Source organism: Strix aluco, chromosome Z (genome assembly GCF_031877795.1).
Source record: "Strix aluco isolate bStrAlu1 chromosome Z, bStrAlu1.hap1, whole genome shotgun sequence".
Classification (NCBI taxonomy): Eukaryota; Metazoa; Chordata; class Aves; order Strigiformes; family Strigidae; genus Strix; species Strix aluco.
Window position 1 is genome coordinate 62083041 of NC_133971.1, and position 110784 is coordinate 62193824.

General features: G+C 43.1%; 3 protein-coding genes across 8 annotated transcripts; all 3 read left to right on the forward strand.

Moving 5' to 3' along the window:
- The first annotated feature begins 3717 nt into the window (after positions 1-3717).
- On the forward strand, positions 3718-28953 carry FSD1L (fibronectin type III and SPRY domain containing 1 like). Its single transcript, XM_074813663.1, is given in 14 exon segments — positions 3718-4459; positions 11198-11365; positions 15423-15524; positions 15527-15618; positions 15954-16063; positions 18406-18458; positions 18461-18530; positions 21515-21547; positions 22307-22316; positions 24687-24768; positions 26123-26371; positions 26673-26761; positions 28493-28511; positions 28514-28953. Coding segments are annotated over 14 exon segments (1917 nt in total). The 3' UTR covers positions 28612-28953.
- An 8082-nt stretch (positions 28954-37035) lies between these two features.
- On the forward strand, positions 37036-57136 carry FKTN (fukutin). Of its 5 annotated transcripts, XR_012621590.1 has the most exons (10): positions 37036-37406; positions 38695-38754; positions 40533-40736; positions 43271-43548; positions 45755-45887; positions 47551-47680; positions 48791-48924; positions 49818-49945; positions 54086-54197; positions 54814-54943. XR_012621590.1 is itself a non-coding variant. In XM_074812309.1 (9 exons), the coding sequence occupies exons 1-9, from the start codon at positions 37302-37304 to the stop codon at positions 55025-55027; spliced, it is 1386 nt and encodes a 461-aa protein (XP_074668410.1). In that variant the 5' UTR covers positions 37036-37301; the 3' UTR covers positions 55028-57136. The 5 variants fall into 5 exon arrangements, 4 of the variants coding, with proteins under 4 accessions (XP_074668410.1, XP_074668412.1, XP_074668411.1 ...); XM_074812309.1 differs by lacking the exon at positions 54086-54197 and having other exon boundaries at positions 54814-57136; XM_074812311.1 differs by lacking the exon at positions 54086-54197 and having other exon boundaries at positions 49818-49989; positions 54814-54949.
- Positions 57137-88603: 31467 nt separating this feature from the next.
- TAL2 (TAL bHLH transcription factor 2) lies at positions 88604-101503 on the forward strand. 2 transcript variants are annotated; one of them, XM_074812580.1, is made up of 2 exons: positions 88604-88718; positions 98114-101503. In XM_074812580.1, exon 2 carries the CDS (start codon positions 98124-98126, stop codon positions 98475-98477), a length of 354 nt encoding a protein of 117 aa, XP_074668681.1. In that variant the 5' UTR covers positions 88604-88718; positions 98114-98123; the 3' UTR covers positions 98478-101503. The 2 variants fall into 2 exon arrangements, with proteins under 2 accessions (XP_074668681.1, XP_074668682.1); XM_074812581.1 differs by lacking the exon at positions 88604-88718 and adding an exon at positions 89539-89620.
- Positions 101504-110784: the final 9281 nt, after the last annotated feature.

Genomic DNA, 110784 nt, shown 5'->3' on the forward strand with positions numbered 1-110784 from the left:
TGTATTCTAGCTGCAGCCATCCATGGATGACGAGATGTTTGTTTTGCAGAACTTCATGCAAGCTTGTGAGAGACTGAAATGTCAAATGACTGTCTCAAAGCTTGCTTGTGTCTGTGCAAACCTCAAGGACAAGCTGTGGCCTTTGGATTAGTCTAAGGAAGCAGGAGTGTATCAAAGGATGCACCCCCCACTCCCTTGCAGTTGCGTTGTCAGACTCCTTAGATAAGCCTCACAGGGGGAGACATGGACTGAGTAAAATCAAATGTTTATCACTGGGTCCATGGTGTAGCCATTTGTGGCTCTATTGTGTACGCCAGACTCCATTCATGCATTGCTAATGAACTGACAAGAGGTGAGCATTTCTGCCCCGGAAGCTGATGATTGCTCAAGAAGCATGAAGTCAGCAAAAACCTGTGGGACCAGAGGAAAAACTAAAGGTGGGCAGATAATGCTAATCAGCTGATACAATGCAACAGAAAACTTTGCTGTGTGTGCACCCACCACCGAAGCACTGAAGACTGAGGACCAACAGGACGCTGCTGGATCCATGGTGGTGACTATTCTTACAACTCTATTCTGGATGCTTGCTTGATTTCTGTCTTTTCCTTCCATTCTGCCCTATCGCTACTACTGTTCACTTTTACTAATAAAAACTATTTTGGGCGTACAGCATTTGACCTCGTCTGTGTCTTAATCTTGCTCTTGGGATCATATTGAAACCCCCCCTGACATTGGATCAGGACAAAGCTGTTGAAACAGAGTTGACTAAGCAGTAAAGTTTTTTTTACTGTTAAGCAGGTATTCTTTATCAGCAGCGCTGGGGTTGTCCTGGGGATTCTCCACCATAAGGGCTCCCCAGAACTAGCAAGGGACATCAGTTTACATACACACAAACCATACATATTCATTAGATTTCCTGGAAAGGGGTGTCTTACGATGATGAGTTCCCTGAGTGCCTCTGTTCATCTCCTCAGAATTTGTAGTGAATAAATGTTTGGTAAGACGAGTGTTTGTATTTGGTAACTTTATATGCTAAATACCTCTGATTGCCTGAAAAGCAAACAGATGTTTGTGAAAGAAATGGTTTAAAATTTTAAAGTTTAACACTTATTGACTTGCTTTGTAACCTGAATTTGCATGATTGTGCGTGCGAGCAAGAGGTACAAATAAGTGCGAAGCGAATGCGGAGTCTGGATCCGCAGTTCTGTTATCCCGTGAGAGACACAGCCAGAGAAGGACAAAGCGATTGATAAATAAGTGTTGTGATCTTAATATGTAATTTGAATGAATGTGGGAACCCAGGTGGTGTCTGTTACACCCAGAAAATGATTATAAATGTTTGTATGTTTTAGAATGTATGTGGTGTGAGCAAAAGCTATGGGTCGAGTTTGGGCAGGATATTGACTGCCCTAAGTGTCAGGTCTGGACTTCCTGGGAAAACAGAGAATGCTGTTTGTATGTGGTAAAGGTGGTTTGTGGTTGGAGGAATAGAAATAAACATTGGAAGGATATAGGAGGGTCTGCAGGTGGTGTAAGTAATAGAAAGACTTTGATAAAGTATTGTAATCAGTGGTGGCCATTGTATAAGTTAGAGGATGGAGAAAAATGGCCCAGGAATGGTACTTTAAAATATGATATTTTGCTGCAATTGATGTTGTTCCTAAGACAAGAGGAAAAGTGGGATGAGGTGATGTACGCAGATATGTTTTTCACCTTAAGAAATCATCCTGAATGGCAAAAAGAGTGTGGTATAAATTTGGCCCCCCAGGATCCCCTTGTCTTGTCTTTAGAAAAGGATAAAGAGGGAACAGGGAAAGTTGAAGCAATGTTGTTCAGCATGTAGTATTGGAGAAAGATGTCTAAAAGTGAAGGACCGGGGAGATGAAGAAAAGTAAGTAGAACTATAGCTACGGCAACAATTGCAGCATTAGAGCAAAGTGCGGGACCGCAGAGACTCCCTGGAGGCAGAGGTAGAGGAGGACCTCTTGTGGGAGCTCGAGGAAGTTTCCGAACAACACTGCGATCAGGTCAGTGTGCTTATCGTGGGGAGCAAGGACATTGGAAAAAGTAATGTCCTAAACTGAGAAAAGTGAAGTCTGAAGTGGTTGCTGAAGTAGAATGACGGGGACCTGAGGAATCTACCCTAGCGGATCCACTGGTTACAAAAAAACTAGGGAACAGGGATAAGGAGAGCCTCTTACTCTGTTTTGAGCCAACGTTTGATACCTATGGACAGAGATTTTGTAACTGGCTGGAACAACTGGCCAGACTGAAAAGGCTTTCTTTATGCACCTATAAAGAATAAATTAGGAAAACAAATAGGTATACATAAGTTTCTTTATTTGCCTGGATCCCCTAAACCATTATTAGGGAGAGACCTGTTAGAACTAGGAGCGAAGATTATTTTTGGTGTTGACGGAATTGAGTTTAAAATAAAGGAGGACCAAGTAATCAAAATTTTAAGTTTGTCTTTGTTACAGACTGAAAAGGAGAGCACAATACCAACAGAAATTTTGTACCAGGTATATCCGGGAGTGTGGACTTCCGGAATACCAGGTAAGGCTAAGAATGCCAAATTAATAGACATCAAATTAAAACCAGGAGCTGCTCTGGTGAGGATTAAACAGTTTCCTTTGCGTGCAGAAGATCGAATAGGGATAAAGAAATTATTGATAAATTTTTGCAATTCGGACTCTTAATTGAATGTGAATCAGAGTATAATACCCCTATCTTACATGTAAAGAAACCCAATGGCAAGAGCTGTAGATTAGTTCGGGATTTAAGTGCAATAAACAAAATTGATTAATGATGTGACCTATATCCTGTGGTGGCAAATCCTTATACTTTGTTAACTAAATTGAAAGGAGATCAAGTATGGTTTACCGTATTGGATCTAAAGTCTGCCTGGCCTTAGCAACAGAAAGCCAGAAATTATTTGCTTTTGAATGGGAAAACCCTGATAACAGGGAGAAAAACACAGTTAACCTGGACAGTGTCACCACAAGGTTTTAAAAACTGTCCCACTATCTTTGGGAATCAATTGGCCCAGGAACTTGAAACCTGGACCCCTCCCTCACCAGAAGGAACTTTACTACAATATGTAGATGACCTTTTAATAGCCACAAGGACGAAGGAAGATTGGGTACAATGGACTGTCAGTTTGCTTAATTTTCTGGGATTTAGTGGATATTGAGTCTCTCAACAGAAAGCTCAACTGGTCCAGCAGCAAGTGACCTAGTTAGGATTTGAGATTTTGGGAGGACAATGAGAACTGGGATCGGAGAGGAAAGAGGCCATCTGTTGCACGCCCAAACCTAAGATGGTAAAAGAGCTCCGAACTCTCCTCAGGATGACAGGTTGGTGCCGATTGTGGATAAATAATTATGGACTTTTGGTAAAGCCGTTGTATACCTTGCTAAAGGAAAACCCATGAAGATTAATGTGGACCGGAGAGGCTAGAAAGACATTTGAACAATTAAAGAAGGAATTAATAAGAGCTCCTGCCATGGGCCTCCTGGTGTTTCTAAACCCTTTTGGTTGTTCTCACATGAGAAACAAGGCATAGCACTGGGAGTGCTGGCCCAGCAGCTGGGACCCTATAAGCAGGCAGTTCCTTAATTTTCTAAGCTACTGGATGAATTGAGCAAAGGATGGCCCAGATGTGTGAGAGCAGTCACAGCAGTTGTTCTCAACATTCAAGAAGCCTGAAAGTTTACTATGGGCCAAAAGATGATGGTATTGGTGTCCCATACTGTCTCGGCCATCCTGGAAAAAAAGGGAGGCCATTGGCTTTCTCCTTCCAGATTTCTAAAATATCAAGCCATCCTGGTGGAACAGGATGATGTAAACATTGTGACCACTAACATTCTGAATCCAGCCTCTTTTCTCAGCGGGACCACATCAGAGCCTGTAACCCGTGACTGTCTGGAGACCATAGAAGCTGTTTATTCCAGTAGACCTGACTTAAAAGAAGAACCACTTGAGGATGCTGAGGACACCTGGTTCACAGATGAAAGCAACTTCATAAAACAAGGAAACCGTAAGGCAGGATACGCTGTGACCACCACTTCTGAAGTAATTGAAGTTAAACCATTGCCAGCAGGGACTTCTGCTCAGAAGGCTGTAACAATTGCCTTGATCAGAGCTTTAGAGTTGGCAAAAGGGAAAAAGATTAATATATGGACAGACTCGAAATACGGTTTTGGAGTAGTACATGCTCATGGTGCCGTACGGAAAGTACAAGGATTACTCACGGCACAAGGAAAACAAATAAAACATGCGGAGGAAATTTTAAGGCTGCTAGAAGCCATAAAACTCCCTGAAAACATAGCCATCATGCATTGCCGAGGGCATCAAAAAGGTAACACTGAACAGGAAATTGGAAATAATTTGGGAGATTGGGAGGCCAGACAGGCGGCAGAAATGACTGAAACCATAGCATTAGCTTTGATCCCAGACGGTAAAACTTTCAATCCTAAACTCAGATTTGAAACCTGAATATTCAAAGGAGGATCAAAAATTGATTAATGATTTAAAGAGTAATAAGGTAAAAGATGGATGGTTTTATGTTCCAGATGGGTGACTAATAGTGCCTTCTAACACGCTAAGGAAGTTAGTTTTGGGCGAACAAAAGAAAACACATTGGGGAACAGATGCTCTAACAAGCAGCTAAATCAAAAAATAGTAAGCTGAAATTTATACACTACTGTGAAACAAGTAACCTAAAGATGTGAAATCTGTTTAAAAAAACAACCCAAATATGTCAAATAAAATTCAAACTGGAATTATAGGGAAAGGTAATAGTCCGGGGCAACATTAACAAATAGATTTTTCTGAATGCCCAAGAAAAGGGGGGTATTGGTACTTATTGGTGTTAATGGATACCTTCTCAGGTTGGCCAAAGGCATTCCCATGCAGAACTAATAAGGCAAGAGAGGTTACCAAAGTGTTATTGAATGAAATCATTCCCTGATTTGGAGTGCTGATAGATGATGTTGGCCTCATATGGGGAAGTATGCACAGTTGTGAATTCTAGCTGTTGTACATACGTAGATGAAACAGGAAAAATAAATGTAGATTTAGGAATAAAATTGCAACAGTTAGGTATTTTGCAGGAGATACATAAGGACGATACTTCCTTAGACTTTGAAGAAATATGGAACAAGCTTACTTCATGGTTGCCAAACTTCAGATGGTTAAAACAATTATTTGTATTGATTATAGGGATAGCTGTGATGATTGTAGTAACTTGTTTGACAATTCAATGTTGTAACTGCTGTTCACGATATAGTGAATTCATTTAAATGAGGGATAGACCTATAAGCACTATACCCTCAAGAGAAAAGGGGGGAATGAAAGGACTCAAACAAATGAATTTCTGACAATCATTGTTTAAGACTAAACTGCGATGCATGAAAACTTTGCTTGTGTTTCGCTTGTGTTTGTTTCCCAAGGGCTCCTCAACTGCTTTCCCTAGGCCTCTTTGTCTGTTTGGACAAGAGTAAAACACTCCCTGTATAACTCACTGACAGCAGACTCAAAGCCCTCAGTGGGCACTTGGGCAAACTAAGATGAGGGGAACTTGAACAAAAGGACACAGAGATACAATCTAGGGAGGATGATCTCCCTAGGAGATTTAGGAAGAAGACACCTGGACTTTACTTCACAGCACACGGTCTGGAAAGAAGGTCAACTAGCGAACACTGTGGAGAAGACCACTTACTTCTTCCCTTGACCACTAAAGACCCTCACCCTATTTTCACCACGCATGCTCGGACTATGGAAATGAATTCCGGGAACTCATCATCGTAAGACACCCCTTTCCAGGAAATCTAATGAATGTGTATGGTTTGTGTGTATGTAAACTGATGTCCCTTGCTAGTTCTGGGGAGCCCTTATGGTGGAGAATTCCCAGGACAACCCCAGCACTGCTGATAAAGAATACCTGCTTAACACTAAAAAAACTCTACTGTTGAGTCAATTTTTTTGTTTCGACTGTCTTGTAGAAGATTGTTCTTTAAGTCCAAGCTACCACATATTCCACAAGGTGTAAAGGTTATGAAGAAGTCTTTTAAGTAACTCTGTTTTGTCTACAGCTGTCATGTAGGAAAATCAGTCAGAAGTTCCTACAATAACCATGGTTTGAGGTAAAACAAAGCTACCTCTTAAGATGAATTATTTCTAAACACTTGGTTTTTTCTGCTTCCACTCTGGGAATATAAAGAATATAAAGTTGGTTTTATAGCAGAGACAACTGATTTTTTTTTTTTTTTTCATTGAGTGTGCTTTGTATGTACTGAAAAATTTGGGAGTCCTCCAGTTTTGTTTGACTTTAGGAAGTTACCTGATGTTTCTCGTCTCCTCTTTGGAAGGGAAAATGTCACCAAAATGGGATAAAATAATTTATTGACACCAATGTGATGTAAATAAGCAGACACTCCTTTATTTAACGGCTGGGTGCGTAGGGGAGTCATCTCACCAACAACACACACCTCACTCGTGTAGCATGCTGATTACATTGGATACAGTAATACATATTAATCAAGTTCTCATACATAAACATGCTAATCCCTGTAACTCATTTTCTTATTCCCACCTCTTTCCGGTCATGTGCCCTTGAGTCCTGAAATGAGTCACGGGGCTGCTTTTACAACCACCACGGACTACTGACCTAAAAGAAAGACCCTCCAGTGCCCTTGACTCAAGGACTTTGGCTCGCATTGCGATTTTAACATGCTTTGAGGCCCTTTCACAATGTAACTTTTAGAACACCTGGTCTACAGGGCAACAAATCGTCGCTACTGAACAGTCTGACAATGGTACCTCATCATGAGTCTTATTCTTTGAATAGAAATCTGGTTAATGATTATTACCAGCCTGCGTGGCCTTAGCCTGGGACTTTACAAAGGACTTTGTAGCAGCATAACTGGTTGTATGGTTACTCTAACTCATTCCTTATTTAAATCCAAATCACCAAAAATCATTAAAATCAGCTCAAATTAATTACAAATCAGTAACAAAAGTATTTCAGCTGAGTGGGAACTAGATCAAGAAACAATGTTAACTCCACCATGGATTCAACAGACCTAACTAAGCCATCACTACTTCAACAATAGTATTTTGTCTTTCCAAATGCCAGTTAATATTTATCTTTGAACATGTCATCACCACTTCAGCATCTACTTCAGCAGCATCATTTAAATGCTGGGAAAAACTATGTTTTGTAGCTTTGAATAGTGCCATATGGAGAAAGCCTTTTGAGAAGTATTGTTGGAATAGGACAATAACTTTCAGAGAAAAAGTTAAAGCAAGTCCTTTCTTGTTTGTCAGAGTATACACCCTGTATGATGTATAGCCAGACAAGTCAGGTATGGTTACGTGCCACTAATAAGCACTTTATAGTTTCACAGAAAATACTATGGTAAATAAGTTTTACTGACTTGGTGGTGTAGCTCTTTGAAAATGGGATGAAGAGTAACTGGACTGATTAAGAGAAATTTGAAGCAGCAAAGTCACAACCAGGAAGTTGAGTCATTTGGAATTGGTTTGGTGTGGTTCTTTAGATCAGTTTTTTCCCCATTGTTGCAGCTCTAACCAATACTATTCACATGCTTTATGGGAAAATTTATTTTGAGAATGTTGTCATTTGATCTTCAAATCTGAGCAATACAGCTGAGATTGTTCTCAGCCTTCTTGCATGTTACTGCCATTGATACTTGCCTGGAAATACTAACTACTTTCTCTCTCTTCTCCCTGAAATGCATCAAGGCTAGCAGACACCTCACAGAGAGGTACAGTACAAAGTTTGTGTCTTTGAATAAAGCTTATTCTTGAAAATGTATTTATTTTGAAAGGGTCATAGTCAGCTTAAATCATTAAATTCATTGACTCTTTCCTAAGTGGTTGTTGCAACATGTCCTGTTTGAGATCAGAGGGCAACTGAGCACCATGCAGTTGCTCACTGCCCACTTCCGCCCCCGCGCTTGGAAGGAGAAAACAAAGCAAAAGGCTCAGGAATTGAGGTAAGGACGGGGAGGGATGACTCATCCATTAGGTTGCGGGCAAAAGACAGACTTGCTAGGGGAAGTAAAAAAGAACAGAAATTTAATACAGACACTAACAACCACACTACTTAACAGACACTGTGAGAAGCATTACCCCACCTTGAAAACACTTTCCCCTATCCCTCCCTTCTTCCCACGCTCAGCTTTACTCCTGATTTCTCTACTTCCTCCCTCCCCAGTGACACAGGGGTCAAGAAATGGAGATACAGTCAGTCCTGCCGCTTCTTCCACCTCGTGGGGGGAGGACACAACTTCTGGGATTCTTCCTCTGCTCCAGTGCAGTTTCCCCCTCACAGGAGACAGTCCTCTGCAATCTCTCTCACACATGGATTCCTCCCATGGGCTGCAGTGTTTTCCTAGCTGCTCTGGCATGGGTCATCTCCACATGTTGCAGTCCTCCCAGCATGGAACTACTACTACATCAAGGCCTTCTTCCCACAGAGTCCCAGCCTCCTCCGGGAGCAGTCACCTGCTCCAGTGTGCAGTCCCCCACAGTCTGCAAGTTGGCCTCTGCTCCACCATGGACCTCCATCAGTGACGGGGGTGGGGGGGCGGCCCTACTGTCTCACCACAGGATACAGGGGAGTCTCTGCTCCAGCGCACCTCCCCCTTCTTCTTCCTTCCATTGACCTTGGTGTTCACACAGACATTCTCTTCACAACTCCCACCATTCCTCCCAGGTTCCCCTTCTTAAATACGTTATTGCAGAGGCGCAGCTAATTGGCCCAGCCTTGGTGCAAAGGTGGGTCCAACTTGGAGCCGGGGGAGCTTCAAGAAGCTTCTCAGAGGGGGCCACCGCTGTATCCCCCTCCCCTGCTACCAGAAACACCTGCCACTCACTCAAACCCAGGACAGACATCACAACTTTTGAGGAAAAGCTAAAAACTTCTATGTTTCTCATATAGTGGGGTTTTTTGCTGACTGTTGGCCTTTCCTACCTTAATAAAGAGCAAGATGCTTTTAGTGCAGGAAGTAGAGCTCTGCAGCAGCTATTATTATTGTTATTATAGTTATTGATATTTCTTTAAGTATATATATAATAAATTATCTTATTATTATTAATTATAAACTGCTGGCTTATTATTAATATCCAATGGCTGAAATTTAATAATGTTTCAAGCTGACTTGATCCCTTTAAATTGTGAGACAATCTTGCTGTTTTTTGGGTTTTTTTAAGTACTTTACAGACTTTTGTTATCTAATTTTCCTTTTGAGTATAAAAAGTCTTGTAGCTGTTGAAATATTTCTGTTGGCATCACTCAGACTAATGTCAGTGAAATTGCCATTTCTGGTAGCTTTTCTTTGAACTGTGTCTTCAAACTATTGTTTAGAAAGTAAAACTTTACTCTTTCAAAATAAATGCTAAGGCCATTATTCTTCACTTGGAAGAATTATAACTACGTTCTGAGAGTTTGACCTGGTTCAGAAAAGTTGCTGTGATGTGCATAGTATTTTGAAAGACAGGTCACAACATGTTTCCAGCGTATGTTGCTCTTATGGACCAAATAGTCTGGCTTGCAATTTACAGGTTTTCAATGAAGGGTCTGATTGTCTAAATTCTCTGAAGTTTTGTGTAGAATGAATAATTACTAAAGAAATTAATTTTTGCTTTTCCAAAGGTTAAGATTTACTGTCCTTAACAAATCAGAGGGATAGTGGCAATGGTAGGAATCTTAATACTTACTATCTGTAATAATCATCCTCTTACTCTTCTAGTTTCTTGAAACGCTGTGTGATCTAATCCTTTTGAACCAGCTGTTGCTGGTTCTCTGTCTAAGATCAGTGACTAAACAAAAGTTAAAATACAGTCTGAAGCTGACCACTTGGCGTTCTCTTACTGCTCAAGAGAAGATTATTCTTCCTTAAGGAGACGTTTACTCTATCTGTCTGGCCAATCAATGGAATATGCTAGGCAGCCCACGCTGAATTTCAGAATGTCAACTCTGTCTTGGGAAATCAACTGAGCCGTCTCTCTTACAATGTTCAGCTCAGTATCATAATTGTATTCTATCCCAAATTTGTAACGCTTGTGACTCTCAACATGCTTATATTTTTAATACTCAAGTTCCTATTTCCTCCCTCTTCTTCACTACCTGAATTTTTTGTTTTTCACAATTCTTTAATGTTTTGTTAGTTAGCACACAATCTCTCTTACATACTAGTGAAGTACTTAATGGGTATCACTTCCTGTGAGATATTAGATGTTCTAAAGGTGCCACAGATCTGTGGGTGTAAGTTGGATACAAGTGTTTGCAGTTAACTTTGTTTTGTGGTGTGTATATTACTTTCTAGTTAAGAATCTCTTTTTTTAAGGCAGGAGTTAGGACCTGTGTGCTGTCTGAATCGGAGTTACTCAAATTCTGCAGTGTGGCCTGATGTCTTTAGAGTTAGAACTATACAAGAGTCTTGTACACTTTTTTTTTGGTGGTGTAGTTGATGGAGTAGAGGAGTGTTTTAGAAGTATTCAGAATAAGGACTGAGCTAAGATTTTCAGGAGTGGAAATGAGAGCTGTGCTTCAGTGTATCTTGTAAGAGTGATCTGATATTTGCATGTTCCAAAGCAATATGGTGTCTGCAATTTAAACACTTCTTCATCTTTTGATAAGATCGGAGGTAGATATGAAATCAGAATATTCAGCTTGTTCACTGCTATTTAGAAATGCCTTCTGAGCAATATTTAACATGTGAAAATGCACTTCGGAGGAAATGAGTGGATCTTGTCAAGCAGAAAAGTTTTTGGACCTTTTTAAATGAAATGTTTAAGTTTCAAATTTTTAAGTATATAAAACATGATTCTGATTCTACAGTGCTTTAGATTTTTTATACTTCCTGAATTTGTGTAAGGTGATATGAGTTTTGTTTTGTCTCATCCAATTTTTTTGACTAGTAAAAGAAGTTTTAAGCTCTTCTCTAGTCACTTCTATTTATTTGCCTAGTAATATGGAACAACTGGGAGCTTGCACCATATTCTCTTTGAGACAGTCACATTTGCAAGACTTTCTATTTTGGAGTCTGTGCTAAATGGTAAACAGTTATCTATTAGAAAAATATTCTGGTCTTTGATCAGCATTTTGGCTAAAGTTTGGCATTAACAATACAGATTATCTGATTGCTGTTTTTCAAAATGGCTATAGGACTTAAACAATGCAAAATACATTTTGCTAATGCTGCTGCTTTGACTTTAGCAGTGGGTATAGCATTCCACATGTCTCTGATACCAAGGGTCAGTGGCAGTATGACTTGTGTGATGGTGGACTTTGCTCCTGAAAAGCACACCCTCCAGGCTCTGAAGTTTTTGCCAGGTAAAAACTGTATGCAGTGAGTTTAGTTTGTTACTACATGAATAACTTACTATATTTAAAACAAACAAACCAAAACCACAGTTCCTGCAGTCTAGTGAGCAAATTTTTCAGAGTACCTAAAGTGGTACTCTGAAATTGGATTGTTACACTGTAATTGGATGTCACTCTGAATACCTTGAGTATTTTGTAGTTTTATTGTTAATTTCTACATAATAGAGTATTTCAGAAAATAACATCGATCTCAGAAGTGAGAATGAGTTTTCAAGTCCCTGTTTTCTCTTGAGTTGTCAGTTCCTCTGTACTTCCTGAAGTTATGTCAAGTTTCTCAGGACTGTACCTGATCGCTTGATGCTTAGTGATGCTCTGAAGTCCTAGTCATCTACAGTAGTGTTATGCATGGAACTGTAAGCTAACATGTCACTTACAAGAGTGGTGATACGGTCTGAAATGCAAGAGAGAGGTAATCTACTCAAGCAGTTATATTACCATAATATAAAATATGTACTGATGCATCTATTTGTTACTGTTTGGAAATAAACTTAGGTGCAGTATACCAGTATATTTCTTTCATGTCTTTTAATTCATACTGCTTTCCTATTTAAAACAATTTGCCCTTCACTGATACCAAGCATATATTGACAAGAATACTGCTGGCAGTGTTGTAAATTGTTTCATCTCTAGATCACTAATCCAAATCTGTTAAGGACTTGGCAGCATCAGTTTACATTTCTGCCCCTTTATCTGGTATGCTGCAGATGCAGTATGTGGTAGCAGGTGTCATAAATTACTAATGTTGTTCCTAGTGGTCAGATAGCAGTGTCTAGGCAGAAGTTCACCTTTTAGACTCTGAGTGGCAATCATTGCTCTGCATAAGGGAACAAGGTAGGTAGGATGATCACAGTGCATCTGTTTAACAGGAATGGGAGTGTAAAGATCTAACGGCAAGCATGAACAAAGTCTTGTAGCTAGAAGAAGATATTTAGTATGACCCTTATACATGCATTTTCCTTATGAAATACGTAGGAATTTAAATGGTTTGGGCCTTTGATTTGTAAACAGGAAAATAAACTCTCTGGGTATCAATCTTGCTTTCTTCTACTGTAGTGCCAAGCTATCAGATTACTCTGACACCAAATACTGATAACTCAAACTGTTGCAGGCAAAATTGCACTGAGCATTGGTAGACCTGCATTCGTGAGGAAATACTAATGTCTTAGTGTGGGAAGCTGAAAACAGGTTTGATGTTCTAGTCATGCAGGCATTTGAACACTGCTTGCCAGACTTATGCTGAAGACTCGGTCACTACAAACACATGCAAGACTCTATCTGGAATCTTATACCATGACAAAAATAATTGGGGTAGGTAGCTAAACTTACAGGTATATGTTCTGAAATACTTGTCTTCATCTTAATTTTTCTTTTGCCTAAGAAGGGATCTTACTGATATTATTCTCAAATTATTGTTGGATGACTTTGAAATTTGATGGCAAATGAATGTGATGAACACTTGAGAATTTGTCATGGTTTAACCCTGGCATGCAGCTAAGCACCACACAGCTGCTTCCACACTCCCCCTGCCACAGTGGGATGGGAAGAGAATCCGAAGGATAGAAGTGAGAACTTGTGAGTTGAGATAAAGGCAGTTTAACAGGTACAGAAAAAGCTGTGTGCATAAGTGAATTAATTTGCTACTCACCTGGGTGGTGCAGAGGAGCCGGACAAGTGTCACTTGGCTAATGGTTGGGCTAGATGATCTTCAAGGTCTTTTCCAACCTAGATGATTCTGTGATTCCCACTGGCAGGCAGATGTTTAGCCACCTCCAGGAACGCAGGGCTCCATCATGTGTAACAGTTACTTGAGAAGACAAAATGCCATAACTCTGAAGGTCCCTTCCTTTGTTCTTCTTCCCACAGCTTTTATTGCTGAGCACAGGGCCATACGGTATGGGATATCCCTCTAGTCAGCTGGGGTCAGCTGTCCTGGCTGTGTCCCCTCCCCACTTGTTGTGCACCCCCCAGCCTGCTTGCTGGTAGGGCAGAGTGAGAAGCAGAAAAAGAATTGATACTGCTCAGCTGAAACCCCTGTGTCAATGAAAGTGTTTTCATCACAAATCCAAGGCATAGCACTGTACAAGCCTCTGTGAAGAAATATAACTGTGACCCAGCCAAACCCTGTACAGACTTGAATACTTTTGCTTTCAGTCTCTTCTGTGCTGTTTACTTGTTCTCAAGTATTTTAAACCTATGCCACAAGTTTCAGTGTAATTCCTGCTTGGCTTAAACTGCAGGGATGTGAGGAGTAAAAGGGTGCATTTCGGTAGTGATAGTTTTAAATATTTGAACAGTTCATGAAGGGAAAGTGTGGGAAGGTGTGAGTAGTGTGCATAAAGCAAACTAGGCCTTCTGCTTCTAACAGACCTGCCATAGCTAGGTGTTTGTGTTTAGATGTTAACATTACATGTCTTTAAATGACTCAACCATAATTGTGAAGCTGATTGCCATCAGCCGTTGTGGAGGGGAATCGTGGCTAACAGTGTGTTCAAGAAATAGTCATTTGAACTGCATAGAGGCAACCTGTATGTAATTAGGACTTGATTGGTCACTGGGACATAACTACAGAGAACAACACAGTTAAGGGTTTGAGTGTTATGAAAATGGATGATTTTTGACAAAATCTGCAGGTCTATCAGATCCACAGATGCATCAGTATTGTACTTTTATGATGTTCCTGCTTGATACATTGACTTGCAGGCCACTTTTATATCTATTTCAAGCTGTTGTAAAGGCTGAAACGAAGCTTTTGCAGATCCTTCCTCCAAAACCTGCAGACAATAAAATATCTTTTTCACTTCCTCCAGCAACAGTCTTCCCTGAATGTACTTTGGACACTATGAAGGCACTATGTAAATGCCTTATTTTGAAAAACATTTTCCAGTGACTTAAGTGCTCTTTGATTTCATGGAGATAGACTTCTGTTGTCTATAAACAAAACTTCAGTCTTTTCTTTAGTGAACCCTAGGAATTCTTTCCCCTTCTTTCAAGACAAAGGATGAAAAGGAAAGAGAACTAGGTAACTGCTGACTGGCTAGTGGAAACTATTACACTGTTAGTTGTCTGTAGTGGTGGAATTAAACAAGTGATACTGTTTAAGGGTTGCAGCTGTACTTACGTTCCAGAGACTCAAATAAAAGCTTGCTGCTTAATATTCTTCCTGTGTAGTATTATTCTAAATTGTAGGTTCATAATTATAAGTCAACTCTCCTCTAGCATGTCCTTCTTACTACTTACAGAAGGGGATCAGCCCAACTTACTGACAACACAAACATCTGGAAAATGTGATGCAAATGTTCACTCTAGAGCTAATGCGGATTTCTTGTTTTGTAAAATGCATGTTGTGTGAGCCAACACAGGCAGGATGCAGGAACAACCACATAACCACAGACAAAATGCAAGGAGTAAATTTCTTCTCATTACCTTGTGACCCCGGGCCATCTCCACAGCAGCATCAAGGCAGAGGCATGCAAGTGGGGACCTAGGCATCATGGAGTGTGGTCCTTGCTAGCCAGAAAGGAGAAGAAAAAAGATCTTGAACCTGCTGCCTTTGCCTGTGTATCAGGGATTTTTGCAAGCATAGTTTTCCACCGTGCTTTGATCTTTCCCACAGCAGGGCAGGAACCTCAAGCATGTTCGATAAGGTGCCTCTGAGTCTATCACAGGTCTGTGTTATCTAAATGTAGATGTTCTATCTGTCAAGCACACAAAACTAAACAACAATTAATATGATACATGTGGCTTTTTGACACCCCAGCTGCAAATCACTTGAGCGTTTTTACAATCCTCTTTGTCAATCTTGTGTTATATTCCCACACATGTTAAGTGAAAGTGATATGCCTAGTCTTCAGTCATGCTTTCCTAATGGGCTAGATCCTCTAGAAGGAATCAGTGTTATTGGGCCAAGGGCAACTTCTGAACTTCTGGATTTAGAATCCAAGGAGAACAAATTGATATTCAGTTCACTGTCTTCTTTAAACTGATCTGTGTATTTGTCTTTCTGCAGTCCCTAAAGCTCCAGAGATAGATGTCGGAACATGTCTGGTTGCTGATAACTTCATAAGAGTATTGTGGAGAATGCCTGAAGGTGACAGCAGAATTGATCACTTTTACTGGAATATATAAAAAACAACTTTGAAGGGCTTCCTCAAGTAAGAGATGAACATAACTGGGAACTAATAGACTTTATTGAAACTACTGAGATGCATTGTCAGGTGAAGGTTTTTTATACTCCAAACCCAAGAATATTAATATAACTCTTTATGCTTGGAAGTTTTGCCATATACCCATTTTCTTGTATGTAATGAAGCTTCCGTTGTTTCACATTAGTCTTGGGGTGCTTTGTGCAATAATGGCTCTGCCTTTTATTTTGACTTTGAGGTTTTTTTTTTAAAAAAAAATCATGTGTTAAATGAAGCTCACACTGATATTTAAGCTTGTTTTTTGCAGATTGAGATAAATGGAAGACAGCTACATGGAACAGATATTAGTCTTGTAAAAATGGTCAGTAATTAGCATCAATTCAAGTTTTCTAAACATTCCCTTTTTAGGTCTGAAATTTGATTCAAACTACATGAACTTTAGAGTATGCGCTTGCAACAAAGCTGCAGCAGGGGATTACTCTGATCCCATGACTCTAGAAACCAAAGATAAAATTTGAAAGATTCTAACCTTAGAGGTAGTGAAAACCCTACACTTACTGTGTTACCATAAAGGCTGGCAGAAGAATTCTCTAAGACTCATTTTGGAGTTTTAGAAAGCAGCCATTCTTTATTGCAGTGCTGGGCACACACGCTAACAGCTTCGCAAAGGTGAGCATGCCCCCATATCTATAAGTGGCAGCTAATATACAGTGGGATTATACATAATAATAATTTTTCTGAGAAATGAGTTACATATGCATTAGATTTCCTGGAACTAATTACAATATCTGCATCCTAATTACGCATGTGCTTTCCTGCTGGGTGGTGGTCTCAAGGGGTCCCTGGTGGTTGTTGGTAGTCTTCCTCACCGTTTCTGCTGGTTGATCTCAGTGCTCACGCATGCTCACAAAGGTCTGTTTAGGAGGTGTTGTACAGCTGTGTTGTATCTTGAGCTGGTTTGTTGTAATTCATCCCGACCTTGTTCCTGTTATCTTCAAGAATAGGCCCCAACTGTCTTATTTATTACTGTCTTATCTTCAAACCTCTTTCTTCTTCACAGAAGCACCAACCTTCAGCTGCACATTCCAGAAGCTACATTGACATTGACTTACTTCATTCTCAAAAAAATATTTAGCAAGACGAAGAGGGGAAAAAAAATTGTTAGCAAGACGTTTTGGCTTACAACTGTTCTGCCTTCCTGTATGAACTTGTATGTTAAGTCTGCTTCTGCATGAGCACTTCCGAAACCTGTGTCTTAAGTGAAAAGGAAAACAACCATTTCTGTAAAGGATTAAGAAGCTTATTGGCACAAAGCTGGTCTTTTAGCATTCAGACACTAAAAATGAGATAGTGATGTAACTTTGTCGAACAGAGCTTGACATTAGTTGCTTTGAACTGTGATTGACAGTATTATGTGCTGCCAACATATAGCAAGAGAAGATGGACATTGTGGCTGACCACTGGTAGGACTCTTAGGGCAACTAAATGGTGTAGTTCCTGGTTATTGGTACTTGGCATGTGGCAGGTAATGGCTTTCTGTAAATAGGTGCTGAAAAGGATTTTTTTTACTTTGAAGCTGTAGGTCCTAACCACTGTCAATATTCAAATAACAGGCAGCCCCAAATTGCTAAAGTTATCAAGTCATTGTGTTAGAGACCAGTTGGTCTGAGGATGGTAGCTTCCTAACATCATTTCGTAGATAAATTAGCAGAAAAATTTCTTGAAAGTGATGTTTTGTGACAGAACACAAATCTTAACTATCATGGTAGAGATAATGATCCTGAGGCTTTAATTATAGCGAGGCTTGTAGTGTAAAGGGCAAAATGACTGATATGGACTGGATAATTAAAATATAAATTCTGTTACTTGTGTATATTACCTCATAAAAACAAAGCTATATGCGATTTAAATGAGTTGATGGGCATTCTGGTAACTTTTCTGAAACAATTTTGATACCCTTAAGCAGCATTGTCAGATATATAGTATCCATTTAATAGCCACTTACATTCCTTACTCCGGTGCCAGAAAAATAATTCTGATTTTGATTGTTCAGACAGTTATCATGCTTCCCACACTATTTTCATTATTTCTGTGTGGACATTTAGTTCACTTTCTTTAATAATCAGCCCATAGAAACTCAGTATCCTTGTCCACATGCTTACCTTACTGTTTTTCAGACTTGTGTACTGTTGAGCTCTAAACTCTTAATCTCAAGTATACTTTCTTTCAGAATCAGACTATAACATCTGATGGTATTAGGACAGTTACAGAATAGTCTGTAAATAAACATCTTTAGGGAACTTGGCATGTTGTATTAGTTTTGTTTTCTTGGATGACAGACTTGGCTGCAACAAATACCAAGTCTCTTCTAGCTGCATGCATCCTCTACTGTTCTTGTGTCTGCAGCTGACTTCACAGTTCAGCTCTGTCTGCCTGTATGTGCTACCCTGTCAATTCAGTATTCTCCAAGATGCAGTCCTTATTAGTCATAAACACCTTGTTGAAGAATCAGTGCTGCAGAGCATGGAAAATAAGCATACATTTTTAAATCATTCATGATTTTAAGAATCTAGGGAGTCAGCTGTAACCAGCAGAAGTCACTAGCTGAATTTAATTGCTGATACTGCAGCATTATAAAGGTGAAAAATCTTACTTTGATGTAACCTATGCAGTGAAGGTAGATAGTTGGGCTTTATTTAAAGGGCATCAGACAAAAAAGCTGATATTTCTATTAAGTTGAACAGTGCTCTGATACAATTTTGCTACTGGTTCTATAATTTTCTATGAATAGGCACTGTTGGGAGAGAGCATTATACCATTTTAACTGTTTTGCATTTTGCCTTGACCAGCATTTGTGTTCAGTTTGGACCCTACTTCAGCTCATGCAAGCTTGAAAGTTGAAGGTATGTTGAGTGGGATCCTACTGGAGGCAGAGGCCAAGAAAAAATAAAAGGGGAGGAAAATAAAAGCAGGTAAGAACTCTGTTTTGTAAATGTTTATGTTGTCTGGTATGTCTCATCTGGCAGCTAAAGGAAGAGGGCAGAGGGAAATTAAAGCACTTGAGTACAGTGGGACATTAAAGAATTTTCATTCAGAAATCTTTCTCTGGAAGAAATTTTAATTTTCTATTTCCCTTCTGCTGTCACACAGATGCAGAGGCTATTTATGGAAGCTATTAAAAATGTGTCTTAACCATTAACAGATTTAATTCTTTTAAAAATACATTTGTTGGGGTATCATTCAAGGTACTGAAATGACTTGTAGATGTGGTGGGTTGACCTTGGCTAGCCACCAAGTGCCCACCAAGCTGCTCTATTTCTTCCCCTCCTCAACTGGACAGTGGGAGAGAAAACATGGTGAAAGACTCATGGGTCAAGATAAGGACAGGAAGATCACTCTGCAATTACTGTCACAGGCAAACAGACTTGAGTTGGGGAAATGTAAATTAATTTATTGACCATCAAAAGTCAGAGTAGGATAATGAGAAATAAGAACAAATCTTAAAATACCTTCACCCCACCCCTCCTTTCTTACCAAGCTCCACTTCACTTCTGACTTCTCTACCTTCTCCCACTGAGCAGCGCAGGAGGACAGGGAATGAGAGACGCAGCAAGTTCATCATGCATTGTCTCTGCTGCTCTTTTCTCCTCACAGTCTTCCTGTGCTCCAGTGTGGAGTCCCACCCAAGAGAGGCAGTCCTTCATGAACTGCTCCAATATGGGCCCTTCCCATGGACTGCAGTCCTTCACAAGCTGCTCCAGTGTAGGCTGCAGGGTGGCTATATTCTCACTTGTCTCTCCCAGCTGCTTTTGCACAGCATTTTTTACCCTTTCTTAATCACCATCACTGATTGGTTTAGCTTTGGCCAGCAGTGGTGCGTTGTGGAATTGGCTGGCACTGGCTCCGTCTGACATCGGGACAGCTTCTGGAATCTTCTCACAGAAGCCAACCCTGCAGCCCCCCTGCTTCCAAAACCTTGCCACGTAAACCCAATACAGTAGATGAGGTAAAAGTCAGCAAGCAAGCGGTGTAATTCTATGTTTAGTAGTGTTGCAGGTCAGTACTGGTGAATAGACAGCTTTTCTACTATAAGAAATAAGGAAAAGCTGGCTGCTTTGACCTTATGTAAAAGCTAAGGTTAAATTGGTACTACAGGTGGTGTTTGAATTTGTTGTCTCATAATGTTCATTGATGAGGAAAAGGTACTAATAAAACAAACCAGATAGCAAAAGATAATGGGTAAAGGAACATAACTCTTATAAAAGTGGCAGCCCTGAATATATTTAGCAACAATTTTCATCTAGGAAAAGTACTTAAGTAACTTTAGCAGAATTCTTGGTAGATTGTTGAAAGTTAGGCACTTAGATGTGTGTTATTCAGAATCATTGAATAAATAAGGTTGGAAGAACATCACTAGATCAGTCTGCTCTGGCTGGGCATTGAATGTATCTGCCATGGTTTGAACTTGGCTGGCTGCCAAACACCATGCTGCCAGTCGCTTACCCTTTTCCCTACCTGGGAAAATAGAGAGGGGATAAAAAGGAAAAAAAAAAAAAACCCAACTCGTAGGTTGAAATAAAAAACAGTTTAGGGATTGTAATGTAGCAGAACAATAACGGAAAGTCCAAATGGGTAACGCACAATGTGGTTGCTCACCACCGCCAACCGATACCCAGCCCAACCCCCGGCAGTGATCCCAACAGAATGAAGATCCCGCCACACCAACCAGAAGTGAGAAAGAAAACCCACCTCCTTTAGCATCACACGATATGGAATATTCCAGTAGCCAATTCGGACCTGCACTCTGGCTGTGCCCCCTCCCAGCTGAAAGAAAGTTAACTCCATCCTGGCTGAAATCTGGGTAGGGCACTCCAGCTATGCTTTCTCCCAGCTCAAGAAAATTAATTCTATCCCAGCCAAAACCAGGCAAGGATGAAGAATGTGTTAACTCGCTGGGCCTCTATTCCAGGCCACTTTAATGGGAGGGGAGGAATATCCTGCTATCTGACTGGAATTTCCTGTGGTGCAATGAGTCCCAGGTGCCTCTCAGCTATTGGTGTGTGCCCCTCTGAGACAAGCCTGGCTTGATCTTCTCTGTACCTTCCTGTTATGTGATTAAGGAGAGAAATTGGGTCTTGTCTTCCTGAGGCTGAGCAAACCCAGTTGTCGTTCTGTGCTCCAGACTCAGTTGTGTTGTTGGACCTCCACTGGACTTGCTCTAGTACGTCAGTGTGTAGTCCTGAGGAGCTCAGACCTGGACACAGGACTTCAGACTCAGTCTGACAAATGCCAAATCAAGAGGGAACAGCTGCTTGCCTTGGCGTCCTTGTTGCTGTCTTGCTGCTACAGCACAGGATACGGTTGACCACCTCTGCTACAAGGGCACACCACAGTGTTGTCAGCTCCTGTTGTCCACCAAGGCTCCCAGCTGCTTTTCTGTAGAATTGCTCTTCACCCATCTATCTCCCAGTCTGCCCTATTGTGTGTTCTTTCATCTGGAGAACACTGTTCTCTCATGTTCTTTCTCTTCATTCATGTTCATTCTTCTTTCATGTTCATTCTCTTCATTGTTCTCTCATCTGGAGAACACTATCCATAGTTGTGACCCTGGTTTTCAACTGGTTCTGTACACAGCTTATGACTTACTACCCCATCTATATCTCTTGAAGTAGGAATGGGTCAAAAGCCTTGCTAAATCAAGGTGTGAACAGTTTCCATTGTTTTTGCCTTGTCCACAGAGCTGGCTACTTCTTCCTCAGAGGCAATCAATTGACTTTCAACATGGGCTTTTTGGTATAAAGAGCACTGCTTGGGATAATTTATGAACAAATACCTTCCCTATAGGCATATACTGCCAGAAGCATGGTAGAGCAGATTTTAGTGGCATCTTAAGAATGTAGATAATTTACTGTAGTAATAGAACAGTTGTTTAATGACTATTTATTTCTGTTGACAGCGACCAGAATCCTCTGCTGAAGAGCAATAGAAGGTAATAATATACCTCTTATTCCTAGGATCTAGCACCTAGTTTTGTTGGGAGTGTGTGCTACATTCCTTTCCTTGATGTAGTGAGAAAAAAATCTAATAGCCTTTATCAGTAACAATACACATATGCTTTTAAAAATTCTTTTGAAGTTTAATTTGGATTCATAGAGATTATATATATATTTTTCCATTGACTGGAAAACAGTCTTCCTGGAACGATGTCTTAGTGTATGGGAGACCCGAATTGCAATGGTTAAAGAGCATTGTGTATTCTAGTGTTGACACAAAGATCCCTGTTATTTACAGATACATTGATGCTTACTTAACCTTCTGGCACATGGTGGCAGACTAGATTTTTTTACAAATGCAGTGAAGAGCTCCCTTCTGAGAACTTTAAAATAATTTTTTTAGTTCTTATTTTTGAGTCTGAAAAACTCTTTGCTTCTCAACTTGTGGTAGACTTCAGAGGAAAAGAAATGAGTATTTTTACACTTTCAAAGAGGATGAGGTTTAGCCTGATGGCATGTGTAAAAAGCTTCATGGCAGTTCTACTTCCGGAACCAATTGTTCAAATGAGAGAGCCTCTTTTTTCATATGTAAAGGCAGCTAAAATATCCTCCTATTCCTTGGGCAAAAGAGAATACATATTGCTTAGAATATCTTTTATTTGCTGAAATGGATAAGGAAACTGAGATTAACTGCAGTGCTGTAGGCAACAATCCTAACTATAAGACAAGAATATCTGACCACTGACTAGTGGAAGAAATGCATCGGTTACTATGCTAGCTAATGAAGACTGTGTTGCATTGGAAAATGGGCACCAAACTGACTTTCTGCTATAAAATTTCCTGCCTTTCCCTATTGGAAGGGAGACTTCAGCACTGGAGAAAAAAAAAACAACACCTTTTTTCAAAGTGTAATGCCAAATGTTTAATGTCATTGCCTGAACTGTTAAAGGCTGTTAGATTTTGAGTGGACAAAGCACATGCAGCAGCCACTTACAGAAGACTTGTACAAAATAAATGATATTGAGGACCTTTTAATGTATTCCTAACTTGGAGAAAATACTAGCAAAGCACCTGCATTTTTCTTATGGCAATTCTCTAAATGGCCACCTTGCTTTCTGCATAAATCATACTGAATCTAACAGAAAAATTTCAGCAGCTTTTGTTGGAAGCATGAGTGAATGATCTCTGATGTGTTTGAAGTAGGATGGAATCTGCAAAGAGCGATGGATTCCCCTCAAATTATGCTTCTTGGCTTTGCAATCACTTGTTGCCTTTTTCTTTGGTAAATAAACTACAGCTTCCTCCATGTTAACAAAATTCAAAAGCAGCTGCGGTGCACCTGTACAGTATGCACTTACCCCCTTCGTGTAACTCTTGCAAGCAATTTAGAAGCTGAGCTGTCTTCTGATCAGTACTGGCACATTTATATGCTAAATAGTGATGCTAAAGTAGACAACCTTTTCATCAATGATTTCTTGTAGACTTCTGTAACTGGAATAAAACAAACTTATTCATGAAGATAAACCAGAGATTCTAGCATATTTATGTACGACAGCTTATACCACTTTGCTTTTGATTCCCATGTGACTTTATTTTAATGAAGGTATTGGGCAAAAGGGACATTTTCTAACCCTTTATGAAATAGTATTTAAGAACAATTCCAGAAAACTTGAAATCAGTGTTGAATGGATTGGAAAGGAAACAAGCTGAACTTCACTGTTACTAGTGGACATTTAAATAGCAGTTAGCTTTACTAAATTGTAGCTGAAGGAAAAGTGGGAGAGAAAACTTTCTTTTGTGTGTGGTAACTCTTTTAAGGCTAATGCGTGATAGACTACTGAGGATGAGGATTGGAAAATGACTATGTACATGTGTATTGCAGAGACATTTGTACTTTTCAAATTTTTTTTGTCAGTGAAATTAAACTGTGAACTTTATAGCTATTTCTGAGAAGTTAAAATTCTTTGCTACTGATTGCTTTTAAAATAATAACCAGACATGACTCCCTGGCTACTGAGGTTTAATATTCACTGTAATTTGCAAATAGCCCTCATTTTGTTTAATGCTTAAATTCCTGGGAATCATTTTTGAGGGCATCACCAAGGTAAAATAAAATGTTTGAAAACCTCATTAGGTTCAAATTATTTTATGCAACTGATTGCTCATTAGAATATTCTCCAGAGAGAAGTGTGTCTTCATTTATTTTGCCATTGCTTCCTGAGAATGCTTTTGAAAATATGGTTAGAAAATTTTAAGTCTTTCTTGATTGGGAATAGACTCTTAAAATTTATAATTACTCTTGAGGAGTTGCTGTGTGCTTCTCAGCACAATGTGTTGACACAATTTTCTTTTCTGTAGTCTTTGATAGAGTTAATATATTCAAATAATCCCCACTCTTCAGTATACTTTTGGTGTTTGATTTTTTTTGGGGGGGGAACATTGTGATGCATGCATTAAACTCATCTTTTTTAATATAAACTGTGTTTAGATTTGACACTCTTGGGTTTTGTATCATCTTCAGAGTGTGCATTTTGAAATAAAATCACAGTTCTATTCCCTTCATTCATCAATGGGTTATACTTTTTCCTGGGATTTCAACCATTGCTTGTACAAGACAAACATGTGCTGAAAACCTTACCTTTAACACAACTGATATTATTTTCCCATTCACTGATATTTAAATTCCAGTGAAAATTAGGCATTTTGGCATTGAATATCAGCAGTGTATTCATACTTATCTGAATGTTGTAGCTGATCTACCAGACTTACTGGAAGTTTTATGCAGAAGACCAGAAATATGAATTCTCTAAGGTTCTGTGTAGTATAGGTGAAACTGTTTTATACAGGCATTCATTCAATCCATGTGCCACACATGTGCTTCTTCTCCTCTTTCTTTTCTCACTACCTCTGAACTTGTTTGTTGCAATGTCTTGTATTTTTTCTGGTTATCATCTCTTCTCTTTCAGTTCTTGTGGGTGCATACTGTTAGAAGTATTAAGTGACCGAACTAACATGTCATTTCAATAGCTTATGTATGTTTATTGCACCCTAATTGACTTGTGAAAACTTGTTTGAGTGTGCATTTCTGTAATTGCATCCAAATCTCAAACAGTTCATTTCTTAGGAGTGGTGCAGTCTCCAGAGAAGACCTCTCTTAGCACAAAATTCTCACTGAGGGGCAGGAGATCTTTTATTGATGAATCATACACAGCGTTGGGTAAGGTGAACTTCTTACTTCTGTTAGAGGTGCAATGCTGTGGAAGGGCAGATTGAGTAAGAATTTGAGGGAAAATTTGTGATTGTTCAAGTCTGTGTACTTGATGCTGTCCTTCTGTTGCATTTAAGGTAATGAATTAATTTGGCAAGAGATGAATCCCCTTGCGTTCTAGCTGGTCCTCAGAGATTAGAGGAGCTAGGGGTAGCTGGACTTATCTCTTAATAGGTATGCCAGGTATGGCTGTAACTGTAGGCCTGACACCAGATGCGCAAACTGCCCATATGCTGAAGGTCCGGTTGCATTCAAGAGAAGCAGTCGGGTTCACAAATAGTCGGTTTATTCTTATGCAACATCTACAGATTCTTTGAGATTGACTAGGATAAATGCACAGACTGCAGGTTGGCTATATAGCACTGCACACAAAAACCCCCGATTGAATCACACATGCTTAATTCCCGGGTCATCACTTGGCGTAGCCAACAGCCCAAATCTTACCAAAAGGTGTCCCTTCTGGGGGGGGGGGGGCGGGGGGCGGTGAGGAGCACAAACCCATCAATCTGTCCCTCCAATTTGGTATCAGATTATCGTCTCTGAGTCAGATACAAACTCACAGTAGTATTTATCTAAGTATGTATGTGTGAGTGGGTGGGACTGTGGTCAAGCCATTGTTTCTTGAGTAACGACACAGCGAGGTGTGTGTGCACGGTGTGCGCTGTTTTTGTGGGAGAAGAGGAAGAATGAGAGACAAGGTCCGCAGAGCAAAACAGTCCTTGAGAGAAGTGGAAGAGCAGGAGATAAATCTGCATAGTCCTGTCAAATATCCCTTGAGAAAAGTGGAAGAACTGGATGGTGCAGCCTCCACCTCGCTTCACATTCCTCCTTGGTGCCATGGCAACACAAATCACTGGATCTCCATCCTGTCCTGTGTTTGTTCTGGGCACCATGTGTTAAGGAAATGTGTGGGTTTTTTGCAGATTTTTCACTGTTTTGCTCTTCCCACACTTCCAACACCTTCACAGTGGTGGTTTTCCCTATGTAACACCAGAATTTTGTGCTGCAGCAAGTGTCCTCAAGTGTTGAAGCTCTTTATTACAAAGCTCTTAGTGACTGACATTCACTGCTATTAAATGTGAATTAATGTTAAGTGTATCTTGTCTCAATGAGTGTAAGTAAAAACTGTCTCAGTATTCTATTTTATATTTACATTCTATTTTCTTGTACATTAATTTTTTTGTTCCTTATAGCTCAGATGTTTGCATTTTGAAGCCTTCACCTTAAAATAAAACAGAAGGCATCACTGGTGCCTATAAGTAAGCAAGCATTGTTGTAGCAACTACATGTATTTTTCTGGTAGGAGACCCTGCTGTTTGAAGTGGACAGCTTTACTGTGAAGTGAGAGCCCAGGACTGCAAATGCTACAGTGTGGGAGTAACATACAGAAAACTGGGGAAATTTGATCATCTGGGAAAGACTAAGTCAAGCTGGTGCATCCGTATCAATAACTGGCTGCAAACCACATTATCAGCAAAACATAATAATAAAACCAAGACTCTAGGTATCCCTGCTCCAGACAGAATAGGTGCATACTGTGATTTTGATCAAGGTAAATTACAATCTTTAGCTAAAAGCTTAGTTAGCTATCTGTTTCAAGTTGAAGCAGTACAAGGCTAAAGTATTATGTTACTTCCAGACTGATATAGTCCCTTATGAAAATAAGGCCTAGAGCTTGTAGTATCAAATGACCTGGGTTCATCTATGTGACAGAGCTACTGAGAATTTTTCAGTCATGTGGACTGTATTTAGTGTGTTCTGGAAGCCTCTCCCTGAAAAGAATCAATTTTACAAAAAGTTAAACAGCAGTAACATGTAAACATGTATTTCAACTTGTCTTCTGCCTCTCTTAGGTCACCTTGCATTTTATAATGCGGACTCAAAGCAGCTGTTACACACGTTCAGAGCAAAGTTAACCCAACCATTATTACCAGGCTTCATGGTCAGTATCTATAAAATTTTGTTCCTTTTCTAGCACTGAATTCAGCTTACCGAAGACTTAATTACTAATAATTTTAAAAAATGATTAACTGTTTTCTTTTTTATTTCATTTGTCACTTATAATAGAACTCCAATATGAGCACTCTGTTCCTGGATGACTCAGCTATGTAAATAAAAGTAATTAAATTTTTGTAGGGTAAATTAATAGTACATTCTGGTAGCTGACAAGCCTGCTACAATAACTGACCTGAACTAATGCAGATAGCAGACCAAGATGCTGTGAGCTGTCATGAGTCATAGCAACACCATATGCTTCCCTCTGAGATAAAAGACCAGCTTTTGAATCTTTAAAATCTCAGTGGGATTTTCTTGCCAGTCATTTCACTGGTCTGCATAACTTTTTTGTGGCTCTAAACCAATAAGTGAAAACCTGCTGCAATTCTAAAGAGTCAAACCTTCCAGAAAATGCACAGGAAAAGGATTTCTTACTCCATATTGGTTTTTCTCTAATGGTTTAAGTAATTTGTTTAAGTAACTAAATTTGGAGGCCTCAGCTGTGTTATAAGGTGCCATCAAGTGCATCATACTTTGGGAGCAGAGTATAGGTCTGGGAAAACTTAGGAATCTGGAGGAAGCTAGCATGCTAGTTCATACTAACAACTTAGCTGCCTAGGCACTGATTTCTAGCCTCTTGTAATTTGGCCCATAGCAAACACAGCATGGTAATTTTAATGTGTGATTAGGCCAATTAATAAAGTTGTTCTTATTTTGGGCATGGAGTCGGAATGGAAAAGTAGTAACTTGCCTAGCCAGCCTTATGTCTAACATTGCCAACCACCTGATTTTTCACTTGTATCAGACAGAATTCCTACCACAATTTCTACTGTTGGCTAGATGTACTGACAATAGGAGTCTAGATTTTTTAACAGCTATTTATTTGGAGGTGACTAAGCAAGTTGCCTTACTGATCTTCTTCAACATATGGGGAACAGAATAGCTTCAGAACTGTTGGGATATACGTGTAGGTTATCCCCTTAGCATTTCTAAGGCTGACTCATTAAGTCAGTTCCTAAGGCATCCAAGGAAACATTTGCTTATATCTCATCTCATACAGCCCCTAGTACTTAGTGAGAACAGTGTTACAGACATCATTTGGGTTAGCCTGAATAGTTAAAATAAAAATTACAAGTTAATTACAACTCTCAAATTTATTCATAAACATGAAGATACATTCTTTTATGTAACTCAGTTGTAGAACAGAGGTCACTGTCACTTCTGACTCTGAAGTTTCTCAAGACTTAGTTTTTTTCTGCTATGTTTACACTGACATAATTCTGCCATGTCATACTAAAACTAAGCACTGCTTTCAGACACTGGAGCACAGTGAGAGTATTGCTTTTCACTGTCATTCTAAGTACTTGCTGCTAGCACATCAGGCTTCAAAGAACTTTTCTTAATAGGAGCAAGTCTTTTAGTATTAGATCTATCTTGGTTATAAACTTAGAGTCATAAAGCATAGTATGTGAAGCATCTTAGACTTTATGGTCATAAAAATTAGCTTCCTAGTGTGATCAGAATGTTTTACAGAGTGCTGTGACTAGAAAGCAAGAGAGAAGACAAATGCAGCTACAGGGTAAGTTTTGTGTTAGTTCCATTGTGGGACAGGAGAAGAGAGATGTAGATGCTTCATAATATTCAGAATACTGACGATTTTTTTTTTTCCCTCCCTTAGGTATGGTGTGGTAGGCTTACAGGAATACTGGATTGCAGGTGCCAAGTTCTGTGGAAATGGCCCAGAAAAGTGAAAATTAATTGAGTGCTTCAACAAGCAGTCTGAGGAATATTGCCTAGTAATGTCTATTAAACACTTCTATTGCTGATTGTTTTTCTACTATGTAGCTGCTACTTACAGAAGCTTGTGAGCATTGGATTACTCTGTGTTTGCTAGGTACTGCTGTTTAAGTCCTGAGTACTGATAATGCAAAAGTTTGGGACTAAAGTGTTAGGAACATACTGTGACTCCAGACAGAAAGGTGAGACAGAAAATTAAATTGTTGTCTATTTGAAAAATAAGTGGAGAAATCAGGAGCTGTAACTATGTACTTTTCTAATACTGTATTTATGGACTTTAATATTAATTCTGTTACTAATAATTTTCTATTAAGAGTAAAATAAAAGCCATGTTCTTAGCTCTCCTAACATGAATTACTCGATTATATACTTTATTATTACTGGACTTCCCATTAGAATTTCTGATATCATACATGCATTTCAAAAGAATATTGATTTGCTAGCCTAGCCTGGCAAAATATCACAGCAGTATGATTGCAAAAGAATATTATAAGAAGTTGTAGACCTGATATGAAGAAACAGTAAGGCCAGTCTGTGATTTTTTTCTGTTACAAACCCCGATTTCCCATGAGTAAGTAATTTAAATAGCATGTTTGGAGTTCAGCTCCCATTTATCACAAATTACAGAAAATGTAAAAATGTAAAGATATTTAAAAATATTCTTATGTCCTTAGTGAAAAGATGCATTATGATAACCAGCCATTGAGCTAGGAAGTATTTCAGGTAAGAGGTTCAGAACCAAAAATCCAGAGCTTTCTAAAAAATACAGCATGCTGCTGTTCTCTCAGAAGCTCTTAATTTTGGGTCATTTCTTGGCTTTCCAGTACTGTGGCATTATTCTAACTGGATTCTGATAATAATCAATTCATATTGTTCATCAGATGTGAATGACAGATCGAATCTTTGTCTGCTGATACCAAAGCTGCAATGCAGCTGAGGCTGGGAACAAGGGTGTGAGAGCTTCAGTTTAAATGCATCTCCCTGGAGAAGATGGGGGCCAGGGGGTCTATTGCTAAAACATCTTTCAGCTTTTTCTCAAGCCAGATTCAAGGCTGGCTAAGTCTTCTGAAACTGCTGTGTCAATATCAAAGCTGGCTTTGAGCAGAAGTAGCACTAAATTCCTGGTGATGGGGCAGTACCCTCTGAGCCCAGGCACACATTTTTGCTAGCTGTTTTGACTAGCCTAGTGATGATTCCTGGAACTTTCTAGATAACCAGAGAAGTCCAAAATTTGCATGATTTCTTTATCCAGCAAAAATGTAGCTTATATATATAGCATCCCACTCTTAATGTGCTAGCTTGTACCATATGCCATGTATATGTGGCTATGAGACTGACTTTCAGAGGATCATATTCTAAAGTATTTCTTTATAGCCTCCAACTTAACACCTTATCCGTTTTTAAGGGCAAGGAAAAAGTGGGATGTGAGCAAATGCTTTGCCAGCTAACATACAATCTGCTTCTGAATCTGCAGTTATACATTTTCGTTCACAAAGGAAGTGAAATGTTGAGCCTGGGTGCTGGGTGTTCCATCATCTCAATTCCTAGTTGGAAGCTTAGCAACAATAGTCAAATGATTCATGATAGTGGGGGAGCTCAAAAAAAATCATGTTATATTCTCTGTGGAAAATCTCAAACTTTTCAGTGAGAATTACTTGTGTGTTATAGACTGTTTAAATATGCTTTCTTCCCTCTAATCAAGTCCAGGAGCCTAGAAATAATTTGCAGGTACACACTGGAATCAACAGTTTCCTAACTGAAGATTTTTTCCTAATGTCACCTGAAAAGTGTTTCAAGCTCATGCTGATAGTGTCCACAGTGATTTGGTTCCCTTCCTACAGGTACAAAGTGTTTCTCCTTCTGTGTATCTTTTACTCTGTAAAAACATGGCCACCTAATCATGTTAAATCTTGTTTGTATCAATGGGTCCTTTGTGTCCATCAAGATTTCTCAAGAGAAGAAATTCCTTGAAACAACGCGTAACAAACTGGTTGTGATGTTCAGTGGAAAACTTAAATTCTCTGAATTTTAATACCTGCTCTAGAAAGCTTTGTTCCTCTCAAAATCATGAAGTTGACTGGACAGTTGAGACCTTAATGTTAACTTCATATCTGGAACTTAAGCATCTCTAAATATTTGCACTGTTAACAAAGTTAGCTGTACTCTCTTTTGCAGAGCAAAGTGCAAAACAATTCCCAGTTTAACTGTACCTTTCTCTGCCAGTTTAATGTTTTGTGTCTTGACACAGAGATACTCTGGAAGGTGACATGGGTCTCAAATAAACAGTGTCTGAATCTGTTTCACTCAGTATCTACAGATGTTGCTATCCAAGTAGTGTCTGTAGTCAACTATTTCTTCATTGTTTCTTTTTACTGTAGTGAACACCTCACTGGGAGTTCTAGGGGCTCAGCTGCTATGAATTCAGTGGCATTCAAGGGACTGAGGCTTTCATGCTTGGACCCTGGTGGTGTCTAGAGAGAGGAGGGTTAAGACGGATGCTGTTTGTTTTGAGACTTGTACTGTTGAATAACATAAACAGATACCAAAATAGGCTAGTAGCTGTTCATGCTTCCCAGTCACCGGCTTGATCTTGGGTGTTCAGCTACAGTTCCTATTGAAATTTCCCTTTTTGGAAAGAAAGGAAATGTTTACAGTAACTTAATCCGTAGTAAGAAAGACGTTTGAGTAATCTCCAACCCTATGAAAGAGCATTTAAATTATGAAAGTTTTTTAGCAAGGTGTAGTGCAACCTGCAAGGTAAATTTGATATGCACAATGTAAAAATGTAATTTTTCTTTAACGCTTATAAGTAAGTTTGATGTATTTCATCCTGTGACTTGTAACTTGCAAGTTATGGTTTAATTGATGTCCTATATGAAATTAACACGTGACTTCAAAGAATCACAGAATCATCTTGGTTGGAAAAGACCTTGAAGATCATCCAGTCCAACCATTAACCCCACACTGACAGTTCCCAAATACACCAGATCCCTCAGTGCTGTGTCGACCCAACTCTTAAACACCTCCAGGGATGGGGACTCCACCACCTCCCTGGGCAGCCCATTCCAACGCCCAACAACCCATTCTGTAAAGAAATGCTTCCTAATATCCAGTCTAAACCTTCCCTGGCGCAACTTGAGGCCATTACCTCTTGTCCTATCACTTGTTACTTGGTTAAAGAGACTCATCCCCAGTTCTCTGCAACCTCCTTTCAGGTAGTTGTAGAGGGCGATGAGGTCTCCCCTCAGCCTCCTCTTCTCCAGACTAAACAACCCCAGTTCCCTCAGCCGCTCCTCGTACGACATGTGCTCCAGACCCTTCACCAGCTTCGTTGCCCTTCTTTGGACACGCTCGAGTAATTCAATGTCCTTTTTGTAGTGAGGGGCCCAAAACTGAACACAGGAATCGAGGTGCAGCTTCACCAGTGCCGAGTACAGGGATAAGATCACTTCCCTGTCCCTGCTGCCCACGCTATTGCTGATACAGGCCAGGATGCCATTGGCCTTCTTGGCCACCTGGGCACACTGCTGGCTCATGTTCAGCCGGCTGTCAATCAACACCCCCAGGTCCCTCTCTGACTGGCAGCTCTCCAGCCACTCCTCCCCAAGCCTGTAGCGCTGCTGGGGGTTGTTGTGGCCCAAGTGCAGCACCCGGCATTTGGCCTTCTTGAAACTCCTCCAGTTGGCCTTAGCCCATGGCTCCAGCCTGTCCAGGTCTCTCTGCAGAGCCTCCCTACCCTTGAGCAGATCAACACTCCCACCCAACTTGGTGTCGTCTGCAAACTTACTGAGGGTGCACTCGATCCCCTCGTCTAGATCATCAATAAAGATGTTAAACAGGAGTGGCCCCAAAACCGAGCCCTGGGGGACACCACTCGTGACCGGCCGCCAACTGGATTTAACTCCGTTCACCACAACTCTTTGGGCCCGGCCACCCAGCCAGTTTTTTACTCAGCAAAGCGTGTGCCCATCCAAGCCTTGAGCAGCCAGTTTCACCAGGAGAATGCTGTGGGAAACGGTGTCAAAGGCCTTACTAAATTCAAGGTAGACAACATCCACAGCCTTTCCCTCATCCAATAAGCAGGTCGCCCTGTCGTAGAAGGAGATCAGGTTTGTCAAGCAGGACCTGCCTTTCATAAACCCATGCTGACTGGGCCTGATCATCTGGTTGTCCCGCACGTGTTGTGTGATGGTACTCAGGATGAGCTGCTCCATCAGCTTCCCAGGCGCTGAAGTCAAGCTGACAGGCCTGTAATTTCCCAGATCAGCCTTCCAACCCTTCTTATAGATGGGCGTCACATTGGCCAATTTCCAATCTGTCGGGACCTCCCCGGTCAGCCAGGACTGCTGGTAAATGATGGAAAGCAGCTTGGCGAGCACCCCAGCCAGCTCCTTCAGCACCCTCGGGTGTATCCCATCCGGTCCCATAGACTTGTGTGTGTCTATGTGATGTAGTAGGTCATTGACTATCTCCTCCTGGAATTCGGGGGGGTCATTCTCCCAGTCTCTGTCTTCTGGCTGAGGAGGCTGGATTCCCTCAGTACAACTAGTCTTGCTATTAAAGACTGAGGCAAAGAAGGCATTAAGGACCTCAGCCTTTTCCTCATCACTTGTTACCATGTTTCCTCCTGTGTCTAGCAGGGGATGGAGGCTCTTCCTGGTCTTTCTTTTGCTGCTCACATACTTACAGAAACATTTCTTGTAGTCCTTGATTGCTGAAGCCAGATTAATTTCCAGCTGGGCTTTAGACCTCCTGATTTCCACCCTGCATAGCCTCACAGCATCTCTGTAATCATTGTGAGTGCCTAGCCCCTTCTTCCAAAAGCTTCTCCTTTTCTCCCTGAGTGGCAGCCAAAGTTCCCTGTTTAGTCAGGGTGGTCTTCTCTGTCGTTGGCTTCTCTTACAGCACCTGGGGACTGCCTGTTCCTGAGCCATTAACACTTCCTTCTTAAAGAGTGCCCAGCCTTCCTGGACCCCTATACCCTTCAGGATCATCTCCCAAGGGATCCTGTCAAGCAGGTGCCCAAACAAGACAAAGTCAGCCCTTTTGAAGTCCAGGATGGCAGTTCTGCTTAGCCCTCTCCTGTCCTCTCCAAGAATAGAGAACTCTATTATTTCATGATCGCTGTGCCCTAGTCAGCCTCCAGCTGCCACATCACCCACCAGTCCTTCTCTGTTCACAAGAGGAGATCCAGCAGGGCACCTTCTCTGGTCGGTTCACTCACCAGCTGTGTCAGGAAGGTATCTTCCACACATTCCAGGAATCTCCGGGACTGGTCCCACTCTGCTGTGTTGTATTTCCAGCAGGTGCCTGGGAAGTTAAAGTCTCCCACAAGAACAAGGACAAGCGATCATGAGATTTTTCCTAGGTGCCTATGGAATATTTCATCCACCTCTCTGTCCTGGTTGGTGGCCTATAGTAGACTTCTACTACAACATCTGCCCTGTTGGCCTTCCCCCTGATTCTAACACAAAGACACTCCACCCTGTCTTCACTACACTTGTGCTCAAAGCAATCATAACAGTCCCTAACATACAGCGCCACCCCACCACCTCTCCTTCCTTCTCTGTCCCTCCTAAAGAGCTTGTATCCATCAATTGGCGCACTCCAGTCATGGGAGACATCCCACCACGTTTCTGTAATAGCCACTACATCATAATTTTCCTGTTTCATCATGGCTTCAAGCTCCTCCTGTTTGTTACCCATGCTGTGTGCATTGGTATACATGCACTTCAGATGGGTGGATGTTTTGCCCCCTTCCCCCTTCAAATCTAGTTTAAAGCTCTGTCAATGAGCCCAGCTAACTCCTGCCCCAAGATCCTCTTCCCACTCTGGGACAGGTGCATTCCATCTAATGACAAAAGGTCTGATGCCCTGTATACCAACCCATGATTGAAAAATCCAAAGCCCTGATGGTAACACCCGTCTTGGAGCCACAAGTTCATCTGTTGAGTTCTCCGGTATTCTTCTTCATCCATCCCCCCAACTGAAGGGATGGAGGAGAACACAATTTGTGCCCCCAACCCCTTAATCACTTTCCCCAAGGACCTGAAATCTCTTCATTGCTTTAGGACATCTCCTGGTAATGTCGTCACTACCTACCTGAAAAACCAGGAGAGGGTAGTAGTTCTTGGAGCTCACTAGAGCGGGGAGTTTTGCCTTGAGGTCCTTGACGTGGGCCCCAGGAAGGCAGCAGACTTCCCTATGAAGCAGGTCCGGTCTGCATATTGGGCCTTCGACACCCCTCAGAATGGAGACTTTACCCTTAAAGGACAAATTTATTATACAATAGTTTGCACAGATGTCAAATTTTTGCTGCTAACAGCTAGTTCAATTGTTTTTAGTAAATGTAGATATGAAGAATTGCCTTAAGCACTTTAGATTTTTTTTTTTAGACTCTTCCAAGCTGGTGTCAGTCGAGTACCTGTATACTGGTGATATTTGTTGCAGCTGATGCACCGTGTATACCTGCAGCTAGAGGGGGATGCACACAGCCTGTGAAATTACTTTTTCCTAAGGCAATCCACATCAGGGTTTGGAGGGGTTGTTCTTCGGCAATGGATTAGACCTGCTGAAGGTCTGTGATTTTGCCCTGTAGTTAACGCTTAATATAATATGCCCAGAGCCTCTCTGCTCTGGACTTGATGCCCTTTGGTGGCTAGATAGGAGTCATCTTCTGTACGACCAAAATGGGAGTTTTTAAATTCTTTTTTAAAAATACTGATTATTGGTAGTCTTTCAGAGTTAAAATAATTTCAGAGTAACTTAATACATCAGAAAACTGTAGCTTTCATTGTTCCTGTGGAAAGCTGTATGAACTGTAGCAAGGGATGTTAATTTCAGAAAGGCTAATTTAAAAGTGTCCAGGTGGTAGGTGCTTCTCCAAATACCAAATATGGATGCCAGAGGGTGACAAGTTTATTTCTTTAGCCGAAAAAAGTAGAGGCCACTGTACAAATCCTGTTTCCTCTCCCCTTGCACTCTCCCATGTTACTGCCGTTTCATATGAAGACTGGGGAAACTAACTGGTTCCCTCAGGAAGAACATTTGATTTAGGAATATTTTAGTCTGATATGGATCACAGGTTACGAATGTGATGCATAGTTTGATAAGACAATGGCAACGAGTTCTGATCATTGTCCCGCCCAGCCTCACTTGAACTCAAATAGTCTGAATGCCCTGTTAGAAGGGAAAGCCTGGATGTGGTTTTCCCTCACAGTCTTGGCACAAGGCCGAGCAGGCGTGATGCTCCATTGCCTGGTGCTCCCACCGCAGCTGCTGTCTTGCACAGTCCTGCAGTGCCTGTCCGTGCAGCTGCACTGCTTGTCCTCGAGCTGTGGCAGCTACTGCTTTGCTGATACAGGAAGCATGAAAGCTCATCCTGGGACAACCCATGACAGTATTTGTACCTCATGCAGTGTTAGCTATTCTAAACGGCAAAGGATGGTGTTGGATTTCTTCAAGTTGGCTGGCAAAATACCACCCCATTTTAATAGATCCAGAAGTTGTGACTCTGAATGTGGTATCTATGCTGAACGCAACCCCGTTGATGCCTATAGCTGAACAGAAACCCTTGCAACATGATGGCTTAACTACAATTGAATGAGTCCATGCTGGTAGACCAGATTTAAAAGATGAGCCACTGGAAAATGCAGATTTGGGATTATACACTGAGGGAAGTAGCTTTGTGCACAATGGAGAAAGAAAAGCTGGATATGCCATGGTAACTTTATGGGATGAAATGGAGGCTAAATCCCTGCCCCGGAATATTTCCGCACAGAAAGCAGAAATAATTGTGTGGGACCAGGGCCCCTGAAACAGGAGAGAATCAGAGAGTTAATACACAGACGGACTTTGGTGTTGTGCATGCCCATGGGGCTCGAGGGCAGCTGGTGCGGGGCTTACCCAATCATTTCTTGGTTGTCCTTTGGGTATTCTCCAGCAGTGCCTCAGCCCTCGCCCCACGGAGAGCCCCGCGAGGAAGGAGGCCTCTCACTGTCCACACTGAGTGGCAGGGGTGCCTTAGGATCTGCGGAGTATTTTGATGTCTTTGATTTGCGTGCGATGCAAGCGGCTTTATTGACACAATAACCTGAAATCTGATGTGCCTAAGTTTTCCTCGTTTTATCTTCCGACATGGCGGGGGGGGGGGGGGGGGCGGGGGGTGGTGCGTGTAAGAGGGTGTCGGGTCTCCCGGCGGGGCGGGGCTGAGAGACCCTCTTTTGCCGGTAGGCCAGAGGCCGGGCCGCGGGGGAAGGGCGGAACCGCCCGCTCAGCCCCCCCCGACCGGGGCGGGCTCGGTCCCCCCGCGCATGCGCGCACGGCGGCGGGCGGTGCTGTTCAGCGGGGAGCTGCAGCGCCGATAAGGGGGGGCTGGGCCGGCGGGGCTTGGGGTGCCTCGGCGCCGGGGCGGGTAGCGGTGGGGTGAGGCGAGGCGAGGCGCGGCGGGTGACAGTCCACGAGGGCCCCCTAGCTGAGCCCCCGCCGCCGGCCCGCGGGGCTCCCGCAGGGCTCCCGGGGGCCGCAGCGGCGCTCGGCTGGGCCTGCTGGCTGCAGCCGGCGGGCTGGCGGCACGGCCTGCTCAGCGGCCCCTCTTCCTTGGCCGGCGCGCAGGGCGGAGTTGGGAAATCGGAGAAGATGAGCGTCGCCGCGCTGCTTCCAGGCGGTGATTGAGAGCGCCCCGAAGACTAATGCAGAAAATCAATAAGAACGTGGTCCTGGCGCTCCTTTCTCTGACCAGCCTGGTTTTCCTCCTTTTCCAGTTGTACTATTACAAGTTCTACCTATCACAGAAGGTAAGGGAGAGCTGTACTGCACTCAGGATGATGTCTACTCTCGTCAGAGTCCTTTAGCAGCATTCCTGCCACCCCAAACTTCCCTCATGCGGCTAACAATTCCTGTAATGTTCACGTGAAGCGGCTAGGTAGTCCTAGCGAGTTTCTGGTGCAGGGGTACAATTAGATTTCAGTTGTCAGTCTGATATTCAAGTCATTATGTCAGCCAGAGGCATCCTCTTAATTCTAAAATAGGATGCTGTTCGGTGTTCTTAGCTGCAGGTTTGAGCCTCCAAGACTTAATCACGAGCCTTCCTACTCTTATTTTATGGAAAGTGAAATCAAACTAAGTGCTATCTTAGGGCTCTTCTCAAAGAACAAGTAAGGCAGCATTTACTGGTTGCAGGTTTTTCAAGTGCGGTGCTTTTAAAAGAAAACCCAGCTTTTTCTGCAGTTGACTTAGCTCTTTGTGATTCAGTGTTCATAATTTGCTAGATGTTAACGATAAAATCCTACTTTTGTATTACCCGTCCAATGTTAGCTGGGTGTGATTTTCTGTAATAGAAAAGGAGATAAATGTTACTATAAATGAGATACTCCGTTTTTTTGATGGCTTCATAGTTTACAGGTGCAATGCAGACTCGACAAAGGAACTAACTTTATTTTTACAGAACAACTGCATAGGTATTATTTGCTGAGTTAGTTTTCTTTGGTGAGGACATTCTTAATAAAATAAATGCAGGTGGTTAATAAATGCTGGGTGGTACTGTAACCTTTGACTTATTTTTTTATAGATTCTCATTGTAAACAACAAGGCTGTGGATGAGAAATTCTTCACATTTTGATAAGCTAAAAGCTGAGCCACTAACTGCCTTGGCTTTATCATCTGGATATACTCTCAAATTTAATTCTCTAGGATTACATGTGGAAAAGCAGAGACACACCCTGCTGTCTTTACCCCCGTGGTATCTGCCTAACAGTGTTTGTGTTTTGTCACCTTCTTATTTTAACATTTACTGTCATATTGACTTAGCAACCTGAGGCCTGATCGTGTAATCCTTGCATATCTGGAAAGTCCCAAGGCTTGCATTGTCCTTCTAAATGCACTAAGCTAGAGCAGTTGTTTATGATTTCACATTCAGTACTGTGGTTGAGTGACCAGAGGCATAACCACAGCTGTAATTACAATGTTCTAACTGGATAAATGTCCCTGACTGTCCTGTTAAAGAGACCCTAAGCAGGAATTTAACTGAAACTTACTTATTTTCTTTTTTTCCTCCCTCCCCATCCCCTTGTTTGGTTTTGATAGAATGGAGCAGTTTTTTCCAAAGTCAGAGGAAGCCAGTCAGGCCAGGACAGCACTAGATGGGTATGTACAATGTCATTGGTTCATACAGTTCTTCTGCAAGTCTCAGAGGACTCACATGGAATGGCAAACTCGGGGTCCAGTTCTCTTTCCGGTTCGCTGGGGATTTTCTAGTATTAAAGGACTAGGAGATACTTTCTTCACTGAGTTATGAAGTGTTTCAAAACATCTGTTTAAAATGGAAATGAGAAATGGTTACAGCTGTGATAGGGATAGCAGGAAAGTAGGTATTTTTCCACAGATTTGCTTCCTGTTCATCAATCTGATCTGCTAGTTTTAGCTACAGAAATAATGCTAGCCTATCCCTTACCTTTCAGCGCCATATAGCTGAGATCACTAAGAGGGTGGCATCGCTTCTGCTTGTAGTGCTGTTGCGTAAATTCTGTTTGTTGATCCGCGTTTTGTTTTCATGTTTTTACATCTCTCTGAAGCCAAAGCCCTGTCCCAGAATTGGAGTTTGGTCTGTGGAGTATGATTGAACAGACTGAGCAGCTGGACAGGAGGAAGGTTAGAGCTTCAGTTAGAAAGTGAGGATCAGCTTGCTGGACAAGTAGCTTGGGCAGTAGGCTACTGTTTTCTCTTAGCACAGCTCTTCTAGAAACCTTGAGATGTAACAGACATAAAGCCTGACAGTGCTGTTCTAAGCAAATACTTTTTCCTGATTAGAATGGTACTTTAAGTCATTAAATTTAACTGTTACAGTTAAATACATCAGCTACATTTTTAATAGCAGTGTGGCTGTGATTGCTGTAAATCTTCTGTATGCCATGGACATTTAAATGTACTTGATTAAAATTCTCCACTGAGTCAAGTTAATAAATCCTCTCATCAGGCCCAGGGCCTTCTTGCTACAGCTTTTAACTTCCTATGCAATGTTGTCATGGTTGAGTGCCCTGGGTACACTGGTATCCAAAGACTGGATAGTGCTCACTTCCTACCTTCTCACTGAATCACACTTTGTATACAGCACGCATCATGCCTGAGGTCTGGGGATACTGTTTGGGAGTGGGTCAAAAGTCAAAGTATGACTTGCTAAAGTCAAAATATGAACAGTGACTTGGTCTTGCCTTGTCCACAGACTTCAAAGGCAGTCAATGTGATTAGGTGAAGTTTGCCTTGGACTGGCTTTCCCAATCACATCCCTGTTCTTCATGTGCTTGGATGTGACTTTGCAGGGCCTTTTGCTCCAGAAGCTTCCTGATGAGTGAGATTAAAGTGATCAGAGTTCCCCAGATCCTCCTTTTTGAAGATGACATGAGATTTGCCTTTTCTCAGACTTGAGGAACAGCTCCTGACCACCATGGCCTTTCAAGATGTTGCAAAGCAGCCTCGGAATGACATCAGCCAGCTCTCACAGCACCCACATGCTGCATCACATCTCATCCTATAATCTCTGATTTATTCAACTGCTTTCTCACTCAATCTAGAGCTGGAAAGAATCTAAAACTTTAGCCTAGAGTCCATTCTCAAGTCTGACACTGTAGGGTAGGAGTACTTTAATTATAGAAAGTTCTAATTGAAGCAGAAAGGTTTTTATTCTAGTCTTAGAGACCCGGAAAGCCTGAGAGCAGCCTGTTCTTCTGAAAGAGAAAATTTCCATTTCCACAATTGTTCATGGACGTGCATGGAATTGTGCACACACAGAAAATGTATTGGGAGATAAGATTTCCTTCTGTCAGTGGGTTGGTTTTTTTTTTCATTCTGTCAGAGAGTTTTAATGTTTTAACATTTGTACACTTAAAGGTGGTGTTTCTAACATAATTTTATCCTTTGTCAAACAGCACGTAGTTAGGAAGTTCCTAGGCTTAATATCCAGTCACAATATACCAGTGTATTTGATCGATCCTTTGATTCTGGGACTGGTTAATAAAGACATTGAACAGATCAGAAGTTCTCCTGATGGCCCCAGTCCAGAATGCAAGTACTTTTGTGCTCCAAGAGACTTTACTACATTTGCACTACTGGACAAAACGTGGAAACATGAAGTAAGTGCCTTTTCTTCAGTTCACATTTGTGTATTGTAATACATTCAACTGTTCTGTGATTTTTGTGACATAATGCTTTCGCGTTTGTATTAAGGCCTCTGAATTCATTGTGTAAAAATCTCCTAAGGGTATTGGTAGAGGAAACTTTTTAGAAGTAAGAGTCATTTACAGATAACTAGAAGTTTTTAGCAGCTGGCTGCAATATTCATAAACACGTGTAGGAAGAGGCCATGCCAAAAAGAAAAAAGAAGGTGGTCTGTTAGAAATGAAGAAGGAAAACCTTAAGCCTGTAATGTAGGTACAGCTGTAATAAGTCACAAGTCTGGGAATCTGTCAAGGAGGAAATGCAGGTATTGATGTGACAAGGCTGGAAAGATTATCATAGTGTGCTGGTTTACATTTCTTTTAGTACATCCTTGTACTTAACTGACAAAATAAAATGGAGTTTTCTTTGGTGTTCTGAGATTTGTAAATGGATGTGTTAAAAGTAGAGGTGTAGCATGTGATGAAGGACAAAATGGAATCCAAGATTATTTCATCAGTTGTCATGTGTAAATATGTATTAGATTAATTTATACAGACTAGAGATACCAGTAACAAACAGCTTTTTTTTTTTTTTCTTTTTTTAAAGCAGGAGACATTAAAATGAACTGAGACTATTTTACTGAAGGAGTCTTACTCAAGTGAAGAGTGGAGGCATGCTGGATCTGACCCAGCAGTTGTGTTTACCTATAGCTGTAAAGGAATTAAAGAAATGGAGAATAAGATTGTGTGGTAGCTCACTTAATATAAATCCATCTGCCCATTCACTTGTGGCTCGCTGATAAAATCTGTAGCACACAGAGAAGCTGATATGCGTGTATAGAACAGTTCAAGGGGGCTAACTGAAAGGGTCTTCAGATGCTGATTAGTTCTTATCAGCCAGAATTTCATTCCATTCTTCTGTGGAAGTATGAAAGCCTGTTACCTAGTGCCACATTCAGTGTTTGGTGAGATTTAGACAAATATTTATGCATATCATAAAAGAAGATTTTACAGTAATCGTTTTTGTATTAGTGGTATTGTTGTTCAAGGACTTGGGAGTGCCAAGTTCAGCACAAGAATAGCTTTAGAGAACAGTTTGAGGATGCAGAGAAGGGTGCTATGGCAAGGAGCAAACCTAGTCTAAGCATGGCTTAAAACATTTATTTGTTGTCACAGAATCACAGAATCATCAAGGTTGGAAAAGACCTTGAAGATCATCCAGTCCAACCATTAACCCAACACTGACTGTTCTCAACTACACCATATCCCTCAGCGCTGTGTCAACCCGACTCTTAACCACTCCGGGGATGGGGACTCCACCACCTCCCTGGGCAGCCCATTCCAACACCTAACAACCCCTTCTGTAAAGAAATACTTCCTAATATCCAGTCTAAACCTTCCCTGGGGCAACTTGAGGCCATTCCCTCTTGTCCTATCGCTTGTTACTTGGTTAAAGAGACTCATCCCCAGCTCTCTGCAACCTCCTTTCAGGTAGTTGTAGAGGGCGATGAGGTCTCCCCTCAGCCTCCTCTTCTCCAGACTAGACAACCCCAGTTCCCTCAGCCGATCCTCATGCGACCTGTGCTCCAGACCCTTCACCAGCTTCGTTGCCCTTCTCTGGACACGCTCGAGCAATTCAATGTCCTTTTTGTAGTGAGGGGCCCAAAACTGAACACAGGAATCGAGGTGCGGCCTCACCAGTGCCGAGTACAGGGATAAGATCACTTCCCTGTCCCTGCTGGCCACGCTATTGCTGATACAAGCCAGGATACCATTGGCCTTCTTGGCCACCTGGGCACACTGCTGGCTCATGTTCAGCTGGCTGTCAATCAACACCCCCAGGTCCCTCTCTGACTGGCAGCTCTCTAGCCACTCCTCCCCAAGCCTGTAGCGCTGCTGGGGGTTGTTGTGGCCCAAGTGCAGCACCCGGCATTTGGCCTTATTGAAACTCCTCCAGTTGGCCTTAGCCCATCGCTCCAGCCTGTCCAGGTCTCTCTGCAGAGCCTCCCTACCCTCGAGCAGATCAACACTCCCACCCAACTTGGTGTCGTCTGCAAACTTACTGAGGGTGCACTCGATCCCCTCGTCTAGATCATCAATAAAGATGTTAAACAGGAGTGGCCCCAAAACCGAGCCCTGGGGGACACCACTCGTGACCGGCCGCCAAGTGGATTTAACTCCATTCATCACAACTCTTTGGGCCTGACCATCTAACCATTTTTTTACCCAGCAAAGCGTGTGCCCATCCAAGCCACGAGCAGCCAGTTTTGCCAAGAGAATGCTGTCGTATTGAATAGTTTGAGGGACAAAATTTAAGACAAGGAAATAGTGGTTGGAATTGCTTGTGGCTGCTGATCTTTAAGGTCTTAGAAATTTTTGAGTATTTTGTGCTGAAGTCAGGTTAGGAAATGAAAATGAGCAATAATGATAAGCATTTAGCATTGAATTTTGGTTTCTTTAATCTTTAGCTTTTATCTCTCTTCCTGTCTGTCCTTCGCTCTCATTTTTAGGTGGGCCTTTTTAGAACTGCTGAGAAAATGGGGTTCCAGTGGCTAAAGATTATAAACAAAGACCCCCGCTTGGATGGGATGGATGACCTGTCTGGTATTGAAATTCCCTTGCACTACATATTTAAACTGGCATCTCATGCCATTCACCTGGTGGTCTTCTATGAGAGGAGTGGCAATTATCTCTGGCATGGCCCCCTAAGACTCAAGCAATATATGGACAGAAAGTTTGTGCCTTTCCGGAAACTCCACTTTGGTCGCTACCCTGGAGCGTATGAAAAGTGAGTTCAAAACAGAGGAGATAAAAAGCCATAATGGCACTTCCAAAATATCCTTTTTCTCCTGTATATAAAATAACTCTTTCCTGAAGTCAGGTTGCAAAATTGAACTCGTGTGTGATTCAGCCATCAAAGTGCACGTAAATTAAGGTATGAAGATTTATCCAATTCTGTTTACCTGAAAACAAGAGCTTCCCGCCATTCATAAATGAAGAACTACATTTTAGAGGAAGTTGCTGTGTAGCCAGGCTGAAGCACATAGAAGGATGAGAGAAGTCAAAGAAGTTATGACTGAGGTTGAATGTACCAGAGGATCTTCTGATAGAATCAGTGGTTTACCATTAATATATTTAAAAGTTTGAAATCTGTTGATAGCCATCTGTGCTATTAACACAGGGGTAAATTAGAAGTGGCAAGAAATTTAGTACTAGCTGATAGATAATTGGTGTTCTTTCTATAACAACATGTATCCAAAAGTTGAATACAGATATGAAACATTAAATGAAAAGGGGAAGCAACAGAAATCCATTCAGTAACAATACAAATAATCAATGTTAAAGAGCATGAATAAAGAGAGGTGACATTTGACACAAAGACGTGTCAACCACTGCATCTAACCCATGCTCTGAAGTGCTGAGACAACTCCTTTCTTGTATAAATGTTTGAATTGGTGGTGTTTTTTGTCCATAGTCTTATGCTTAAACTTTGCATTGCATTGGTAAAGTTACTGTAAATGTCTGCCTTTCCCTACAACTTTCAATAGCAGTATTTCAGGAAATACATGTCATGGCAAATCTTGTCACTATTTTCAAAGCCAAGCGCATACCACTAGGCTTTGAGAACAGTGTTCCTGTAGGGTATGTGTATATACCATAAATGAGGGAAAACCAGCCAAACGTTTGCCAGGTCAAAATAAATCTGTTCAATTTTTTCCTTAAAATTGACACCCTTCTTTCTTCCTCTTGAAACATGGAGTTTGTACCAGTTATGTACCTAAACATTGGAAGTCAACTGTGTAAGCTGTTAAATATCACCATTCATTGTGAAGGCTGAACAGTTTTAGATTTTTAAATACAAATAGCCTTAAGGTACAGGGTAAAATTTGGTTCTGAAGTGCATCCCATACTTTGACAACTAGATAAATAGTCTGAGTTTTCAAATGCAGTGAACAACAGCTCTGAATTCAGTGCAAGTTGTGAGTCAGTAAAGGAATCAGTGATCTGACAAACTAACTGTGGGCTTACAGGCATAGAACTTCTTTTAAAAGAAAATTCTGAAGTGTGTGGGGAATTTGTTGAAGCTCTTGTTACTCTTTGATAATCAGTTGTGTGGGTATTTGGACAGGGGAATCACTGCTAGAGTATGCATTAAGATTTTAACCTGAGCTAGAGGAAAAAGTGGCTTGTGGTTTGTAAAGGAATTAAATGGGGTAGTGCAGGGGTTCTCAACCTTTCCTTCACCACGAACCCCCTTTAAATACCTTTTGTGGCCGCGGACCACCAAGACTTAATTCACGATTTAAAGCACCAGACTGCATCAAATATTTATTTCAATTTTCTCATGAAGAGTCTTCAAATTTGGAGAGAAGGGGAAGTAAGTGAATCTGTTAATGCACAGTTCTATTATAATATCTTTATTGCAATGATTCCATATGAATTTAAAATAATAGCATCAATGCGCTTCTTGCTCAAATGGCCCATTTTATGGTATTTTAATGTGCTAATTCCGAATATGATGCCAACTTTTACATTAAAACTTGATGGAAAGTTTTTACAATTCTTCTCACCTGCCCCCTTGTGTTCAGTCACCATATATTTTTGTTTATGGGTCCAGAGCCACCACTTGGAGGAACAGACTTCAGCCCCATTGTGGCTCTAAAGAGGGCCATTGGGTTAAGAAAATGTCTTTAAGAGAAAAACTGCTTAATCAAAGTGGGTCCCACCAACCATACTAGCACTGAATATACTAGTGTGTCAGGGCAGGTGGGGCAGGGCTTGAGTACTAGAGGGGAGCATTGAGGGGAAGGGGCTGTGGGAAGAGGAGGTGCAGTGCTTGCCACAGGCCCGATCAAATATTTCTGGGCTGGATGTTCCCCACCCCCACTTTAAGCGTTCATTGACCCCCTGTGATGACATCGTGGCCCCCCAGGGGTCCGTGGACCACAGGTTGAGAACCACTGGGGTAATGTAGCATCTTTCTTTCCCTGCAGGCCAGAATTTCTGCATGTTTCCATCGATGACTTAAAAGTTCAAATTCCAAAAAATCCATCCAGTTTTCTAGAGGAGATGTCACACTCTAGATTTCTCGAATGTAGGTACAGAGAAGCTCGGGCTTTCTTTCAGGTTAGTGGTAATCAGGTAATGTCTCTGAGAAGTAATGCGTGTTTTCACTGATTGACTCAAAACTACAAACAGTTCACTGTTTTTTTTACCTATATGGGACTGTTTGCATACATAAAGCTACATACAGCCTGTGAGACTCAATCCACAGAGTTTAGTAAGTGGTGATAAAAGTTCAATGGAAATTCATGGTCTTTCTTATTTGTGAGCACATTTTTTTCCATTTTCCAAAACTTTGAAAAGAAGAGGTAATCAGCATGTTCATACTTCTCATGCATTGTTCCTGTTAAATAAATTTCATGTAAATAAGGCTAAGATCTTATGTATCTTTGTGGTTGAAAATTTTCCATATGGCAATTATCAAAATTCTGAGTAATATTTCATTTTATATATTCTTTTGAACTGTATGCTGCAGTTCCGTGTTCCTAGTTCAGTTTATTTCAAGTGCTATATTCATTCCAAAATTACTTATTTCATTGTTTTTTGACCATGTAAGCTAATGTTTTCACGACTATTTAGAGCATTCTTTTTAGAATATTGCTACCTTATTTAGCAGACAGTAGAAAACTTTCTGGTGCAGTATGGGGAGCATTTTGTCCTAACTTGACCACTTCGTATCTCAGTCCTTTTCAAGAGTTACCACAGTTAGGACTGTGGAGTCAGAATCAGGTTGCTGAATTTGAGCCATCTCTGATTTCTTGGAAGGGGAAAAAAGAGGATACTAGAGGTTTGAACCATTCTTCAGACATTTGAGGTCTTGGGGAAGGGACTTCTCAGGGAAGGGAAGGCCATCCTTATTCTGTCTAGCAGGCCATAGATCCCCATACATTTAGCAGGAGGGTTACTATACCCAAGGCTACCTGTGTGTTTTCACTTCACCTGTAAAGGACAGAAATTGTAAACATGCTCCAGTACAGCTCCAAAACCTCCAGGCAGTGATTGCCACAGGCAGAGAATATGTGCTTCAGAAGGTATATTGAACTTTGGAGATTTAATATTGAAATGAATAGCTGGCATCTGTTGTGAAAAGTAAGTATTCATTTCAACTGTTTGTTGACCAAGAGCTCTTAATGAAATCAGTCGTGAAGCTGACTGGTGGTGCATTGTTCCTGTGTTTGATTTGGTAACGTTTGCCCAAACTGGCCTATTGTTTTCAGCTTTGCATTAACAGAAGATCTTGCCACACTTTGTAGCTGAAAGGTGGGCATGATTTTTCTGTTCACATTGTTTCTACTCTGTGGCAGAAATTGCCAACATCCAGTTGCAACACTTGGTGGCGCCAAGTAAACTAATGTGCAGGAAGTAACTTTTTTGGCCTTATTTTCCCGTGGACTCTGGGTATTGACTTCAGTGTGCAGAACGAGAGTTCATCTGTGTTGTTGCCAAGTACTGAGAATCAGTGTCTAACACAGTTATTCTCACTCTCCTTTACTGTGACTTTACATTCTGCTAGTTTGGAAAAACTGAAGATTGATGTTTCAGAGTTTAAATTTTGACTTGTTGTTCTAGTGCATGTTCTCAAACTTGGCTGTATATGCAAAAACAGATACTTCCTGGAGATTAGTTAATTAAATTTTTTAAGGTCATTTTTAATTAGGACACTGAAAAATGAAGGGACAAGTTTGCTCTCTGACAATAGCTTGCTTATTCTTCCTTTGCTTTCCAGCTGTATCCTGATGATGCCTCTCTTGATGCAGTGGAGTTCAGAAAAAAAGCAAAATCATTGCTCCATCTGGCTGCCCTGACATTGAATAACTTAGGAGTAAAGTTCTGGCTGAGCAGTGGAACATGCCTTGGTAAAACATTTGTGTTATGTTGCATTTTTAAACTCATCTGAAATTTTAAACATTTCATTCTCTATTGCTCGTGATGTCAGCTGAGTTTAAATGTACCAGGTTGGAAGGTAATATGTGGTGCTAGCCTTTTTGCTTGTGACAAAATGCTTTTTCTTTAGAAACCTGACCTTGGAGATGCTGAGCAAATTTCCAGTGAACTATTTAATGTTGTTAACAATTACCTGTGTTGTGTTCATCACTCCTTAGAAAGTAATCAGCAGTTCCCTAAATTGCATGACTTGGAATTTACTGAAATGCTTGTGGGAAAACAGTGATGGGCACATATTTCTGCTGTCTGTGTAGACTCTCACCTGATTTTTTTGTGCTGTGCAATTTGGTCCTTATCACTGACTTTTAAAATATAATTTACATGTATTTATTCATTTATTTTAAACAACATCCTTTTAATAAAATGTCAGCCTATTAGAGTAGGTACTGCAAGTTTTCAATTCTGAAGATGGAAGTAGTATCTTCTCACTGGTGAAGATTCTTTTATTATTTAAATAGGTTGTGAAAACTCGTGTGTTCGTGTTCGACTTGTATTTGTTTAGTCCTAGGAAACACAATTTTCTGAATGAACAGTTACTAAAAGCTGCTTATGAAGCAGAAAAAAGGATGTCCCACTTCTTGTCTTACTGTTTTGCCGTGGTGATTGAAAGATGATTAATGTATTGGATACTATTTAATATAATAAATTCAAATTAAAAGCACAGCTGTAGCTATGTAATTGTTCATTGCTGATTAGATTTGGGCCCAGATAAGAATAATTTTTTTTAAAGCCCTTTAGATTAGAAAACTGAAGATATTTTATCTTTGAAAGAGTTCATGTTTTCTGTCTCATGCTTGGCTTTGGAGAAAAGAGCTGGCTATAAGCGCAGTAAATTTTTTTTTCTTCAATGTTGTTCATTTCATACTAGAGAAAGGCAGAAGTCTTGTTTATGGCCTTATTCAAAGATTTCTGCCTGGCGACCTTGTGGCAGTTCATTTTTATGTTGCTTTTGTTGTACTGAAACATTTATCATGTTCCTGAATTAACTAGTTTGTTTTACTCCTCTTTGTTTTTTCCTTCAGGCTGGTATAGACAGTGCAATGTCATTCCTCACAGCAAAGATGTGGATTTGGGAGTCTTTATAAGGGACTACAAAGCAGATATCATTCCAGCCTTTCAGAAAGCAGGGTTACCACTGAAGCACAAATTTGGCAAGGTACCTAGATAATGAACAGTTTGCTTCATGAGTCTTCCTGTAGTTTGTAAATTTGGGTACAGCTGCAGATCACTTACATATAAGTGGGTATCTGAAGTCTCCTTGGCAGACATTTACTCAGTAGGGTTTTACCTAAACATATAATCTTGTTGATTTTTGCTTGTTCTCTTGGACAGTGTGTGAGAAAATACCCTTCCGAATAGCTTCAGCCCTGTTGGGAGTCTGAATTCCACCTCAGAAGTTTTTAATAAGTTTTAAAGGGGCCTAATCTGTGTCGGTGGTTCTAGGGATATTTAAGGATTAAGGCAGAATTTAGTCTTTGAGATTAGATGAGACTCATCATATGGGAGGATTGGTGATAGCCCTGAGATTACCTGTAGCCCTGTATGTAAAACTAGTAGAACAGGAAGGATGACTTGAGGCGGTCACTGGGCTTGTTCGTTATTAGCTTTTTCAGAGTGCGCACTGCAGAATGGTAGAGAAAAGAAACAAAATTACAGGATTATGAAGGTTCAGCCACAGTTCAAGTAAGTATCATGACTGCTGCTAGTGAGTGTTTTATCATAGAGAAAGTATGTTAAATGAAGACACCTACTAATCGTGTTTATTCACTGAGATTATTTTGCTTGTGGCAGAGGACAAGGAGATGGTGCTGAAGCTTTTGTGACTAAAGGAAGGAAAGAGAAGGTAGTCCCACTGAGGTGCAGAAAATCTCCAATGTTCTCAAGGCATGGAAAAAAAAGAAAGAAATTGCAGAGTTAGTGTCTTTTCTTCAGCTAGAATAGGAGTCACTCTGCATACCTGACCAAAATAAATCTGTTTTCCAAAACCTGCTGACTTAAGTAGCCTTGTATTTTTATGAGTATATACAGTGTGTATTTTTTGCCTTGCAGGTAGAAGACAGCTTGGAACTGTCTTTCCAGGGAGAAGATGATGTGAAACTTGATATTTTTTTCTTCTATGAAGAGGGTAACCATATATGGAATGGAGGAACTCAGGCCAAATCGGGCAAGAAATTTAAGTATGAACTGGATTTGTACCTCTAATAGGAAAGAAATTGAACAAGTTAGTGCTTAGTGTTGTCATTTTTTGTGTTGTTTTCTGGCAGAGTTTGTGCTCTTTGTGGGAGGAGAATCAGTGGAGATTTTGCACTTTGAGACCAGAGAAGTAGAAACAGAACAGTACTATGCCTTACTAGAGAGGTGCTGGGCTTGTCAAATGTCACTTCTCTCATGAAATCAAAAGCAATGATGGCATCTAATGTATCAAGTAGATCTTATCTGGACTGTGACAAGCTCTGAGTTAAACAGCTAAGATGAGAAAGAAGTCTTTAAAACTGTGTTTGTTGCACAACAGGCAGAACGGTGGGCACTTGTCTGGGAGCCAAGGCTGCAGCTCTGGCTGGGGGATCTGCAACATCTACCCCAGCAGTGGCCGATGCCTGCACCCAGACAGAGCTGCTGAAGGGAGAGGCTGCAGCGCAGGCCTCAGACTGCAGAAGTGCCTAGACCTCCTGGGACAGGGACAGGCAGCAGACCTGCCCACAAAAGGTGTGCCCAGGTGGAGGGCCTCACAGCAGGTGGCTGAGCTGTAGGAAGCAGTGAAAAGGCTGTAGCATCAGGGAGGATGAGGAGGAGTTAGATAGCTGGTTCCAAGTACAGTCTGCAGTGGACCCATGGCCAAACAACCAAAAACTCCCCCACAGGCACACAGAAGGGAGGGGGCCAATAATGCAGAAGAGTGGAAGCTGCAATGGCAAGGACCTGCAGGAGGAAGAGACTTCCCCCAAAACGTGAGATGCCCTTGCAGAACCACTTCACTGCTCTGCAGACTGAAGAGGAAAGACCCGTCATATCAGGAGAGGCGCCGGAGCTGAGTAAAGCAGCCTGGTCTGCTTCCTGTATAACCACCAGTACAACTAAGAAAAGGCAATGGGTGGTAGTAGTAGGTGACTCTTTTGAGAGGTATGGAGGCGCCCATGTGCCGACCTGATGCACTGTCTAGAGGAGTGTGTTGCTTACTGGGGGCTCCTACCAGGGATGTCACTGGGAGACTACTGAGCCTCATACAGTCCACTGACTAATTATCTACTGCTGTTGTTTCATGTGGGCACCAATGATAGAGCCAGGAGTACCCTGAGGAGTATCAAGCAGGATTACAGAGCCCTGGGAGCAGTGGTAAGGGACTCTGCAGTGCAGGTAGTTTTTTCATCAATCTTCCTGGTCAAAGGGAAGCAGTTTGAAAGTGCCAATAGCATCTGGCAAATCAACAATTTATTACGGGACTGGTGCCACAGCCAGGGGTTTGGCTACTTAGACCATGGGACTCCCTTCGAGAAACCTGGTCTACTGAGGGCTGATGATATCCTTCTGTCAGAGAAGGTGATAGGTCATAGGCCTGCCAACCTGTGGAAGAGGGCTTTAAACCAAAGTTACTGGGGGAGAAGAACCTCAATCCATCCCAGTCCTACCAGCTTCTTGCCAGTGCCAGCAATAGATGCTCAGAGCCTGGAGAGGGATCACAGGTCAGCAGGAGAGCACCTGAAGAGCAGCACAAAGGAATCGCGGCCAGCTTCATTGGGGGCCCAAATTAAATGCAAATGCACGTAGCATGGGGAATAAACAAGAGAAGTTAGAAACGTGCACATGCCTGCAGGTCTTTGATCTTACTGGCATCATGGAGATGTGGTGGGATGACTCCTATGACTGGAGTGTTGGAATGGTGGTAATGTCTGAGTCCTTGTCTTAGTTATCTTTGTTCTGGAATGATAAACAAAGATTGGGGAAGATACTTTGAAGACCAGAGTCAAAAGGCGTAGAGTAAAGGAAGAGCTCTTGGAATATTCCCACAGAAAATGTGCTATGTTGCAGAGTATTTTTCTTATAGCACAGCAACAATTTCACAGTTTTCCAAAGCAGGCTTAATGTCTGTTTTTTCCATACAAGATTTTAGAGGACTTTGTGATGCATTCTGAGGAGGAAGCTGACCACTAAATTCCTTTCCTTTTCTTTGTGCTTCCTTTGTATCTAAATTGCAATAACTGTTTCCATGCCAGTGGAGTTAATGTGGTCTTTCAGAATTCTGTTGTAGCATCAGGCCTTGGGTACTTGAGAGATGGTTTTTTTCCACCTTTGATATGACTGGTCCAATGCATGAGAACAGAAGGTAGATGTGAACCTGTGCTATGCTCCAGCCCCTATATCCTAGAATATTGCAGCTCTTTTGGAACTCCAGCTTCCATAAAACACTTTTCTTGTAGCCTAGTACTTATTTTTGGTGGTAATTTTTTTTCAAAGTTTACAAACATGGCTTTCTAGTTCAGTAAGAACTTAATTTGCTTAGACATGGTAGTGTCTAAGTCTGAACTCGTGTTTCTTAGGCATAGTTTACTGTACTTAATCCATACAGAAAAGGAGCAAGAAAACTGCTTGTTTACCATTATAAAGGCCCTGAGCCCTTGATAGAACATGGCTGTTCAGAATGCTTAGCCGAATAATTCCAGATATGCATTATTCAAAATACCTTTTCAGAAAGAGAAAAAAGATCACAGCTTTTCAACTGTGAGGTGTGATGATTTAGTATGCTTGATCTGAATGCCTGCAACACCAGAATGACCCTCAATTTTGCTTAGTCTTCAGCCCTTACAAATTTTTGGGGAAGGGAGAGTGAGGAGATCAGTCATATTGTTAGATCATGCTGAATCCTAAATCCACTTTAACACTTTTAAAGGAATCTCACCAGCTGTTTATGTAGTATAAGAAGAGATACTGTTTGCTACTAGATCGTCACAGATAAGGGTGAGAGTTCTATTCCAAGATAGTATGTTTTTAGAAATGAAGGGTAAAAGACATTTTCTTCAGAAAGCTAAATATTTGCACAGGCATACTTTCTATACATCTTGCTAAATAAAAGTATGAAGAATGAAAGTATTTCTCATCTAGTCTCTAAAGTATTTTTTGATTAGTCATTCTTAGGCTCTTGTTTCCTTGGAGAGCTGGTTTCTAAACCTTACAAGTCTGGTTGTATGTTTCACATTTTCATGTACACAAATACTTCCTCAACATTGCAGACACAAGCAAGCATGTACATCCTCCTTGTCTTGTCTTGGAGTTACAGCAATTGAGTCCTCCTATTTGTTTACAAAATTAATGCTGGACTGTTGCATTCTTCAGCTGATAAGTATTTACAAAAACTGAATCTGGGAATCAAATCTGTACTGTATGCTTTAAACCTTAAAATGAGTTAATTCTGTAGGTCTTAATGTAGAGGACTTTGTGTAAAATCTTTTCAGTACTGTTATGTCTGAAGATTGATGGGACTGAAATTGAAAGAAAAAATGATGAGCAGTCTATATGTACATGAGTATGTAGCCTTATCCCAGCCACTTGAAATGAACAAACAATGAGGAAGGATTCCAGTAGTGTGAAGCATCACTGAAAGCTACATTTTTTTCATCAATGAATGTTATCATTTGATTTAAATAATAGTTAAATAATTATTTTGGTAAAATTTCCAATCGACGTTTCAATTTGCAGATTAGTTTATTTAAATTACCCGTTTGTTCTCCTTAGAATTATTATTCAGAGTTCACACTGGAGTATATATTATTTCAGTGGTTTGCTGTTAGCTTTTGCATATGCACGCCCACTGAAATTCTGAGACGAATGATTTCCTGGGTTAGTAACAGCTAAATAGCTGTTTGATGATTATAGATCCACTAATAAAGCTTGTTTACCTTGTTTTCCCTTTGGTAGCTGGCATGTTTTTGCTTTTTGATTTAGTTTAGAGTTAATGAGTATTCTCTGGATATACATCCAAAAGTCCTTGATCACTTTTTTCTCCCCCTCCATTTAAGGCATAAAAGCAAGGTTGTTTTATTTTCTGATACTGTTTGCTCAACACTTAGAAATAAAATTAACTTTATGCTTAGAGGAACCCTTGGGGTTTTTAGTTCATGCAAATGCACCTATCTTTTAACCTTCTTTCTCAAAAGGTCTAAGTGCATATGGTTTCATTTTAATGCGTGAAAAGGAATTTTAAGATCACTTTCTTCTGTGGAAGACTTCGCAGAGTCAGAAGTGGTGTGGCCCTCTGCAGGAATAGTGCATAGGCTTTGATATTTCCTTGTTTAACACATCAACTTGACACTGTGCTCCTATAGGATGTCATTCTGATCAAACCGAAATTCACCTGTGAACCTCCACTGGTGTAAGCATACTTATAGGTGCGGCTTATGTTGGTCCTTCTGCAGAAAACAACAGGTGCAGAACAAGGTCAGTTTGGTAGAATAAATTATTTTTAAAATTTGAATGGGCCGAGAAGGTTCAGAAAGTACAGGGTGGCAGCTGTATCTTAATTCTTCACAGCTGCTCCAAGTCTGGGACCATGTTTAAAATGGATAACTGAGGGAGAATTGCATGCTTTGTTTGGTAAGATTGAAGAAAGGTAAACACTTGTTTTTAGAAAAGGCCTGACACATAATAAAGTATTTAATGCTGCTTTTATCAAAATCTCCCCTACCAAATAACATGTATCATCCTCTTGACACAATTCTAAATGAGGTAACTGTTAAATTCAGTTTGTAAGTAGGAAAGTAGAGACAGGGACTGAGTGATTTCCTATAGGTAGCAGAGTGATACAGGAATAAGCAGGAAAAGAATGAGAAATATGCCTTCCTAAGAACATGCGGTAAATATTGACCAGTTACTGCTGATAACACCCCTGTCCAGTATGTAAATAATATTTCATAGATAGGAAGTTATTAATAAGAAAAAAAATACTGTAAATGTAACATGGCCACTTGCTACAGTTGCTTGCTTTCTCCAAGAATTTATTTAGAGGTGTATTTCAGTCTTCTGCCAGTGACTGTGTTCTTTTGTTATGACACAGGTATCTCTTTCCAAAGTTTACTCTCTGTTGGACTGAATTTGTAGAACTCAAAGTACACGTGCCCTGTGAATCCCTTCAGTATGTTGAAGCCAACTATGGTCCAGACTGGAAGGTTCCTGTGAAGATCTGGGACTGGAAGAGCTCACCATCCAATGTGCAGTACAATGGTGTCTGGCCTGTTGATGAATGGGATGATGTTATTCAAATCTACTGACCACCTGACTACTAATAGAGCGTGCCTGCTATCCTTGAAACTGTCAGTTTGTGATTTCCTGTTTTCCAAAGGCATCAAGATCTGTTCCTTTTGTAACTTCTCTTCTGTTTCGTAAGGAGATGTTTATCTTTTTTTGCTTAACAGGCATGCATTTTCCAGGTAGTTAAAGGAAAAGATTAAAGGCAGCTGAAGAGAAGGGAAGCTGAAAGAAAAGCTGCACAAAGGGAATAGAGAAGAAATGTTGCAGTAAACTTATGGGCAGTTGACTATTTAAATGTAAACAGGGGCCAGGTGGCTTAGGCTTTCCTGGGATCATCAAAACCTTGGGACTTTTCACTTCTCAAGCTTAAGAGAGGGATAGGGTGGAAGAATCCCAGAGAAGTTCCTCTTTTTTCAGGAGATCCTGTGAATAACTTTTAAACACCAGAGTTATGAGTACCTCAAATGTGCATGATTTGAGACTGATATATCCCTACAAGATGCAGCAGGTTGCTCCTGGGAGTGGAATGTTTCTATTACACAGAATGCATGCGACCCACATGCTTTACACATAGGAGGTATTGGATAACGGTGTAATATGGAATGAATGGAAGGAGAAACTATCTACATCTTACATCTTCCAATAACAGTTGGGTTTTTTTGTGAACCACCACTGCAGGCAGTTACGACAGGGAATGTTACCTGCTTTTTTTGGTTTTCCTTTCTTTTCTTTTTTAAGAACATTAAGGTGTATGCCGCATGGATGTCTTTCCCATGAAAAAATAAATATTCTGGTTTTGATGTCCCAGTTAATGTGTTCTCCATGTAAAAGTTTTGTCTAGATCTTATAAGAAAGCAGGGATAGTTGTATTTTTCTAAGTAGATAGAAAAGGGAGTACTGATAGTTTTCTGTTTAACATGGGCTCACAGAACAGAGATCTCAGAATCATAGATCTTTTCTCTAAGTGTAAGCAGAAGTGTGTACAAATACTAACTTCCATCAGATTTGCAGTAGCATAATTGTAAGTGAAGTGTTACTGTAACATTAGGCTTTGGCTGGGGAGAAGTGGAAGACTCGCAAGTCTCTCCTCCTGCTTTTGCTGGTGCTTTTGATCAATGAAGTAAGCTTTCTTCTTCAGTATTTTGGAGAGGGATGATAGCTTTCATATAAGCATGCGTGTCCAAGTTTGTTCCAGTCCTGCTGTGCAAGGAAGACAAGGGCACTAGAGCTGCTAGTGAGTTACGACTATAATACATGCTACAGATAGGAGTACTTGTGAACCAGTGTCAAGGTACTGAATGAAGCTCATCTTTTACTTGCAACAAACCTGTATCCATTCTTTCCTTGTTAATGCAGAAAGGCTATCTATGGATCGCAGCTTTTCCAGCTTTCACTGGGTAGAGGTAAATGGAGTCTGTGGTTTGCATTCTGTTGATCTGTGGTTTTCAGCTGTGTACTCAAGTGTATACAGTTCTGGAGAGATGAAATAGCTACTGCCTGTGGTGGTTTTACTACTGTATCATTTCAGGTGCACTCTGGGGCTTCCCTGCTGTTTTCATCCTGGGGTGCGCTGTATGTATGCTTTTTCCTGCCAGTCCTCTTAGTTCCAGTGGTCTCCTGCCACTGAAGCACTGGAGTAAATTACTCAGCTTCTGGCAACAACTTGTCGCTCTGGCTCTTCAATTGGTATGGTAACCTTGTTAGCTTTGCCTAATTAAGGAGAGATGTAAAATCCTACTAATACCATTACATTACATCATAAACATTACATCATAAGGGATAATTTCTCAGGTAGAATTATTTGTATTTTTTTCCTTAAAATGAAAAAAGCCAGTGTCCTTATGGCTTTTGTGTTCAGAACTCTGTTGTCATGAACTTTGTTTAATAATGTACAATAATCCTGTTTTTCAAATGTGTTAGGTGTTTAAGAGTGAAAGAAAAGATACTATCAGAAAATTATCCTGTCAAATTTTTGACTTTGTATTTGTAGATGGAAAGACTAATGAAAGGGAGGATGTTTTTAGTTGATTATACCTTTAAGTTATTCTTCAGGTGAAAATATTTTCTCTTCAGAAGATACGAGTGTATATTTAACACTGATTAAAAGAAGAAGAGTAATTTGCAACTCAGGATGTTGTTTCATCCTTTGTTTTGTCATCTTGGGCAGCATTTAACACGCTTCATTGTAGTTACCATGACATAACACACAGAGAAAAATTTTGAACTGTTTCTTACACTGCTTACTGACTGTCTATCTTGAGCTTTTATTTTTTAATAAAGATACTTGGACACAACAAAGATACCTGGAATAAAGCAGGTGCCCATATGTAGAAAAAAGGATCCTTCAATTGAACAAACACATTGCAATTTGGCATGTCTCCTGTCATGCTTTGTGCAGTGCCCTGACTGCAGATTTCCTGCTTGTAGGAAAGTTCCCAAGGAGCAGTGTAAACATTGTAGAACTGGTGCTCTTCAAAGGTACACTGTGAGACTGAAGCCTTACTGTTCCCCACAGAAACACACAGATGTAGGCATTTCTTTCCTGTTAGGTTCTTCTGAATTGTTTCATCTGAAAAGGATTCTTAATTCTGTGTTACCTCCCTAACTTACTACTTTCACTTTGAAAGTGCTCTGGAGAGGGAAACAATTTCTACATTCTCTTAATGACACGCATTTAAGGTCTTAACAATATCCAAAGTGACTTGACTCTCATCTAGCAAACAAAGCATGTTATGTGTGTGTAACCGTTAAAGATAGCAGAGCCTATTCAAGGAATGCCCATGAGCTGAGAAGAAGGTAGCAAGATGTTCAGAGCTCCATTTTCAAAAGCTGTGAAAGATGGTTACACAAAGGGATGTACGTGCTACCTTTCCATGACTGGTAGGAAATAGAAGTGAATGGGAAGAATATCTGAGTGGAATACTGGAGTATTTTACATGTGGAAATGTGTGAAGCCTTTGACTTTGAGGGTCTCTGAGAACACATCACACAAATGTCAGCCAAGACTGACTGTAGTTAAGGGTTGACTGTAGTTAATCCTGTCATCTAGCTGGAAGTAGAAATAGTGTTCCTATTTTCCATTATTCTGTAGCAGTTTTCAATAACTTTCTGCTTTTACAAAATGGAAAATGGAATAATCGTTTGTATATGAGCTTAAGAAAGGTTATATTTCTAGAATCAGATAATAGAGCTCAGACTGGGAGTGATGCTGAATCGCTTCCACTGTGGAAATGATAAGAAACCACAGCATCTTGAGTGCCTGAAAAATGTGATGGTTCACAAGCGTGCAACGCAGCTCTTCCGAAGGATTTGTCTGAGCCAAACTCAGGCTGTAGAGCAGTCTTGTAATTCCTGCATAGAGCTGTGAGCATCTGAGGGACATCCAGTGCTTTTCATCTGTCTGGAAGGAATCTTCTGATAGAAGGAGGGCCTGTCTGTGTTCCACCCCACTCTTCTTTTAAAGTCAGAAATAGAAGTGTAATGATACAGATAGGAGAGAGTCATAAAAATGCTATCCAGAATGAAGAAGTAGTAGCTGATTTTGTTATGCCCTTTCCCTTGACACAGAGTCTGGGAGCTGCTGGTTGCTGGCGTTAAACAGTTTGCATCCTTTGATGCTTTAGAATTCTCTCCCCTTGTCGTAAGTCTTAAAAGTCTGTCAAATCAAGAGAAAAACAATCTCTGCTTTGCACTGTCAGCTGGAATTGTTTGTTTTGCACAGATGACAGTTAAAAAAGTAACATCTGTGTAGTAATGTGTAGCAATACAGATACTTCCTTCCTTCAAGGACTGGCTTGTCATGGTGCAATGACTTTCAGGAACTCTGTCCGTTATTATTTATTGGTTTAGTTTTCTGAGTTCACGCAGTAGTTCATGAAATTCCGGGACAGCTACCTCTCTGTTTACGCTTTTCTTTTTCTTCATGTAATTCTATGTATGTATTTGTGGAGGTTTGAACTCAGCCGGCAGCCAGACGCCACGTGGCCAGCCGTTCACCACCTCCTCCTCCCCGCTCTGGTAAGATAGGGGAGGGACAAAAGAAGAGAATTCATGTGTTGAATAAAAATAAAGAATTTACTAAATGTAACAAGAGAACAACAGTAACAATAGTGAGTCCAAAAAAGAAAACTGGTAAAATGCAGCAGTGGCTACCGAGCGCGGCGACCACCCCCCCCCCAGCAACAAGACCCGATGAGCAGACGGTGTGCCCGAGAGAGCAACCGCCCACCTGGGCATGACATCACATGGTATGAACTACTCCAATGAAAATTAACTCCATCCTGGTCAAAACCAGGACAGTATTGCAGAACAAAATGTGGGAACTTGGGAAACTGCATGCAAGCACATAAAAGACTATCTAGCACTTGTATTTCATGATCTACATTCTCTGTTTTCGTAAATAGGCATCAGCAGCTGATTTACATCAGCTGATAATCTTGCTTAATAGCATTAGATTGCTTCATGGTGAGTTCTCTACTGAGGCTAGTTTTATACATGTCCTACTGATTTAGACTGCAGCAAAGCACAGTTATGAGCTGAATGAGTCTTATCAAATTCAAGTCACTGCTGTAATTAAAGGGCTTGCGTGAGAGCTTTCCCCTTCAAAAAAGGAAGGGACAATGAAAGTTTTGTTCTTAAAGGAGGGAAACTAACACAGTTGTGGTTGTGCCTCTTTTTCCGAAATAAATCTTTCCTGCAGCTTAAAAGAGAAGTCATATATTTTGTCCAGAATTTACCAGGTGAAATGTCATGCCAGGTGCTTTGCAGATCATACTGCATTCTCGTAACATTCCTCTTCCAGCCCTAAAACTTCTGAATACTTTTTTTATCATCAGAGTAATTAGCTCTAATGTTAGTGGGTACAATGTACCTGTATTTCAGACTGTATAGAACATTGGTATCACTCAGAGCATTAATGTCTGACACAGTACCATACTGTGCAAAGATATTCAGGTTAGTTCTGAAACAAAGCAATTTAGAGCTATGGCTGATAACAAGATGAATACATAGTAACATAGGATGATGTGACCAAAGAAAATCAAGTGGGATGTAGAAGAGGTGCTAGCATCTGCAGGAAGAGTGAATGAAACTTCACTTACTATGTTCAGCCTTTCAGCTAGTGTAGAGAGATCCGTGCAGGCCCTCACCTGTTAAGGTAGTGGACCAGTTGGTGACTGTTGAGAGGAAAGTAGTAGGCTATAGGAAACCACCTACAAGGAAATGTTGAAAGAACTGCAGTTGTTTAGGCTGAGAAGGATGTGGAAGGTACTCCATCCTGTTTACTTCATTGATAATGCAAGAATGAGGAAGCTTAAATTTCACCAAGGAAGATCAGACTGGACTGTAGGGAAAGTTTTGGGAATTTAAGGAGAGGGTAATAGTTTGGGGAAGGGTGTAATATCTCTACCCCTGGCAGCCTTCAAGAATGTGATTGGTTGATAAATGTCTGGAAGAAATGATGTGATTGCATGTCTTCTTGCCATTACCTGAAAGAGGGCCAACTGAGTTTAGGATATTCTTATTTTTTGTTTTCTTTTGATTTCCTTATTTTCTTACTTTTTAGTGGTCTTTTGTGGCATCTAAACAATATTTGACCTGCACAATTCAGCTTGCTGAAAGACCCAGTGGAACATCTTTATCTCATGAGATATGGGTAGTGTTAGCAGGCTAGGGGTGCTATTCTCAGAAGTTTAGTTTGCTGTCCAGAGTGATTAATAGTGCTTATTTCAGGAAGTCCAGGTTTGCCAGGTAGCATTGAGGTAAAAGGTTATATGTAGGTATGGATCTCTTAAAATCCCAGAGTCACAGAGTGGTGTAGGTTGGATGGGACCTATGGAGGTCATCTGGTCCACCCCCCACATGTAGCTGGTTGCCCCAGACTGTGTCCAGATGGCTTTTGAATATTTCCAAGGATGGAGACTCCACAGCTTCTCTGGGCTACCTGTCCCAATGCTCTGTCACCCTCACAATGAAAAAGTGTTTCCTGATGTTCAGGAGGAGTTTCCTGTGTTTCAGCTTTTGCCCATTGCCTCTTGTCCTGTCAGTGGGCACCACAGGAAAGAGCCTGGCTCCTTCCTCTTTGCACTCTCCCTTCAAGTATGTATACACATTGATGAGATTCCCCCTGAGCCTTTGATCAGAAGAGGAAAGTTAAAGAAAATGTACCCATCGGATAAAACATATAATCATAGAACCACAGAATGGTTTGTGTTGGAATGGACCTTAAAAATCCCCCTGCTAAGGGCAGGGACACCTTCTACTAGACCAGGTTGCTCAAAGCCCCATCCAACCTGGCCTTGAACACTTCTAGGGAGGGGGCAGACACAGCTTCTCTGGGCAACCTGTTCCAGTGTCTCACCGCCCTCACAGTAAAGAATTTCTTCCTTTAATCTAATCTAAAGCTACCTTCTTTCAGTTTAAAACTGTTACCTTCATCCTATCACTACACTCCCTGATAAAGAGTCCCTCCCCACCTTTCCTGTGGGCCCCCTTAAGGACTGTAACTGCTATAAGGTCTCCCTGGAGCCTTCTCTTCTCCAGGCTGAAAAACCCCAGCCCTCTCAGCCTGTCCTCATAAGGGAGGTGCTCCAGCACCCTCATCATCTTCATGGCCCTCCTCTGGACTGTCTCGAGCAGGTCCATGTCCTTCTTATGTTGGGGACCCCAGAGCTGAACACAGTACTCCAGGTGGTGTCTCATGAGAGTGGAGCAGACGGGCAGAATCACCTCCCTTGACCTGCTGGCCACACTTCTTTTGATGCAGCCCAGGATACAGTTGGCTTTCTGGGCTGTGAGCACACATTGCTGGCTCATAGTCAGTTTTCCATCCACTAATTCCCCCAAGGCCTCCTCTGCAGGGCTGCTCTCAATCCACTCATCACGCAGCCTGTATTTGTGTTTGGGATCACCTTGACCTGTGTGCAGGACCTTGAACTTCATGAGGGTTGCATGGCCCCACCTCTCAAGCCTGTCAGGGTCCCTCTGGATGGCACATCCCTTCCCTCCAGCGTGTCGACCGCACCACACAGCTTGGTGTCATCAGCAAACTTGCTGAGGGCGCACTCAAGCCCACTGTCCACGTCCCCAACAAAGATGTTAAATAATACTGGTCCCAGTACAGACCCCTGAGGGACACCACTCATCACTGCTCTCCACTTGGACATCAAGCCCTTGACTGCAGCTCTTTGAGTGCAACCATCCAGCCAATTCCTTATCCACCAAGTGGTCCATCTGTCAAATTCAAGTCACTCCAATTTAGAGACAAGGACGTTGTGTGGAACAATATCAAATATTTTGCTCAGGTACATGATGTCAGTTGCTCTTCTCTTATCTAGTATTGCTGTAACACCACCGTAGAAGGCCACCAAATTTGTCAGGCATGATTTCCCCTTAGTGAAGCCATGTTGGTTGTCATCAATCACCTCCTTATTTTCCTTGTGCCTTAGCGTAGTTTCCAGGAGGATTCACTCCATGATCTTGCTGGGCACAGAGGTGAAACTGACTGGCCTGTAGTTCTCCAGGTCTTCCTTTTTACCTTTTTTTAAAAACTGTGGTTATGTTTCCCCTTTTGCAATCAGGGGGAACTTCACTGGACTGTCACGACTTCTCAAATATGATCACTTAACACCTTCATCTGCCAGTTCCCTCAGGACCCTTGGATGCATCTCATCAGGTCCCATGGACTGGTGCACCTTCAGGTTCCTTAGATGGTCTTGAACCTCATCTCCTATGGTGGGTCGTTCTTTATTCTCCCAGCCCCTGCCTTAGCCTTCTGCATCTTGGGTGGTGTGGCTGGAGCATTTGCCAGCGAAGACTGAGGCAAAAAAAATATTGAATACCTCAGCCTTCTCCTTGTTGGTTGTCAGGTCTCCTGTTTTGCTCATCAAGTTGGAGGCAGAGTTTCTTTCATCTTCCTTTGTTTTCCTGTGTACCTGAAGAAACCCTTCTTGTTATTTTTTATATCTCTAGACAAGTTCAGCTCCAGCTGTGCCTTGGCTTTTCTGATCCCCTGCCTGCACTCCCAGGCCATATGCCTACAATCTCCCCATGATGTGTATCCCTGCCTCCACTGCCTATGCGTTTTGGTTTTGTGTTTTAGTTTGGCTAAAAGGTCTTGACTTAGACAAACTAGCCTCCTGTCTCCTTCCACAGCATCTTGCATGTTGGAATTAATAGCTCTTGTGGCCTAAGAAAAATGTCTTTAAATATCTCCCAGCTTTCATTCACTCCTTTATATCTGAGGGCAGCTTCCTAAGAGATCCCAGGCACTAGCGCCCTAAACAGCCTTTCTGAGGTTTAGGGTCCTGACTCTACTTTTTACACATCCTGTACCCCTCAAGACTGAGAATTGTACCAGGGCACGATAGCTGCAGCCCAGAGTACCTCCAGTCTTGACCTCTCCAACAAGTTGTTACACATTAGTGATCAACAGGACCAGCAGTGCCTTTCCTCAGGTCAGGCTCTCCATCATCTCTACTGGGAAGTTGTCCTCAGCACACTCCAGTAGTTTTCTGGACTGCTTGCAGTTCGCTGTGCCACTTTTCCAAAAGATGACTGGATGGTTGAGGCCCCCTATCAGGATCATGGCCTGCAAGCGTGATGCTTCCTGCAGTTGAACAAAGAACTCTTCATTGACATTCTATCCCTGATCAGGTGGCCTGTAGTAGACACCAATCAAAAAGTTTCCTTTGTTGGCTTGGTCTCAAATGTTCTCCCATAAGCTCTCAACCTCAGCATTGCTGTTCTTCAAAGACAGTTGTGTGCAATCAATCCTGGTTTCGGCATAGAGGGCAACTCCTCCACCTCTCCCTCCTTGACTGTTCCTTCTGAATAGTTTATAGCTGTCAATCACAGCACTCCAATCATGTGATTCATCTCACCACGTTTCTGTGATAGCAATCAGGTCATAGTTTTTCATCTAGGCAGGGCTACCAGCTCCTCCTGTTTGTTTTCTATGCTGCGTGCATTTGTATAGAGGTACCTCAGCTGGGCTATTGGCCACATCATCTTTCTAGAGGAGTTAGTCCTAATTCCCTTGAGGCAATTCACAGGTGTTTCCCTGTTGCTTCCTAATGTCTTAGTAGCCCCTGGCTCTTCTCTAGTGCTTATAACTCCATCCCCTTTCCCCACTAAATCCAGTTTAAAGCTCCATTTATAACTCCAGCCAGCTTGTTGCCCAGGACATTCTTGCCCCACTTGGTCAGCTGAGCCCTGTCAGCTGTCTACAGGCTCAGTTTCTCAAAGGTATGCCCAAGACTGTAGAAGCTGAGACCTTGATCATGGTACCAGCTAGGCAGCCACTCATTCATCTGTTAAATTCATCTTCTTTTTCTTGAATGTCCTCCAGTGGGGTGGGTAGAGGACAACACCACCTGTGCTCCCGATACCTTTAACATTGTTCTGAGGAAGATAAGATCTCCTGATATTTCTGAGTTACCTCATTGCAGCATCATTCTACCCTACTTGGAACAGTAGGAACAGGTGATAGTCCACAGGCTTTACCAGGCTTGGCAGCCTCTCTGTGACATCACGGATGTGAGCTCCCTGCAGGGAGCAAACTTCTCTAGAGGCATTGTTGGAATGAATGTGCTTCAGTGCCTCTCAGCAAGGAGTATCCATTACTAACACTCTATATACTTTTTCCAATGGCACTGGTTCTAATGCAAGTGGGTGGTTGGACCAACTTTGCACAGCTGGCCTTTCCTGGGTCTTGCATGTTACTCACGCTATCTTCATTCTCCAACCCCAGGGCATCATATCTGTTACACAGGGCCACTTCAGGGAGAGGGGAAAGATTCCTCCTCCTGCCTTCAGCAGAGACAAGAGTCCAGTCTCCTCTGTCTTGTGAGTGAGTTGACTCTGTCAGCTCAGAGTTGGAAGCAATCTTATCTTCCCTTTGCAAAGACTTAAGGCAAGGCTGTCCCTCAGCTTGTGACAGCACATAATACCATGCATCAACCTCTTGCTCAGACTCCCAGATACTGTGCTGCTTGTTAAGCTCCTCTTGTAACATGACTAATTGCTTGAAGAGTTCATCCAGCTGGGCACACTTTCACCCATGACATCCACCTCTGTTTTTGGACCCTAAGAGGACTTTCAGGTTCTGGAGTTCCATGCAACTTTTGGTCTGGGCAGCTCTCTCAGTTTTTGGGAGGGCAGTCTGGGTATAGATATCCATATAGGGGGATTTTATCACTACAGGGTTTCAGGCTCAGCTATGTAGTTGCAGCAGGTGGACACCATTTTGTTTCTTCAGGAGGCTGCCTCTCTTTGGCTCCCAGAATAATAAATAAAACAGGACCTGGTGATAACTGACATGGAGAAGGATGAGGTACTCAAGAACTTTTTGGCCTCAGTTTTCAATGGTAATCTCTCTACATCTCTTGAGTCCCTGAACCTCGAGGCAGGTGCTGGGGTAACAAAGTTCCTCCCACTGTAGGAAAAGATCAGGTCTGAGACTATCTGAGAAATGTGAATATACACAAGTCCATGGGACCTGACGAGATACATCCCAGGGTCCTGACAGAACTGACGGATGTAGTCTCTAAGCTGCTCTCCATCACATCTGAAAAGTCATGGCAGTCAGGCAAAGTCCCCAGTGACTGGAAAAAGGGAATCATAATGCTCATTTTTAAAAAGGGTAGAAAGGAGGATTCCAGGAACTACTGACCAGTCAGCCTCACCTCTGTGCCTGGTAAGATCATGGAGCAGATCCTCCTGGGTGCTACATCAAGGCATATGGAAGACAAGGAGCTGATTAGAGACAGCCAATGTGGCTTCATCAAGGGCAAATCATGTCTGACTAACCTGGTGGTCTTCTATGCTGCAGTGACTGCTTTGATGGATGAGAGAAGAGTAACTGATGGCATCTAGACTTCTGTAAGGTCTTTGATACGGGTTCTCCACAACATCCTTGTCGCTAAATTGGAGATCTATGTGTTTGATGGGTGGACTGTGAGAATGGTAAAGAATTGGCTGGATAGCCACATCCAGAGAGCTGCAGTCAACAGCTCAATGTTCAAATAGAGATCAGTTACAAACAGTGTCCCTCAGGGGTCTGTATTGGGACTGGTACTGTTCAATATCTTAATTAAGGACTTTGACAGTGGGATTGAGTGCACCCTCAGCAAGTTTGCAGATGACACCAAGCTGAGTGGTGCAGCTGATATGCTTGAGGGAAGGGATGCCATCCAGAGGGACCTTGACAGGTTTGAGAAGTGGGCCACAGTGAACCTCATGAAGTTCAACAAGGCCAAGTGCAAGGTTATGCTCCTGAGTGGAAGCAATCCCCAATATCAATACAGACTGGGGGTCTGTAATTAAACTAAGAGAGCACAGATTTAGATTAGCTGTAAGGAAGAAATTCTTTACTATGAGGGTGGTGAGATACCCAGAGAAGTTGTGGATGCCTCATCCCTGGAAGTGTTCAAGGCCAGGTTGGATGAGGCTTTGAGCAACCTGATCTAGTAAAAGAGGTCCCTGCCCATGGGAGAGGTTTGGAACTAGATGAGCTTTAAGGTCCCTTCCAACCCAAACTCGTTCCATGGTTCTGTGATTCTGTGATGCTGTGGTTCTATGAATGCTGTACCAGTCTTGGAGTGATCTTGGACATAAGAGAGTAGAAGGGAAAGGGATTTTGCTGTGACCAGTGTCTTCCTGACAGTCAAACGCTAAGGTCCTGAAGCAGGTCTTCTGTGGTGATGGATCTCATCAAAAACTTTACAACTGGAATATGGCTGACAGCAATGACTTTTGGCAGACTCTGTAGAAGTCACTGCCAGACCTTGCAGGTCAGACTGAAAGCAGGCTGAGCCTTGCAGGTCAAGAAGAAAGCACAGTTGACATAAAGATTTTGTTGGCCTTAGCACTAAGCTAAAGTACTACAGGAGGACAACATACTTAAGAGGTATTTGGTCTTGAAGATCCCTTGGAGTACTGCCAGAGTGAAACAGGATTTGGCATGAAGGAAAATTTGGCTTCCTGGGCTGCCACGTATGAAGAAAATAGACCACTATGAAGAAAATAGACCACTTAAGATGGCTTTACTGAGTAAGACAGCTGTCATCTTGCAGCAGGGTAAGGTGAAATGAATTCTAATGGGATGCTCTTGAAGCTCACTTTTTGTTTTAGAGTTTTCTTTTTTTGTTACCAAACTTTTCCTTCTTCCAGTAAGAAATAAACCTGACAGAAATACTGCATATGAGCTTTTACTGTATGAAATGAACTTTAAATATTTCATTCCTGGAGGACTACTTGACTGTCATAGGATTAGTGCTGTTTACTGCATACTCCTTGCGCCATGTTTTGTTTTGATGGGCATAGCTAAGTGAGAAAAGCTTTATAAGGGGACTTCAGTTTTAGCTGGCATTGATAAAAAAGCCCCACAACCACAAAACATTTTGCATGATGGAGGCTTGAAATGGGTATCAAGGCACTCTGAACTAGATGATGTCAACTCAAGTGTTGGCCATGTCTTTACACATCGCTTTACATGGTCTTCAACTCTGTGTTAAAGATTTGCTCCAGCAGCTGGAGGGAAGAGGCAGCAGATACAGCTGGGATCCCCTTAAACAATCAGTGCTCTTCTGCATCTATATACTCTTTTACCTAATGCATAGGTCACTTAGCCTTGGCTATAACCATTTCCAGGACATTGTCTTCTGATCTTGGATACTTGCCACTACAGCACTGTCCTGAGGACTAGGCTCTAGACTCCTTGAACATCGAAGTCAGGACCCTGAGTCCACCAGCAGCCTCTAATTGCCATGCTTAGCCTCCAGCCACCCTTTTCTACAGTCCTCTCATCTTTTACATGAAAGTTGGCTACCTGCTGTTTGTCACTGCCAGTGTGAGCTGTTAGGGAGCAACTGGGAAAAATCAGTTATTCCTGAACTTGCAGGTAACTTCTTGTGTAAATGAACCTGCCTGTAATGTGTCTAGGACAGGGACATTTGTTGAAAGACCTCTGAAGACAGACTAAACAATTGGTCTGTTTGGAGCCAGAAGAAAAGCCAGAGGTTTCCAGAGGTTTCAAAGAAAGCTGAAGCCTTGTTGTGGTAAATAAACAATAGGTTTAAAATGCAGTGAAGAAGAGCCATGTTGCATTGCGGAAAACTTGAGCAGGCTGGTGGAGTACTGTTTACAGCAACAGCCTGTAAACTAATTTTCATGCCTTGGGAAGAGCAGATCCTGCTCAGCTTTGGGACAAATTGGTAAGCACTGGGAAGGGACAGATGACATCTCCATGCAGCCCTCCAGGCAGCAGCCCTCTATGCACAGCAGCTGGGATGCCGGAACTGAAAGGATGCCCTGCAAATTTGCAATAAAAGGGCCTGGAGCATATGTCAGCAGTGTCATACTGCTATACTTGGGTGAGGGGTATGACCTTGTCACTGTGCACTGTCACCTTGCACAAGCAGAGATGCTACTATGCAGCAAAGAGAGTCCAGGCTCCTGAGGCATGCAGCATGCTGAAGAATGTGCAAAAATGTCACAGAAATTAAGTAGCATGAATGCTAATCAAATTTAATCTCATTCCTGAAGAAAAAAGGTAATGAAGCTTTTCTCCTATCAATATGTCAGCACTAAAACCTTAGGTCCAAGCTGGAAGTGTTGATAGAGAAAATGTGTGGGTGGCATGTATGTCAGCTGAGTGGAGCTGTATGATAAATGCGGTAATCAGAAACTTTTTCTTGATGAAGCCTGCTGTGAAAATGTCAAAGCAGCAGTGCAAGGTAAGATATTTCTCAGGTGAAAGTAATTGGAAGCTTGTTCAAATTCCTTAGTGGAGTATATCCCTGGGTTTAAGCCCATTGAGATGAACTGGGTCACACCTACTCACCTCTGCAAATGCATGTGCATCCTCAGATTTTTGCAATGTCCTCAATCCCAAAGATAGAAACAGCAGCAGAGATAATGGCCTGAAGCTGGGCAAAACATGCTTTTGAGGGGGAACAAAAGGAATGCGGAAATAGTACCTGGCAGATGCAGAAGAGACACGCAGCATGTTCAGAGGTACTGGGGAGTAACAGATCAAAGAGAAAAGGGCAAGAACTGAATGCATGTTAACAAATCATACCAAGATGCATGGGCATCCTAATGTGAGCGAGTAGAAACCACCACCATTAACATCCCACCCTTTAATATTGTTCGTAAAGCTGAGGACTTTTTCCTTTAATATTGTTCGTAAAGCTGAGGACTTTTTCTTCTAGTCTTTAATCCTTTTTCTTGTACTGTCTAAGAATTAGACCTAGAGTGCTATTGAGACCCTGCTGATCTCTTTGCTGGCTGTGAACTGTACAGCTTTTCCCCTGCCAGGTCAGAACGAGCACCCCAGCACGTGTTTTATGGCTGCAGGCATTGGTTTTCTAAACAACAGACAAGAACAAACTGCATATTTCTTCCCAGGAAAGCCCCCCCCTCCCCGCCCCCTCTTTGAAAGACTCCCGCGCCGTTCCTCTGCCCCGCGGTGTGACAGGACCCACAGTGGGTGCACCCCGCCTCTGCAGTCCCACGGCCCAGGAACGCGGCGCGGCCGCCGCTGGGACCGGACCGCAGGCTCGGTACCGAGTCCGCAAGGTTTCTGGGCAGAGGCGTTATTAGGACCCAGCGGACACCAGGAGAAGGCGGAGAGAGCAGCACGGGCGGGGATAGCAGCGCCGCCGAGGTTGGTAGTAATCGTGAGACGTTTTCTGCAGTCTGCATGCCTGTATTTTCTTCCACTTCATAATAATTTAGGGGGGCGGGATCTCTTGGGGACCAGCATGAGTACCAGCTGCCGGCCCGGATGTGTTGTGGCTGGCTGCCGAGCACCCTCCCAGTCTCGCTGATGGCAGGGTGGCTTCATGGGGCGCTGGGAGGGGTCCTCAGGGCTGCAGGCCCTCCCCTTTGGGGCTCGCCGGGCCCCCCAGAGGAGTGCTGGCTGCCCCGGCCGGGAGTGGAGGGCCCAGGCACAGCCTCCTCTGGATGCTCCTGTGGCTCTTCCTGCTCTCCACGGGCAGGAACGGGGGCAGAGGGACCACCACGAAGGGCTGACCTGGGGGCAGGAGAGCCACTGCGGGAGGCAGCGAGGCCGGGGGCAGCTGCGTGGCTGCCCTCCTGCTCCTCGGCAGCACGGGTCTCCTGAGAGCCCATGAGATGTCGGGCCTCCTTGCTGCACCGGTGCACGATGGTGTCAGTCAGCTGCCAGAGAAAGCTCCTCGTGTGCTGGTCCAGGGTGTACTGCATCAGCTGGAATATGGCTTCCTTGTGCAGGCCAAAGACTTGCAGGCTGGATAGGATGACCCTCAGCACTGGCTCTGCTGCTTCTGGGGTATCCTCACGGATCAGCTCCAGCTGGTGTTGCAGCCAGAGCACCACAGGCTGGAGCAGAGCTGGGTGCTCTCTGAAGAGGAATGCCCAGATGTCAGTACAGAGGCCACTCACAGGAACCCTGGGCACCAGCCCCACAACTAATGGCTGGGATGCTGCAGGGTGATGGAGATCGTAGGCAGCTGCATGGCCAGGGGCTCCTCTTGCCTGATGGACAACTGATGGTGCTGCACGTGTTGTGGTAACACGCCCTCGACATTGTCGTCATCCTGCACCAAGTGCAAGATGGAGGTCACACTTCTCTTGCAGAGGGAGCACTCAGGCTTGGTCTCAGCCCACTGCAGGATGCAGTTGTAACAGAACTGGTGGAGACATGGCATCCCGTAGCTGGCCTCCTCCCAGCTGTCCAGGCAGATGGGACAGCGGCTGTCCAGCTCCGTGGCCACACTCTTCATGTGCTGCGGTGGGCTGGGGGGAGCTGGGGATGTTGAGTTGTTCCCTCCCACCGGTGCTGCAGCAGCTGGTGTCATGCTAGAAAATGAAGAGAGGCCACAGTCAGTGGTTGTCGAGGGCATGGTGAAAGAAATACCAAGGTCTTTCAAGAAGGAAACCCTCCCAGCTCCCCATGCCACTTTGAGGTTTCCCCTTCCAGCTCATCTCTGCTGCTGCAAGTGTGCCTCCTGGGTGTCCTGGTGTTGTCTGGAATGATTTTCTTCCTAGTAGCTGGTACAGTGCCGTGTTTTGGATTTAGTGTAAAAACAGTGTAGATAACACACTGATGTTTTTGTTGTTGCTAAGTAGCACTTAACTTAAGGAGTTTTCAGTTTCCCATGCTCTGCCAGCAAGGAGGTGCACAGGAAGCTGGGAGGGAGCATGGCCAGGACAGCTGAACCAAACTAGCCAAAGGGATATTCTATACCATAGGACATCATGCTCAGTATAATAAACTGGGGGGAGTTGGCTGGGGGGCATATTGCTGCATGGGCATCGGTGGGTGTTGAGCAATTGCATTGTGTATCACTTGTCTTTTCTTGGATTTTATTTCAATTTTTTAAATGATATTTTTTCATTACAATTATTATTATACTATTGTTATTATATTTTATTTTATTTATTACACTATTCTTATCTCAACCAATGAGTTTTACTTTTTTGTTCCAACTCTCCTCCCCATCCCACTGGGAGTGGGGAGGAGTGAGGGAGCAGCTGCGTGGTGCTTAGTTGCTGGCTGGGGTTAAACCATGACACCTGGCTGCCAGAACCTGGCAGAGACAGGGAAAAATCCCCCAACACTCTGGGGTCAGGCACCGAGAGCTGCAGTGAACAACTCCCTGAGCACAACACCAGCACCAATGACAGCCTTGCATGACACTCCAAACCTTGCAAACTCACTCAGCTGGGGTGTGGGCATGAGCTGGCTGGGTGAGACTTGGTGCCTGGATATAGTCAGCGAGGGGTGTGTGGTCACATTCCATTGCACAGGGACATCACAGTCCATCACTTGGAGATGCCCATCCCTCAGTGACACCAGAACCCACTGCTCAGCGATGTCACTGTCCATCACTCAGGGACGTCACAGCAGGCTGTCCTCACCCATGGCGCTCACACGTGTCTGGCGTTACTGCAATGCCAGTGCCCACTTCATCCCCTCATCTCTTGTCTTGTGTTTGGCATCAGTGTTTCACACCCATCACCAAGGCCTCAGCCATGTCTTCACAGGGCCCCATCAGGTTGCTCTGGCTGTGGCAGACATCTCCAGGCACATACGGCGAGAGGGTTCACTCGGTAACACCTCATGCCTCCCTGGAAGGCTGCAGGACAAAGTCCCACAGGCTCTCCCCACAGCCCAGCACTGCTGGCCAGACCTCTGGGCTCACCTGCTTCCTCCCGTGGGGATCACAGGCAGCTCTCAGGGACTTTCTTGCAGGACCAGTGTTTGGTGTCCACCAGGATTCCCAGGTCCTTTTCTGCCAAGGTGCTTTCCAGCCAGGCAGTCCCCAGCATGTGTGCTGGTTGTTCCTCCCCAGGTGCCAGACTCTGCACTTCTCCAGCCTGCTCAGGACCCTCTGGATGGCAGCACTCCCACCTGGCAGGACATGTCCCATGGGTTTTCATCCTGTTCCAAAATCAGTTCAAGGAAGTTTTATGATAACTTTGTTGCAATTTAGTTTAGGCCCTCAGAGTGGACTCAAAACCTGGAGTGCCAAAATTACACCCTTTGAACAGTTGTGGTGCTTCAGTCTCTTTGCTTTTCACCAGCTCAGCCATCTGTGTTCATACCACTTCAGAACCAAGATAAACTAAGTGGCCCTCCTTGATAAAAAGCAACTAATTACGGCACCTTTTAGTCAGTCACCTCCTGTCAGAAAAGTCAAAACTCTTGAGTATAGCAGCTTCCACATAGAGCTACTGTTAAACTTTGTGGCCGCTCCTACTGAGGTGACACTAGCCCTCGTTTATCACCGCCACTGTCCAGAGTGGTGTCGCAGAAGCCCATTGGGGCAGCAGGAGCATCTTCTGTTGACAAATCTTCATGTTTGCTCTTTGGGTGCTTGTGATCATCTCACATTGTCAGCTTGGTCGCCGGTTAGTAACAACCTGTTCAGCTGCACTGAAAGAGGATTTTCTGAACAAACATGGAAAGGAAGAGAAGTTTAAATAGTGACAGCCAGTAAAGACAGGAACCAGGCCAGAGCTGTTTTTTAAGACTAATTATTTTATTTTGGGAAACCAAGATACATTTGTGGCATGGGGGAGGGGACCCTCCATGACTGACCACATATATGGTGCCTTATGCCCTGGGGAAACTTTTTTTCTTTATTTATACACATGGAGGCCTCACAAACTTATTTTTACAAGTTCCTTTCCCGCCATATTCACAGAGGAAATGCACAGAAATCCCAAGGTCTTGTCTATGCATGAAAAGACACTGCTTGAAATAAGCAATAGTATTCCCAAGTGCAACCATTATGACTGTAGTTATACTGACATGCAGGCATTTATTCCAGAGCAGATACACTTCATCAGGAGAGGGAGTAAACCGAGCACACACCTGCAATCTCAATTTGCATTCTGGCCCACAAAGGAGGAGTTATACCAGTACAGATTATACTCCTGTATCCCCCCAGGTAAGGGGATGCAATGGGTTCTGGTGCATTACTTGGAAGAAAAGGAAGCATTTTTCTTGGTGCATGCCTTCTCAACCCCAGGAGCTGACTTGCAGCAGTGTACTGTAGCCTCTACTTCTCTACAGCCAAAGGACATAGATTCCTGCTCCACACTTGGAAAGGAAAGGCACATTTCGGTGACTCATAGTCCTAGCACAGACAGGGAGAAGGATGTCATCAGGGCTTTTGACTGGGAGTTGGAGGTGACTGTGTGGTGTTCTTTGGTGTTGGCATTTTGCTCTGTGAGCCTAATAAAGACATGCAGCATACCTGGAAGCACAGGAACACCACCAGTGAAGGAGCTTAGGGCCCACCTCCAGCAGAGACCTTGGCATGTGCTTTTCTGTAGTCATCTGTGAATACTTACCTGCACTGCTGATGCTTTTAGCACTCTGCAGCTGCTTGCTGTAGCAACTTCTCAGGGTTAACAATGTCTCTGCAATTCACCCGTTGTTTGTTCAGAAAAAGTACCTGTTTTTTCCTGCTGAGATCAAACTTTTGCTAAGGAACATTGTGCTGAGACCATTGTTAACCTGTTCATTACCGTCTTTTACAGCCACTTCATTACAAGCAGCTAATGAACTCACCCAATCAATATGCTGCCCCTCAGACCTCCTCAGACCTGCCTTCCCTGTTGTACAGTAGAGCTGTTCTAACCTAGGAGTAATGGTCCACAATAGGAGTCTAGTAGTGGGAGTCTACTATAGGCCACCAACCAGGACAGAGAGGTGGATGAAATATTCTATAGGCACTTAGGAGAAATCTCACGATCGCTTGCCCTTGTTCTTGTGGGAGACTTTAACTTCCCAGACATCTGCTGGAAATACAACACAGCAGAGCGGGACCAGTCCCAGAGATTCCTGGAATGTGTGGGAGATAACTTCCTGACGCAACTGGTGAGAGAACCAACCAGAGAAGGTGCCCTGCTGGATCTCCTCTTGTGAACAGAGAAGGACTGGTGGATGATGTGGTGGTCAGAGGCCGACTAGGGCACAGCGATCATGAAATAATAGAGTTCTCTATTCTTAGAGAGGACAGGAGAGGGCTAAGCAGAACTGACATCCTGGACTTCAAAAGGGCTGACTTTGTCTTGTTTAGGCACCTGCTTGACAGGATCCCTTGGGAGCGGTCCTGAAGGGTATAGGGGTCCAGGAAGGCTGGGCACTCTTTAAGAAGGAAGTGTTAATGGCTCAGGAGCAGGCGATTCCCAGGTGCTGTAAGAGAAGCCGGCGACAGAGAAGACCACCCTGGCTAAACAGGGAGCTTTGGCTGGAACTCAGGGAGAAAAAGAGAGTTTACAGCCTTTGGAAGAAGGGACTAGCCACTCACAGTGATTACAAAGATGCTGTGAGGCTATGCAGGGTGGAAATCAGGAGGTCTAAAGCCCAGCTGGAAATTAATCTGGCTTCAGCAATCAAGGACAACAAGAAATGTTTCTATAAGTATGTGAGCAGCAAAAGAAAGACCAGGGAGAGCCTCCATCACCTGCTAGACACAGGAGGAAACATGGTAACAAGTGATGAGGAAAAGGCTGAGGTGCTTAATGCCTTCTTTGCCTCAGTCTTTAATAGCAAGACTAGTTGTACTGAGGGAATCCAGCCTCCTCAGCCAGAAGACAGAGACTGGGAGAATGACCCCCCCGAATTCCAGGAGGAGATAGTCAGTGACCTACTGCATCACACAGACACACACAAGTCTATGGAAACGGATGGGATACACCCGAGGGTGCTGAAGGAGCTGGCTGGGGTGCTCGCCAAGCCGCTTTCCATCATTACCAGCAGTCCTGGCTGACCGGGGAGGTCCTGACAGATTGGAAATTGGCCAACGTGACATCCATATATAAGAAGGGTCGGAAGGATGATCTGGGAAATTACAGGCCTGTCAGCTTGACTTCGGTGCCCAGGAAGCTGATGGAGCAGCTCATCCTGAGTACCATCACACAACACATGTGGGACAACCAGATGATCAGGCCCAGTCAGCATGGGTTTATGAAAGGCAGGTCCTGCTTAACAAACCTGATCTCCTTCTACGACAGGGCGACCTGCTGATTGGATGAGGGAAAGGCTGTGGATGTTGTCTACCTTGAATTTAGTAAGGCCTTTGACACTGTTTCCCACAGCATTCCCCTCGTGAAACTGGCTGCTCGTGGCTTGGATGGGCACACGCTTGGCTGAGTAAAAAACTGGCTGGATGGCCGGGCCCAAAGAGTTGTGGTGAACGGAGTTAAATCCAGTTGGCAGCCGGTCACGAGTGGTGTCCCCCAGGGCTCAGTTTTGGGCCACTCCTGTTTAACATCTTTCTTGATGATCTAGACGAGGGGATCGAGTGCACCCTCAGTAAGTTTGCAGACGACACCAAGTTGGGTGGGAGTGTTGATCTGCTCGAGGGTAGGGAGGCTCTGCAGAGAGACCTGGACAGGCTGGAGCGATGGGCTCAGGCCAACCGGAGGAGTTTCAATAAGGCCAAATGCCGGGTGCTGCACTTGGGCCACAACAACCCCCAGCAGCGCTACAGGCTTGGGGAGGAGTGGCTGGAGAGCTGCCAGTCAGAGAGGGACCTGGGGGTGTTGATTGACAGCCGGCTGAACATGAGCCAGCAGTGTGCCCATGTGGCCAAGAAGGCCAATGGTATCCTGGCTTGTATCAGCAATAGCATGGCCAGCAGGGACAGGGAAGTGATCTTACCCCTGTACTCAGCACTGGTGAGGCTGCACCTCAATTCCTGTGTTCAGTTTTGGGCCCCTCACTATAAAAAGGACACTGAAATACTCGAGCGTGTCCAGAGAAGGACAACGAAGCTGGTGCAGGGTCTGGAGCACATGTCATACAAGGAGCGGCTGAGGGAACTGGGGTTGTTTAGTGTGGAGAAGAGGAGGCTGAGGGGAGACCTCATCGCCCTCTACAACTACCTGAAAGGAGGCTGCAGAGAGCTGGGGATGAGCCTCTTTAACCAAGTAACAAGCGATAGGACAAGAGGGAATGGCCTCAAGTTGCACCAGGGAAGGTTTAGACTGGATATTAGGAAGTATTTCTTTACAGAACGGGTTGTTAGGCATTGGAATGGGCTGCCCAGGGAGGTCCCCATCCCTGGAGGTGTTTAAGAGTTGGGTCAACACAGCACTTAGGGATATGGTGTAGTTGGGAACGGTCAGTGTTGGGTTAATGGTTGGACTAGGTGATCATCAAGGTCTTTTCCAACCTTGACGATTCTGTGATTCTGTGATATCTCCTGTGAGAAAGCCAAGGAAGGGCCCAGAATGTAGCATCACCTGTTCTTTTGACTGTCCCATCTTCCAAGTCCTCCCCAGTATCACTTCTGAGGCTCTCAGAGTGTTAACCAGTCCTTATTAATATCTTACCTGGCAGACTGACATGAAGCTGGTTGAATCCTGGAGCTTGATGCTTTTGTTGTTGTCCAGAGTGGTGATCGGACTGCCACATCTTCCACTTCACCTCTTGAAATAAAGGGTTTCAGCAGAACTTGCACTGAAGAGATACAAGGCTTTGTCACTGGGGTCATACAAGCCCAGATTTCATTTGCATACAGACCTGAAATGGAGGAACCTGTGTCTGAAATGGGGCTAATGCAACTTTTGTGCATGTTCACAGGTGCTCGTACAGAGGGTTGAAGTCCTTAAACAGAAGGTGTGAGTAAGACAGAGTTGTCGCTACTCATAGATTTAATTGATGTGTTTACTCTTCGATGTTAGCAAGTACTAGGGTAGAATGCTAAACCCTACCAGAGTACTTTCTGTCTTGCTAAGGTCTTTCTGCCAACAAGCCCTAATAAAAGTGCGTGCAGCAATGGCAGCTGGAAACAAACAGTTACACACATTAAGTGACTTCATAATTGAACTGGCTGTCAAAACGCAGAAGAGCTTGTATTGTTAATAGTTTGTATTTGTGTAGCTGCCTTTATTGTGGGACTCTAGGGTAGACTGGAGAGGGACTTAATCTGAACTGCTGTGTGAGACTTTAATAATGCCCAGGGTCTGTGCAGAAATGGACACCTACCTCCTGGAAAGGCAGCACTGTCTGAACAGAACAATCTTGGGTCTAGTACATTCCGTGCTAATGCTGAAGATGATGAGAAGAAAAGGAGAAAAGAGGGAGCACAGGGGGCTGTTCTAGTAGTTTTCCTTTATTCAGCAAGGCCAGTTTACAGCAAAACTCCTGACTAAGGCTAGTTTGTAGAGGGAAGAGAGAACACTGCTAGGGGTTTGAAAGTCCCTAGTACTTTGCATATTAGGGGACATTTTTTTAATATGTGAGGAAAGGGGAAAACATGAAGTAGAGGGAAACATGTATAAACACCTTCTTCCTGATCTGATCCCTAGCTGGTACAAAGAAGGAAGGCTGCTGATGCCAGCCCAGCTGCTCTGGTTTACACCAGAAGGGGCAGATTCAAACCACCCACCAGGTGTGCATTGCTGCCCTCCCACATAGTGTGGATCAGGACCACAGCTCTAACAGTGACCAGGCGCAGCTGGGAGGTTTCAGGCTATTCTTCCTTGTCCTCCCCAGCCCTCCCCCGCTGCTTCTCATGCTCAGTCTGTGTACCATCCCAGAGAGCTGGGACATAAGCAGGGAGCTTTATTTTTAGGGGAAAAAAATGTTAGTGTGGGTGAGCAGAGGGGTGTGAGTGGAAATGAGCTGTGCTGATAAGCCTTATGACTGTATTTTATTTTACTGAGGTTCTTACGAAATAATCTTTATGAAATGCAAACCTGGCTTATCAGGCTAATGCAAATTGTCTGAAATCCTTATCTCCATGGGCCAGTTAGCTGGAGTGATCCCCTTTTCACAATGAATAGAGAATGAAGAGCTGCACAGAAGCCTACCTCTCCCTCCTTCCAATCATTGCCATTTACTGGCAGTGAACCGAACAGCTTTGATTTCCAAACTCATAAATAACGCAGGGGCTTCAGAGCTGAGCTGTCGTGTGTTTTGAAACGGTTGTTCAGCTGTGCAGGGAGCCTGAGTTGGCTGGGAGGGGCATGGGGGCAGGGCTGGAAAAGGAACAAGTCCCTGGCTTGTTGCAACTTTCTAAGAACAGTCTATGTTTAAGATGACTTCTAATGCTAGAGATAGCACAATCTTCTCACACACACAGAGGCATCCCTTCCTCAAACCATTGTCCCCCGACATCTGAATGTGTTTCCTTAGCATGTTTTTTCTCAATCCCAGCTGTGTGCTGGGAAGAAGCTGCTGCTATTTGTAGGTTGAAAATTTATGGTGAGGAACAGACCCGCTTGTCCTGGTTTTGGCTGGGATAATTTCTTCTTAGAATCTAGAATAGTGTTGTGCTTTGGATTCAGTATGGGCTTTGGTATAAGAAGAATTCTGATAATACACTGATATTTTCAGTTGTTGCTAAGAGATCAAAGACTTTCCAACTCTCCATGTCCTGCCCATGCACATGGGTACAGGAAGCTGGGATGGAGCACAGCCAGAGCACCGGACCCAGATTAACCAATGAAATATTCCATATCATGTAACATCATGCTCAGTATATAAATGAGGAGTGGCCAGAAAGGGGGGGGTGGGGGGGTTCTCTCTCACTTCTGGGATTGTGATTGCAGGATCTTGGTATTTTGGGATCACTAGCCAGGAATGGGCTGCGTATTGGTCAGCAGGTGGTGAGCAATCGCATTGTGCATTACCTGTTTGTACTTTCTATTATTATTATAATTTTATTCTATTTCACTTACCAAACTGTTTTTATCTCAACCTGTGAGTGTCCCTTTATCCCTCCAATTCAAACCCCTATCCCCCAGGGGGGGTCAGGTGAGTGAGCAGCTGTGTGGTGCTTGACTGACAGCCAAATTTAAACCACAACACTGCTGCTCAGGAGGTTTTTTCCTTCATTCTATTCATACTGTATTATGTATTTCCTGTCCCGCCTGTGGGTCAAGTTTGTGTACCTGGGGAATGGATGGCAGCTAAATAGCTCTGCTCCCTTTTCTGGGAACAGAAGCATGGAAAAAAGTAATAGCAGCTGTGATTGTTCGGGCTGCTGAGCTCTGGGAATATATAAAAAAGTCCATCTCTGGGAACACACGATGGAGCAAACAGATGCTGCTGTTGTCTCTGTGTGTCTGCAATCTGTGGCAATGTTCTCCCTTCCTGGACACCAGGTGATGTCAGATGATCTGCACTAGGTCCTAGCCCTTTAATTCCAAGAAAAGGCCTTTACTAAAGTGACATGACCTAGTGAAGAAGGGGCCTGACTTCTATCCACCAACACGTGCAAGTTTGCTCATCTTTATTTTGCCTCTTTTCCTTTTGAATATTTTTCTGCTCAAGAGGCAAGGGTCTAGATTCAGCATTTGGTGCAAGGGGACCTCACAAAGCTATAGTTGTGCAGAGAATTAAGGCTCTGTAGGAAACAGGTTTACACAGCATGCGACACAGAGAAATGCTAGTGGAGTTGCTCAGTTCCTCATTCCTCTTGGCATCTGGGCAGACGCCAGTGTGAAGGATTAGTTTAGCGATGAGCTTTCTCAAAGCAGGAGAGCTTTTGTACCCCGGGATACAGTTTACCCCTTTGTATTGATCCTGGTCAACTGCTAAATCCAGGAATATGAATTACACAAAATCGTGGAAGTAGCTTGGCGATACCTCTACCATGCAGCATGGAGATACGGCTACCATATGGTACACTGGGCACCTTGCACAACAGGCTGCAATTGCACAGGTGGAATTGCTGTCCAGCTTTGCACATTATGCAAGCCAAATCACATCAGTCAGCAGCTGGGAGGAATTATTGTTTCCACACAGAACTAAGGTTTAATCCCTGGTCTTTGTGCATCATGCAGCTAAAGGGCAGCTCTCTCTCTGTCGCAGCTCCTTGAAAAAAAAACACTCAGTGGAGATGACTGTGTAAGACTGTGTGCTGCTTCCCAGCTTTTGTTCTTGTGCTTTTACCCCAAAAGTCAGAAGTGGTTTCCCCTTCTAGCTTCAGAAGAGGAGAAATTGGAGAAACTAGTGGGCAGGATGACTTCATGATACTCTGCAATCACCCTATTTAACTAGACCACTATGTAGCATTATTCATTCACCCTGCTGTTAGTAGGAGTAAGAAAGACACATTGCACCGCAGATCTGTCTAGGTGGTATCTGTGAATGGCAGCTGTCATGCAGGTCTTCAGACACCCCCAGACAAATACAGCAGGCATGAGTGAGTATGTAAAGCAACACCAGCATTTCCAGACCTAGATGTGAGGATGGAGTGTGCTTCTAGAAACAAAGACTCACAATTAGTCTTGGGTGATTATATTGGAGCATTTCTACTGGAGGATTAAATTTGTGTCTCTTTTCTTCTAGAAAGTCCAGGTTTTGTTTCCTTCAAAGGCTCAAAAACCTCTTATAGTTGCCTGGCCTTACAGATGTCCCTCTGTACAATAGAAAAATGTCCAACTTCTTCCTCTTTCTCTGGATTTGATGTGAATGTGTGGGAAAGTCCAGCTCATGTTACCTGCGATTTCTCCTAATCTGGAGATCTATATCCCCGGTTCCTTCCATTCTACAGTTAACATGTATCTCAGGTTGGAGTTTCACCCCTTCATTGCGGGTGGATATTTGGGGTGCAGACCTGGTTCTGTTGAAACCAGCGGCTGAACTCTTCTTGTCTTGCCAGGACCTGAAATTCATCCATCTCCCGCTCCTTCTGGGAGAGCTTGACTCAGCCCCAGTTGATGCCCTTATGTGCTGCTGAATTTTGTAATATGTCAAAGGAGCTGTGGTATTCACCTTCTCTTCAGGTTTTTTTTTAGCCTCCCTGCTGAGTTGCTACAGGAGAGTTAGCTGGTCTCCTGTATGGGAGGTCTTGGACTGTGCTGTAGGATAGCTGTTTTGCAGACTTATTCCTTCTCCCCTGAGCATACAGCTGGGTTGCTGTGGTGGGTCCTGCTGCCCTTCCCACAGTTGTCACCTCAGCCAAGTCCCTGGATAACTGGACCATGTGGCAGCTCATGGGCAATAAAAAGATAACATGTTGGGTGTGAGGCTTCGCAAGCCCTGAGTATACGCATCCCCATGTCACTACATTGTTCCTGGGGAGAGAGGTGTTGGCTACAGCCTGAGAAGCTCTCTGGTGATGTTAGAGCAAGGGTCAGATCTGGTTTGCTCCCAGATGAGCGGAGTACTGGTGAGCACAGGGGAAACCGTGCTTTTGGTTCTTGCATGTGAAGGACCCTTCTACATAGCTCCTTTCTGCAGTGGGTCTGGATGGGCCCCACTGAACTACCCATGGAGAAAGAGCCACACAAGCTGGCCCTTTTCAAAGGTGATGGCTGTTCCTGATAATGCCAACTGGCTCAGCTTTCATTTCAGCTTCCTGAAGAGTAATGCAGACAGATCAATTAGGGATTGCACACAAGAAGCTACAGCTCCTCAACCCTCCCCTGGATAATAATAAAAATATGCCCTTGCTTTTTTCCTTCCTTGAAGTCCCCAGGAGAGAATTAGCTGGTGCTGCAGGTGCAGCTGTCCTGCAGGGTGGTGAGAGCAATGAATAGTAAGGTTTTTAGCTCAAGCACACTAAGGCTGTTCAGCAGCCATTGGATAATCCTCTGTTAATCAGATTATGTAAATTACTACTTCAGCATCCCTATCCCATCTCTCATCCCCCTGCTCTCCAAGCTGGAAATAAAAGGCACTCTAAAAAGAAACATTTAAACTGCAAAAAGGCAGTGCTGCTGAAAGGGGTGGGCAGAGGGTGCCGAGACAAGGAGCAGTGAAGCAGGGCTTTGTTTCCATGCAGACGGGAGTTCCTGCTTGGCAAAGCAGCGGCAAACACCAGCAAATCAAAGGTCAGGAGTGGGCACTGCCTGTGTATTAACAGTGTCTCAGTACTGGCTTGAGGAGGGCAGTGACGGTGCATTTCTGGAGGCCAGCACTTTGCCCTGGGATGTTACTTTGGTGCACTGCATTCCTGTCCTCCTTGGAGCAAAGTGACTTCCTGCCCTTTCTTTTGCATTCATGATGTCTTATGAGTTTGTTCATTCACAGTGTAAAGCCCAGCACCTCAAACAAGGTTTGGGTTGAGAGGTGCTGTCAGCAGTCTGGATTTAGTCACTGAACATGGTGACCAAAATGAATGAAGGGACAGATTATCAAAAATGGCCATTGAACCCATATCTGCAAAGCCTGTACATGCAGGCACTGTAATCACCTAAAACTTGCATTTGTGGTTTAGTTCATGGAAGATAATCACATCCTCTGGCTCTGGGCTTCGTATAGGATTATGTCTTCCTGAAACACTTGTCGGGACCCCAGGCAATCAGAACAGCATCTTACTCCAGTTTCACCAGTACTCAAAACATGGTTTATGGCACTTATTTTGTGTCTGAAACGGACACATTTTCATCCAGGTAGGAGTGGTGGTGTTCTTTTTACAAACTGGAGTAGAAAGCCAAAGCAGGCAAGAGAAGTCAGTTACAAGTAAAACAGAGAAGCTGAGAGTTTATTTATCCTTTGTGCCACCACTGAAAGCCACCCAGAAGGCTCAGCTGACCTGCATTTGCTGTATAATACTCCTGGCTGAAAGCAACTCCTTTTGTTTGTGACAAAGATAAGGCTGCCTCTTTCATGGCAGATGCAACACACTGGAGACAAGGTTTTCCACCCAGACAGGGGTTTCCACTGGGCTTTTTGGTACTCACAGATATCAAGAGAATTTGTTTCCCAGTCTTTCTCCACACTGTTGAACACACATCCTGATACTTACATGTTGTTCACAGTGGGTTCACAGTTCACAGTCAAAGCTGTCTGAAGGGCTACTCATGGGCTATTAAAATTATTTCACATATGGAGTTCAGACCCTGATGGTTTGATGTGTCAAGCTAATCACAGGACACGTCTTGGTTTCATGGGCTCATGTGTCACAGTTGGGGTGAAAACATGCTAATGTGTACATGAAGGATTTTATTGGTGTTTTATTGGAACTGCTTCCCAGCACTGTGATGTGAGAGGCTGGGATGCCAGCTGTGCAGGAATGATACTCATGGTCAGGTGGGGAATGGACACCCTGGTCCAAACTATTAGGAGCTTCTGGCTGGCCTTGCAAAACGATTTTGAAAATGCAGGTGGTCAGATATGCAGATTAGACAGTTCTCACCTTGAGGAGTTTTGCCAAACATTTGTCCTCCTTTGCTGACTGATGTTGGCTTTTGTAGAGCCAGTGGAAAGTAGATGTACAGCACAGTCATATGATGGAATACAGGTGAATTGAAAGAGTAATGGAGTGATTCCTGCATGCTGTGGATCAGTGCTTTTGTATAGTAACTGATGAAAGCACATCAGTTTACACCAGCTGAGTATCCGAAATATAGAGATGTATTTAAAAACAATGGAAACAAAGCAATTGAAAATTGCATTTGAAATTGTACCATCTCTTCATCATCAAGGCAGCAGTAAGGGCATACATTCATAACTCAAACAAAATAGGATAGCAAAACTTTAAAAGCAAAGGAAGAAAGCTACCTTTCAGAGTCAGAATAGTGAGCAGGTCTGGTTTGATTATATGAAACAGATTGCACAATCATAATAAACTCCTGAGAGACCGGCTTTCCTGGAGTTTCCCTTTGCACACACATGCACTGCTGGTCCTGCAAGAGGAGCAGTCTAAAGCCCCAAATACGAGATCTCTCCTTCGAGGATTTCAACCTCAGTCATTCCCAAGCAGCAATCTGCACTAAGAAGAGATGTTAGGAATAGTCAGAGCAAATTCCCTTGTTCCTTGCAAGAGCTCACCTCAAAGAGCAAGCCACATGATTTCAAAGACTTGCACATGAAGAAAGACAACTTGCCAGACTGTGCAAAAGCCTGGTAGCTCCTAACACATCAAATAGACATGGCTTGAGTGTTTTGCTTGAAGTCATATTGGAAATTAAATCTCTTGGTCCCTACTTTTTGTCATTAGTTGAAAGACTGCTGTAGAAGACGCAAACACATCTATGGCAAAGACCTTCCAGGGTTTATAATCTGACCAGGAAGTTTTTCTTATATCCAACTCCACATTTCTTTGAATCCCTGCTTTGAGTGATGCTTATGTGGTGACCTTATTGCTGCATGCAGCCTGGCTGAGCTCAGCATTGTATGCCAGTGAAAGTAGCAGCTGATGATTCTCTGAGATGACTGCCTTGTTCTTCTCTATTTTACATGATTTCCACAGAACTTTTAAAGTCTAGGTACATCTGTGTCAAAGGGACAATGAGCTGTTTGTCTTTTCTCTCTTGCTCCCAGTTGAAGTTTTAGAGAAACATTAAGTTTTCAGTCTCTTTCTTCTGTGGCTAAATATTTTCTTCAAGTCTATCAGCAAGTTTCAGCATTAAAAAAGAGAAGATTTTTGGCTTCTGGAATTAAGCTGAAAAGTGTGGCCAGAATTTAAAGCACCCCCTGATGCGAGTGTTTTGTTAACACTAATAAGAGATTCAGAATGTTACAAAAAGCTTCAGATGATGGAAGTTTAATATTTCAGCAGTCTGCATGCAGCTGCTGCTCTTAACCCCAAGCAGCCTCTTCCAGCTCACTATATTAAAAATCTATTGATCTAAATTTTGATTTTAAAGGGCAGGAGCCCAGATGTGTATAATTGCTTCTTACTGTTGCCATCTGTAGAGCGTGGCTCTGAACTCACAGAGATAATGTGGCTGTGTGTTTTCAGCCTCTTGATGTCCTTTTTCTGTCCATCACTTTCTGTGTGCTGCTTTCACCCAACTGAAAGGGGTCACCTCACAAAGGGGGAAAGATAATTTCAACCCCCATCCATCTTCTGAAATCTCTGCCCATATTTAGTCAGGATTCTCTTTGATTTCCTGCTCATCTGCAATAAGATTTTTGCTGGAGAAAGACAGGTTTTGAGGTCTGGCCAGCATGAAATAGAAACTTTTATTTTTTTTCCATCTGACCATTACTCTATCTTGGAGAGGCTTCTTTTGGTCCTGGAAGCTGTGTAGCAGCAGGATAAAGCCTTTTGCTCCTGCCTGCATACCACACTGTCACATATGCCAGGAACAGCTTTTCTTCCCTTTAGGAAGAGGAATAACTAGGATTACTCCCCTAGGATGTTTCAGGGGTTGGAATTTAAATGCTGGCATGGGGAATTTCAAAAAGGAACATGAGAAACCCAGTTTTGAGGATGTTCACACTTTGCAACCACCCACATGTTATTGGCTTCTTCCAAGTGGCCAACTCTCACATCTTCTGCTTTGCAGAGCCACATGTGTAAATGCTGTTGCATAAATGACTGATAATGTAGGCAGTCTGTTGCTTCATCCAGATCTGTTACTGATACCTGTGGTACTAAGACAAGCTGATGAGGTGACTGAAGTGTGGCTCTTCAGAAAGTGGGTGCACGAAATGTGAGTTCGGCATTGCCTCTGGTGGGATGACATGCTGGGCATGATAGCAGAAATGGAGAAGGACAGTGTCCTCCGGAAGGGGTCCGTACCTGTTATCCTTTTCAGCCTCGGTTCTTACCCATGAGAGAGCAGACTACATTTTCTTTTTCTCCCTGCTTTTGTTTCATCAAACTTGCTGAGGAATGTCTCTCTGCTAGGAAGAATGAGTACCTACCTCGCAGAGTGAGCCTGCATTTCAGCAGGGGCCTGCCAACACTGCTGCAATAAAACAGTGGTTTCTGCATCTACAGACACAACAGCTGTATGTCCCTAGTAACCCTGTTTGCACATGCAGTGTTTCCCACCCTCCTCTTCTTCTCAGTGCTGTAAGGGCACTGAGATTCTACTTTCTGAGAGAAGTATCTGAGGAGGGAAAACATGGCCATTACACCAGCAAACATGCTAATATCAACTGCAGTCTGGAGGCAGAGTGCAAGTTACAAAATATATTCTGTTTCCCCTTGACTTTTTATGAACGGGTGGCTGTTAAAAACCAGACCTGTTGCAGGTAAAGAATTGCCCCAGACCCTAAGGAAACTGTCAGGATGGATCTTGGCAGAAATTTTGTGAGGACGAGCATGCCCAGGGTGCAATACTGCTTTTACCATTCTTGTTCCCCCAGCTGAGCTCTACTATCCTGGCAGCTATGGATTGCTCTAGGGAGAAGTAATCCCAGGACTGCAGGGATGTATTGATAATGTATTCCCCCTGCTCCATGTCACTGCCAAGTATGAAGAGGAAGCTGAATGAGAGTGGTGTGGTTCATTGGTGCCAAGTAATCACAGTTCAATAGGAAGCTTAATAAAGAGACAGTGAAGCAGACCCTCATGTTTGACAGGGTGGAAAAGAGCCTTAAAGCTGGTAGAAAAGTCAGCATCCCTATGTCATCTCATCAGCATTCCTAATGACTTGACACCAATGATTGCTAAGCACCTGGGACCTCCTGCCCAGGGCCTGACAGTGGGTCACGACTGTCCCAGAAGTGCAGGAGAAAGTGCTGCTGTGCTTGCAGCAGATGCAGAGCTTTGCTGTTGTGGCCTGTCAGAGAAGGAAAGAAGTTGGGGCCACAGGGTGCCAGGGTACAGTGGGGAGCAGGACAGCAAGGGGAAGGTGAGGACCTCCCAGGTGCTGGGGTTGCACAGCCTCAGCTGGGCTGTCACAGAGTTTCAGGAGGAGTAATTCCCTCCTACAAGAGTAGGGAGATGAGAAGACAGTGGGATGTGACTGAAGCACTAAACAGATGTGACTGAAACACTAAACAGATGTGGTGGTGGCTTTTCTGAAGTACACGAGAGGAAGCTACATTGTCCCTTTTTCTCCTTATGTTTCCCCAGTGAGGCAGGTTTTTTGCCATGAGCCTACCTCTGGAGAGGGCATGTATCTGACAGCAACAGGAGCAGGATCCAGCTCTCTTGCATGGATACATGAAGGAGAATGAATAGCAGCCCATACAGCCCCTTTCCCTGCAAGGACAGACACTCTCATGGCTGTATATTTTATAATGTTTTGTCTGACCAGCTTTTGAAAGCCCTAAGCAGTGAAGCATCCACACAGTTACAGATAAAGAGCTTCAGCTCCCTCCCCTTTCTGGACTGGCAAGCCCCCTTCCCTACCATTGCATACTGACTGGAGCATCTCAGAGCAGATTTTGGGTAAATAATGGATTGGAGGAAGTAACAGAGAGGAGGGGAACTCTGCAACTTTCCAATGTAAATTACATGGAAATTAGGCTTCTGTGAGGCCAAAGGCCCCTCTGGAATAGGGCCGTTAGTTAACATAACACTTGTGCTAAATGAAGCGGTTGACAAAGCTTTCAGGCTGTAGTGCCACTGTTAATTTACCGTGTGAAAGGGCTGAACCGAGCTGTGTGAGGAACAACTTGCCCTGGCGGGACCTGGAGCTCATTGTCTCCGGAGAGCAACCACATCATTCCACTGCTGGGTTGTTAATATTTATGGGGGCAATCCTGTTAACTGAAACATTTGCAGTGCTTTTAAAAAAAAGATAGCTGAGCCCTACCTAGTCAGCTTGCTGATTTGGGTGAGGTGGTCTGCGTAAGAGCTGGGCTTTCTTGGAGCTTGCAGAGGAAAGTGGTGGAGTGTGCTGAAAGCTGCCTTATCCTGGATGCAGGCATTTTCCTGCCCCATGACTGTAGTGGGTGATTAGCTGGGGCTTCTCCTTCCCCACCACTTGTTCCCCTTTAGTATCCTCTTACTCCCAGTGCGTAAGTAGGTATCTTGCTCTTGTTCTCCCTATTTAGTCTTACCTCCATCCAAAGCAAATTCCCAGCACCTAATGGACAAGTGGAGGGAGGTGCAGATGAGGTTGTATAGGTCCCAAAGGCTGTGTATGTTTGTAACAAGGCTATGCCCTTGTTGGCTTACGCCTGGGGCAATTTTGTGACTGTTTTCATAAAATCATAGAATCATTGAATAGTTTGTGTTGGAAGGGACCTCCAAAGATCATCTAGTCCAACCATCCTGCAATGAGCAGCGACATATTCAACTAGATCAAGTTGCTCAGGGCCCTGTTCAACCTGACCTTGAATGTTCCAGGGATGGGGCATCTACCACAGGGCAACCTGTTCCAGTATTTTACCTATGAAGAGTTGTTACCCAGGGGCAGGGTGAGTCTGGGTGGACCGATCTCTGTCATGGACAGAGAAGCGTGTGCTCCAGTGGTGGAGATGGTGTTAATCTGCAATTTTTGGTTTTTGCAGTCAGATGTCAGCTTGCTTGCCTGTTGTTCCTGAGCTGAGAGGAAATTTTGGGACCACCCCAGCAGCAGTGAAAGAAGTCTCTGTTTCACCAACCCTGCATCCTAGCCACAGGGGTATGGAGCTGACTCATCTTTGCTGTAGAAGCATGAATTAAACCTACCCTTAGTGCACTATGTGGTCCCTGAAGTGAAGGGCAAGCTGGTAGATGTGTGAATTCACACCTGCAGCCTCTTATTGTCACGTGGACTCAGTCAAAGGGCCAGTGCAGGGCTTGGGGCAGGGAGGGCTGGGACTGCAGCAGTTATAGCTATCCTCCAACCTGCTAGCTGTGAGTCTTAAGTGAAAGGGAGCTTTCACCAAAAAAGGCAGTGCAGGATCGATTTGCCTGCACAAGGTCACCCCCACCCCCACACTGCACTTACTGTCAGAGCAAAGAGGGAATCTCCTGCTTAGAAATACAATAAATACACCAGCCTGTTTCTCAGTACTGAGTCATATTTAAAGCTGGCTTTTGAATGAACACTGCATCTCTGTCTCTGGAAACATTTACAAGCTCAGAGCTGACTAAATAAATTTTAAAAAAAATCCTTCCAGAAAAAGAAAAAAAGAAAAATTCGATTCTTGCCATGAGCAGCTTCCATGCTTTCCTGCAAAGTGCACCTGACCTAACTGGAGCAGCTCTAAGGCTAGTAAGCATGGTCTCAGCTACCAGCCTCAGAAAAGGGCAGAGGGCATGTGGTGAGAAAAGAAAAGGCAGGATAGAGAGAATCTCCTGGGAGATGCAAAACAAGATCCCTGGATTGCTAGGACTAGTGGTGACACGCGCCAGACAAAGGACCTGCTACTCTATAAATGAGGCAGACAGGACCAGCGCTAGGCTGACTCCAGCGAGAGCAAGCTCTGTGGCCAGGCATTGCGAGAACAGTGAGGAAAGAAAAATAGCAATCATCTGGTTTTGCTGTCTGTTCGCCTGCTGACCAGGTTTCAAGAAACACAAGCACTTGTGACCAGAAAAGTAAGTGACAATGGCCTCTTCTCTTTACAGCGTTGCGTCTTTTGAGCTTATCTTGCAACTGTCTTAGGAATGCCAAAGTTTCCTCTTGGAGCAGGGAATATCCTTAAAGGAAGGAATTTCTGCAATAGCCTTTTATGATCCAGTGGATTTTTATTTCTTGTTATGGCACTCCTGGATCTTGTCATCAAAAAGAGTAAGGCACCTGATCTGACAAACAGAATAGTTACAGAAACGGTCACTTACAGGTGGCTGCATGTAATCAAGCAAAGTAACCACGTTGCCCTACTTTTGTGCCTGGACTTTATTTCTTAGTATCTGCAGAGACTCAGTGAATCAGACCTCATGTCAGGAGAAATTATTGATTGGTTTCACTACTTTTGAAAGAAATGTTGATGCTTATATGTGGAGCAAGCTAATGTGATTTTAAAATCACTGTTCCTACTATTCCTAGATTTTCTTACATCATAACTGTATAATTACACACTAGTCAAACTCACTTACACCACTGCAAAGTGCAGTAAATCAGTTATTGCACTGGTGCGAAATGATTACACAGAGCATCATGAACTGAGTTTAGAACTAAAACTTAACAGAATTCTTCAATGGTGTTTGATATTTAAAACAAATTATTTGCAAAATATGCAAAATCATGCATTTGTTAGACTTTACTGAATGCTTATGCACTAGACTGTGTGGAAATTCTATGACAGTGTCAACAGGTAAAGATGAAAGTTTTAAATTCCAAAACTCACATATTTAAAAATATCCCCACTACTTTATTGGTTGTCTGTCTTACAGCTGATGCATATGTAAAATACGTAGGTATTTGAAATTTGCTCAGTTCCATAATTCACTTAGGAGAAAAAGCTTAGCAATTTTATTAATTTCAGTTCTGCCAGGAAATAATAGTCTCAGATTTTTAAAAAGACTTTTGAAACTGCCAATCTATAACATGTTTATATTTCCAATAATATATATTATGTCTTCTGCATAAAGCTGTATTTGCCTGAGAAAGTTAAGCAGTAAAACAAGCATTTGTCTGAAGTAGCTGTCTCTATCCTTTGTGATTTCCATACAAAAGTATAGGACAATATTTGATTTTTAGAACCTTTTTCCACCATGCATTTCTATATTGTTTCACAAAAAAATAACTAAAATAAATGCAGCTTGGTATTACTGCCTGTTTACATAAATCATTAAAGTAGTTGTGATATGAGCAGCTGATCCAAGAAATGAATTGCTCACAGAGTCAGTATGCCAGGTAGGAGGCTTGGGGATGACATGCAGGTGCCCAAGAAAGTGTGGTTGAAGCAGGGATGATCTTTATGCTGATCTTTCTATCAAGTGTAGCCCCACAGTGGTTAGTGGCATGACATTTTAGGGGAAAACCGGATTGTGGTCCTTGTCTTGCAGTGGTTTATATCACGCTTTTGGAAGTTACAGTTTGCTGTGGTGGATATGTTCTCTGTGCTTATGGTGACCTCTAGTCTTACTCACAGCAGACCCAATTAATTCCTGGGGTGATGCCATTGTGGTCAGTAGACTGGTTTTAACTTGTGTTTGGTAGGAAGACAGGGCACTACATGCCACTATTAGGATACTGTCAAACTTTCAGTCTTGCTTTTGCTGAAGTCACAGAGAGATTTACTATCAGTCTCAGAGCAGACCTGGATAAAATGCAAAAGCAAATATTGGGGTCATATTCAAATGTAATACGAAATCTGCCCTTCCCTCTGATGCAAATGCAAATGCTGTAAGCATGAATTTTCCCTTCTCTGCTCCCAACAACTCCTGTAACAGTGTGAGCTGCTGCAGACCGGTCTTTGCCAAGTTGTAAGACGTGCAGCATCTGTTCCTCCCTCCTTAGAGATTTTCAGTAAGGAGGATGTGGACTTTGCTACATATGCTGACACGGCAAGGAAGTTAAAGCAAATGGACGCTTTTCTGCTATTAACAGCTACCTTACTGCCTCATAGTGGCAGGTGCAGAGAGAGACATGTAGGAATGAGTGCTTTAACGAGGTGGAAGCAAATATCTGTGTGGAACAGGGTTTTGCACACTGCGTCTGGAAGAAATGAGTCCCTGAAGAACTCCCGGAAGACCACCATGAAGGACCAGAATAGTGTCTGTATGTAGTATTTGGGAAGTTAATTTGTCAGAGACTGTTTTTAAAGGAAACCCACTGAACTGTAGTTCAGACTTTTGATGCAAGAAGGCCTTACTGAAGAAGGGACCGGGACAGAGAAGCACTTTTCCAAGAAAGACTCTCAGATCTTCCTGAACAGAAAATAACACTAGTGCAAGTTTAGTGAATAAAGGCTAAACCTCCTGGCGGAGTGTTCCTTTCCCAGCTTTGCAAGCCGTCACGTCCATGTCAATACACTAGACCTCCATTTAGCTAAAGCTGTTGTAGCCCATGAGTGGGTTCTTTGTTTTTTGCAGAGCTGTGGTATAATTCAACTTTACTGCAAATGAACATAAAAAGCATTGACAAGAGGAGAGCCACAGGGAAAAAAACCCAAAACTACTGCCATGGGCAGAGTAAACCTTTCCTTGAGTAAACCTTGTCATCGCTATTGGTAAGTTCTTAAACATACATTTTGTGCTTTCCCAAATACCTGCTGGGTGGCAGCCCATTGCTTTACAGACCTACATTTCCTGAGGCAGCCTTAGGGGACATGATGCCAGGGTGTCCAGGATATGAAGTCTGTGGGCTAGGCTGATTTCTCAGAAAGCAGCTAGCTCTCTTCCCCACTGAAGATCTGCACCCTCTAGGAGGGCAACCAGATTACAAAGCTAAGCAACCCTGGGTCAACTGAAAAACTTGTCATCACATATAGACTAGTATTGCCAAACATGAAGGCTGACTTAAGCTTGAGACCTATACACAGTTGCTTTTGAAGACTCCAGCAATTTCCTTTTTCTAAAGGTTCCATGAGAGCACAGCATAGCTGTGAGAGTTTCTGTAAATTCTGCCCCTTAGACAGGAGGGCTCCCAGCGCAGAGATTCCACTATGTGCATTTTGTCCCAGATTTACAGACTCTAAAAAAAGGTAAATCAGTCTGTCAGTGCTGGCTTCTTTTTATAGCTCTTTTGCTGCTCTGCTGTACTTTGTACCGCAGTATGATTGTCAGATAACACTTCCAGCAGAGGCATGAGGCAGTGAAAGGAGCCCTTGTTTACTCCTGAAGCAGCTCCTCTTCCCACATCTTATCTGACATAAAATGAAGTTCACTGCTGGTGTTAGGAATCACCCTGCAAGTGATGGGAGAGGCTCTTCTCTTTCATTACACAAACATGGCACCTATCAATGTCGAGCAAGGCTGGGCCATTGTGTGTTGGCGGCTGCTCTGTCACATAAGCACAAAAATGCTTTCCTTTCCACAAACCTTGCAGCTGAGACAAACTAATTACAGTCAGGAGGAACATGGAGAAAAAAAAAAAAACAACCAAAAAACCAGAAAAGAAATTTGCCTGAGATGAACAGCAGAAATGAGGACAGAAGTTCAATTCTCTGACTGCCAGCCCAGCATTCAGCTCACTGCACTGCACTGCACTCTCTCTCTGTGTCCTTGTCCACCAGTGCGCCTGTGGGATTTCAGCTGGGAGGCACTTGGGGACGGGTATAGCACCAAGATAGAGGAAGGTGTTGACGGGGCAAGGGGGCTGAGGAAAGCTGGGAGGGAAGAGCCCAGGCCTAGAGGTGTGCTGCTCCTCTTGCAAGCTGTCAAGCTGGGATGCATTGTCCCCTGTCCTGTTCCTTACCCTCCCAACCTAAAGGAAGTCCTTGCAATCCAGGCAACCATGCAGCAAACAGCACATGGTTCAGCTGCAAAGAGTTTGAGCTTATTCCTTCCAGGTGGTGGAAAAAAAAAAAAAGTCATGTTATGGATAGGCAGCGTAATGTCTCGTGACATCCATGCTCAGTCTTTCCCTTTGCATGAATCTGAGTCCCGTGCTCTGAGGCTCGCATGAAACCAAAGAGGTAAACAATGAACTTCCTCTTTCTCCTCTTCTCCAGATCACACTGATGCAAAGTGAACAAAACACAGCAGCAAGGAGTGATAGCTGTGGAATCTTTGCTCCCTGTGATAGATCAGGCTCACAAGCACCTGCCTGATACAGAAAACAGGCACCATCTGCTCTTCTGTTGCCATTTACTTAAGGGCTGAAGGGACCTCACAAAATCCAATGCAATGTGTTAAATAACCAGTTTTACCAGGCACTGGGTTTCCCCCACAGAGTAACAGCGTGGCACTGCAGGTTTACTAGAAGCACTCCAATTCTTGCTGGCAGCAGGCATCTGCTCTCCGATTAAGATTTGCAGGAGTAGGTCTCCAGTGGCCAGTTTCAACATGGATTTAACTTCACCCAGGTCAAAGGTATAACTTGAGGGAGGAACTTTCTCATCCAAGATCTTTATTTAATAGCAGCCTGCTAATTATGACTAAGTGCTGGGCAACTGGTGAGTCCCCTGCCAGCCCTCACACATTAACCGCTGGATTGGGGGCCTTTTGCTGGGGAATGTCCTAGCAGAGATGGTGCTTGTGCCTAAGCTGCTCTGCTGCTGCTGCCGCCTGCATTGCCTGAATGGCTCTTGCATAGAGACGCTGTGAGAACTGCTGCTACCAAGGGAGAGATCTTCATCTTTTCTTTTGTTTAGTTTTTTGTCTGGTGACACTTGCAGCTGCATTAACAGCCAGTATTTTCCACCCCCTGGTTTTTTATTTTTCAAAGGGATAGGCAGTTCAGTTATAGCTTCAGTTATCTGTTTGGTGGGTGGTGGTATTTTGTTTTTTCTCCTTCTGGCTGTTGAAACAGATTCACTGCTGGGCTGGGGTTATTTCTTTGCTCAACTCTTTTCACACACTGTGAATGTGGATCTTAGCTCATGAAACTGCACTTACCTAGTACTTCTGGACATGTCCTCTTGATGTGAGCTAAATCCTGTCTTCAGTGGCAACATTTTGCCCTTCAAAGTAATTCTTCCATTGAAAATGGTGTAACTCTCCAGATTTACATTCCTGAGACCAGAAGTGATCCTCTTGAATTGAAGCTGCTGTCTTCCTGGGCTTCTTTATTGTCAGCTAAATGTGGGACTGTAAACCTGTGGGTAGGGAAGGTGACCAGAAAGCACAGAATTCAGGCTTGCAGGTTAATACAATTTAACTGTTCACGATATGTACAAACAGGTGATTTCTGCACAGATTTAAAATGGACCAGCAGACTATAAACTGAACACAGCCACCAGACAATACATATTTTATACAGTGCACCAGAGAAAGCTAAAGAATACATCGCTCAGCTGTGCAACATTAGCAAAGACCTGAAGCTGCAAGTAATACCGTATCGAAAGCGAAGCTTGCTGGGGAGGGTTAGAAAGAAGGAGGGAAGAGGAGGAAGGGAATGAGATAAAAGGAATGGAAATCAGATCTCTTACCAGTAAACTGGCTGCATTTTAACTGGAAGGTGCTGTGGTTACAGAGAACTTGAGGGATGTGTAGGTGACAATATGAGAAAAGAAGCTGTGCTGAAACATTACTGCAGGATTGGACCAGGCTCATTCTTATCTTATGTTTCTAGCTGAAACTTTGAGCACAACAACAGGAAACCCAGACCAGTAAAGGGGAAAAGGAGAGAGAAATTAAAGGTGGAGAGATTAGGAGGTGGATTACACCTGAAATGAAGTTCCCAGTAGAGCTATCAGCACAAGAGGAGACACTGGGAGACGGAAGGAACTGTCTGTTGTTTGCTGATCTTGAATAAATGTCAGAAATACAAACACATGTTTTTGAAGTATAAAGCAGAAGATGGTCTCACAGAGGCATCTGTTTGCTGACAAGGCTTGTGACCACAAATGTAGTATTGTCCTTTCCAGAGGCAAGAGGGACAAAGAAAGCATGGTGTGAAGGAGTAGACTGGGGTTATTTTTCCACTAATAATACCACTAACAGGACAAGATGACATGTTCACAGCTCCAGGGCTGGATGCTAACCTGCCTTCCTGGAGTGCTGCACTGGGGACTGTGCAGCAGTAGAAAGAGAAGGAGTAGACCCTCTGTTGGTATTTGTAGCTGAGATGTAGACAGGCATCCAGCAAACCCTGACCCACATACCAGAATTAGAGTGCAGAGACTGAAAGGCCTGGCAAAATACTATCCATCTGGCCCATTAGAAGAAACAAGGAAGCCCTAATAACTTTCCCTATGTTATAAAACACCCCCCCCCCCCCCCCCCCCGCTTTAGTACACTGATAAATTTGTCTTAAAAAAAACCCACAAACACCAAAAACAGAAGAGAGAGAGAGAAGCAGGTGGCATGCTGAATTTCACATGGATCCAAGCAGCTTCTTGGAAGAATAAAACTGTAAAGGCAAAAGTTTTGCCTTGGGGAGTGAATATGCTGCAGTACAGAGGAGCTCTGGAACTCAGTGTTTAAAGTCTGTATCACTCACACAGCAGTGTTCTTGCCAAAAATTTACATGGGAGCTGTTTCAAGTAGGTGCAAAGTACCAAGCAGATTTGTTCCCATAGCACAAAACAAAAGTAAGACATTGAGTAGGAGAATAATTAAAAAAAAGAGCAATACAATCCCCATTCAGATCAAGCAATGGGTCTCAAAGTAAGTCTACAAAAAATATGAAAACCTCTCAGTAACCTGAAATATGAGGGTTTGTTTTTTAAACGAGCCTCTCATGAAGCAAGAACATTTTGATGAGGTAACTTTCTCGTCCCCTAAAGGCAGAGTAGACAACTGGACCTTTACAAGAGTACAGAAATTACAACGGTAATTTCAGACTTCTACCAAAATAGAAATGTGTTAGCTCTGTAAAGGCTACAGCTGAGAGGAGCCTGCAAGGTATGGATAGCATGAGCGCAGCCATATATAGTATACATGGGCGCATCTGTATTAGCTGTTTCTCTGACCAAGGTTTCTGAACAGGGCTCTGACAATTTACAATGCTGTAACTATGTTTCCCTGGTGATTTGTCCTCAGTGCTGGACTGGGACTTGAAGGAGCTGGAAGGGAACTTCCCCGCCTGCCATGCATGTCTGGTCTCCCTGCCAGGGCACCCCAATTAACCTCCGAGTCACAGTGGCATTTCTTTATTCACCCAGACTATTACCATGTACTTTGGTGAACCCCAAGTGTCTTGCATGGTATGAAGCTGCTTCACATGGACACGGGATCATAGCTAGGCTGTCACCTCAAAGTTTCCTCTTTCTGGAGTTGAAGGGTGCTGTCCCCCTTGCTCCCCAGTCCCCCGTGGGACTGCTGTAAAGATGGGCTTGCCAATGAATATAAAAAGCTGAGGTTTTCACATGCATAAGAGGGTAAGTGGAAACATTTGTCCTTTAGTCTCTTGGCTGTGGATAGTTTTTCCCTGCTCTAACTGTCAGTGTGCCGTTGGCATAAAAAGCAGCTTCAGAAATGAAGAAGTGAGTGTGAGTGTCTCCTGCAGGGCTGTGGGAGAGAAGGGAAGACTCTTTCCAGAGGTGGTGGGAGCAGCATTAGGGAAATCCCAAGAGCTTTTGACAACCTTTCTGGTAAATGACATTTAAAATTACTGTGCACCCCTTGCAGAATGCTCTTCTATTGCCAGGTCTGCTCTGGGAGCTGGGTGCCCTTTGCTGCTCAGCTCTGTGAGGCAGGGTGGACAGGTAACACATATTGACATTTTGGCTGGGATGCCTGCACATTCTGTAGGCATCGCACAATCACACTTACCCTCTGCAGCCTTGGCAGCTCTCAGAGTCTAAAGCAGAAGCCTTAATGGATCAGACTGAAGAGTCTCTGCCACCAGCAGTGGGCAGTCACTGTGGGCTGGGCAGGGAACCAGACTGTTGCATCCCTGGAGAAATCTCCTGAAATAACCATAATCACATGTGTCTGTAGTGTCAGCTGTCTGTTCACTGAAGGCCCATGATGAAGGCCCACCTGGCTTAGCTCCAGCCATGAGTCACCAAGCTTGGGCCAGCTGGGAGCAGTCCCAAAGAAGGTGTGAACTGGGTCTGGGAAAGCATGGATTTGTTCCACCCTGGGCCTGCCTGCCTTTGCCCATAAAAAGTGACCGGGTGTCCTTCACACAGCCTGGTGGGATGTCTAATGCATTGGCTATTGGGAATTCTGCTGCAGGGGAACTCTCAGGAGCCTGGAGAAGCTGGTCTCATAGCAGCATCAAATGGTTGTATGAGGAAATTAAACTCCATTTACTCCTTTGTGAAGCCCTTACTGGACTCTGGCATCTGGTTGCAGCTGCAGTGTTTATCATCATGGCTGCAAATGGGGACATGACTTTAGGGATTAGGGTGAATCTGTGCAGGACAAGCAGGACAAAGGCATCAGCCACATAGGGCAAAAATTAGAAATGCCTGGCACCACCACCGCATGCTTGTTGCTGGCCCAGAGGTTACAGTGCCCCCAGAGCAGCAAGCAGCCTGTGTGAAAGCCAGGGGTGCCTAGCATTCACTCACCATCTCCTTTGCTTTGTAGCACCTTGAGAATGACAAGGAAGATCTTCACCAACACCAGGGAGCGATGGAGGCAGCAAAATGTCAACAGCGCCTTTGCCAAGCTGAGGAAACTCATTCCCACCCACCCACCCGACAAGAAACTGAGCAAGAATGAGACACTCCGGTTAGCTATGAGATACATCAACTTCCTTGTCAAGGTCCTGGGAGAGCCAGGCCTGCAGCATACGGCAGTGGCAGCACGGGGCAGCATCCTGGGGTTCTTCCAGCAAGCCCCAAGCTTGCAAAGCATGGAGGAGCTGACACTGATCGAAAACTGTGGTGTTTCCTCTCCTGGCATGAGCAGCAATATAGTAGAGTGTTGGTCAGAGACATCATCTCCCTAGCAGCCAATGAGACATGCAGTCTTGGTGTTAGTTTGATAATCCCCCTCTTTTTGCAGAATCTATGGGTTGCTCCTCTATGTATTGTGATTATTTATTTATATTTATTACTGTTTTATATGGTATACATTTTTATTTAACAGCAAAGGAAATCCTTTGTCAGCCAACAGCCTGGAAGAGTAGACAGAGAACTTGCAGTCCTTGGGAACTGGGAAGGAATCACTGCTGCCATGGCAGAGTTAAAGCCAAAAGGGCCTTTTGCCCTCATCTCCTCCATAAATCAGGCCATAGAAATTCATCCAGTGTTTCTGGCAGGGAAAGAGATTATTCTCACATGTTATTTGAAGAAAACACTACTGAGCTCAAGAAAAGGAAACACCACTGGGCTCACCACAAAATTTGTCCAAGACAGATGTCAGTAGTGCAAGTTTTGAGAGATGTGGTATTTGCTACAGTCCTCCTACTGCAAGTTTTGAGAGATGTGGTATTTGCCACAGTCCTCCACCAGTGGTTCCAGGAGCTAATTGCACTCACTCTTGAGCCTATGAATCTTATTTCCAGCTTGATTCTTTTTCTTGAAAATACAGGTCCTAGCCCTTGAACCTAGCTACACTTTTCTCCATCAGACTGGACAGATCTTTAGTGCCAGGGATTATTAAATGCTATTAAGCAAAATTAAACATTAGGTTAAAGCAAAAGTGCTTTAAAATAAAAGAAGACATAGTCATAGATGAGTTTCAGTGGTTTCAATATGCAGAACAAACCTCCTCTGTAGTAGTGACAGTGTGCATGTGAATGAAGGTGGTCAGCCACGTTCCAGCTGCCTTAAAAGCCCATCAAAGAGGTTGGTGCCTAAACGTCTTTGTTCCTCAACAGCTGTAGCAGCTCTTGTTTTGGGAGGGAGGTCCCAGGAGAAAGTCCTTAATGATGTAGTGTGAAAACCTTCATGGAAACACCAGTGAGCAGTTCCCCTTCCCGTGCCAGTGTGCAGAAGCAGCTGGAGCATGTCTGAGCCTGGCAGAAGGTGCTGGACATGCACCACTGGTGCACTGCGGTGCCCCTTTGGCACAGGGCTGTGTGCCATTGGTCTTGGGCATTGAGTTCCTGAACCAGCCCTGCTTTTGCTACCGTGGGAGGCAGAACTGAGCTGCACACATACTTGCTGTCATCTGTAAGACCCTGGTGCTGTGATGCTTGGATTGTCTGCCCCAGATAGTGTACCAAGACCATGAACAAGACTAGGGGCATGCTGCCTGTGTACCCAGCTGACTGTCTCTAAAGTCCCTGCTTTCACTTGCTGTCGGTGAGGTTCCTCCATCTGGACACTATCCCAAATGGGCTGATGGAGCAAGGACGAAGCAATGGGTGTAAATGTCTTCTGCTTGATTCACTATGTTCTTTGTAGGGAATGCTAACCACCATGCCGTAGGTGTTTAGATTATAAGCAGGATGAAAAGAGGTTTCATGAAGGTGACCCTTGTGGGTTGTTGCCCACAAATCAATTTGATTTCCTGACTGAGTTATAATCTGTGCCAGTAAAGGTCTGGACTGCTCATGCAAGTTCTAAAGCTGCCTAGAGCAACAGAAAAAAATGTCACCAGGTTCAAGTAGAACTGCTTCCTGGTCAGATCCTGCTCCCACTTTCGATTTCCATGTGGCCCAAGGTACATGTCAATGCTTAGAAAAGACAGCTATTCACCACTGGTAAAGAAATGGAGCTCCCATGTGCCAAGGCATGTCCCTGGGCTGTTTTCTGTTTTCTGTTTATTCATGTAGCAATAAGCTATTTCAGGAAGCAGAGATAGGGTTTGTGCACGTAACACGTACAGGCATGAGAGGATTTGGCATCTAAAGCTAAGCTGCCTTTTAAAGCCTCATCAACCACCAGGTGCACCAAGGATGCCAGGGCCTGCTCTGCTAATTGTGTATTGGGCTGTCCTGTGCATTGACAAAGACCAAGGTCTGACAGGAACACAGCTGACCCTGTCCAGGGCCGGTGCTGTAAGGTACAGGTGTGCCAGTAGATAGATTTTGACAAAAATTTAAAAAAAAACCAAAGGAGTTCATGGTGATTTAATTTTGTTTCTGAACACTGCTGATCTTCAATTTGCTTATCCCTGCATTCTGAGCTGTCAGGGCTGAGGACTGCACTGGAGAGCAGCTGAGTGGAAATGCACTAAGCATCTTTTGCACGGTTCATGAAATCAGTACTGCTTCCTCCCCGTCTCTGCCCACTTTAATGTCACTGAATGCAGTCACAGCCTCTTCTGAACAGTTTCTCAAAGGTAAAGAGCCAAGTGCTCCTCCCAGCTTTCTGTTGACTTGCTGGGAGTTACAGCAGGATAAATTAGTCCGAGTAAATCAGAGCAATTATGGGCAAGGTATGGTGGTGCTATCTGGTCTATCAGTCACTTGCTATCCTAGGGAACACATGTCACCAAGGCAAGCCAAAACATCTTGTGAGCAGAGTTATTGTACAGGGAAGGGGAAAGAAAACCTGGCAATTTTGTAACCTGTTTGTTCCATTTTCTATCTTAAAAAGCTTCCCTTCCTGTTACTGCTTTGATTCGTATCAATGCTTTCTTTGTTCTCCTTTCCATTTAGGAGCTCCCTACTCTCATGTTCAGTGTGTATTTCACTAGATCTATCTACCAAAGAATTTTTTGTGGGGGTCAAGTTTCTTTTGTGTTTTGTGGATTTCTTATCTGTATGATCATGAACAAATACAGTGTAACTGGTCACATTTTGTGCTATATGATGTTATTTAATATCTAATATATTCCAAATAAATTATTCAAGAAACTAATCTTTGTCTTTTTAAACTTCTCGAAAATTTCATTTTACATTTGCATACCACTTGGTAGAGGATGCCAAAAACATTGCAACGTAATTTCTGGTAGAGTATCATCCTACTGTTCAGCACTTACACAAGAGTCTTGATGTTAGAAACAACATTGTCAGATGATGAAGAATGATGGGGATTCTTTGTTTATTATGATTTCTTCCACTTGTTGGTTGAATTGTATTTGTCTATGTGTTAAGAAGATTTTGACCAGCTTTTGAAAAAGACAGGTAAATAAAATTTCATTGTGCAACACTATTGTGTTTGTCTTTCAAATATTCACAATTCAAAAGATTTTAACCAAGTGCATTTTAAAAAGCAGAAGTCACCCTAAAGTATTAGTTTGGACTCTGAATTGAGTCTGTTGTTATCTGGAGATGTTCAGATAGGCACAACCTACAGATTTGGACTGCAGTCCAGGTTCAGAAATAAAAACTCATTGAAGGGAGCTTAGAATATAAAGCTGCTCTTTCTGGTGGGAACAACCTAATCCCCAATTGAATATGAGGCTGGGAGAGGAAGAGGAAGAACTAGGATGACAGATGTAGAAGTGGTGAGGAAAGGATGGGAAACAGCTGGGACACAGGGCCATTTTCAGTTTCATGCTTAACTGGATGTGTCACAACCCTGACACTGCTCTATGATACACCAAGAAATGGATTTCTGCAAAATATGTGGCTGAGAAAGGTATCATCTCAAGAGATTATATATAAAAGTCATGAAATCAGCAAATGTGAGGTTCAAAATATGTATTTATACTAAGCAAGGCAATGCCACCTTAGAGAGAACCTTCTGCTTACAGCAGGTAATGCCAAATTAGTTAGTATGCTGAGGATCATGTAGCAATGCCTCTTCTAGAAGTGAGCACGGTATAGTCATGTTAATGTGGTGCTGTGCTGTGAGATAATGGGACCTGTGGCATGTAGATGTACCAAGTCATTTAGAGCTGGCTGAAAATGTCTCACAGATGTTGCAGCAGTGGCAAAACCTTAGTATAAATGACAAAAATGTCCCTAGTCTTAAGGCCCCTACTGAGTCTCCTAGTTGTAATTAGCAGTGCTAAATAGAGTTGTGTGAATAGCACCTTTTTTTCCCTTTTATAATTTTTTGGTGAGGATATGGCTGTCCATATTGCAAGGAAGACCAGCTAAGGTGGTATCTTCTAGAAGCACCTTTGGTATCTCCTGATACAAAAAGGCATGATGCAAAGTTAAAAGAGTCATGGTTTCCTCTAACCCATGGTACTTCTAAGCTGTGCAGAGGGTGTGAGGTGTCCTCCCATGCCTTTGTGATGCAGAAATCCCAGTGAGACATTCCTTTATTTGGAATTTCCAACAGGATCCATAGAAGAATGTAGCTCCACAATTCAGGTCAAATGAGGATTACTTTCTTCAGAGGCTGGGTGCTAGGAGACAAGTGCCACTCTTCAGCTATCACAGAATCTGAGAGAACTGATGCCAGGAGAGGTGCAATGTACACTGTCCTTAAAAGTAACCCACGCATCAGCAGGAACAAGCCTGCTGTGCAGAATGCTGTTCATCATGTCCACTTTTTCAGCATCTCCTTTGTAGCTATGGATATAATTGAAGTTGGATATTTGGGTTGGGCAAGGAAAGAAATATGTTGCAACTGTATCTTGCAAGGACTCTGTAGTCTTATGCATGAATCCTAGTGATGCCTAGCCTGTGGTTAGAAGAAGGGCAGGTCTGCAATCAGGGTTTTGGTCTGAGATTCAGTGGATTCAAATGCTGGCTGATGTGAACACGCTGTGCCTAGCACTGGACACTGCACAACGTAGTCCTAGATCTGCATAGTGCCTTGTTTTTTTCTGGAGTGTTGCCCATGCTGAGGAAGACTTTGTGGTGGGGCATGTACTCAGCAGCCCTGTTAGTTGTACTAAGTCTAAATCAGGGAGGAGGAAGGTACAATGAGCACAGCAGAGGGAGACTCACAGGATTCCTGACCCAGCCAAATCAAATGCCAAAACAGAGTTGTTTTAGGACACTAAGATCCATCCTAGCATCTTGCTCTGAGCAAGAAGCAGAAGCTGCAGGACTGATGTGTTTCAGAGGCATACAATTCATGAACCATTTAGAAATTTAGCTTCCAGTATCTAACTGACTCCCCCAAATTTCTTTGCTGCTAGGGAATGATATGCAGTGACCATGGCTAAAGTAGTGTAAGCAAGGCAGACCTGACTTCTGTTCTTTGAAGACTGAGTGATGAAAGGAGGTGGAGAGAATGGGCGACTTAACTACTGACCTGTGGGGCAGGGGTCATTTGGGAGCCGATCTTAAATCTAAAGGTCATTGACAAAGTGATAGAGTTTAAATCCATCACTTTTCAGGGGTGTAATTGTATTTTTAATACAGCAGGTGCTGAGAGAAACAGAGGGGAGAAGGTGGGTGGAGGAGGAAGCTCAAACAAGTATTTGGGTTACAGAAGGTAGAGATTGCCCTATATCTGGCCAATACATGTATCTGGTTGAATTTATTCATTGTTGTTCTCCCGTAAGCCACAGGTAGCATTTTCATTGCACTCCGAGTTGGTCCAGCTCTTCTTTATAAGAAAAAGAATTTGTCTCATCCTATCGTATTCTCCTCCCACCCCCTTCCCATGTGTGCAAACAAATGCACATCCCATCCCTCTACAGTTTGTTTTGCTGCCACGGATTGCAGACCTGACAGTGCACAACTGAGGACCCTGCGATAAGCCTCTTTTGGGACTGTCTTTGGAAAAGGGAACCCTCTGGCAATGAGAGCCAAAAAGAGAGGCAAAGAGCAACCAAGCTTTCTGTGGGTACATCTCCCCTGCTGACCATCAATGTCACAAAATAGCACAGAATTGGCTCAGGATGAAGGGCAGAAAGAAGTTGGTGACACTCCTGTGAATACCAGGATGGACTCACTGGGCCTCAAAGTCTCCAACTTTATGCTGGCAAGCAATGCAGAGCATTCACAAGCACAGGGCAGGAGAGGTTTCCCATGCCTTTCCATCCCATTACAGCTGACTGGGTGCACAGTGAACAACACTGAATACATCAGACCTGGGGAAGATTGCTCACTTTCTATGAAATTCCCTACTCTCCACCTTAAAGACAGATTCTTTCTTAGGTAGCTAAAACCTTAATGGAAAGCTAAAGGATGACGACCCACAGTCAGAAAAGTCTCTAGGGAGGTGTTCTGCCTCCAACCCTGGGTGTAGACAATATTTAGCATTGATTTTCTCTTGGTGACTGTATTTGGCAAACCCTGGTAGACAGCAGTGCACAGTCCTGGAGCTGAGAAGGGCTAAGAGCAGCTAATATTAAATCTCACTTCAAATCACAGAAGAATTACGGTGCTCTGCTACATAGATGTACAACCAACCAAAACGTAAGCTAGAGATTCTCTCAGCTTAAAGACTACACAGTATTACATTCAAGCTTTAAAAAGCTTTACACTTACTGGAAAGACCCGAAGGCTCTCAAGACAAAACTACAATGCCTTGAGTGGAGGCTATTAGGCCTAGCTAACCACAGAAGCTCAGGCTGGCTGACTGTGACCTGGTGTTTTACTGCATGTAGGTTACAATGTGTTTCAGAATGAAGTATCTGGCCTTGCCAAGAGGCTCTGCCGTGATCTCTATGGGACTGAATGGCAAAATGTCAGCTGAGACTTCCTGTCAGAGCAAGTGAGCCCAGCAGGTATGACTTGCCAAAAGCGTTGGAGGCTGGCACAATCTGCTCGGGTGGGAAACGATCCCACCACTTCAATGGGAACTGAAAGAACTCAGTGTTGAAGGGGGCTGCCTGCTCTGGTTCTTTCTCCTGAGCTATGGTGCAAACTTTTCCCTACATTTTCAGGCACAGAAGAGTGGCCAGCTGCTGCCTGGTGAACATGCCCACCCACTGTGTTTGGCACAGGACAGCACAGTCTCAAAGGCCACATTTCTGCATAGACATGTGGAATGCAAATGGGTGTTCCCCAGCTCTCACATTTGGAAGCGAGGGGAGAAATTCATGGCAGGTAACTTCAGCAGAATAATTTTACCTGTTGTTTTTGAACTGAATGGCTGAGCAGATAGAAAACATATATACGTATGTATGTATGTCTTTCTATCTCTCTATCTGTCTATCTTACCCTTATCATCTTCTTGAAGTCCATATTGAAGTTCACTTAAGGTCACATGCAAAGGGAAAACCACAAATGTTGCATTTAAAATCAAAATTATTTTTCTTTCAGACTAAGGAAAAATAAAAATGACAAGACTGAAAACAAAACAAATTGTGACTGAAAGTGGGAGAAAGTGTGTGGGATGGTTCTTCCATGTCTGACACACCTGCATGGACACTACTCTTTTTGTAGTTCTGTATTACTTTTCTATATATCATCTTCAGAAAACAGAACACCACCTTGTTTCTATTACATCTAACAGGTAAGACAAACTGCCAGTTAGATAATTCTGAAAGACCTGATATAGTGGCTTCTATTAATTTCAAACAATTCCCAAGAGTATAGGCTGCTTGAACCAATACAGACAAACACTGATTATATGTTTTTTATTATCTAAATACATTTTATATTTCCCTTAACAATATAGTTTTAAGTTAATTGCTTATTTCTAAAGTCAAATAAATTAAAATGCTGTTAAAATTACAGTAAAAACAGTTTCTTTGCTTTTTAGTGCAACTTCATCAGTTAGATACTTCCAGTAGTTCTCTGCCATGTGCTGTTAAGGTAAATCAAACCAAAGACAGTATTTCTTCTTGAAAACTGCAGATTCAAGATAACCAGGGGCTTGTCATATATACTGCCTCAAAGCTTGACTTATCCTGACATTTTGTTGCTTTTATCTTGACTCTGTGAAGTACTGAAAAAGTCTAGGGCTAAGGCTGTCAGTAAGACTCTTGATCTTGAGGGTTCAACTTAAAACATTTTAACGTTGTCGTGACTGCTTTTTGGGGTGCTTTTCTTGTAATCTCTGTCCATGAATGCTTTTAAGATACCTCAGAAAGATGAGGGTGACTGGTCAGGGAATTCAGCTGGAAGAGCTGGCAGTGTGGAAGCAGCCTTGGAAGGTATCTGAAGATTTTTTTAAAAACAGGCACCTTCAAGTAATTCCACCTTGTGTTCCTGAATATATAAGCATATAAAGCCCCCAGATGCTTTTAAAACCTATGGCTATGGATTTGAGTCTTGAGTCTTCTGGGAGGGTTCTGCAAGGGCAGAAAGGAGAAATTAGGGCAGGCACTAAAGCAATCAAGCAGATTGTTTACTACTTTCAGTGATGCAAGCCCACCACAGAAAATGCCCAGGAAAAGACCAAACAACCCACCCCCCCTGCCCCTAGGCAGTTTGCTTTTCTCCTACCATGTTTCTTATCAGTCTCCTGCAGACACTCTAAAACTCTTATCTTGATAGGCCAGATTACCAAGATGATCTCCTCTCCGTGATGAATAGGAAACAATGTTTTCCACTGTTGGCAAACCATACATTCCCAGTCTAGATAATTCAATTAATAGAATCTCCCTTTCCTCTCCATCCCAGCTCTCCTGTCATCCCTCTCTGCCTCCTTACCTCCCCCCAATTAATTCCTATGTTTGAATACCATCTAAGAATCCTTAGTGAGAAGAGGACCTGCTTGCTATGCAGGTGCAAGTTTTCAGCACCACAGCACAACAGCAATACCACCCCCTTCTGCCCTCCTCAGGGCTTCCCTTTGTGAACCACTTTTTATTTTTCTTCCTTTTCAGCTTCATGCTGAACAATCCCATGCAGCTAATCTGATTATGCTAATTTGTACTTCATGAACCCAAAGACTGTAAGGGGATCTGCAAAGGGTGAGCTGGGCTGGGGATGAGGGTGGTTGGGACAGGAGAGAGGGTATGGGAGCGGGAGGCACAGACAATGGGTTCAAGTCAGTTAACAAAAAAATCATCTGTATTGCCAAACAAAGCACACTCTGGGTAACCCCTTGCTGCTCTTGAATTTAAAGTGTCCCAAACTGGCCTGTGCTACTGAGCAGAAAAGGGAGCACGGAGAATATACAATGAGGGGGCACAATGAGAAGTCTGTTTCCTGTTAAACGTTGCTTTTCTTTCTCCTTAACTAATCTTTCCCAAAATCTAGTTGAAGTATGGTCCACAAATTGTTTGTTGGATGGCAGCTATGGCACTAGGTGGCTTCTGAGCACATACAACCTCATCTGTCTGACTGATGCTGCGCTTGATATTTATTGAATAATGGGAGTGACTTTGCAGATACACACTCACAACTCTAAATATGGAAACCCCCCTCTGCAAGAGTTGTCAGTGTCCCCAGCCTGGTTTTATCAACACTACCTTTGCTACAGCTGGAATTGGTCGGGAAACAGTCCTGAGAGGAAACATATAAAAGGTATGGAAAAAAATGTTTTCAAGATTAAAGAAACCCTGTGGTAGAATTCTGGCAAACACAGAATTGTCTGTATTGGCAGGGACCTCCTGGGATCATCTGCTCCAACACCCCTGCTCAAGCCATGTCACCTAGAGCTGGCTGCCCAGGACTGTGCCCAGTCAAATTTTGAATATCTCCACTGACAGAGCCCACAACCTCACTGGGGAACTCATTCCCGTGTTTCACCACCCTCATATTAGAAAAGGTTTTTCTTGTATTCAGATGGATTTTCATGGTTTTAATTTGTGTCTATTGCCTCTTGGCCAGTCAGTGGGCACCACTGAGAAGAGTCTGGCTCCCTATATGTCATTTCCTCCCAACACATATTGGTACACATTGAGAAGATTCCTTTCAACCGTCTCTTCTCCAGGCTGAAGAGTTCCATCTCTCTCAGCCTCTCCTTCTGTGAAAGATGTTCCAGTCCGTTAACCATCTTCACACCCTCCAATGGACTTGCTCCAGTAAGTCCATGTCTCTCTTGTACTGGGAAGCCCATGACAGCACACAGAACTCCAGATGTGGCCTTACCAGTGCTGAAGAGAGGGGACAGATCCCTGATTGCTCCTCACGATACTGGTATTGTTTCAGGATCAAGACTGAGTATTGGTCTGAGCTGGTTCCAAGGAAGGTGTGAGTGAGCACAACTCTACCACTGCCTCTGCTGAGCATATTTGTCACAAACCAGAAGTACATTTTGTCTTTCAAACTGGAAATCGTTGGAGGGAGGCACCTTGTTTCCACACATAATAAAGCACTGCTTATATGTACATGCCTGCAGAGATGACAAGAGAGAGAAGGGGGGCATTACAACACTTCCAGAAAGAGATGGGACTGAACTGCTGTCTCTAAAACTCTGGTGAATATTGTTTACTATCCAAAGGCATATGGGGAATATTAGTTATTTCCTTAATGTCTTTTTTGTCTTGTGCTCCTCTCAGGCAGAAATTCAGGTTAGTTTATGAGAGACGATTCCTGCCTCTGGTGAAGATAAATCATTTGCTATTGAGAGGTAAAAGGGGAGAGGGAAGCAAAACATTTACTCTGCCCTCTAGCTTATATAGGAGAGCTTCCCTTTCTCATGCAGAGTGGACTATCTGTTCAGTCCTGCAGCCCTAAGCAGAATATTTAGGACACCATTTTATGAAAGCAAATGGAGGAGGAAAAATGACTGTCTTGAAGCTGTCATGTCAGGTCCAGTTTCCGGTTCAGCTGCATTTGCATTGTGTTTTGGAGAGGGGATTACATGTAGTTTATTTGAGATAGTAGAAAATATACAGTATCTTGCCAGCATTGATCTTCTATATCCGAAATCCCATTTTCTGAATGTGTAGTGCATTACAATGTATACGTCAGTATTTAACAGAACTAGCTCTAAATAATTTTGTGAGTGAAGTGACTAAGAAAAGGAGCAGAAACAGTGTCAGAAATGTAAGATTAACAGGCTAAATTCAAATATAAACAGTATGCTCTTTGGAATTACCGCATGCTGATTGGAGCCTCTATGTTCATAATATGCATGGAAATGTCCCTTGCTTTTCTTTTTTGCCCTGGGAAGCAGGGAAGCTTATCAAATGTGAGCCAAACCAAACAGTATTTTTATGAACTGTGTTATATTATACATAAATACATCTAATTAAACAAATAGCTTGATATCTGAGACAATCAGTAATTCCAGATCCTGTGCTCCCTGAAGGCCAGATTCTTGAAGGTATTGGAACACCTAAAAGCCACTGATATCTAATCAACATTAAAGACCTGGGCTTTTGCCCTACTGATGCATCTATCAGAGAAAAGTCAGTGCATGCAGCAGGACTTAGTGCACAGGCGTAGCTTGAGGCATGGTGATTTGTATTGTGTCAGGTCTTACTGCATCCTTTTCTTTCGTCTTACAGCAGATCTCGGGTGAGATCAGACTGGCGAGAATTTGGCAAAGGAGATAAACAGAGTAAATAGCATAATTTAGAGAAGGTCTTGCCTCTGTCGCCTTGTCTTTCTCCTGACCATGCCCAGACCACTACTTTTCTTAACGTTTTGTCTATAGAGATACTGAGTTAAACTAAGGAAGGGTCTTTCTCTTGCTGTGTATATATAGGAAGTTTAATACAATGGGCTTTGGCCTCATGTGAAACTCCTAAGTAATATTGTTAAATATAATACTAATACAATAACAGTTATAGTAACAGGAATATACAAGGAATGTATTGCCAACCATTACTGGCAATACCTTTGAAACTAGCTAGCAGTGATTATTAATGACATGAATTTTTCCAGAAAAAAACCTGAGAAGTTGGTTGAAGTAGGCCCACAACTTTCAGACCCAGAACAAACTCTCATGTGGATAGAGTGGGACTGATCAATTAACTACAATGACAGTCCTGTAGAGATGAAAGGTACAGAAGGTGTATTAAGCACACGCTCAGGAATCACGTATGTAATGAGAGGACAGAGGGGCTGCTCAGTGCTTATTGAAGCTGAACCACAACTCAATACAATGGCTAAAATTTCAACCAGGGAACATTATAGGAGAGTGACACTGTAACACTCCCACATGCCATTGCCTCAGCCAATGGGTCTGCTGAAGGTGAGCCACAACTGTAAGGAAAGACATCTTTGAACCTTGACTGAATCAACAGAGTGCTGGAAACCATTTCAATCCATTTCAATGAACTAAGCAACTAGTGATACATCTAAAAATGCAATAGGGAGATAGATAAAGAAGGTAAGAGTTCAAGCCCACTCTAGGAATCAGCTCTGTTCAGAAAGTATACTGTTAAGGAACAAGATGTGCTAAGAAGAGGCTTAACCCAACACTGAAACCTAAGCAGAGAAGAAAAGAACTGAGCACTCAGGAGTCTAGTGACCATTTCTAGAAGAGCTACATCCCTGCAGCCAAGATCATAGCTTTTGTACAAGAAACAACTTTTGTACTCTAGCACCTCTACAAGAAGTCATGATTGCGTTTACTGCTGCAATAAAGATATAAAATACATGAAGTATGTAACTCAAGAGCCTGAAGCACATGCTTTGCCTAATTGTGTGGACATAACCTAAG

Excerpts from the sequence above, each read along its gene's own strand:
- TAL2 (XM_074812580.1), top strand. The coding sequence starts at position 98,124 with ATGACAAGGAAGATCTTCACCAACACCAGGGAGCGATGGAGGCAGCAA.
- FKTN (XM_074812309.1), top strand. The coding sequence starts at position 37,302 with ATGCAGAAAATCAATAAGAACGTGGTCCTGGCGCTCCTTTCTCTGACC. Across the intron at positions 45,888-47,550 it reads AAGCTCGGGCTTTCTTTCAG|CTGTATCCTGATGATGCCTC; the intron begins GTTAGTGGTAAT and ends TTTGCTTTCCAG. Across the intron at positions 48,925-49,817 it reads TGAAGCACAAATTTGGCAAG|GTAGAAGACAGCTTGGAACT; the intron begins GTACCTAGATAA and ends TTTGCCTTGCAG.